Source organism: Dromaius novaehollandiae, chromosome 1, assembly GCF_036370855.1.
Source record: "Dromaius novaehollandiae isolate bDroNov1 chromosome 1, bDroNov1.hap1, whole genome shotgun sequence".
Taxonomy (NCBI): Eukaryota; Metazoa; Chordata; class Aves; order Casuariiformes; family Dromaiidae; genus Dromaius; species Dromaius novaehollandiae.
Window position 1 is genome coordinate 195,309,656 of NC_088098.1, and position 143,589 is coordinate 195,453,244.

At 45.8% G+C, this 143,589-nt stretch overlaps 1 protein-coding gene and 2 long non-coding RNA genes across 9 annotated transcripts; 2 read left to right on the top strand and 1 right to left on the bottom strand.

Annotated features, from left to right (window-relative positions):
* Positions 1-1,505: 1,505 nt before the first annotated feature.
* Positions 1,506-41,466, bottom strand: LOC112988377 (uncharacterized). The gene is made up of 2 exons (XR_003260522.2): positions 41,300-41,466; positions 1,506-2,366 (listed from the first exon to the last, which is right to left on the bottom strand). It is a non-coding gene; the product is annotated as an uncharacterized LOC112988377 (long non-coding RNA).
* LOC135327161 (uncharacterized) lies at positions 7,548-9,725 on the top strand. Its single transcript, XR_010387292.1, has 3 exons — positions 7,548-8,214; positions 8,346-8,434; positions 9,547-9,725. It is a non-coding gene; the product is annotated as an uncharacterized LOC135327161 (long non-coding RNA).
* Positions 40,406-118,159, top strand: KATNAL1 (katanin catalytic subunit A1 like 1). 7 transcript variants are annotated; one of them, XR_003260521.2, is made up of 14 exons: positions 41,173-41,313; positions 51,947-52,122; positions 60,026-60,186; positions 62,162-62,330; positions 69,380-69,507; positions 70,015-70,120; positions 74,962-75,120; positions 76,014-76,140; positions 77,085-77,219; positions 79,532-79,658; positions 104,969-105,113; positions 105,591-105,731; positions 107,713-116,291; positions 117,037-118,159. XR_003260521.2 is itself a non-coding variant. In XM_026108862.2 (11 exons), the coding sequence occupies exons 2-11, from the start codon at positions 51,961-51,963 to the stop codon at positions 81,982-81,984; spliced, it is 1,473 nt and encodes a 490-aa protein (XP_025964647.1). In that variant the 5' UTR covers positions 40,406-40,740; positions 51,947-51,960; the 3' UTR covers positions 81,985-85,557. The 7 variants fall into 7 exon arrangements, 5 of the variants coding, with proteins under 5 accessions (XP_025964647.1, XP_025964645.1, XP_064361027.1 ...); XR_010387291.1 differs by lacking the exon at positions 117,037-118,159 and having other exon boundaries at positions 107,710-116,637; XM_026108862.2 differs by lacking the exons at positions 41,173-41,313; positions 104,969-105,113; positions 105,591-105,731; positions 107,713-116,291; positions 117,037-118,159 and adding exons at positions 40,406-40,740; positions 81,786-85,557.
* The last annotated feature ends 25,430 nt before the right edge of the window (positions 118,160-143,589 follow it).

Sequence of the window (143,589 nt, forward strand, 5' to 3'; positions counted from 1 at the left end):
CTCACCGCCATTAAAGCCTCCTGCACAGCAAAGCTTTTGGCTAGTGAAACTGCGACCTTTGATAGCAGTGTCAGGTTAATCACGGTAACTGTTGTGCAACGTCTTAGGTTCTCTGTCCCTTTGCTTGCTTAGAAGTTTGTGTTACTTTTTGTGGGGAGATAGGAGAGATCTGAGAGCAGAAAAAATATTAATCTGTCTTTTTATGGGTAGATGTTGCTTTGGGAGAATGAAATCAATTGAACTGGCTTTTGTGAAGAGGTTCAGAATTCTACTTTTAGTGACTGTACTCAGTGCCATACAAGTGTAAAGGCAATCTCTGGCCAACAAGCCCTACAGTCTACAAAGAAAATGGCCCCCTCTTCCCCCCCAAAAAACAACCACCTGCCACGGAAACAGAGGCAGTGAGAAAAGGGGTGAATTTAAAATTATGTTTTAACAGAGCTTCTCAGAAAATGACAGACCTTCTCACAGTATTTTAGATATTTGTGGTTGAAAGGTGAAACGTCGGCAAAATTACAAGTTGAAATATGGAAAACTGCAGGCCTATTATCCATACTTATATGCACCATCGTCAGTTTGTTTCTTGCTGGTATCACTAAGGAAAAAGAGGCATTTGGAGAAGAGAGGTGGTTGTTACGAGCAGAAAGCCATTTTCAACAAGCAACAACAAGCTATATCAATTCCTAGAAAACCAAAGAATGATACTAACTACTCTTGAATACCACATACTGAACCTTATCTAGCCAATTATTTAGGGCCATACATATACTTAGCATTTCCATGCTGATGGCTCTGTGATCTGGCAAAACAGAACCTCTTTCATACATGGGAACAAAATTAAAAAAAAATCACAGGCTCATGTTCAGCAAAGAGAAACCAGTGGGGTATGGAGACCATTATCTATGTCAGAGAAAAAAAGGTGAGTCACAGGAGCTAAGATGCAAAACTGACGTGAGCTGCCTGAGACCCTTGGGCTAGAAGAAGGAATTTCAAGCCAACATGCCAGAACAGGGACTTGTAGAGTCCAGAGAAGCAACTGGTTCCTCGCACAGGCCACAACCAAAGGAGGAGGCCAGGTAGTAGCAGACCAGGCACCTGAAGTCCTACTTCAGCATAGAAATAAGCAGCCTGAAATTTGATGGTTCTGGCAGTTTGAACCACTGTGAAAAGTATTTTTTTTTCCAAATACCATCTCTGAATTTTTTTTATTTTTTTTTTAAATAGAAAAGCACTAACACCAGGTTTTTTAATGAAGAATGGGGCAACTCAAGGAGTTTGCAATGGATTTTAGAGTCTGTGACTGTCCAGTTCAAATCCAGTCAGTATGAAGAGTAGCTTTGGTCAATAGTTGTTCTGTATACTACTGATCAAAAAGATACCTTTTTAAATAGAGAGAAGATACTGCAGCAAAGTAAAGAGACAGGAAACATGGGAACAGGCAAAGCAAGTGCTTTGTCCAGTGTTGCCTCCAGGCTTTATGTTTGATAGAAACAAAACAAATCATCTTTAAGAAAATAGTGTTTATTTCTATTGAGAAATACATAGCTAAACATCCTAGGTAAAGTCACACAGTGCAGGGAGAGCGTAACAACAGCGTATATCCTTGTCATTTGGCAAAGGTGAACATTTGCTGTCTGCAGAGTGGCTGTGGCTGGGCAGAGACACATTTTCTGTCTAGGGGAGACAGATATTATTGAATCATTGAAAGACTGTTATGCCCGATCTCTACTTAAAAAACAAGTTAGTATCTACGTAGACTAGTAGTTAGTGGGTGGCAGACTCCAACCAGGAGCTAATGACAGTGAGCCCTGGGAAAAGAGTGGAGGGGCCATCCCCGGCTACAAGGAACAACTGTATGGAGTAGCTAAACCCCGTAAGAAGAGTTGGCACCTACTACTGTGAGCAAGAAGTTCATTTGTAATTACAGTCAAGTCCCAGGAAGGGTTTACGTCACCTGGAGGCACGTGTGCATTTTGGGCAAGTGGGGGAGCTCAGTAGTGTTTACACTGTCTTTTGTCTTCAATAACCCACAGAGGTGGTGATCAATAGTTGCCACAATGGCAAGAACCAGCATTTCACACCTCTCCCACGCGCTCCAGAGGGACAGCGCAGCGCCCGGCCGCGTCCATGCGCGTTTGTAACCATGAAGCTGTGGCTGCACTCCAGGGCCATGAATCAATCATCTGAGATCAGGTGCTGGACTGGTCCCAGGCCAACTCTAGTAGCAGAGGATCATACAGGTACCTCAAAGCCGTGGCCCATCTCTTGCAGCAAGGGCAGCCACCAAAGCAGAGGTTCCCTCCATCGTTCATGAGACCCGCTGAGACCCAAGAGGCAGGCTGGCCCACTCCAGAGCACACTGGCCACTGAAAGACACCACAGGTAGGGCCATGGTTATTTCTAGCTCTCTGGTAAAAGGCAGCCCTCTTGCTAAAACTTGGTTTCTTATGGAAGCTCTGCACGCCCCCCCCCCCCCCCCATGCTCCGGAGCCCCTGGCTGCCAACCAAATTCAGGCAAAGGATCCTAGGTGGGAGGCAAGGAGCCCAGCTACAGCACACTGGCTCCCTGGCACAGCAAACATCTGCTCGCTGAGGAGACCTGGGAACAAGCACCAGTCCTGCAGCAAACAGCCCCATCCAGCCCAGCCGTGCAACATGACTAAACAGATCTGCGCAGGCAGGCAGATCCCTGCAGACTGCGAGAGGAAATCAAATACAGAGCACGTTGCAGGCTGGCAGTCCCAGTCTCTCTCTCTCTCTCTCTTTTTTTTTTTTTAATATTTCAGTGAAGGCTGAAGCTTGCCTTTTATTTGAGCAACACTTCCAAAGGGAGGAAAGGCTGGAAGAAACTGCTGCCTCATTGAGGCGTCTCACTGTGTCCCATAGGGCAGCTGAGAAGAATCCTGCCTCTTTCCCTAAAAATGAGTGGAGCTGCTGCCTTTGAAGGACGGAGAGGAGGAGCCTCCCAGACAGGCAGCAGGCAGAGGGGGGCAGGACGCCCGGGGGCAGAGAGCAGCTCTGCGCTTGTGTAACTCGCCAGGGTAGGGAATTGCTCTGACAAGTTACACAGGCTTTTACGGCAGCTCCGAGTTTCATCCCATAAAAAAAAACCAAGTATCAACAACTGAATCACATGCCTGGATCACATGGCAGCAAGGGCAACACACAGTAGCAAATGTTGATGTTTTTTTCCGTTTTGTTTGTTTTCTAATATGAAAAGGGAGTGAGGAGCGAAACCTGGGTGGGGCTTTCTGGGGCTCACTGAGGGAGACTAACATCTTCCCAACAGCTCCTGCCCTCAGCTGCACGGGGCTCTCCAGGTTTTCCAGGAATTCCCAGACCCCAGGTTGGGCAGGAGCCCAGCCTGGCTCTTGGCGACCGTCTGCCGGGGTCTCATCCGCTGCGCTGAGCGGGTTAAAGGCAGGAGCGCTGGCGCAGCGCCCGGCCCAGCCGTGAGCGCAGGCAGCGGTGCTGGGCACAGCACGCTGCGGCTGGCCGGCCACCAGCGGGAGCGGGCTGGGCTGACTTTGGAAAAAAAGCCGAAGATATCAGGGGTGGGAGGTGTCGGGAATCCACCCTGGGAGGGGATGCTGGAAGGAAGCGTGTCCAGCCAGGGGCTGCGACGGGGACCGTGAGTCATGCCGGCGCTGCGCCTGCGCGGCCCTTCCACCTTCCTGCGACGGGGAGGACGGGCTTGCTGAGGCGGCAGCGGCCGGCAGGGCTCCCATCCACACCTGCCCCTCGCAAGCTCTGCTCTGAAAGAAATCCTCCTCGGCCCTTGCATCCTTTGGCCGCTGGTGAGCCCTCCGGTCTGCTCCGCAGTGTCAGGTCTTGCTGATGGGGCCACTTCGAAACCAAGTCATTCACTGGCTGGCCGGATTTTGCTGGTCAAGGTGTTTTTTCAAAGACACGTGTCCTTTCAAAACCGTACCGTCGGAAAGTTTCTCAGAGTGAAACATTTTAACTGACAGAAACGCTCTGGGTTTTGCACCGTTCTGCCTCCACCTCTCTCTGTTTTCTGTTGTGGCCGAGACCCCCAAGACTCAAATCGACAAACAAATCAGTTTGTTGTTTTGGAAATTTTCAAACAAAAGCCCTGCCATTTCCTTACCCGCTGCTCTCATGCAATAGTGACTCACAGAACTGCAAGCCCTACACCTGGGCTCCATTTTTAATAATCCTGTCTGTATCAGACGCATTTCGCTGCAGTGGGTAACAGAGTAAAAACGACGGAAGTCCAGCACACCTGACGGCCTCTTTCATTGCTGGGCGCACAGCAAAACGGCTCCCGCTGACCGGCAGCAAAGCTTTGCTGCGTGTCGCACCGACGCAGAGGTCCTCGTGTGCATGCAGCTCTTCCTGGCCAAGCTGAGCTTTCTGGAGCGTCCTGTGTGCACACATGGGAACGAGGTACGCTAGCAAAGCAGTGCAACGGCATGTAGCCGGAGCTGGACCAGCTCCACGGGTCCGGCGGCTGCCTCCTCGCCCCCAGCCCGCACGGTGCTGCTAGCAGACGGCTGCACTACAGACTTGGCTCAGCTCTTTCATTTTAACTACTCCAGTATAATTAAAGCAGCAGAGACTCAAATGCGGCTACGGTGATGCTGTTACAAAAGTGCAGGAAGGGAAACTGGTTTTAACAGTGTACGTCTCCTTTGTACCAGCATAACTGTTCATCCTGGAGTTATCCATGTCCTTGTAAAAAAATAGGTTATAGCCCTAACTAGTCCAATAAGGGCACAGACATTGTGGGGAGATGACACAGCACTATGTGTTGCGACAGGGAGAACTTGGGTCTTGCTAAGTATCCTTTGGTTTAGAGGAACCAGAAACGTATAGGAAAATATTATTTTCCTTTAAAAAACAGCTTGCTCTAATGAGTGCCGTTTTCAGCCACAAGAGGATACAAGATGGAAGGGATAAAGACCTAATAACCCACCTGGAAATACTTTGTATGGAAAAGCAGTTCAACAAGTTTGGGGCTTATGCCAAAGAATTATCAGGCAGGCCTCGCTTGATGTGATTTGGGTTTGTGGGCAGCTTTTACAGCCCAGCAGGATTTCCCAAAGCTGAGGTACTTTTCAGCTGCCCTGCATGTGCCTGGCCCTCACTGCAGTCCTGGCTGCTGGCCAAAGTGATGCTGCTTGCGAGAGACTGAACAAGTGAGGAGCAGTATGACTCGGAGGAAGCAAGTTCTTGCTCACGGAGGACTCCAGAGACACAGGATGGGACAAAAAAAAAAAAAGAAAAAAGAAAAAAGAAAGAAGACAGAACTGTATCAAAATGAGGGAGCTGGTAAGGAGAAGGCATGATTTTGCAAATTTGGACTATTTAGCATATGGGCTGCAGACTGTGGAACAACTCGTATACAGCAATGGGAGAACCTGGGTGCGGAAGACTATTAGCAGCTTCCTGCGAGATCTGTGTGTATCCCTAGCTCTGAGTTGAGCACCAGTCAGCAAAGCTTTAGCCTGAATATGGAGCAAGGTGACTTCCTGCGGCTTCTTCACAGCTGTGTCTCCTCTCGTAATCGTCCAGGGTCACAAGTGATCATACGGCCTCAGGAGCCAGAGCACGATGTTAAAAAACATGAGCATTTTCAGAATTCTGTGGCAGAGCCTCCACTTTACTTTCTTAAAGAGAGTATGAGGGAAAAACGACTTAATGAAAAGGTAAAAGATGTAAAAACTAAATGTAGTTTTCAAATCAGAAAGGACTATTAGAAAAACCATACAATCTTCTGCAGAACAGGACAACTGAACTCTGACATCCATGCAGCCTCCTGGTAGCATTTCCAAATGAAGATTTATGGATTTTTGAGCAATCTTGTTTTGGAGAAGAAAAAAGAAAAAAAAAGAAAAGTAAATTCCATGGAAAGCTGCCATTCTTCATTGAATCAAAAATAGAAATTCTTGGAAATTTACCAACCAGGCATTTTTGTGTGGAAAACACTAATTCTTCAGATTGGGCACTGTCCAAGGAAAAACACACACCAGTTTTGGATAGGAATGGGGTCTAGCTGCAAGTTAGGGATCTAGCTGCAACAGAGATACTTGTTTGTTCTATAATATCTGCTACACAGTCCCTGCTATGGCAGGACTTGGGACACTCATGATGCCTTGAGCACCTCTTTTTTCCTGTACGGTGTTATAGGCCTGGTTTTTGGTTTCTGACTGTGCATCCACAGGGTTTTGGAAAGTATTAGTGAGTCCTGGAGAGGAGCTTGCCCTTTCCAGTCAATGAAGGTCTAGTCAGAGTAGTCAGTGGAGTCCCAAGAGCTTTTTGCCTGAATTTGACACCTGCATTTGGACAGACGACTTAGGCCCTGCACTCCAGTGAAGCGAGGGGGCTGACAGGAGGGAATGTCGGGATCTGTTTTTTCAGGACAGGTAAAGGGACTGTTTTGTTTAGTCAAAGTGTCTTTTTATGAAGTATAAAACCATGTTTAGCATAAGGCAAGGCACAGGAGGAGCAGGAATCAAGGGGGAAGGTGGCCATCCCCTGGGCTCTGATGGGATTTGGGGTTTGCCTGGACTTGGAGATTGCTGAACTGATATCCACTAAGGTTGGTGTTTCCCACTTGATATTGCTGCTTGACATGAGCCTGTGGGCAGTGGCCTAGGACAGGAAATGGGAGCATAGTTTTTAGCTCAAGGGGCTTCCTCCTCCCACTGAAAAGTCCCAGGGATTCAATTTCTCGGACCTACCCGTGCTCTGTGATATTTGATCTCATGCACCGTAAAGAGAATTTCTGCTTTTTTTCTAGTCCTCTTTGAACTTTCTCTCTTTCTTCAGTGCTTGTCTTAGCAGTATTGGAGCACCCACTTCTTCCATCTGCTTGTGTGCCTACACCTGCCCATTCAGTTCCTCTCCTTTGTTTTTCACCTTCTGCTGAGGGTGCTGCTCTTCTTGGTGAGCCAAATCCAAAGAGGCATTGGGACCACCTAGCCCACACCTATGGAAGGCAGATGCTGAAATCCCTCTGGTTCTGCCCTGTGAGCAAACCATTTATCCCCAGGGATTCGTGTGACCTAGCTGGGTCTGTCTGTCTCTGCTCACACACCTCTGCCCTTGGAGCCACACGCTGTGTGTATTCCCAGCCAGCAGGGCCCTCCACCTGGGACTGCTCGGGGAATATCTGGCTGTTGAACTCTTATTTGAGGGAGAATCCTGCTTTGGTATTCTTGCCTGGGGCACAGCAGAGCTCTTGGGCAGGACTAGTATTTCTGGTTTATTCACAATACCCACTTTATCAGCCAAAACAAAGCTGAACCCTTGCATTTTTCCAAAGGGGGTCACAAGCAGCTTGGAGCCTCGCACCAGGCGGCAACGTTCGCCGAGTGCCCAGGGCCAGGGCTGCCCTCATGAACGTGGCCCCTTGTGCAGGCGGTCTCTGCTCATCAACACGCACAGCAGCTCAGCATCCTCTTCCCTCTTCACTCTCATGCTCCAGTTGCTCAGAAGGATGCCAGAAAGTGTGCAGGGCTTGATAGAGCCTATATATGTATGAAAGGTAGACTAAACACAGTTCTTGTTTTTGGGCAATACAAAGCTAGCACCTTTGCTGGTGTTAACTTCCATAGGGTAAAGAGAAGCCACAGCGGAGCTCACCCATCTGGTATGTCACTGACAGGGCAGGAGAGATGGGCTTACTCATACTCGTATCGGCCCAAAGCTGCATCCCTGGGAACAGTCAAGTGAAGGGTTACATAAGCAGGAGCCGGCATGTTTGGCAGCCTGTCACTTAGACAGAGAGAAGCTCGAGGAAGACTAACTTAGAAAGAGCTAATGAGAGCAAAGAGACTGGGAATGTACTGAAGGAGGCCCTGGTGAGGGGAGGAAGAGGGCACAGAGGAGCCAAGCCTGTGCCTCTGCCCATTTGTTGAAGTATCTAAGCTCACAGCAACAGGGAGTCAAGTGATTCATGGGGGAGGGCAGGCACCTTTCTTGTGGAGGAGGAGGCAGATGATGCACTCAGGTAGGATGCAGCCCAGTGAGAGGTCAAGTGCAGAAAGAAGAGCAGAAGGTTTCTGAGGAGCATGCAGATCCTTAGATCTGAGAGGCTGGGTCCAGCATGAAGGTGTGAGCAGACAGATTGGGATTTTAGTTGCTCTGGAAGAGACAGAACATAATGACTGAGCACGGAAGCTCAACTAAGTATTTCTTATCAACTGAGAGTGCACTGGAGGGTGGTGGCTGACCCTTAGGAAAAGGGTAAGTGAATCAGAAAACAGCTGTGATAAGGGGGTGGAGGTGCTATTAATGTGGTCTGTCAAGGGGTGGCACGTGCTCCCTGGTGTCTGGGTGTCTGAAGCATAAGGAGCTGATTGTCTTCTTTTTTTCAGGCTGGCAACTTATGCTGATGTATGCAGACCTGTCTCAATGTTGTAGTTACAGCAGAGCAGCTTTGGGAGAAATGGAGGACAGCAAGAAGGTTTGTGAAATGGTCCATGAGTTTCTGAGGTATAAGGATAAGGGGGGGCTAGGAGTAGGTGATACAGTTTTGGGCACCCTGTGTGGGTAAAGGGGTCTGGAGGACATCAGTGGGATTTTGAAGGGTTCTAGGTGGGTGAAGGCATACCCAGGTTTAGGGGGGCTTTGATAGGCTTAGCTTTTGGCTGGCAATAGGGGTTCTCCGTCTCTCTGTCTCTCTTTTCTCCCTGCCTCTCCCAACCCTCGCTTGATGCCACTCCCCCTTAACCATCCAGCCTCCTGCAGAGGGGGGGGTCCCATTCCAACCTCCACTTCTTATACTCACACATCCCTCCATCCCTCTTGCCCAGCAAGATGCACTCCTTTTCCCCTTCCTCCACCCCATGCAACAGCTCTTTCTGCCCTCCATGGGCTGCTGGGATGGGCAAGAGGCTGAGACGCTTCCCTTCAGCAGAGGGTCGTATGGGCAGAAGGCCTGGATGAGCTGTTTATGTCAGAAACATCTGTTTTTGTCTCTTCAGGCATGAGCAAAATAGGAAGTCTGGCATCTTAGGAGGTGACTTTGTCTCTGCCTTGAGCCAGCTCTGGGTGAAGGAAAGGGATACCTGCTTTGGGGACCTTCTGGGGCTCCTCCTGTGACTGCAAAGGTGCAGTCATGTTTGTGGTGTTTTACTGTAGCTATTGAACACACATGACAGCCCATGCAGAGGACCCGGAGTGTCAGGAGGCCGTGATAGGAACTGTACAAAAGCTCCAGACAAGAGCAGCTTTCCTCCAAAATGCCTCAGATCCAGGAACATGATAACCAAGAGATTGTTCATTTGAAATGCAACAAGTATGGGGTGACTGTGCTGCTAGCAGATGGAGAGGGATGTTGCCTTGCTGCCAGCATTTCGCTAGCGTGGGGACATCTTCTCAAGGAGACATGGGAACACGGGCAGACATGAACAGGCAACCTGAGCCAGGTGCGAAGCAAGGCCTCACAGGACAGCAAAGAGGTGGCCTAGCATGTGCCCACACAACCCCCCAAGCCAACAAATTCAATGCCCAAAGGATTTACTGTGGCTCAAAGGAGGATTATTTACTATGACCGTCTTGTTTTCTTTTTTAAAGGAAAAAGTGGTGCCTCAACAGAAGATGGCGTAAAGCAAACCAGCCCAATACAGTAAAGCCACTGTGTCAGGAAGTTCAGAACAAACCCACATCCCATCAGAACTAGCCCGCTTTTAGCTTTGTATCCAAAAATATTAGTCCATTTATTGGCCATTAAAAATTCCCTTTGTCTCTTCTCAGTTGTGGTGCATGCTTGAGATGTTAAAGCTGGCATTGTCAGTCTTTAAAGTAATGTTTGTGATCTGTTTACTCATTAACTTTCAAATGCAGGACACTTTCAAAACCTTTTCCTAAGGGCATCCCTGTGTTCTGTTTCAGAGAGTTACTGTTGTTTTCCCACCTACCCTGAAGGGCTGTTTACGATATGATCTCTCCCTTTTAATCCTCTTTTCCTTTCATGTCTAACAAACACAGTTAAAGAGAGCACAGGAAAAAAAGACAGATCTCACATATTATAATCATCTATATTTAACTGAAGAAAATAAATGCTTTGCAATTAGACATCTCATTCTGTAAATTAAGGCTCAAGAAGCTTTTCCAGATTAAACCTCTGGCCTTCCAAGCTCCAGGTTTGTATGGATAGTAACTCAGACACAGGCTGTCTAGAACCTGATCCTGTGAATCGATGTCTGCTCTGTACAGTCATTGGGCTTCCACAAAAAATGATTTTTCTTAGGAGACCTAAGAGGGATGTCTCGAGATGTACACATAGACATTTGCACAGTATGAGATGTTGAACTCTAACAGAAAAAGTTCTATTTTGAAACCGGCCACTGTTTCTGGTGTTTCTTTACAAGATGCCTTGATTTCTCTCTCTAGCTCTTTTTTTGCCTGTATCTGAGCACCTTAAGACTGTGAATATATTTACCTTCACAACCTTTCTGAGGGGTGATGTGAGGCTACCATTTCCACTTTACAGATGTGAGAGGCAAAGAGACTGACGCTACAGTTTGATAAGCCCTTCTTTTAGCAGCAGTGCCAACATAAGCAGCCCCTGCTTTCCCTCCCCCTCTCCCCAGTGCTTGCTCACCCCTCAGCTGTGCCACTTTGAATGCTGTGTGCGAAACAAATCACAGAACCCAACCAGGTTAAAAATAGCTGAAAAAGAGAGAGGGAAAGAAATGAATTCCAGAACCTGGACTTAAGTCCCACATGTACATTCAAAGCCAATAAAATTGAACATTTTTTTTCCTGGGTTCAATCTGTCTGTCCAGCTCCATCAATAACATTTAACTCATTTCATATATGACAGAAAGGTAGACGTTTCAAAGGCTATTCATTTCCTGTACGCTTTGTGAAAACTGATGACTGGGCAAGGGATAGAGACCTAAATTGGAGAAATGCAGCCAGCAGCCAACTGGCTAGTGAGCGTGTGCATGCTGGCTGACCACGTATGCATTAGCTGCTTTCCCAGCGCATACCTGACCGCTGCCTGACGGGGGGTCTTACAGCACATGCCGAGGGGAGAGCTGGGCTTACGGCTGTGCATGGGAGGTGGGAGGGATTACAAACTGAGGGTCACAGACCCACAGGAAACCGAGTTTCATTAGCTCCACTGCTCACGAAACAATTTGTTTCAAAAAAGGCAAAATTCTATAAAATAAGACCTCTTCTGCCAGTGAGCCTGTAAATCAAGTGAATAGCTTCTCATCCAGTCGGGAGGAAGTTGAGAGCTCAGCCCCAGATTCCTGTTCAGACTCCAGCAACCACTTCTGCTTTTAGCACTCTTTTAGCACCAATGACAACCACAGATACTGATTTCTTTCCCATATTTAAATGTCACTTAAAACCTTTGTTTCTCATTAATAACTGTTTAAAGCACTTGCTTCATCTCTGTTCCTACCTGCCTCCTTTTTAATCTACAACAGCTTGCCAAGAAGTCTGCCTCATTCTCTTCTTTTGTATCCTTCAGGCCACCCCTCTGGCCAGTCAGTGGCCTCAAACTGGTACAGAGTGGTACACGAAATATAAAGTAACCACTGGGCCTTTCCCCTGAGCGATTGCCAAGGGCTCTGCACACTTTAGTTACTGCCTGTGTTGGGTGTGGACCGTTCATTGCCTGGAGACGAATATAGAGCAAGCACTCAGCAGATTAATACAGTGGCAGTCTGAATACAGAGTGCTAGCAGGTGTTTTGAGCATATTGTATCTGCAAAGGACAAGTATGTTGGTGCAAACAAAAGCTGGCTCTTCTATCCACCTCTTCCCAGGGTGGGAAGGAAAGAGAGCCTGTCTCTCCTTGCCAGACTTGCTGAACAGTGGAGGGGACAGTGTGGGACAGGAGCCACGGACACCCCTATGAGCCATGGCTGTAGTCCGTGGATGACAGTGGGAGCTAGACGTGGGAGAGCCTTTATGTTTCTGTGCTCACGACATCTTTTTAGCAGCCCTCCCGAAGGAGGCTTTCAGCATCAGCTCTCCAGCACGCCTTCTCCAGGGTGTACCCTCCACCATACCCAGGAGCCGGAGGGCCAAGCAAGCAGCACTTCGGCTGCACAGCGTGGGCACCTGCTGAGCCGCGTGGCTGCTTGCCTTGCTTTATGGGAAGGGAGTAGCTGCCTGTCGCCATGTCAGAAGCAGGTGCTGTCTTGGTAAGGGAAAGCTTTAATCCAAACAAGTCTCTCATAGAAATTGGGTCTATTCCTACTATATGTGGGCCTCTGTAGCCTTTGCTCTTCCCAGTAGTAGATATTATCAACACCATAGCCAGGTCTTCAGCTTCTTCAGGTGGGAAGCCAGAGATTTGGGGTAGCTGGGGATTTTCCTGGTGTGGGAAATCCCCGGGTGGCAATAATCCAGTATAATGGGCTCTGTGCCATGCCCTCTGCAGACACCCAGGAACGTTACTGGGAGTTGCACTCACTGAGATCTGTTTGCAGATACGTCAGTCTCATTACAGGCGCGGAGCAAGGGGTGATGGGAAGGAGCCGAAATGGCTCCCAGCAGATCTGCCTGTGTTAATGCACTTGTCATTGCACACCTGGGCGTGTGCTCTAGTCCGCATGCCGGGGTAGCTGCTAGAGGTCAGATCAGCTCCTGCAGGAGGAGGTTCTTCATAGACATTCCCAGTACCAAGCTCAGTTCCAGAACTATTTACTGGAGGGAATTGTTTTCCCAAATGGAAGAATTTAGCCATTATGCAGAGATGCTGCTGTGCAACTGTAAAGCAGACATAGAGGGGAAGCTAGGGTTGCCTTGTGGGAAAGACTCCTTTGGTGACAGAAGGTACCATCCCCTCTCCTCACCAGACTTGGGGTTATAGTCTAGATTTGCTCCATGCTAGTGAATCCTTTTCAGTGTGGAGCAGCCTCACGCAGAGTGGAGTAGTCCTTACATTGCTGGAAATGACGTTAGGATCTGGTTTTATCCTCAGGCAATTACAGAATCTGGGGAAGTGGTGGCATGGGGGAACGATCAGAAAGCTGGCAGAAATTGTGTAACTGACGTATCAAAGGCCCTTCTCCTCTCCTCCAGTCACATTTTAACAGTACCCTATTTTATTCTATGTGTCAGTAAACAACAGAATCATTACTGATAAAACTTGCCTTAAGCAACAAGACACATGTGAACAATAAAGCACTAAGAGCCACATTTTCAAAAGTGTGTGTGCAGAAATGTCTATTGTACAATGCATAAGCAGCATGTGATCTGGATGTGGCAAGCGGCAAAGGGAGAGAAAAAGGGGAACAGATGGAACCTGTATATGAGTGACAAGAGCGGACGTAAGCTCAGATCAAATTTTGTAGTGCGCAGAGGCTGAGCTTGAAAAGCCTTAAATAATAAACACATTTTAGGGAGGACTGTTTTGATGGGGCATGCAAATGAGGAGGCAGAATGGTGAACTGCAGAGGACACAGCAATTGGAGGCAATGATATATACAGCGCATATGAAAAGTTTGATCTGACGTACTGGCCATGGGTACAAAGGTGTGCACGTTTCAGAAACATTAGCCTCCCTGAAACCTCAATGACTTAGCAATAAAACATCAGGAAACGGTAAGTCGGGGTCAGGAAGGTCTGAGAATTCCACACAGCTGAAATAAAGATTGAGCAAGAGGAATTAACATCAAGAAATGAGATTCAGATGTTTAAAGCTGATTGTCTGAACCAAGTTAATATAATGCACCATGTTTCACTTCAAAACATTTGGATCATGCAGCTGGGGAGTCCTTCCCATGACTGGGAAATGCAGCAGCTCTCTGTATCTGAAAATGCTGGGATAGACATGTCTGCCTAGATGGCGGCAGGGTATAAATGATGAATTGGGGGTTACAGCCTTTACCGTCCCAGTCTAGTTCTACCAGTTCCCTGGGCCGCTAGCACAGAAAACAAGTCCAGTAGCAAGGCCGTATGCAGCTCTTACCTCCACATATTCTGGACTTGTCCTTCTCTCTCTATCTCCCCATGAGCTGAAAAAGCTTGCTCTCCTTTTTGTGATGGTGAAGGGCTCTGACGATCAGCATCCCTTGCTCACTTATTTTCAGCTTATTCAAGTGAACATCCATTCAGGTGTCCCCTCTTTCCCAGGGAAATCATTCCCTCTTCTTCCCTTCCACCAAGCGTAGTGTTGGCATCCACTGCTCTGAAAAATTACATTTACAAACCTGCTGACAGTATGGGACAAGCACATTTTCACTCCTCTTCACACCCCCGCAGAACGAGGCCTTCATCTGCAGTGATGCAGCCCAACACCACGAGGTCTTGCGTGGGATGCCGCGAGCCTGCCCAGCTGGGGAGCGAGGCCAGGCTGGGCCTGTGGCCGGCCCTCCATGCGGGGTGCCCAGCACGTGGAGCAATGCTCCTGCGCTGGGAGGACAAACTTTGAAAGGCCTCAAGTCACACACGCTCCGAGAGAGAAAGCCAAGAGCTAACACACAACAGGCTTGGCGCAAAACTACAGAGCCGTCTAAAGGCCTCTTTCGAATGATACTCAGGAAGCACCGTACAGCCATCGACCTAGTGCTCCTGAAAATGGGCCTGGACTGCAGACTTCACAACCAGCTGCGATTTTCCCCAAAGCTTGCATCATTTCAGGGCTAAAATTTTGATTCTGGCAAATCTCACATGGGTTTTTATCAGCCTGCAGATACACCCTTGCTGCATAAGACCCTTCAGCCTAGGAAAGCACTAGGAGAGTCTGAAAGCAGCTGCCTGAAGCCCCACATCACAGCGAGCATGAATGCTATTGTTCAGTGGGTTTTGCAGCCTGGCGAGGTGTTTGGCCTGCAGCTTTGCTGAATTGTACTGCCAGTGGGAGTGGCTCTTTCTGGGACTAGATAACACACTCAGCAGTCCTTGGATAGGAAACTCATTAACTGGAGCCGAGTGCAGATTTTGTAACAATACTCTTCCGTGCACTGTATATGCGGGGCGACTGCTTCTTGATTGGGGTGCTGTTGCACAAAAGGATTAGACAATACCAATATTAAGCTGTCATATCCCAGATCTTTTCCCCTGTTCTGTTCAGAGGTGTTTTCATGGTAGCTGTACATGCATGATACTGTTAGGGGCCAAAACTCGCTCTGGTACACCTCCAGCGAAGCTAAAGACCTGCGTGACCCGGCGCCTGTCCCCGTCCCCTTTAGCAGGCAGAAACAGCCAGGACAAACAGTCTTTCCCTTGTTTCACAGTATCTCCAGCACTTGCTGATTTCAGAATACGGTGGGTAAAGTTCACTGGCTCTGAGCATTTGAAGCAGAAGTACGCGGCCTGGCTTCGCTGGCTCTGCTGTGAGAAGCTCGTTGGGTTTTATTCCATTGCTGATTGCTGCACATTTCCGTTTGAAGCTCTCTCCCATTTCCTTTTTAGACATACATAATGCAGACCAGAAAGGCTGCACAAATTTACCAAAAAGATGATGAGAGAGGACATTCCTTGCTACGATGAGGTTTTTAATGTGAATGGCTAACTCTGGAGCTGCAGAGGTTGGCCCAGGCCAGGCATGCCTTGATCTTGGGTCAGATCCCTGTACCTGACCACGAAGACGCAAAACTCGGCATCAATGGCAAGTGAACCCCAGGGCCAGAGCTCCGGCTCCCTCCTGCAATTCCATGTGGGGGGATTCAGACCGCCGCACTTCAGGGCTGGGAAGCATGCTGGTGCATGCTTTAATTTACAATTTGTATCACTGCTGTTGCATCACAGAGAGCTGAGACTCCAAAATCAGATACTCTCAAACGTGATGCAAACAATTTTGGACAAACCGGATTAGTCTCAGGGCAATCTAGCTTCAGTGAATGGACACTCCTGCTGTTAATGGGTAAAGGCACTGTCTGCATCGCGGGACGGCATACCTCCCACCATATTCCCAGGGCAGACTGAGACCTCTAGGAGGGATCACCGTGTGTGGATACATGGATATGTAGGAACACAGCCCTGATAAAAACAGAAGGGGCAGCCTGGTCTCCTCCTGCTTCCCATGCAGGCCACATGGAAGGCAGGGCACAGTGCTGGGAGCTTGTACCTGCCCGCTGGCCTTGCAGTCCTCAGGTCTCCCAGCTGTAAGCACCTCGCTGTCTTCGGCAGAGAAACAGAGGAGCCGTGGAACAATCCTGCCTTGCTGCAGCCGTGCACAAGAGCTGTAGTTGTCTCCAGTAGCTCCTCTCACCCCCTCCATCAGCACAGACAGTGGTGCCAGCTACATGGCAGAGGAGCAGGAGATGCAACATCTAAAATAAGGGAGGGATTTTAATCTCTCCTCTTGCCCCTAAAATTGCGCCTGCCATTAGAATGACCAAAATTATCCAGCGACATCACTCGTTAGCCATAGAAAAGCTCAAAACAGGCAAATTCCCTATGGAAATCACCTGATGAAACAAAGTTGTCTCAATGCTTAGAAGAACGTCCCTGACCGTCACTTCTCTTCCAGGCCTATGATTCACTCCCCATTTGGTACTGGTTGCCCCGATTAGGGGTGCTTTGGGATAAGAGTTGTGTTATACTTTGTTCTGGTTCAGGAAGGCTCTGATGTGTTTTGGAATGCCTCAGGGTTGTTAAAATTAAAAACATTGCTAATTTTACAGGGGAGACATTTTCATGCATTGCCTTGTTACAGATAGCTCTAACTGGGTCCACCCAAATCCCCAGAGTCGCAACACAAAGAAATCAGTAAACATCCTAGCATGGTGCTTTCCTTGCCTATTTGCATCAAATTTGCTTACAGCCACTAGGCCAGGAGAAAAGGGTCTTCATTTACAATATGCACCTCGGTATTGCTCTCCCGTGTGTTAGGAGTCAGCAACTTTGATAAATGCTTGACACAGCTTGCAGGCACAGTTAAGAATGTATCTTCCGCTGACTGCTTCAGGAAGCTGGTCACTGCATCAAAGATCAAAGTTGCTAACACCAACACAGGAAGGTTATATACAAGCAAAAGGAACTACAGATGCTTGTATTTGGATGCAAGGTTTTGCTGTTGTGCACGTATGGTTGCTAAATCCAACCGTAAACTGCTTGAACCAATTCAGAAAAAAACACACTTGCTGCAGCACCACCCACATTACTCACAGACTAATTCTCCTGTTGCAGAGACAAGATGCTCCACTATCAAGATGTTTGATATGACTTTGAAAAGATGGGTTTATCTAAAATTGTATTAAAGACTTATGTAGAGAGTGTAATGGCCTTAAATGGCTAAGCTTTAAAAAGGCTAACAAAAGAGTACATAATCTGAAATGGGCATATATTACAGAGAAGTAATTTCTCCCTGTTACACATACAGCATCTGTGCAATGGGCAAATGTTTATCAGAAACTGAAGCTCATCAAATCAGTTAATATTTCATTGAAAATAAATGGAGAGAAGGCTTTTTATATGTCTCTAAATATCACAAAGGTAGATAGGAGCTTTTTAGAAGTGGCTCCTAAAATCAAGCATCCGTGGAATAAACCATAGCCAGGAATTACTCTTAGGAAACTTTTGGTCAGCCCTGGCAGTTTTGATGCAAACCTGACTGTTGCTGGAGTCACGCGTCTAACTGCTGCAGGGCTGATACAGAAGAAAAGACCGGCAGAGGAACGCAACCAAGTGTGTCTCCCCTTTCCTCTCCCTTTCTCCCCTCCCCTCCCCTCCATTCCCCTGTACGAAATCAGAGAAAAGACAAATAAGCAAGATTTTAAAATTGTTTCACTGGCTGTAGTGGGCTCTTGCACACAAACAGCATTCACAAGCATTTGGGGGTTATTTCCTTTCTTTTCTGGTCTCTCTGCATCCCTGTTCCGTTCTGGTTTACTACTCTTCAGCTCACTGTACAAACAGGATCTTTCCTCAACAATGTTCTGCTACATCATCTTCCTTCCTTTGTATACAGGCTGACACTGTATGTTGCACACTAGTCAGCTTCCTAGGGCACTTCATTTCTCAATGCTAGCAAAAACAGGAACCAAAAGCACAGCAGCCATAAAATACTAAATTCACGCCACAGTTTAAAAGCAAACCCTTGAAAGTTTCTGATTCAAGATGAGTTTTCAGTTAACGGATTTTTCTTGTTCAGTGCTCTGTGTGCTGCACTGCAGAATACGCACAAATGAGGAACCCCTACTTTTTGTCCGATTCGAATGCCTCTCCTGCAAGATTCGTAACCCTGACCCACACTTCTTTTTCTCCTTATTTTTTGTCAGAAAGTGAAGCCAATGGAGCAAAGGGCATATTGCCTCACTGTTCACCTCTTTTCTCCTGTCTTGTAAGGCTTGCTGTCTGATTTCTTGCTCTGAGATTAGATAGCATGTCTTCAGGGAGAAGAGAAAACCACAGAGCGCGCTGCACATTGCACAAATGCTCTTGTTATTCTGAGGCCTAAAGAAACAAGGAAGGAAGCTTGAGGCTGGTGGTTTGGCAGGTGTGAGGCCTTTTTGACACAGACATCTGTTTTAAGTGGTAGCTCTGGGGCTGAGGATGAGCCGAGAATGCCCTTCAGCCCCAGCTCTTTGCTGCATCCCCGCAGAAAGGGCTGGGGGGTCCCAAAGAAGTGATGCCCCTGTGCCGTGGCGCTGCGCTGCGAGGCTCAGTCGTGCCTGCACAGTCGGGCTGCCAAGGGGAGAATTCCCTCCTGTGAACCGACAACTGGTTAATGCAGCTGTTCATCTGTTGCATTATACAGAGGTTTCTGCTGTGCTGTTGGCACTCACAAAATGGATGAGGGAGAATACAAAATGGGTGAAAGCGAACACGTATACCGAGCTCGACATAAAGACCTGATTAAAATGGGTTGGATGCTACCACACATACCCCATCACAATTAACTTTGCTAATCCCACAAGATTATTTCTAGTGATTTGGGTAACAACGCCAGTAATCCTTACTGAGTTCTGAGTGAACGGCCGCCTTCGGCGGGATGCTAAGGCAGATCCTCCGCTGAAGTCTTGCACAGAGTTTGAAGGATTTCATTACCGTTTGGCAGTTATTACCTACCGAATAACATATCCGCGATCCCCACTTTATAAATAGTCTAGAAAGAAACTGCAGTACCAAGGGCTGGATCCTGTTCTGCCAAAACAATGTGTGGGGAGGAAAGAGGGATTTGCATAAGACCTCTCTGCAGTGTGGATGCTCTGGGGCAAATAAGAGTTGAGGGGCATCGTTATTTTAAATAACAATAGGTTCTTTCTCCTGTAGCTGACTGCCTATTTTGATGAACATTTAAGAGCCTAATGATCTTTAAAACTGGTACTCCTCGGTTAAAGATTGTTGAAATTGGTCAGTAAATTCAAAAGTTCCTGGGGCAGAAGGACAGATAGACAGAAAAACACATACTGAAGCCTATGTATACAGCTCCAGATGTGATCACAGAAGCCACATTTCCATAAGAAATTAAGCTGAAGCTCTTTCAAGGTAAGCGACTGTGGTTAATCCATCCCAATACACTGATTAATATATCCCAATACATATCTCCTTGTCCACTGACAAGGAGAGTCAGTGGAGTACAGCGTTAGTCTGGGGAAGAGAAGAGCAACGATTACTGCAATGGGCTTCATGGGAACTGCTTTGTGTTATGGCTTGTTCTGAGATTTTAAAATGTGCTATGTTGACATGCCTTCTTGGCTGTTCAGAGCTGAGCAAGGTGTAGGTGGCATGGTGGCAGAACTCAGCTCCTGTCTTTGCTGATGGTGCGAAGGACAGAATAAAATCCTCCGATGCCCATGCCAGAATGGACGAAATACTGGAACAAATGAAATGCTAGGAAGCACTTTGCAATTCTCTGGAGGGAAGGCTTTCTGACAGGAACCACCCTGCCATGTTTAACGTGGTCTTGAGAGCCATCATGTCACATGCACTGGTCACCTGCTTGGAACAGCATCAGATGGTCGGAGAAATCTAGTAAACTTTGGAGGCTGACTCCAAAATAAAATTGTTTTGCTCTGATGCTGAAAAAAAACAGAAAAGAAAGCCACACAATGAAGCCTGATGTTTTGGCTTTGGCATCTTAATTTTTTTCTTTTTTTTCTATCTGAAAAATATCAGCACGAGAGCAAACAGAACCTCTCCAGTTCATGTAGCAACACAGCTTAACAGTGCCAATAAGTGGTGAATAGATGCTTCATTCTAGTGTGGCCCTAAATTGTACCATTAACACGTGGTTATAGTCAGAGAACACATTCAGTAGGAAATGGCACCTTGTTACTTCACAGATTATCTGCTCCCTATGGGGTAAATATTCTAAACATCATGCAGGGTTTTAGCAGCAACATTCCTATTAAAGTAAATGGTGAGGGTAGATCCAAGTGCACAGGGCTGAGAAGTTATATATCTTCTGTGTCTTATACTATCTGCTTTATTTGCTGACAAAAGACAAGTGTTTGCTCCCATTGTAAGGTTCATAAAGCACAAAAGGAGGGTGTGTGTTCAGCATTGCTTCCTGTGATATTGACTGCGGCTGCCAGTGAGAATGCATGAAGCAGGAAGAATTCAGAGGGACTTCTCTGAAAAAAACAAGCGGCTGCTGCCCTTTTATTAGTGGAAGGAATCTGGCTTTCAGTTACAAAGTTTGCAGTTTACCCCTGGATCTCAGTTATAGAGTGACAAAGTTACTTTTATAACAACTACCTTTAGCCAGAAAGTATCTTAGGCAACAGCTACCTTACAGGCCCTTTCTAGGTTGCTGATTTTGGATTAAGCAGTTTTTCTGAAAATCTTGTCTCTTAGCTTGTATCTATCCCATCACGGTGGCGAGGGGACCACTGCCTCGGTTTACATAACAGCAAAGACTTGGACAGGCTCCTTCCTTAGGAAATTCAATCATATAGCTCCTTTAAAACAAACAGCTTGCTTGATAATGAAAAGATAACCTACGCTCCAGCAGGCACCCTTTCAGGGCTTACAGGGTATGTATAACCTACGTGTGCACACTGTGCAAGTCCCAGTCCCGCGCTGCTTCACTAGGTGGCGCGTGCCCGCGGCGGGCGGGGGGAGAAGCAGAGGAGCTGAGGCAGCGGGCGGCTGCCGGCATTGCCGCACTGCAACGTTGCAGGGCTGCCTCCGGTGTGCACGCAGCAGTGTGCCTCTCCGCGACCACATTTCAAGGGCGAGCGCTGGATTTGCGGGACCAGGGATCGGTGCCCAGCTTAAAAGGGCCTCATTTTTAAAAAGCTGAAACTTCTTCCTGACAAATACGCTTCAATCAGCAGTGCAGCAAGATTGGTAAAAAAGAGGTAACATCTCGTATTAAATCATCTTATCTAGTAAGCACAACGTGCTTTCGGAGACACAAGTCCTACTGCAAATCTGAAACAGGCCTGAAGAAGGGCTTATGTGCCTGCAAGGGTGTCTGCTTTTTACAACCGGATCAGCTGATCTAATAAAAGACGTTATCTCTTCCTACAAATACTGCCTCGCTTACATCCACAGGTCATTACTGCTACAACACTACTGAAACAACATCCAGAACTATGCACCATTCTTTAGGATGCAGGCCGTAGGGTTAATTTGTGTTGTCACTTTTTCTGGCAAAAACCACAGCTTAGCTCTCTCCTTTTGTTCTTGTATTAACCATGCTGCCCACTTTGGGGGGGAACAAGACCCTGGCTCTGTCCTGAGGCACTTACTCCCACAGGATAACATTAAATCACCTGGGATGGGTGTCCCCTCTGCACGCGTAGCAAGAATCTGTTCCTGGCCTGTGCTGGGAACTCTCACTTGGGAAAATGGGCAATAAGCCTTTGAAGTGTCAGACATTAACTGCAGAAGCAACCGGATCCGTTAAAGATGTTACTGGTCCCTGAATCCATACTAGGCCATAGGTCTGTAAAAAGCTCTCAGATTATTTCCTGAGCTAGTCCCCAATTCCTGTATACGACAGCAAGAGTTTTCCAGTGTTCCCAGTGCAAGGACTGCCTCTGCTGGGCTCATAACCCTCAATGCACACACAGAAATGGAGTTTGCAACGGCAAGGTCTGGAAGAGCTGCGTCGCAGGCTGGCAGCGGCTCTTGCAGGGGCCGGGGCTGCGCAGGGAGCTCTGCTCGAATGGGCGCTTGCACAATCGGCTCAGGCTGACCTGCGGCTGGGCTCCTGCCAGCGGCAGCTCCCCGGCCGCGTGCTCCCGCTCCCTCCCCGGTGCTGACACTTGTGCTGCTTTGGCTGCACGGTCGGCGGCAGCCGGGGCTGATTGGTCTCAGAACAATCCTCCCCTCCTTTTTTCGTTTCAGTAGAGTTAATTTTCAGTCGGTTCAGTTTGCTGAATTGGTTGGCTGAGCGGCTGCATGAATGTGAGGGCCAGCACAAGATGGACCCAGGGGAGCGCCGAGGTGGAAAGCACAGGACTGGCCCTGCTGCCCGTAGTGTGGACTTCGGCGGGCGTAAATCAGCGCTGCCTGCGTGCCCTGGGCAGGTTTCTGCTGTGCTGCGGCCTTGCAAACCTCCCTGAGCACTGCGAGGGGGGCAGGGGCTGCCTTGGGCGGGAGGCGAGCATTCCTCGGCTCCTTTGAACACGCACAAAAGGGGTTTCACAACCATCTGCTAAATAACGATGCCACAAAGAAAACGCATGAGATATATGTAAGTGAGGGGTTTTCCTGTGGTATTTAGGTCTAAGGTGTTTACTATTTTACTATCCAGCTAGGCACCCAGCCTTCCTCAGTAGCTTGCAAATGTGTTGAGTGCAACACATGCACTAGATTTAACACCTGCTACGCCACAGCTGTAGCTACAACAGCAGTTTGTAGTCTGGCTGTATCAGTTGCCAGCATGACAAGCTGGGCAACGCTTTCTCCAGGGAACAAACTGACGACCAAAATCATTTGATCCCTAGGTACAAGTGGTTTTCTTTGTTGTTTACGGCTGTTGGCTGTTTACGGCGGACAGTGCATTTGCAGCAGGTGCCTGGCTGGGAGGAGGGCATCTGGTGAAGCACCAGGGATGACACTGCACAGGGACCTCTGGGAATGAGTGCCTAGGACTCCAGCCTCGATGATAAGGGAAAATGGGGACAAGCAGGGGCAAATGGCTGAACAAGAGGCCCCCGGCTTTCCTTGTATTCAGAGCCCCTTCCTCCCGTGCTGCAGCAGGTTTGTGTGGCCATGGCAAGATGCAGCTAGATGATAAGACAACTTCTGCCAGGTTAACCTGTAGCAGCCTTTTCAGTAACCTTCCCCTGAAGCAAAGGAGGATTAGAGACAAAATGTTAATGGGAGAGAAAATCAGGGTGATAAGATGGCTTATAATCAGTTCTGTAGGAGACGCAGATCACTACTTGACTTCATTGTGTATTTCAGTGAAATCCACCTTCACGTCTTCTTTCATCAGCTCACTCAGCTAACTCAGCCTCTGAAGTCAGTTGTCTCAGCTAACTCATTTGGTTCCCATTTCCCTGTGCCGTCACTTAAGTTTAGTAAGTTGAAACATCTGGATGAACCCAGAAAAAGTTGCAAGTGATGCCCTTACTGAATACACTCTAGACAGCCTGTGCTCTGAAAATCACTGTATATAAAATAACACTACTTCTCAGCACTTAGCTACCAGTTTCCTCTCAGCTCAGGCTCGTGGTTCTGGGTCCCATTCTGCTGTTTAATTCAATCACTGCTGGGCTCCCAGGGTTTAAAGCTACCTTACTTTCATTATACTTTGTTTGAATTCCAAAATTATTCATATACTTCTCTCCCTCTAGTAAAGTTATGGCAATGAGTAAAGGTTCCATTTGAAGAAAGAAATGTTTGGGCTATAGAGAAATGCTGCCAACTACTGTAACAGGAAAACATTACAGCTCCCTTTTGCCCAAAAATAACAGTTTCTCACTGTGGGTAAATAGCTATTACAGTTCTTCTGGGAGCAGTAATCACAGCCCTCTTTTTCTCCAAAGGGAGTGTGCAGTGCTCTGTCTCGGAGAGGATGCAATGTCTAGGACGCATCTGCCAGTGGCAGAGCAGGGGGGAGCTGTGGCGAGGGACACAAGGAAGCGGGGAAGGACGCTTCAAGGAAGTCGCTCCTGCAACAGGATCACATGACAAGAGCTAAAAAAGCAGTTCCCCACCAGAGTGGCACTCAAAGCACTTTGTCTAGGCTCCTCTCTGTCTGGGAAAGGATTTCATTTTGGTTTCTCCTGCCTTTATTCCATAACCTGGAATCTGCAATACTAAAAACAGAGTCCGCTGGTGTAGATGTTTGCAGACAGGCAGAGGACAGTGTCCTGGCATTCAAGAGATCTGGGTTCTGTTTCGCGCTGTGCCATCTAATCTCTCAGCACCTTGACGCCAGTCACCTTGCCTCTTCCTTTTCCCTGCCTGGGTTTATTTCATCTGCTGCTCCAGGGTGTCATGGAGCCCTGGTTTTCACTCAGTTTTTTTAGAGCACCTAATGAACCAGAGGCTTGTTTTAGTTTGGGTTTCCAGGTACAAAATTAAATTTTGTAAAACAAGTAAACAAGCAAAACAAGGATAATAACTCCATTAAGCAATCTCAGTTACACCATGAGGAACAGATAAACAGAAGCTATGATCAGAATTTAGTCCTCCAGCTGGTTTTAGTCTGCATGAATTTTGTCCATAGGACCTCTTTCCTCCCCAAAATACATGGGTCGTGATCTTCCTGGCTCTAATGATGCTGTGTCAGTCTGTAGTAATTTCAAAGCAGTCACTGGAGTTTCAGCAGTAGAAATCTACTTTGAGAGGAACATTGGCCTCATTAGGGTTTATTTTGCTTCTGCCCCACTGTTCATCAGCTAAAGATTTGCTGAGATAATACTTTAGGAAAAACAAGTCTAGTGCTTAGAGCAAAAAAATAGGACAAGTGAATCCAATCCCAGATCTGTCAATGACAAGATATGAATCCCTTCCCCTTCTGTTTTCATTTTCCTATCTGTAAAGGGAGTAATACTGGAGTCTCTTACTGCAGAGGCAGAATTATCACTTGAGTTTGTAGAACACTTTGAGAAAGTCAAAGCACACTTCAGCAGAAGTACAAAGTACTACTGGTGTTTCTAAAGTGTATAATGCAAGCAGTAAACAAACACTTTTTGACCTTACCCTTTTGCATGACTGGTCCTGTACCACATCTCTACTATATAATAAGCTTGTGTTTTGAGCCAGCTATTTATGAGATATGCAACATAAGGAAAAAAAAAAGCATTTTACTTTTGGAAAAGTCTGCTTAATTTTTAAATCATTGCATATCTCAGATTTTGGTTAATCTGAAAACACCAAATGTACAGCCACAAGCAGAGTTCATGAAAGAGTCTCAGACCTTTCTACAGGTTTGCAGCATGCTTAGTGCAACATAGCCCAGATTTTCAGTGCTTCTGAGGGCCAAAAAGCTGTCTTAAGGTCTGTTGTCATAAATACTACTGGAAAATCATGATAGCAGCGTGAACTAGCGGGTTATATAACTGACAGGCTAGCCACTAGAGAATCTTGGCAGACATAAAAGAAGTTTATTTTCTTGTCACCCAATAATACGACAATGGACTACACCTGCTTCTTTCAAGTCCTGCTGGAAGCAGTGCTTTTTCGCAGATTCCCTTCCACTGACAACTGATGTATTGCACGAGGGCACGTGGCTCTCAATTGCTCATGTGAAGCCCTGATTCCAAGACTGCGGATTGTCATCAGCATCACAACCGGCTCAAGGTATACCCTTTTCCCTTCATAGCCCATGCTGTATGTCCCCATGCATCACTGAATCTGGCCTCCACTACACTCTGGCTCCTCCACATTACTCTAGCAAAGCAACAGGCTCTCCAGCATCGAGTGGGTTAGCTGGTAAAGTTAGGGATGGGTGTATCTGAGTTGCTCCTCAGCGTGGTCCCCTCTTCAGCATCAGGGGGGCATTGCTCCTGATCACCGATGGACATTGTAGCAGCTGGGGAGCTCTTCCATGCCAGTCCTGAGCATCATGTCAACACCCTTTCTCCCACAGACCATGTGACTGCATTTACACTAGGTCTTCTGGACATACAGAAACACAGTATAAATATGCATCATATTCCTAGCAGACACTGCTGAAGCAAGAATTGCCTTGAATATACACCTGGCCTTGCAGTACAGAATATCAGAAGCAGTCTCCTAAACTACGCATGTCCTCTGCTCATCCAGAACTGCTCCGTGGTGTCTATGCACGTTAGAGCTCAGCCTCTCTGGGGAGAACTGTGTTTGCTGCTACATTTGCACATCAGCCAGCACTTTGCTTGCTGCTCTCTGAATGGTGTAGCCAGAAATTGGCTGCTATGCTGGTGTGCTTCAGAGAGGATAATCCCATCCTTTTTCCTGCTGTTTATTGTTTACCAGAGGTACCTAATTTCTGACAAACAAGAGAGGTGTATTCTGGGCAATTTAGCAATAATCAAGAGCACGATGAACAGGAGGGCTTCACAATATGTACAGCGCTGTGCGTATGGCCCAACAAAGGCCTAGAATACCAGGCAGCCTGCAGCAAACCTTGCATTTGCTGACATGGGGCCCTTATGCTGCCACACTAACATTCACAGCAGTGAACCTTGGCTGCTCTACAAAAAATCACAGCCAGAGAGTGCAGAAACCTCCAGACTAGCAATGAAACAACCCAATGGATAGTCTATATCACTAAATACCTGACAGGGTAGCCTTAAAATTATGAGAAAGAATTGAATATATATATTTTTTATATATATATATATAAATTATATAATATATATATATAAAAATCATGGATTAGTTTTTTCTCCTGGTATAGCTCTGTCAGTCAACAGAGACATCTAAAATTTGCACAGATGAAGTTTACTCAGGTACAGAAGAGCAGAGCAAGACTTTCCACTTTGATCAGGCATCTGGCCCTGCCTCTTTGTGCACAAATTCTTCCAAGATCTTTTGGGGTTTCTTTTGTCATTTAATGGACTTGTCTCTGACACATGACACCATGGGAGTGGAGTTGTATGACTGAGGTGGGGCGGTAATGCAGTTGGGATGTGTCTCCCGGCAGACTTTACTTCACGACAGGGCCATAATATCTGGCACACTCCCTGCCTGCAGTGCAGCCCCATGTGCTCTTGCTCCAGGACCCCAGGTGGAGATGCCAGGCAATAGTGAAAAGATCTATATCCCTCCGCTGCATTACACCTGTAGAGCCTACTGCTGTGAACGGCAGGCAGCAGCACTGCCCTGTGGATGTCTGTGCTACGCACTGGGCTGAGATCCACCCAAGGCAGGCAAGGTCTCCTGGTGCCCCCCACCTCACCGCAGCTCTCCCTGAGCACATGTCCTCCCTATCACCTCCTCACCATCAGCAGCACCTCAGCCCTGAAACCTGCAGCACGTGGTGAAGACAGCAAGGGGCTGGGGCAGGCTGGAGGGGGCAGTGGTGTGGACAGGGCTGCTGGGGCAAAGCAGAGGAACGGTGAGAGCAAAGGGAAGATACTGCAATAAGTTAAATGCATCTCCTAGGCCTCTTGGTGGTGTTGGGACAGTGGTAGCATTTCAACTAATTTGTCCTGGGCTTGGATATGGGTCAAAATACAGGGTGTGTGAAGGGACAGCCTGAACACAGTGGAGAAACCTCTAATACGTAATTTGCACTGGAGTAATGTTAGTTGTGTGGGTAGAATTCATTGAACAAATGTAGATGTTTAAACTGTAGGTGTCCACTTGTGAGCTAATCACCTTAGGGCTTCCTTTTAAGACACAGAGAAATAGGCAGTTTTAGCTTATGATTCACCTGACCTACATTAGAAGTTTACACTCAGTTGAGCTAAACTGTGCTTTTTAAGTTCCTGCTGCTTTACGTTGACAATAAAGGGAGGTAGGCATGACTAGCTCATGGGCAAACGTCTATACGACAGGCATCAAATTATAGGTGAGATAAATCACATTTTGTGTGTTCTTTGTTTTGACACAGGGACACTACACACTACGAGCCGGACTAAGTAGGGTGCCTGATGTGGCATGCTCTGGCACGTAACAGCAGAAGCCAAGGAGCCAGAGTCAGAGGAGGAACAGAGAGACACAGGGACAGACACAGCAAAACCCTCTGGGAATGTGGCCACTGAAGCAACCGTGACTTCATTAGACTTGCTCAAGACGCCCTCTAGCCTAGACCTTTCACCTCATTTAATGGTTTCTTGGCCTCAATCACTTATAATTCTGAAATGAAAAAAAAAATCTTTTGACTCCTCTTTTCAAACCTAGGCTGTTTGATTTGGAACACCACATTGAAGTCTGCTACAGATTGATTTCAGGTTTATTATAGTTTCCCCTTTGAAACATGCTACAGTAAAAAAACCCCCAAAAACTGTACACTTTGTCATTTTTTATGTAAGCCCCCTCCCCCTTTTTTTTCAATCTTAGCAAATGCTCAGTCTTTTCCACTTCAATAGCTTGAAATTCTCCCCTGGGAGCCCTAAGCTCTTTAAATATTTTTAGGTTGCCAGATTTCTTATGTTCTCTCTCCAGGAAGCCAATTTTGTTTCTAAGCTCTTGAGAGTAGTCCAGCTTCATCTTTTGCGCACTCACTGCATCACAATAAAATGCTGCCTAATTGCTGCCTCAGCTGAGTCCCAAAGGTGTCGGAGTTTGTCTCCAGGCTACAGTTGTGGACAATAAACTCCTCTCAGACTGGAGTTAAGCCTTTTTATTATTTAAATCTGAGTCATGTAAAATTAGTTTACTAGCAAGTAACCCACAAAGATCTAGCATGGAAAGAAACTCCCACATATTGTTTTCCAACATGATGAGAGAATGATCAGATATAAAGATTTGCAAGCAGCTCATAATACAAGATGTAACAGAAATACCAACATTTAATTCAGCCAAAAAGACATGAATGTTTCTGTGAGACTAGGAGTTACTCTCAGATCTCAGTTGTTCTGTGTTGTTTAGCTTCAAATTCAGATTGGTGGTAGGAAAAGCTACCTTTTTTCCTCTAGCTTATCTGTAACCTAAAATACCTATGAAAGAGGGAAAGACAGCTGTAGACAACAAATGCCAGATGAGCAAGAGCTTTCTGTTCTCAGTCTTGTACAATAGCCAGAGAATTCACTGAACATTTTGCCAGAAAATCATCAGGAATATACTAAAACTGGGTGGCCACATCTGAATCAATGTGAGAAGACTCCTGCGACAAAGGTCAAATGGACAATATAGAGAGCAAGAATTAACAGATCCTCATTTTCTCACCAGGACAATATTTGGCAATCCTTAATAACAGAACACCAATGCCAGTACGCCACGTACACGGGCATCTTCTCCCTACTATGTTCCTTTTTCAATCTATATTTTAAAGTGCTTATATTTCTTTTGCAGAATATAGCTTCTGATGACAGTGCATATTCCAGAGACGCTATAGTAGAAAGACTTCTTGATCATTTCTTGAAACTGTATTCCTTAAGGCAATACTTGCTTTGGGTACATCTGGTCCTGTAGGCCCAAATCCACAGTTTTAACTAAAATGGAGCTGGAAAAGGTCTTTTGATTTTCTCAAAGAGATTAGACTCTCCTTTAATTAGAGAAGGTCAAGTATGATAGCAGAGACGTGGCACAGTCTTTGTGGTGGTGTTGGCAGCACACTTGTAACCTGGTGCACGTTTAAGTCAGGACGGCACATGTCCACATGTCAGGGCAAGCTGGTTCAAATGGTTTTTCATATGGCCCATTTCATCAGCACAGAGTGTGCACACAAAAGGCAGATGGATCCATCTGCAGTAACTGCAAGGAGACTGTTAATGCCACACAGTACAGGCACTGTGCAGTGACCTCCGCTGTTGCTGGGGTCTCTCATTCCTCATTTGGATTTGCCTTGAGCAAGGCTTGAGAACGTAACAGCAGATACAACGTGGACTGCAGAACCTTCCTTGCTAATGGTGAGGCACAAGACAGGAAGGATGTGCAGGTCTGAAGTTGAATTTGGCACACAGTTAGAAATGCTAGCACAAAATCTCAGCTGTATTCAGATCAATGGGAATTTTGCCACTGATGTCAGTGGGATGAAGACTTTGCTCCACATGTCTGACTGTAATCTGAGCACATTTATTCTGGAAGTCCTGGAGACTCAGTGAAAATGGGACCCCCCACTGTTCATCTTAGATTCATTGTTTGAAATGAAACTACATGGATTCTTTGTGTCTCTTTTTAGTTATCTGTAAAACAAGTATGATAATGCTTTCAGTGCTAAACAATACAAGGTGTGTAGGAAGAAACAGTATCTTTTATGAGGCCAACTGATATAGTTGGGAAAAACAGACAAGCTCTCAGGATTGTCTGAAACGCTTTGAGATGCTCTGATGAAAGGTGTTAGAGCTGTGCAAGGGATCATTAAATTACATTCTTCCTCTCTCTGGAAATCATTTAGTGATATTTCAAAGGAAGGACGCTGTACAGAAATAACTTATTTCTAGTGCAAGTGCTGTCTGGAGCTAAGTATCTTCCTTCCTCTCTCTTTATGAACTAATCTAAAGAAAAGTATGTTTTAAATTAACATGCTAAGAATAATTTTGTGGTATAATGTACAGTCCTGTGAAATGTTCTGTATTAAGAGTAACTTATGAAGATCCTTAAGCATATTGCAGTACACAAACAAAATGGCTGGATTTTTTGTTTGTTTTGGAGAAATTATAAAAGTATCATTCTAAAGAACTGAGGAAGTTCAGAACCTCAGTGAAAACGGCAAGTGAAGAAAAAAGGAAAGATATGAGTCACAAACTACATTATGTTACAAACTCTGCCTAACAAGCCTCAAAATTTTCACTATTGAGTGTGGGCATCATGCCTTAGAAAGCTCTGAAGCAAGTAAGAGTCCACAAATAGTGACAGAAACAATCTCCAAGACTTAGCTGCTCCCCTCCCTCCCCCCAAGGTTTATCAGAAAGGACAGAAGGAACTGGGATTGCTCAGTCTAAGTTAGAGATGAGTGACAGACTAACAGTACGATGGTATTGCAACTCTAAGTGTACCAAGAAAAAGCAGTGTCATTATGGGGTCAGTGGATCTGATCACTGGATCACCTAGATTAGTGGGTGCCAAGAGGGAGTAGGGAAGGAGTTGGTCTGGATTACTTTCTAAATTCATGTAATCATGAAAGAAAAGGAAGCCTCAGGGCCCCAGTGTCACCTTGTCTTGCGGTCTTGCAACCTCCGTTACAGTGTGATGGACACACTATCCAGGGACAGGTCAAATTGGCTGCAGAGCAGGGGGCTCAGTGAAGGATGAGAGGGAGAGAGACCTTCTCCCTCCTCCTCCCCACAGCTGAAGAAACTCCACTGACCCTTCATCCAAAACGTTTAACTGTACATAAGTCCTATTAGTATCATGACAACACTTTAGCTCAGGATTGAGATTCAAATGATGTCAAAAATAGAGAAAACCAAGAAGGAAACAATAATAATCTTTAAATATGTAAAAATTAGTTGCAGCGGACAATGAAATAAACTATTGTTTGTGTCCCTTAGGACAACAAACAATGAGGATAAATTGCAGCAAAGGAGATCTACATTAAACCATCAGACAATTTTCCAGCGTTCAGGAAAATTAAGCATTGGTACAGATTGCCTAGAGAAATGGTGAAACCTTCATCACAGGAAGGTGTAAAAAATGGCTTAAACAAACATTATCAAAAGCTTTGCTATTGATGATCCTCCTCTGAAGTGGAGAGTAGACTTGAAGATTCTTTTGATAAAGGTTACCATATCTGATCAGGTTTTCCTGGACATATTCTCTTTTTCCCTCTGAAGATGTTGCTGAAGATTTTTTGTTTGTGTGAGATTTTGAGATTCATTCATCTGGAAATGCCTATCTAAGACTGGAGGGGCTATTCGTCCTTTGAAGTGCATGTACCTCTCCACTGATCACAGACGCAATCACAGATGACTGGCTTAGTGTGGACACCTACTTTTATAAATGAATAAAGTTAGATGAGACAATTCCCTCCTCCTCAATGACAAATTGTGTCCTTTGTAATATATTCCTATATAAAAAACTCAAATTTCCATTATTCACTCCACCTATAATTACAGATTGTGCATGTATGAGGTGGAACCCAAAACACATAATCATAACGTTATTTACTGTCCTGTATTAGTAATTTTATCACATTATACTTGGATGCCATACGGTGCAATGAAGAATATAATGAAAGTTTCCTAAGCAATGGATAAAAAACATCCACACAGCAATTAATATAATCTATTCTACTTTTGTATTCAATTGCTACTGAGAATATCACTGAACTATAAGGTATCTCAGAGATATGGATATTGGACCTAGGAGCCAGCCAAAGCTCTGCTGAGTTGCAGGTACAGCTACTAACCAGGAATGTAAGCTTCTTTAATACAGCACTATGCATGGACTACTAAGGTGCTTGCAATATACGGCATTAGCCATTTCTGTTCTCAGCCTGTACACAACTAATGGATGTACTCAGCTAGTCTGTATGATCCTATGTACTTATATTGTATTCACTCTACCACAGGACTAAAACTGGGCATTTAATACACGTCTACACTATACCCTACACTGAGGTCAAGGACCAAGCTTGAGCACTGGACCCACTTGTACCCACTGCTTAACTGTTAGCTCTCTCCCTGGGCTCCTTTTCAGTACATCCCACGTATTCAAGACAAACCATGGATCTTGGGTAGTTCACCCCGGGGATTACTCCCAGACAGCAACATGGCCAAGAACATAGCCTGTTTGGCTCCCTGAAACCCATGTGTCTCTTAACACTATCCCAGCAGGTTCTGCACTCTCAAAAACCCCTAAATTCCCTCACTCACACCCCAGGGCATAAAATATATATATTCAGTTTCAAGCTATACTAACATTACTCTGATAGTTTGCTGTACAGCCCTCACATATCACACTATAAGCTGAAAAACACATACAAATAGTAATTCTGTTGTAGGACCAGGGGGACCCCACAAGGTCCACGGGTAAGATTCAGGGTGCAGAACAATGTAGGGTGAACAGGGCAGTGTGTACAAGCCCTAAGCAGCTTGGATGTGAGCCAGCATGCACCACTGAGCCTTGGGAATCACTCCCTCTCTTATGTAGACATACCTTTGGAGCCATTTGCAAATAATGGTGCAAGGAGTCTGCTCACAGCACCTGCCACTGCACAGAAGAGTGGTGCTTGGGGCTGCTTTCATAATCTAGAAAGGTCCCAATGACTGTTTCATCAGGAGACAGGGGTTTTCTTTTTTTGGTTTCTCAGCAAAACGGAAGCCCAGAATCCAAAGGGCAAAGGTGACCAAGAGAAACAGCACAGGATAATCTCCACATCTTGAGAAAACTGTGTAGAAAATTATTCCAATGTGCTTTTAGAACCAACCTTTTTTAAAACCTTTGGTTTTCTTTTGTGGCCTGTAATGATGGAAGGCCCAACCTTACACTCTCTTATGCACAAGCAGCCTCATCATATGTGCATTTCTCCACTGTAAAAGCATGTGAAGAGCTAAGGCTTATTCTGTAACTTCATTTAAAAATACAGTGAACATTAAGACTAAACACAACGCTTCTCCCTAACCCCATTCTTTCTTTTAGGGTGATAGGGAAAATGATCTGAATAAGGAAATTCACCCACCAAGACAACAGCACATATAGGGAAGTTCAGCTTCAGCTATGCTCCTTGTCAATTTTAGTTTATTCCTTCCGTGATTCATTCTTTAGGAATGTTTTCACTTTCATGCAGAAGGACCAGAAAGAGGTGAGGACTTGAGCTAAAAGAAGCAAGCAGCCTGGTCAAGTTACAGAAGATCACAGATAAATATAATTAAGCAAACCCTTCACAGGTTATTAGAAGTCTATCCTGATGACTACCAAACTTCAAAACACAACATCCAAGATGCCATGTAAAAATTAGTAACTATTAAAAAAAAATTAACAGTTTCTCTTGCTTTACTGGGTTTGTGGCCAACGCCCCTAACACATGCTTGTTTTTAAAGAACACTGTTTTAGAACATGATAGTTAATTCTATAACAAAACAAAGTATCTTCCTACTAGAGATATCTTCCTACTAGAGACTGGAAAAGTGTTCTTAATGGTGGTCATTAGTGGCACCAAATCCCTCCAAACTAGGATAGCTTTTAATAAATCTAATCAGAAAATGAAGTTTTAATCTGTCATGTGCTTGCAGCAGAGTGTGAGTGGTTTTAGAGGTTAGTACAGAAGGCAATTGAACTATCTTGTTTTAATCAGTAGTACTACATACAAGAAACACCCACATGGACTGTGGGCGGGAGTCAGCTGGCCAAAGGCAGATATTTCACATCTGAGGTAGTCAAACCACCTCTCTCTTTAATCAATGGAGTCAACAGGCCCTCACAGGATGGATTCATTTTTGTCCTGTGGCAGATATTGGATACTGGTCATATGAATCACAACCATTTTTTCCCACTGATTTTAAAGGGAAAATAAGGCAACCAGCTCATGAGTGGATGTCCGCACTGTAGACCACCGAGGTTAGGTAAATTGCATTCAGGATCTCTGACAAAATATTAGCAACTCTTGGCTGGAGGGTGGGGAACTTCTTAAGCTACTCAAACTTGATTGCAGTTGCTCTATATTAGTGTCTACACTGTGCTTTCAAGTTTATAAGAAGTTCAGCATGCCTTTTCATGGTACATTTGTAAATCCCCTATATGCTATTTTGTTTAAATTACGACCATTTTTATATGTATAGCAGAGATACAAGGCTAGATTATCTCTTCCTTAGTGATGTAAATCATAATAAACTTACATTATATATGTGAAACTACAATGGGTATAAAAATCAGGTACACGAACAGAATGAGTCTGAGAGAAGGATGTTTGGTCTCTTCTTCTGAGATGCTGTTTTTTGTGCCACTGACACACTGTTCTGACACTACTGTTTCTCATTTATTAGATGCATGAAAAAAATTAACAAATGCGCATCTTCCAAATACAGTCCAAATTTAAAGATTCTCAACTTTACACTTGTAATGAGAACCAGATTACGTTGTTCACATGGAAACTACTGCATATACCCTGTAGTAATGATATCAGAGGACCAGAAAGGAAAAAGGGAAAAGAAGGGGAATTCACAATGATCACCAGCATACTTTATCTAACTTTCTTGTTCTGCTTAAATATTTTTGCAAGCTTTCATTAGGAACTTTGGCTAAACTTCCATTTGTAGTTATTTCTTGCCATTTACTATATTGCTCCTATTTACTCAGAACTTTATACATATGCAGTGACTGAGGTTTTAGAATTTATCTATAAATGACAGAAATTGTTCTTCTGTAACAGATGCATAGACACCAGTGTGCGTAATTCCTCATTCCTGACTTGCACTCTTGCTTTTAAGACTATACCAGCATACAGATTTTCAGTGCATTTTCCTCCAAACACAATCACCTTCATTGCCATTGATCATGGCACTATTCAAAAGACCGTTCAACACAATCCTGGAAAGGATTATGATACTTTAAGAAACACTTTTTAGAGATAACTAACTTCTGTTCTGGATGACTGTTTACAGGAGTGGGTTGTTAAAGCCAATTCACCTTCTAGTAGCTCACACTTTTGCAGAACTGGAACTAAGACGCCTAAGAAATCTAAAATGCTGGACAAGCTGTTATTATGTGGTAGACTGAGCTTTGTTTTATCTAACGGTTTGGGCATCTAAACCGTGCAAAAAGCTGCACAATAGCTCCATTACTTGGAACTGACAGTTTAAGTCAGAAAAGTATCTATAAACAAAGGCCACTAATATATACCAGCATGACTTAAATTTATGGCTATGCCTGGTTACAGGCAGAATTGATTCAACTGTTTGGTTCAAACTACTGAAGCCTAGTATCCTATGGTTTTGTATCTGTTTCCCCTTAGCCTTCATCACTGCAATAAACAGAGCAGCCTGTGTGTCACACATGACACTGCGAGTGTGCACAGAAGAAGGTGCTGCAAGCAGCAGTGAGTGAGGGCGGTCAGTCATTCTACGCATGCAGACTGGCCAGCCTGTTGCCAGATGAACTGTTTAACAGCTAAGTTGCCTTGTGCTCCATCAGAGCACCAGCTGAGCCCATCTTTCCTACCCTGCTACTTACTACAAAACTAAAAGGAACTCAGTTATTACTAAGACTTCCATCCTTTTGTCACATGTGGTTGAAATTGGCCAATGGGGTTCGAAATTATTGCTGTGGGACAGACCATGTGAAATTCCAAAAGTGTCACATCTTTAGCAAAGCAGCTTAAAATCCATACCCTATCGTGAAAGAGTTATATTGCTAAACCTTTTCTGCTTAATTCTCTTGTGTATCACAGGAGATTTCTTCTAGCTGTCAATCCTAGCAAACATGAAATTAATGGAGCTCTGCCACTTTATGATAACTGATGGCCTGCCACAGGACTGGGATGATGTGAATGAACTTTTCTTTTCCTGTCTCAGTTTTCATGTAACAACTGCTGCCACATGGCTTCATGGCCCTGACTCCACTTTCTCTGAGGTTTCTGTCCAAGTCTTCCTCTCTTTTGACTACTGTAAGCTACTTTCTTCTCTGAAGAGTAATGATCCAGCAGATGCAAAATGCTTCTGCATATCAAGTATACAGAGAAAAGAATAATGATACCCCAGTTTCTAGTATTTCTTCTAATTTCTGTCAAAAGACTCAAAGCAGAGCTATTATTTTTTTCAATGTGCTATGGGCTTGCTTCAACCCATCTCAAAGATCTACCTTATTTTCTACATGTTCTTTTCATTAATCTGGCATTGCCTTCTTCATCATTTTAATCAAATTGGTCATAGCTGTCGTGACGACTGTCTCTCTATATGACTCCAACCATGCAACAAACATCTTAGGTGGGACTCTTCTCACCTACCTTTAGGCATCTTTACTGCAGACATTTCTATTTACACTGACCACCTTACTCCTTACTTACTTACTTTCTAATACTATAGGTATTAGAAAAAAATAAGCACATTCAGGGCACAGTCCATGTTGGTCAAAGGGGGAACTATGCCCCAGAAGTACCTCTCTCTCTCTACCACGAAGAAAACAGGAAGCCTAATTCAGATGCACAAGTCAGATATCTACCTTTGGCTGGATAAATACAATAGCCTGAGTCCATCCCTTTGCTGGCTTTCTGGCTTAACTGAAATCTCATCTGAAAACCAACTGCTCTCCCTTGAAAGAATCTTTATTAACAACCTACAGAATTTTGAGATGTAGCTTGTGTGAAAGATGTTGACCTAATCTTTCTGTGTTGCCACTTTGTCACAATTTCTTAAGGTTCAGACTCTGAGGTTCTTTTCTAGGACAGAAATTGGTGTATGTGTCATACTAATAAATACTATACAATAAAAATACCTAGGCAGAACAATTACTATACATGTTTACAAATTAACACGCCTTTACTAAGTTGTGCATAACTTTCCCTGGGAGGTTAATGCCAATGATCATGTAACATGCTCCTTCTTTTCCCTATTGATTTTCACCCTCAATTATTAAAACATTTCTGAATGTTGCCTGTAAGACCTTTGGTATAGAGTTATGTTTGCATTTGAGCATTAAAGATTGCTACAAAGGCAGAATAATTTCTATAGCCCAGTTAAATATAATTGCAAGGGGAAGCAATGACAAAAGCAGAGGGCAGTTCATAATTCACAGGTATCTCATGTGCTTTCAGCCTTCTCTTACAGAACTGTGTGGGAGGAGGCTACAAATGAAGCTCCCTGCTACAGCGCTAAGCACCTGTGCCAGCCATCTGAGTTAGACACAGTCTATGGAATTTATGCAATAATAACCAAATCAATTTAGAAACCTGTTCTGTTAATCTGACACAGACCGTAAGTGTGGATAGCTTTAAACTTGGCTGACAGCGTCTGCAATTACCATAGCTTAAGAGATGCTTTTGAACCAATTCAAATGTTCATGGCAAAAGAGTTACGCTAATTTATATCAGCTTCTGATTGAATTGACTAGAATAAATCAGCGAGAGAGAGCACACAATCAGCTCTGCTGGCAGATTTTCAGGTCTCTGGGAAGGGGCATGTTAAGTCTCTGGGGTGTGGCCATGAGTAATACCCTCCTCTATCAACACAGCTGGAGCCTGTCTAACCACGGCCTCTGACACCCACCAGTCTCATGTCTTATCCAGAACTGCTAGGTTTAGGTCCTCTGTTAAAAAAAAAGAAAAAGAAAAAGTATGAGAATATATTCATAGTAGAATATGTTTCAGTGGTTTAAAGTGTCACCCCCACACCATGATTTTTTACCTTCTCTTTGCCTGAGATTACTGCCTGACAGCAGAGTTGGTGGAATGAAATATGTGCGTGACTCTTGGATGCTTCAATATGAGGTCCAGCAAACTAACTTAAATTGCTGATAAAGATGAGCTTAATGACAGATTTTATAATAAAATGGATTAGAAAGATTAGTGTTTTCCATCCAGGGATTGTTGTGAAGGCAGAAATTTTCAACAGAGAAGTAGAACAAATGGTTACAGAAGTAATGTATCTTACATCATTCCAGCCACATTTCCTGGAGTTCACCTGGCCACGGCAATACGAAAGGCTATGAAATGCCACGCTCAAATCTACTTTTTTTCACCTCATTAACAAGTTTATGAACTTCTGAGGGCCTGTTAGTCCTTTCTCCTCCAGTTGTCCCTAGAGGAGATACAGTAGTATAGCTATGAGCTTTATAGTGAGAAAAAGCAGGAGGCTGAACTAGAGGACCTCCTGAGGTCCCCTCCAATATGAATTATCCTGTGATCCTTACATATAGGTAGTGTGCAGGGTTAGCTGTCTGGAGATCTGGTTGTTTTCCTGCTGCTTACTTTTAAGTTATAGTTACTTATAAGATCTTGGCAAATTGGGTAGACCATGCTTTCCAAATCAAACTTTCCCTCTAAGGGGTCCAATTAGAGTGAGTGCTATGACTGTAAGCATCTGCTTTTCAATGGGAAGTGAATGGGAGCATGATTACCCTATGTCACCAGGAAGCAGCCCATGGAAAGAAAAAAACCCCAGCGGTTATAACTGAGCAACCAGCCTTAGTTCTCTGTGTCACAGTTTACTAGCTGGGAGATCTGATTCTCAAAGCAGTTCATGTGTTGGCTAATGTGATAGGAGGTATATGTCTTGGAGGAGATGGGAGGAGTCTTGTGGGAAGAGATATTATGGTGGTACAAGGGACTGCTTACAATCTGTACAATCTGTTCCCCTAGGAAGCCTTGAGCTCTCTAAGGTCTGCACAGCATCTATGCTTTTGGGTATGCAGAAAACCAGCAGGAATCAACGCCTTGGGCAGGCAAGTTTGAAGAAGTCTGGAAAAAGGGGAAGCCAGACTTGCAGCTGTTACAAATTCGTCATGATTTTGGCCCCAGTTCTAAAATACTCACAAAGGCATAAAAATCTTCACATCATTTTGAGGGAAGCAAGATATGCGCATATATGTGAATGACACATACACACATGCTGTATTATTTAAGAGGCATACTAGGCTTTTAGTTTCAATCCCCACTCCTTCACTTATTGTTAGTTAATGTTTCTGAGATCCTTACTGTGAAGTACAACCTAATGCTGCTACCTCAAAGTAACTAAAATTTACATTTTCCAGTTAAATCACACATCACTACAGGAAGCTACCACATGGTAATTACTGGGAAAGTCTCAGAGTTGTCACAAGTGGCAAGGAGCCATTGAAGTAATTCAGCTGCACACAGAAACACAGCTCAAACCTGTTGTGATCTCACAAGGTTAATCCTGCCTCCATCAGGTTTCCTCTGTCTCCCTTGTGCCTGATGCAGCTCTGTGGGATCAGCTAGTTCAGGAATTGATTCAGCTAAAACCTGTTTTTTTTGGAGGGGTATAACTGGCTTTCAGATGGATCAGACCCCAAATCTGCCTTACCAGATGGCAACATGAGTGTTATTGTTGTGTAAGTAACAGGAAAGCATAGCCGAGATCACAGAGGAAGGCAGGACTGCCCCCTTTGGTGGCAATACGGACATAGACTGGCTCGCATTAACTGTGAAACCAAATCCTTTGAAAGATTTATTGTTTTCTTTATAAGAGAACCAACTGTTTATCTTACATACAAGATGCGTGCTTCAGAAATGCTAGGTAACATTCATTCTCAGCAATAACACAAACTAGGTGCTATCATTTGATTAGGCTGCCTGTGATCACCAGATACCATTTTGGTCCTAGGTGAATCCCCAAAATCTTGTGTTCAATTGTTATACAAAAGCAGTAAAATCTGCTAGCAAAATCTGTATTGTCTCTGAGCGCCCATACAGAGGAGGACTGTGTATTTTGCCTTTCCTGGTCACTCCCACAGCTGAAGTGGGAAGAGATGTGTTTTGTATTGTGTGTGTGAAAATCCACTAAAACCTAAATAAATACAACCTAAACAAAATACAGGGAAACCATAGAAAATGCTGCAACTGCAAAGCCAGCTCAGAAGTGAATCTGGGTGGGTTTTTTTTCCCCTTCTAAGGCTTACACTTTCCTCCGAGAGGGAGTGTGCCACTTCAACTTTTGGTCTTGTCTCAATGGACAGAAAGGGTGAGGGGAGCTACTGGCTTAACTCGAGCCAGTAAATTTAACAGGAATTCTTCTAAGGATTACTAAAACGTAGGCTTAACGACAGAAACGGGGGGACTTGCAACACCACAGCTATCCTCAGAGATAAAGATGTGAAGAGCTCTTCCTTTGTCTGAAGCCTGCTGGAAAAACCACACCCTTTCCCTCCGCGAGGACAAGGTCATGGAAACTCTGAGGAGAAGGGGCGAGCTTTTTGCCTACGCATCCAGCCAGCGGAAGACCCTCCATAGGCTCGATAAAGGTCAGGACTTGGGCGAACGTCTTCTCTCTCCGGCAAACAACAGCCTCCAACACCCTCTGCGGATGCGTGAGCGGAGCAGCGAGGCTTAAGGCGCGCCTGCGGCAGACGCCTACGCGGGTGCCCGCGGGCAGGCCGGGGTCACCCCCGTGGGGCAGCACCTGGGGCCCTCTCGGGAAGGGACGGCGCTCTCGCAAGCGAGCCCGCGCCAACAGCCGCTCCTCGGCGCAAGCGCCGGGCACGGGGCGCCCCCCGCGCCGCGGCAGCGCCCGCCCGTGAAGGTCACCCGAGGGGCGGGTGGGGCGCCCCCTCCCCCACCAACGGCCGCGCTCCCCCGCCCCGCAGCTGCGGCCTCCCGGCGGGGGCGGGGTAGCGGGATGCTGCGCCGCGGCTACGCCGTCCCTCCCCGCGCCCCGCCGCCGCCGCCATGGCAACCGGCCGTCGCCACCGCGCGCGCGCGCGCGCCCCCTCCTCCCCCTCCCCTTCCCCCCCGGGCTGACAGAGCAGAAGGGCTGCGCCCCCCTCCCCTCGCTCGCGCCGGGTCTCGCGCGCGGACACGCACCCCGGCTCTCCCAGGTAACGGCCGGACCTGGCTACGGGGCGGCCCCTCATCGCGGCTGCCCGGGCGGGCGGGCGCGGCGCGGACCGCAGCCCAACGGCCGCCCGCGCGCGAGCGCTGCTGCGTGTCCTGCCGCGCTGAGGGAGGTGGTGGCGGGAGGGGGGGGTAGGAGAGGCTGGCGGAGGGCGGCCTCCCGCGGAGCGTGCTGGGAAATGTAGTTCTCCGGCTCCCGCCGTGCGTGGGGCGCTGGGCGGAGGGGCGCGGCCGGGAACTACAGATCCCAGCGCGCTCGGCTGGGGCGGGGGGGGAGATCGGTGGTTTGGCTTTGCCTCCGCGGAGGAGAACGCTGTGGGGAAGAGTGGGGGCGATGCGGCCCAGCGCGGGTGGGGATGGGGAGAGGAGACGTTGCAGCCACGGGCTGGGTCTGAATGAGGGTGTCGAGGCAGCTTGTCTCTCCGGCGTCTTCTCCGCGGCGCTGGTGGGGCCGGAGCACTGGGGATGGGGGTCAAGACTGCCCCTTTGCCCCTCGCGGGGCTACGGGAGACCGGGCGGGGGAGGGAGGGCAGCGAGGAGCCCCGTGTTGAGGGTTTGTGTCGGGGGTGCGTGCGGAGCGTACTGCAGGCTGGGCAGGAGGAGGGTCCCGGGTGGGAGGGGAGGGGAGGGATGTGCCGGAGGGTGGCGGATGCACAGAGGGAGGGGTGTGTGGAAGGGGGGGTGCGTGGATGGATGGATGCGGGAGGGGCGTGCTGGGGTCCTGGAAGGTGGATGGATGCTGAAGGAGGAGGATATTGCCTGGTGGGTAAATGTAAGCGTGGGGGGTATTGGAGAATGCTTGGTGGGCAGATGCATTTAAGGGGTGCATTGGAAAGAGCATTATTCTGGGTGGTGCGTGGGTGCCAGTGGAGGTCTGTGCTGGAAGTTGAAGGGAAAATGAATAGAAGGAACGGGGCACATTGGAGGATAGATGGATGAAGGGGGAGAGAGCTATCGGTGGTGGAGTGGCTGAACAGAAACAGATGCAAGGGGAGGGCTATGCAGCAGGGAGGAGTATATTGAAGGGTGTGTAAAGAGCTGCAAAGGAAGGGCAGTGTTGGAGCCCATGGGCAATGTTTGAATCATGAATGAAAAGGGATGCAGAGTATTGGAGAAGGCAGCAGTCAAGGAGAGCTATGAGCAAAGGACCCTGGGAAGTTTCTCCAACTAGCTTGTTTTATGGTTTGCAGTTCATGTGTCCTACCACACTTCAGCTTTCTTGAGCTTGTTGCATTAGGGGATCTTTACATGAGCAGACACAGTACTATTGTTTTTAATAATTTTGGGGGCTTTTGACTCTGCCTGCATTTCTGTCCTGATGACATTATTGGCATTTGTCTCCTTTCCCTCTCCATCTTCTGACCTCAGTTTTAGTGTTCTCCTTTATCTTGTATTCTGCCATAGGTAGGGAAAGTCCCAGGGAAATAAAATTTCAGTTCCTGTTCTAGTTTATATTTAAAATACACATATTTATGATTGGTATATTGGATGGAGTTTGATTTCCTCCCCCCAGTCTGTATCTCACAAGCATCAGCACAGTATTTTTCCCTTGTATATGAATGTTCTTAATATAGTTTTAAATATCTCAGAGATGGGTTTCTTTCCAATGGATGTTTGATTTTATTGCAGATGATTTTTTTTTGTCATGTCAGACACATCTTGTTTCGTGTATTTCTCTCTGACTGTAGCAGAAACTAAGATTTTACTTGAGTTTCTGGGTGTAATAAGCAATATTTCCAAAGAGGGAGGATCAGTGCATGGCTGCATAGGACAAACAGTATAGGCACTTCTTTTCGAGCCACCCTTAAAATCTCCACAGCGTGTAAAATGTTTTATAATATTATAGCTAAGACAGCGCCCTCTATTATTAAAGTTGTCCAACACTTTAAAATCTGCTTTAGATTTGTATGGAACTTTGTCAAACTGGTGTCTGGGCTAAAAGCTTCAAAGCTTCTCATATCTGTTTCATGATGGTCAAAACATAGCAATGGATCTGGTTTTTAGGAAAGCCACATACTTTTATCTAGCCTTATTGACAGTCAATTCTAGTAGCCTTTCCAGAGAGCGTTACTGACTCCAGACATGAAACAGGAATTTTGTGTGTTGGCAGATGAGTGACTTGTGGGGCATAGACATGCCTTTGCTCCTGGCCTGAAAGTCTGCATGTGTTTGGCCAAGCTATGGGTTTTGCAAGAATGCAATAAGGATGCCTAATAGAGTTGACAGAGTGGTGGCTAAACAACCCTGAAGGCACTGTCCCTGCTACATGACCTTAGGCTTCTTGCAGCTCCCAGGACTTAGCAGACCACAGAAGTGAAGATCTCGGCTGCAGCATGCTTCCAGAGCTTTGGTTCCCAGAGACTGAGGCTTTGGAGCTGGTCATGGAGGGATGAAGCCTGTCCTGAGCTAGTTACAACCTCAGGACACGTAGAAAAGTAAACAGAAGACAGGGAAATAACAATAGATCTTTATCTGTGATTTTCGATGTAATTGAGAAAAATATGCAAAAATATGGATTCTTTTAGAGGTAAGCTGTGAAATCCAAAGACTTGATATCTGTAGCCCTAACAGTTATTTTTATATATGTGTGTGTGTGTATATAGATGTATATATACACGCACACATGTATAAACACGTAAACACATATATACGCGTGCGTGTATATGTAATATATATCTTTTATATATAAAAAATATGCTATTCTTTAAAACATTGCTAAAAAGCAAAATACTAATCTAAAAAACCCCCACATTCATAGTCGTAAAGAGCCAATTCTTTGGAATTCAAAGGGGAATTCAAATGGGGGAAAAGTATCCAGGCCTAAATTCTGACCTCGTCAGTCAGGGTTATAAACACATGTGTGCGTCCATTAAACCTGCAATTATTCATGGAAAGTTTATCTGGGTTGCAGATTGGCTGTGCTAGGAATGTAGCAACACCAGAACTGAATCGCTGTGGAGCTGGCTATGGTCTGGCAGGGCTTATTAGCTGCGGCGGTGTGGGAAAATGGATATGCTATATCCAGGGCCAGGTGCAGAAGCAGTTTAACTGCCTTTCTTGGCGCAGAGCCTGACCTGATAAACACTTTGAACTGGAGCTGGCTCTGCACAAACCCATCTTGGGAGTCTTTGGTGGCACATTTGCTCTGCCAGAAGTGCTCATGTATGTGATGTGCAGAGAAGCAAGTTGCTCCATGTAGAGCCAGAGGGATTATTGATTTGGGCTGAATTCCACTTTGCTGAGCTCCGGATGGGCCTGCAGAGTCCGTGGTATCCTGCGTCTTCAGGCCCTGCGTCCTCTGTTGCAGGAGGGCTCAATTACCGCAGAGCTGGTGCCACGTGCGTGCTCGGAGCTCGCCCAGGTTTGGTGTGGTGCTGACACCAGCAGCCCTGGAGGGCGTCTTGTAGAGAAGAGAGATGTGAGGCGGCAGCCTGGGTCCGGCAGGCCTAAAACAGACAAGAAGCTTGCAAGGCTTTCGTTACCTGAACTGTGTGTGTGTGGAGCGACACAGGAGGAGCATGTGGAGCAGACGTAGTGTGCCCCATGGTGTCTGTATTAGCTGTTTAAGTTATCCAGCCTAGCTGAGCCCCTCATTGCACTAAGTAATTGAGACTTGACTGTGTGGCCTTGTGAAACTGGTCACATGCCTTCGGTTACTCCTGAGTTGAGGTGTTTGAGGTTTTTCTACACTGTATGAAAATACTTTGTTTGAAAGTGGTACATGAGCTGGTTTGGAAGAGAATATGTTTTGCAGTCAATCTTAGGAATAGCACAGTTACCTAGGATTCTTCTCTTTCTAGTACTTCAGAAAACTGTAGTTCAAAGACTTTGTAAATGTTCATTTAATTCTCCAGGGTGCTTTCTGTTCAGTGCAATAGCATACTATCTCTAATTAAAACACTGACCAACTGCTTAGTGGTTTTTTTTCTATTTTTGACTACTGTTAACTTGTAGTCTTTACTTAATTTGAAGTACTTCACTTGCATTCCAAGTAAACCTTCTGCTTCAGGTTTGTTCTCAGAAGACTCTGCACACACATTGTCTGAGGCCTATGTGCATGCTTTTTCTCCTTCCTACTTTCATGCTTATTTCCCCATTAACTCCACATCTAATATTTCAAAACAGCTTGACTTTCAGTGCCAATAAGCCAGAAGAAAACAGTGAAGTGAATTCAGCGATCCCTTAGCGCTGGGTTTGCTGAGCCGTGGTGCGTGCACTTCATCTGGTGTGCATGCTACTTCAAAGCGACACAGCGGGCGCGCCAGTGCCATTACCTGCCGCAACCCCCATGGCTGCTGGTGGCCCGGTCATCGCTGCTGATGTGCACAGCAAAAGAAAAAGATAGCAGAGCACTGGCATTGCACGCTTTTAGTCTTTGATTCAAGAAACCGGTTAAATATAGTTTAAATCCAGACCTGGTGGAACTGAATCACATATATGTATTTTTAACAGGCTTTAAGGCGTTCTGATCCTGTGAGGTAATAATCATTAGCTCCCACAGAAGTCTATGGAGAAACAGCTGCAAGCTTAAGGGAAGCTAAGTTAATAGGGAAAAATATGTTTTGCTGTGGAACTTGGCAAGCCTTTTATTTGTTTGTGCCTTATCTTACAGTGATCAGTTAAAATGCTGTCTTTGTCATGCAAACATAATGCCTGATAATTGTCAGCAGCATCATGATAGCCCCTGAACAGGGACAGTGATTGTTAGAAATGAAGACCAGCTGTTCTACACCCAAGCCCAAAATGAAAGGGACAAAATTTCTATTAAAACAGGCAAGATTTTTTTTTTAATAAATATATCTTTGAATAGCATATTCTTGAAAAACTCAATTAAAAAATTGATCCTGTGAAGAAGAAATACAATAGGACTGTATAGACTTTAGGATGTGAGCATTTCTGCAGGCTTCTAGCAGGAATCACATGTGATGTTTGAAAAATCACACGTAATTTGAAACTATTGGTTTTTCTTCCTCTGATAATGTTCCAGTTAGTGTTACAGCTTACACTGCTCCAGGTATGGTGCTATTGTCATATTGCTGTATGTGTCTCTTTTAAGAAGTTTTAACTTTGACGGGAAAATGGAAGATATGATTGTTGTAAAGATACTCAAAACTGATCAAAATTGACTTACAGAAACAGTACGGCCTTAAACTAGGAAAGGTAGGTTTAGATTAATTGTAAGGAAAAGCTTCTAAGTAGTATGAGGAATTTGAGAAAGGTACAAGTGCCAGGTGGTTGCTTAGACTTGTTAATGGAAATGGGTACACATGAAAAGAGGATAAATTTACAGAAAATTGGACTCAATAACACTGAAATTCCCTTCCTTGCTTCTACGTCTGCAGCTGCTGTGGGGAATACAGGAGTGCCGGCGCCGACCGCGTGCCTCGGGGCCACGGGTCACCATCTCCCTGCTCGGACAGAATGGGGTGCGGTGGGGGCGAATTAGCAGTTAAATTGGGACAATCAGAAGTCCAGTGCTTGAGTTTGCTCCTTTTCCCTCTTTTGGTTACTGACAAGCACTCACCCTCTAGCATTAGAATTTCCCACAAGTTTCAGAGTGTGTCTTGGTATATAGATTCCTGGAAGGAGAGCTCTGATGCATGACTTGCAGATTGGTGGATGCGAGGGAAGAAAGATTGATCTGTAATTGAGTTTTAGATGGGCACAAAACTACTGAGATTAACAGTCCCTTGGGAAACAGAGGAATCCCTGAATAGATCATACCCACAAAACTATGGGTTTTTATTGCTGTTGTTGAGGTGTTATTTTATTTTGAGAGGTCAGGCAGTAAAAAGGAAATGCCGTAATGTCATCTTCCTGTTCAATCTTAACCCTCAGGTGTATCAGCATTATATTAGTCTTGGTCACATACTGTTTTTTTCACAGATCACCTGCTTCGCTCTGTGTGAAAAGTCACCCGTTCCGGGGTTGTGCGGTGTCAGAGGGCTGTCCTGACTGTATTCTGTAGGAGTGAAAAGCATACAGTACCTTGGCGCTGGATTTCAGGAGGATGGTGCCCTGTAGTATGGCATTCTGTCTTGTGACGTTCGTCAGGTCTTTTACACTGAATTTCAGGATGCCCAACATCATGCTGGATGTCTGATTTCCAGAAAATAAGAAACAGAATTAGTGACCAATGTTCGTCTGTGTCTGTCTGGGCCTTTCCAGATGTTCAGCTGTCCAGTCAGCAATACTGCACAGCTGCTATGACGTGAGACCATATGTCCAGAAATCTCAGGGAGCTGTGGAAAATTTTCAGTCTGCGTGGAGCAAATTTTGGTCGGAGAAAGAAACGTGTCCAGGAAAACCCAGATATATGATAACCTTATCAGTGAGGGAATTAATAACTAATTTGGAAAAAAGTCTGAGTATGCACTAAATAGGATTGGTGTGGCTATTGAGATAATGCTAATAAAGCAAAATTAAGTAACTGCTCATTTTGGTGAGTGTCATCCATTCAGTGTGGGAATCAAGCGCCTATGGAGAAAATGGGACACAGTCGTGTGACTGTATCAAAACATAATGCACAAAGGAGATGCATAAAGACTGCAAAGATGCCTTCATTTTGGGATCTGCAAATTTATGAATAATAACAAACATCAGGTAAAATCCTGTTACTGACCTCACCTATAGGAGAGGGCATTTATTGCCTCTGATAGCCCATTGGGTCACATTGAGTCGAGACTGGCTGAAAAGGGGGGCAGTAGTTCTGCATTAGCTTTAGTGTTGTACACAGGTTTGAAATGGCATGCTAAATAAGCAGTCCCCTGTATTTCCCCTTCCACCCCCAACTCATACTGTGACTGTATCTGCCTGTGGATGTATTTGTGTGTGTGCGCAATGTTTTTGTTTTTGTTTTTGTTTTTTTTAAAAAAAGTCTTTTGGATCTTGCTCAATTATTCATTGCTGTATTTCTGGGAGAAAGAATTCTTTTCTGACCCCAGATAGGGATCAGCTCTGCTTACGCTCCAAAGAATAGAGAGTAATATCCCCTGTGACCTTTTAGCCTAGCTGAGGCAGAGTTTTTAACAAGTGGGCTTAAGACCCCATGTGTGGCAGCTACTGACATGAATGTCTGTAATGTCTCTTCTTGTCAATGATCTGTGAACTAAGGAATCTCAGAGGGTATCCTGACATGCAGTGGAGCTGTTACGGTCTAGTGCAGGAAAGAACCATGCAATGATTAGATGAAAAGTTGGTGTCACAAGGAGTGTGTAAGTTCTAAATATACCTGACAACAGTTGTCCCTGGCTCTGTATTTACCTAAAAGATGCGACTGTGATATGGTAGAAAAAACAAAGAAACAACAACAAAAAATATGACTATTTATGACTTCTGTATTTCTAGTTTCTTTATATATATACATATATAATGTTGCACAAACTCTATAGTATAATGTAGAACAAATAATGACAAATTAGTATTAAAAAAATGAAAAATGTAAACTAAACTCTAGTCACCTCCCTTCCCCCCACCCCAGTTGAAGAGTGGGGTTGTCCAGAGGACAATCAAGGAAAAAAATCCTTTCTAAAAATAACTTCAAGTTTTCTTTAGTTTTGGGCATACTTGTTCTGACTTCCTTTAAAAGTTGGCTATTCTGAATCAACATTACCATACCTAATGTGCATAAAAGATTTGTAATTTGTTTAAACCATCTGTAGCCATTAGTTTAAAATAGCCAGTCTTCCTGTAATAGGTCTTCAAAGAATTGCTTGGATGTCAGGGACTGAAGTCTGCAGTTGCTGGTTCAAGTGTCTCAGGTATATGTGTGATGTTATATTCACCTTCTCAAACCTATTTCACCTGTTTTGGTGTGTAGAGTAGCTGCTAAGTAAAATTGAAGGGCCTAAATCCAAGAGAAAGATCCAGAAAGCTACTTTTGTCAGCTCCGGAGGCATCTTCACTCACTAGGCACATCAGTGTACCTCCACCAAGTTCCCCATGTGCTCGAAGTTGAAGTGCCTGTAAATGTCTAGAAGATCCCTAGCGTGATGCACCAAGCATCAAGCTCTTGCCTGAGCTCCTGAGTGACCGAGATGAGGCCAGAAATCCCTGTATTCTTGGATTGCTGGAGGAAATGGGAGATGTGTTTGGTTTCCCTCTTCAGTTTAAATGCATGTAAATTTTCTCACCTCTCCGGCTTCCCAGATATTTCCACTAACGTTCTTCTAAAGTAAGCATGTGTTTGTGTCTTCTGCGCCTTGCGTTGCTGACCCTAGGTTGGCCCAGCTTCCTCTGGGGACAGGGAGGTTGTCTCCTCTGGTGAGCAGAGCACCCTTTAAGGGTGCTTTAAGGGATTAAGGGGAGCTGGGTGGGAGTTTCAGTCCTCCTGAGGTAAAAGGGAGTTGAACACAGGCTGGGAGGGTGGGAGCTGGCTGTAATAAGCAGATAAGAGAGACTGCTAAAAATAAGTACATATTCTTTTTAATATTCTGGATTTCTAGGAATTAAATGCAGCAGTTCCTTAGAAATGTTGCATTTGGTCTCTCTTCTTTTGTTGCATGTGGGGAAAACCTCCAGAGGTTTGCGGACTGTTTTCCATATGAGGACAAGCTGTTTGTTTAACACGTCCTCATCCTGATGTGTTTGAAGATTGGATGCTGGATTCTGTTCACTCACCAGTTTGTTCTTTGAATCCGAGTGGGTTTGGGTTCTGACTGGTGTTCAGTTCTTTCTTCTTTCTCTGTTTCTAGTGTGACTGCAAGTGACTTGTTCCTTTTTCTTGTTGGTTATCATCTTTTGTATTTCAAAATAAAATTGTAAAGAAATCTTAATTACCACAGTACTAGGGCTTTCCAATGATGTACTTTGCCCTTCCTCAGCACCAAGAGAAAACACAGTTAGGGTATACACCCTCTCCAGTATAGTTCTTCTTCTTCCCAGAAGTTTATAACAGCTGATGGGAGTGATCTGAAAGCTGAAATGTGAAGCACAGTGTGAGGGCTGTGCCCTGCAGGGGTGAGGGCAAGTGGGCCCCAGTGCACATCATTGCACTTGCTGATGTGCCGGCTATGGGATATCAGGGTATTCTTGACAGGAAATTTTTCAGCAAATTGGAAGCTATGTGACCTTTAGGTTTAAGTGAGCATAATGATTTTCTGTGGCTTAAGTGTGAGGAGGATGTGACAGGGAGTGAGAAGGTGGTGGAGTACACCTAGTACACAGCTGCGCGCAGAAGTACAAATCATCTCTTTGGCACCATTCAAAGGCAGAACATGTGTTTGCTATAGGCATCATTGGGGAGGGCAGAATGAAGGTCATGTGGATATACTGTATTTCCCTGCTTGAGTTTTGCTAAGCACAAGGTAATACAAAGGCACAAGACACATCCTCCTTAGTACCACCTTGATCTTGTCCTGCCCGTTTTATAAAAACTACTAACATCTTTATAACCCTCTGGGATGTAAAAAGGTTGTTTCCTCCCATTCTGGCTTCTCTCTGTTACCACCAAGCCTCCTATGGCAGGCACCCTTGTATCACAGGCTTTGTACAGTTGTGCACCCTGAACTGAGCACTGGACTTGGCCCTGCACCGTGCTCTATCCCTGTCTAGCCATACTTCCCGTTCCCTGTTCTATGCATATCACCTTGGCCTTTCCAAACCTTTGATTTACCTAGTGGTCAGTACTTCCAAGCTGCCCTCCTCTCCTTTGGCCATTAGGACTAATGTGCTTTCTGTGCAGTAAGGACCTAGATTTTGGGTCATGTGGGATTCAGGTAAGCTAAAGGGGCAGGCACTCCATAGATCTTGAGCCTTAAATGCTAATCTAGCTGTACAATATAGCTTACTCTTAAATGTGTGGTTTCATTCTTGAATGGTTACTGGGAAAAGTTGGACTCTGTGAGTTTGCTTTAGTTGTGCTGTGATTTGCTGCTTCTATAAAAAGACATTAGTGAAACCTGCTAATCTTGCATTGTTTTGGGGACTAAGGGAAGGATATATTTGGGGAATCTCTGTTTTAAGAAATCTTAAATTTGGATCACTAACTCTGCTATAAATCCCAAAGTGACATGTTAAATTTCATTAAAAATCCAAGTAAGAGTGTGGGTGCTGGAGTACTTTGAAAGAATGATATTTAAACAGAATGAAGTTCTCAAGTTTATCTATAGTTGAGCTGTCATTCAACTGTATTGTAATCTCATTAGGATAAGGACTCATCAAAATGTTTAGTGCAGACTGCCCTGATGGTGGTTGAAGGATTTAGGCACGTATGTAATAAAACAGTATAATAAGCAATTTAATGCCTCATGTGATTTGTGATTCATGGGTTGCTGACTGCTAATATATTGTGGTGTTCTACAAATTAAAACTTGGCTTGTTAGGTCCTTGAAGTCAACAAGGTTCAGTGTGCCCAGGGCATTTAATTTTCTTGCACTAATTTAACAGGATTGGAGCCAAAGACAGTGAAGAAGTTGGTTTTTCTTTTTGTCACTGATAAAACAATTCTGATTTATGATCTTAAACTTTAGGCTAGTAAAGAGATATTCCTCCAGAGCTAAGTGGTTGATAAAGGGGAAAAAAAAGACACAATTCATCTATGAAAGAAATAGCGAGATCAAAGTTTCATGATCCAAATCTTTGCAAAAGTTCTTTTCTGATGATTGTGTTCTCTTTTAGATTTCTGAGGGAAGATGAATTTAGCAGAGATTTGTGATAATGCCAAAAAAGGAAGAGAATATGCACTCCTTGGGAATTACGACTCTTCAATGGTATATTACCAGGGTGTCATCCAGCAGATCCAGAGACATTGTCAGTCGATCAGAGATCCAGCAATTAAGGGGAAATGGCAACAGGTACAGTGAAATAAAGTTGCCTTTGCTCTATTATTATTATTATTATACATACTTGACATTTGAAACTTACGCTGCATTTCCCAAACTTTTAAGATGTAGATGATATATATTTCAGCTAAGTTTACAACATTTTGCTCACAATATTTAGTTGATGTTTTTGAGCCAGTATTTCTGGTGGCATATTTAAAAGGAGTTGTTTTGTTCTAATTGAATGCATTTTCTTGTTTTCACATGGTATGTCTGGCTAATCACTGGTCTAATTGTGTGTGACTGAATACTTTGGAAAAACTGTTTTGCTGCTGACTTCGCTTTGCTGTTTTATCCATCTAACATGCAGTACACTTAAGATGTGCAAGGATGGGTTAGTATCACTAAAATGGTTGTCTGAGTAGCAGTTAACTAAAATGATGTGATGCAAATTTGGATCAGGTTTCTCAAACCGGAAGTATTAACTCTTAGCTTGGATCTTGCAGACATCTGAATACATGCCTTACCCTGCTAACAGAAGTGGTTGAAATCAGTGAACTAATCCACAGGTGAAATGTAAGGACTCTCATTAGCACTTTCAATATTTGTCTTCCTGACATTTTGTCGTCCCATTTTTCGTCATACAAATGTGTTCCATCTAAAAAACTAATCCTTGGGCGATAAACATATAAAGGTGCATTCCAGAATAAAGAACTCATATTGTGTAAATATTTGTCAAAGAAGCATATAGCCCCTATAAAAGATTTAATTTTGCTGTAACTGAAGAGATTATTACAAAATGTTTTAATTAATATGTTTAAGTAACGTTACTTAAAAACAGAAGCACATTTTTTCTTTTTATTGCAGCAGGTGCTTTAGTTATGTTTTTGTGCTTCAAACATCTGACATTAACATAGGGTATTTTGTGTAATGATAGCTAAATCACTGCTACCAATCATTTTCTAATGATAATATTATGCATAGGTCTTTATCATAGGTCTTTAAAGGTCTGTCTGCATATTAAGAGCTTGCCTGCAAAACATGTGTGCATAAGCAGCTGTGATAGTGCCTAGCTTTCTTGGTGATGTAATATGCTAAATATTGTATAGGAGATACTCACTTTAAAGTATTTGTATTCAAGCTTCCCCCACCCCGGGCCATGCTGATATAAAAAAAAGTTCATGGCCTATGCATATCCTGAGTTCCTGCTGAACTTGTAGTTGAGGTGAAGGCAAAGGATGAGTTTTTTGTTCTGCAGCTGCATCACTGCACTTCCTTCACTTTTAGTGTTTAGTGTTTTCTCTGATGACCTTGATTCTTCCATTAAACTTTTAACAGCTCTTGTCTTGTGAAGGTTAATTCCTCAAGTCTTGTAACTTTGTGTGTTGCTTGAACTGCTTCAGAGAAGCCTCTGTAGCATGGAAATGTGTGCTGTACATTGGTTACAAGCCCCAAGCAAAAACGGACCATTAACATAGTCTCCAGGATTATTCCTTGGTGAAGGCAGCGGGCTCCTTCACAGAGGATTGATTGCACATCCTGCACCTTCTCAGGAGTTACCCCTTTCAGGGAAAAAGAGAATGGCCTCTGACGGTGTCACATACACAGTTTAGAGAACTGTCCTCAGAAAGGTCATCAGCAGGTGGGGTAGCATCTCTCATGCTGCTCTCTTGTGTTAGTTCTGAAACTTGCAGTGGTGGCAGCTGAGCTTTGTCAAAATAGAACATGGTAATTACTGGTGTCAATCTCAGCTCAGGGACAGATGCCAAAAAGTAAGAAGTGTGAAGAAACACTGTGCCTCCTCCCCAGTCTGTTTGCCTTCTGGTCAATTTATGGGACTACCTGTAGCCCTCGGAGCCAAATGATACGGCCCTGGAACCACCAGCTGTTCCATATCTGCCCCCGAATGGCTTAGTGGGACCTGTAGGTGTAGACCTGCTTTCTCATGCACTCTTGATAAACAATTGTTGTGCCTTCTCATTCCTTGCAATAGAGAATGAGGGAGTCTGATGATCTGGGTGTCAGCACTGCTTCCCAGCTTCAACAGTAGCTATATCCAGTAACTGTCTGACAGACTGTTTTGAAAAAAGTATAACCAAAAGTTGCATCACAAGAAAATAGGAGAAAATACTCCTTGTCCATAATGTTAAAAGAATAAAGGGACTGCATTTTATATCCTTGTCATGAAAGAGTAATGCCATACATATGACACAAATTTAGCAAAATTCAGGTCCAGTGCACTTAGTACTAGTAATGTGCATAAGCAAAATATTTCCATACCCCATTTGCTTTTTGCAAGTGGCACCAGAAGCAAAGCAAGCCTTGGTTAAGCCTTAACCAAGCCTGGGCATGGTTAAGGAGACAAAGGCAATTGCTTTTTACCTGAAACTCTACCTACTCTGGAATATGGAATTGGCCTGTTCTTTAGTTTATTCATCCTCTGAGGAATCTGAGAAGTACAATACCATCCTAGAGAAGGAATTTTACTGTTTATAGCAGATGCTGGGTAGGTAGAACTTTTCAAGGTTACTGTTGGGAGCTGTCCACAGTGTGAACGTGCACATAGGTAATCAGAAGGAATTGTTATTTAAACTAATTCTTCTTTGAAATGTATTGTCTGTATGTACATTTGCAATCTATCTTCTTCCATGAGCCTCCCGAAGGATTCCTAGGAATTAGAACCTGAGGGAGTCTCGGAGCATGAAGCGTACTCTTTTTGTGCATTTCTGTGTGGCACATAAGCAGGGTGTTTGCTCTGGTATTTCTGAGGTGGTCAAGTGTTAGTGTATATGCTCCCCCATAAAATGAGAAAATTCTAAAGAGTAACATATCTCAAAGAATATTTACAGCCATGTCTCTCTAGCTAAATAATTCTTACCTGTTATGTGAACCGCTGCTCTCCCTGTATGGTCACTTCTCTACAGTGGATGCTTCATGCTGAATAATCTGTTTTGTTGCCCTCTGTACTACACAGGATTATTTCCAGCAGTGTATTAAGGGATGTAGAGCAGAGGTAAACCAGAAGTAGTTGGGGATTTTGGATCAGATTCCCAAATACCCTTGGTCTACCCTGCTTTGCTTAGTGAATTTCCACAGGTTGGTCTGGACAGAATGATGTTCAGTGCTACGATGCAAGTCCTTGGTGGCTTGTATTTCATGTAGCACAACCAGACAGCTTCAGTTTTGCAACTTTGCACCCTGTTATCAAGGAGTCTGGTGCTGAGAGGACAGTTGGGAGGAAGAGGAATGTGGATGTACATCAGCTGCTCCTCCAGATAAGGCTTCTTGGTTCTGTTCCACTTGAAGCAATACTGCATCTGGGGTTTCAAAACCAGCACTGAGTTGGGGAGAGGGATTGTGTTATCAATTTGCTACAACCTGCAAAACTTCAAATGGAGAAAAGATGCATCCTGAAGGCCAGTGCAGTCCACCAAAGTGGCAGTGTGACAACATGAGAACTCCCCAACCCTTTGGGAGTTCATTGTGATTGCTTGGGTAGCTCATTTAACTTGGGGAGATCTGTGACCTGCTACTCAGGTCCAATTATTTGTTTTGCATCCAGGGGGTTCCCAACTTTCTTTTGGGTGGCTGCGAGTAGACCCATTCCTATCCTCACTCTTAGGCCTCTGAGCTCATTTTTTTTAAAAAAAGAAATTACTAAAAAAGGTTACTTCTCTAGTGTGCTCTGAGATTTGGCTGACGTGGGGCACATTCGTCCACATAAATGCAGGATGGTCTGGAGAGATTCAAAGTGTGAAGGAACTCATCTCTTTTTTGTTTAGCAACAGTAAAAGGTAGATTTACTTTCATGACTGCCACTGTGAACTTTACTGATGTTGACATTCCTCCTGTTTATTCTGAGAGAGTATCTTGGCTGTTGCAGTCTTTTTACTAGACAGCTGGCTTGTAGGAAAGAACTACTTCAGTGACAGTTCAGCAGCTGCAGAATGACAGCAGTGTGTGCCCCCGGGAGATAGCACTGTCTTACGACAAGGCCAGAGGCTGTCGAGCAAAACCTGCTGCATGTTGCAACCATGTGCTGTGTGTTGCACGATATATGAGAGCACAGGAGCCTCAGCCAGAGCTGAGAGACAAAAGTTCAATGACTCTCAGAGTGCTTCGAGCAGCCAGCAAAGCACCCTTTTCAACTGCAGTCACTGGAGCAGGTGATTAGGTGCATTGGGGTTCTTGCTCTGAGATTTTTTTTTTCCGTTTTTAAACACAGTTCAGTCTGGAGGAGTTCTATGAAAAGTTTTTACAACTACCACCGAGAATCAGTGGACTCATCTCTTGATCACAATGTTTTATACCCATATATCAGGATGTGTTTTCTGCTTGGTCATTCTGTAAATCTTTAGGGCTGGAATATCAAAGGAAAGCTGTGGAGCCACCGCTTGGACTGGCAGGCTTCGTACTGGGCTCTCCGAAACCACTCAGTGCTGGCAGTGCTGCTTGTATTGAAGAGGTGATGTGTCTGGTGGGGGCCCTGCCCTGTCTTCCCCCCAGCTGTACCAGCTTCTCTCCCCGCTCTGTGCCCTGTCCTGGCACTCATCTGATCACAGGGTGGCAAGCCAATTCAGCTTGCTAACCCAGCAATACTCTCCTTTTTTTTTCTTCTCCCCCCCCCAGGTTTCTTTTCTGCCATTTTATCAAGCTGAATTGGGTTACTGTATTGAGATGAGTGCCAGGGTTGAATCCAGAAGTGCAGCAATAGTGTGGCTGGGCAGAAAAAGTGAGGAGAGACCTCCCTTTTTGGAAGCTCCACTTGGTGAGCTATTAACTCAGCCCATGCTAGCTCCTGAAACTGCTCAAACATGAATAACACCCAAATTTGGGGGGGATTCTCTAGACCCTGAGTGGGAGCCACTTGGGGGCTGTTATTCCTGAGGGAAGGATGTAATGGGGCAAAGAGACCAGGGGAGTCCAGATGAGTGGTTTCCCTGTTTGCAATCTGCCTAGGCTGCTCTTGGGTCACACTGTGCTTGGTCACCCAAAGGTGACCCAGAGGCTCCATAATGACAGCATTGCTCTTCTTGGCGTGCTTCTTTGGGTTATTTTTTCTCAGTTGTGAGGAACTCTTTCTGCACCTGTTTCATCTGACTAGGTTTCCTTAAGGCCTCTGGGAATTTATCAATTGTTTTTCCTTTGTGGTTTTGTTGTTGTTATGAGTATGTTTAGGGTTTTTTTGTTTGTTGATTTGCCAGATACTGGGTAACTGATAAGGGCTGCATATTTGAGAGTTGGTCTGCTCAGGCTTTTTATAAGAAATAACCAGCAGTTGTTAGTTTGTTTTCAACTTCCAAGGCATCAAAGACTCACTGACTCTCAATTTTGAGACATCCTCCTCCTTTCTGGTGTGGAGAACTGAATGACAGCATCCCAGACCTTGGTGGTGGCAAGCTGTTTTCCACCTACTTTTCCGCATGTGTTTGAATGCTGATATGAGGAATCTGCCTGTATTCCTGGAGAGCTGGAGTAGGAAGTGGCTGCCTCTTGTGGAGTGTTGCCCTGCAAGATTTATGCCGTATCACTCCTCTGTATGTTCCAGCAGCTGTTTGGCTGGATTTATTTTTGGACATGAGAGATGTGTGTTAGATAGTTTGAGGGAACCAAGTTAGTAATCAATCACACTTGTGACTCAGCAGGATGTTCTTGCACTGGGGGATGCGTCTGCCGATTGTGTGACAAGAAAGCAGAGAGACAAGAAGCCGGGGGAGCATGTGAGGTATTGACTGTCTTTACTAGAACAATCCTGCCTGAGCTGGATGTCCTGTGTCATTGGAAAGATACAGCTCGCCCATCTGGCATGAGCACGAAGGCTGCTTTGCCTTGTGAAATAATAAAGCACTTCCTGTACCTAAGGCTCCTTTTACACAGATGCACTTACCACTGGTGGGGAAGTAAATGCAGTTTTGCAAGAACTGTGTAGGGCCTCAGAGATTAACCCTTCCCCTTGCCTCTTTACTTGCTGATGTCTTGCAGAGGATAGTCACGTATATTTTTGTAGAGTTTAAGTTTTATGCTAGAGAATTTGTTTGTGCTTCTGAAGTCTCCTATTTTGTCCTTGCAGGGGGGGAAATTCCTGGAAAATATTACAGAGACTAATGATATATTGCTGTGGGATGCACCTGGGATGCACCTGGCAGTATTTTAGGAGAACTGTAGCTTCAAGAAAGAGATGATATTCATTACTGAGTGATGTTCATTTAATTGTTCATTCTTTTATAAACCAGCAAGCATGTCTGATAATGTTTTCTCTCTTGAATCTGACCTACCAAAAGTGGGGGGCCGCAGCAGCCATTTTGAATATGTAGAGTGGGGCAGGTGAGGGAAGAAGCCATTCTTGGAGTCCTGAAATGGAAGAAGAGAGTGTGAGAGAGAAAAGGGATGAGCAGGTAAACGTCAAGCTGGGAGAGGGGCACTTCTAAATCTGTGCTAGCAAGACACAGCATCCTGCATTTACCCATCATGGTTCCTTTCTGAGCCCACAAGAGAGCCTGGGGAGATCTCTGGCAAGTGAACACATCCTTTTATCAGTAAGCACCATCATACGGTGTCTTGCTGTTTAATTTTAGTTTCCTAATTTGCTGTTGTTATATTGTAACCTGGATTCTGCCCCACAGCAGATGTGGGGTGGATGTGCAGACCTTCATTCTCTTGATCCTCTTGATTGTCCAAGGTCTGTGCAGTTGACATTCAGAAGGAGATTCTGGATTTCAAGCAACATCATTGTCACCTGTTGATATCATCCTCATTTGCCTTCCTCTGTTTGCCGCAAACTGAAGCCTAGTTGCAGCATTCCCAGGCGACATTTTTTCCAACTCTTTCTCACATGGGCATATGACATGAGCACAGCTAGGTGCCTGGTGTCTTTCCTTGGCTTTCTTGTAAGCTGACTTCAATGGCTGGCTTTTGATTCAGCCTGCCAGGGTACCCTAGTTGTGGCCTCACTCAGTTGTGTGTCTGGTGGCGGCCTGTGAATATCCTAGTGTGATGTTTCTTCATAAGGGCTTTTAGAGCCTCTGTCTCTTTCCAGAGGATGGAAAAGCCTAAGAAGTCTCTGCAGCTCCAGCTGCCAGGCTGTAACAGGCAAGATTTGCATGGCCCTGAGGTAATCCTAGCTATAGAGCACCAATACTGATTTCCAGACATGCACAGCAATGCATGAATTGGTCTTAGCAGTGCATGAAAACTTCAGTGAAGAGGTGACATCTGCATCTTATGACCCTTGAGCAGGTAAAAACAAAGTAAGCATGAAGATTGGTCCCACGGAATGGAAAGCATCACTGAATGACAGGTGGAGAACTGGTAAAATGCAGTGTTGGTGCACTCAGGTGAATCCTCACATGTCTTTAATTCACTGAAAACTTGTGCTTGTGAGCAAGAAAGTACAGTGCATTTTTTGGCTGCTGGTGTGCACTAAGACCTGGTCACCTTAGCATAGAAAATTTGAGCTTTTAACAAGCCATATGACTTAAAACTTATGAAAATGCTACACAAATGTCATGTTTCCTAGGCTTCAGTGGTACTGAAAAACTGAAATTGGTGCCCTAAAGAAAAGGTCTTTGATTTTACTGGGAACTGGATCATGCCATTGTTCAGCTGATATAAAATGACCATCATCAAGTAAATAATCTTAAAATTGTTACGGTAGTTCTAATTCTAATTCCCTGACTAGTGGCAATGGAAACTTCAAGTATAAAATTCAGCTGCATGTCACTTGCAAGCAGGAAGATGAACCTAACAGAGATCGAATTGTTTCTGCTGTCATTAAGGAGCTATTGTCAATCTCACAGGTCTGGGGCCTGTGAATGGAAATGCTTGGGAATCCCTGCTTTTGAGGGTAGTGTATGTTTTGAGCTACTTTCTGTTGTAAAACAAAATGAAAGAAAGTTTAAATTGTAACCATGTTTAAATAATATATGTATTTCTGAAGGTCCGTCAAGAACTAGTTGAAGAATATGAGCAAGTTAAGAGCATTGTCAACACTTTAGAGAGTTTTAAAATGGACAGACCTGCAGATATCCCTGTGTCCTGTCAAGATGAGCCTTTTAGAGATCCTGCTGTTTGGCCCCCTCCTGTTCCTGCTGAACACAGGTAATGAGAGGCTCAAGCAGGGTGGATGGAATGAAATTGGGTTGCCAAAAATTCATGCTCTATTTTGAATGTATTTGTAATGTGAAAATCACATTTCATTTACACCTTAATCATTTGCAGTAAAACATAAATATAATTCATTGGAAACAATGTAATTAAATTACAATTCAGATTTATTGCTGCACTTCTAAAGAAAGCTAGTGCTTTATACTGGTAGGAATGGCTAGCTAAGTGTCTGGAACCAGAGGCTGTTGAAGAGCTAAATGAGCTTTTGGTGACAGGAGCCTTTGTCATGTGCAGACAGAAAATTTTTTATTTCAGTTTATTTAACCAGTTGAATTCATTGATGGCTGGGGACCCAGCAGGGTGTTGGAACTGAAGAACCTTGATGGCCGTGGTGGTTAGAAATTGCTCCCAAGCTACAGAAAATATGACCTATGTTTGATCAATTGGTTAGTTTTAATGCAAAACGTGTTCTGCAATACTTGGTCTTTTTCTTCTATAACCACCTTAAGGGTAACTTTAGTTAACTGTTAGTTTTCTTTAAATAAATTGCTTGTGCGTTTTGTGAAATGCTAATATCCACCCTAATAGTGCTTGATGCTAGTTGTTGGAAGAAAGAAATCAAATTTAAAAATAAGAACAAAATTTATCATGCCAACATTCTTCTAACATTATAATAATAATAAAAAATTAATGTGTGTATATTCATATAAGCGAAGAAAGAAATGGAAATGAAATGAGAGATCTTATTTGTTAGCAGAAAGAAATGCTGAGTTTAATTGTAAATTCATGTGCTTTGTCACTATCAAACAAAGAGACTGGTCCTCTCTTTTCAAAAAACACTAAAAATGTAAGTTTAAAATAATAGTAATGTTAGCTCATGACTTTTCCGAGTGATATAAACCATTATCAAAATTTTTGCTGTAACACTACATGAAATGCACGGTGTATTTTTTCATGTATCTTACTTGGAGTTAAGGGCCCAATAGATCATTCCCATTTTTAAGATGAATTTAAATCTTGTGGAGATAAGTAAGGAAAATTAGCAACTGTTCTATGCTACTATGTTTAATGAAATATATATAAAGCAAAATGTAGCACGTGTATGCAGGAGTGTATATAAGTCATATTCCAGGAAAATGTTTTTGCAGTTAGCAAATTTTTAATTACTTGGACCAAGAATCAGTAGAGGATTTAACAGGGAACATTAAGTTGAGTGACATTCCTGCCCATGTCTTTTAGTTCTATACTTGAAGTCCGATCCCTAGAGCAAAAAACTGTGATGTCTTATCTTAGAAACAAATTCTGCCTCCTCATGCCACTACTGAGTTGTCTTTGACGTCAGTGGATGATGCACACTAGTAGAGATAGTTGCAGTTTGGCTCTGTCTGCTTTTGCTTTCTAGGCAATTTTTATGTTTTGAAATTTTCACACAGGGGAATGAAACTGGAAGTAGGATGACTTTTCTTCATTCTTTATCCTTTCCTTGTTTGGGCCTGCCAAAACTATTAGCCAGCTTCTTGCCAGGAATGTCTTCTCTTTGTGTAGATTTTGTGCATGTGAATATAACTTAATATATTCTTATGATCTAGAGTGAGAGGAAGCTAGTTTGGAGACTTCAACTGAATTCTGTTTCCTTTTTTGTTACATACATGCATGTTTGTTTGTTGTAGGATTGTTTGGGAGTGTTGATCTTATGGTACTGATGATTTTCTTTTTTTCCTCTGTTAAACTCTTTTTTCCTTTTTCTTTTGTATTTTTTTTTCTTTCTTTCTTTTGTTTCTCCTTTGGGTGTCTGACAGAATCAGAAATATGTTGCTGGATTTGCAAATATAGGGAGGTAAGACTTGGCGGCTTGTCAGCTTTGGTAATAATTCACCAAGAGAGTTAATGAAATATTAGTCCTTCCTTCCTAAAGTTGCTCTTTTTATGCTGTTTTTAGCATGCATTTGTTGTGGTTGCTTGTTGTTAGGGCTCCACCTCAGATAAAACGTCCCAACAGAGAAGTAAAACCTTTGAGGAAAGAATCACCAGGACTGCAGCCACGTGGGCCAGCGGGCAGAGCACACCCAGCATCAAAAAGTGAGAAGTCTACAAGTAGCCGTGAAAGGGAATCTAGAGCTAGAGGAAGAGATGACAAGGTAAGAAGTGGGCATGTAGGTGGGGGAAGGAGTTATAATGCAGCTGGTGGCAAAGGGAAGCATTCTTATTTTTAGTTATTTGATACAAACAGAAAAATATAATAGTCCTGTGCAAGAAAACTTGCCGCTTTCCTCTTGCATCACAGACAAAGCACATATCACGAGGAGATTTAGCTGTAATGACACCAGATCAAAGAAAGTGCTGAGATGTTTGCTGTCTCTTGATTTGAGAAGATTTTTTGTTCCAAAAGCATGGTAGCCTTTTGATGGATGTTTCTTTTGTCTCAACTAGATCATGGACTTGATTCTAATCTGTCAGTTTAAAACAGACTTCTTCCCCCCCACCCCCTTCCTCTTTTTAAGAGGACCCAATTCAGGTCTCTCGTAAAGATTTCCATGTAAGAAGTACAAAAGTGAGATCATTGCCCTCCTTTAAACTAATCATTATGAACAGAATTCCACTGTATCCTTGCTTGTGTACTGCCATAGTAAAACTTAGGTGTGCTTAGAAGTTTTAGGACAGTTCTGTAAGCTCTGTGATACTGTGCAAATGTGTACTAAATTATTTAAGATTATATATTTGAAAATTATGTGGTGTACGTGTAGCAAAACCAAACTCTCAGCAACTTTATTTTTTTGTCTACAGAAAACATTTGCATTTATTATAATATTTAGGAAGATGTTTCTTGGAAAGACATTGTAGAAAACAGTGAAATGAATTAGAATAAGTCGGAAATTCTTATCCTTTAAAGATACATCAAAGAGAAGCAGTGCTGAAGTGAAAGAAAAGGAGGCACTATGATTCACTATCAAGTAGTGGTGTCAAAAAAGTATTTAGGAAGGACTGTATTGGGGCTGAAAAAGACTGATGTCTTTGTTCGCAAGTTGTTATTTCTGAGAAACTTTTATTTTTAAATTTAACCATGGAGCCAGTGCCAGGAACCCAAGGAATCTGTGGTATAAATGATACAAATCCAGAATGTACTGAAGCAGCTTTATTTCCTGACAAAGATATAAGAAGCCTCTTCCTATTGGGTACACAGTATTGTACAGATCTTGATTGATGAATATGAAAATATTTAGGCCAGTTTTCCTGCAGATGAATTTGGTTAGTCCCTTCAGGGCCTTTCTATTACAGGTTGGCTTTTTACAGTGCAGGAAGAACTCAAAGATATGCTTTTTCCATCATTAATTGTTTTTCTTATACAGAAAAAATGTATTAAGGAATAATAGCCCTCATTACTACTAGTAGGTAAGTTCAGGCACTTGTTTAGCAGCGCCACTGAGTGACTGTGCAGGTCAAGTTTACTCATTTTAGAAATCTCTCCACTCTGGATCAGTAAGATTTAAAATAGCAAGTGTGCATCCTGCAAGCTATAAAAAGCTCATAAAGAACTGTGAAATAATTTACAGTTCTGCCAGTTATGTGGGGAATTGGAATCATGGTGTGTGACAGGTTTAATTCACCAGATGTGTTCCTGTAAGGCAGCCTTCAAAGTCTTACCTCTAATGAGGGTGAACTCCGCTCTCAAAGCTTTCCGGTGATGAGCGTTATAGGGCTTTACTATAAGGAGTCTGCAACAACGTGACTTGTACAATACTTGTCTCTGGGAATAATGCGATTAGTAACACCACTGTTGCCAGATAGAGGAAGTGTCATGAAGGTGCTTCATTTAATATGGTACATTTTAAATGCTCCTCTTATCTGAATAAATTGGTCACTAGGTGGCAGAAGGAAAATAGCTACTAATGTCTACTCTTCATAAAATACTCTTTTTGCATTTGTCTAGATACTTGGCAGTTATTTTACTTTCTTTGTCTGGAGTGTATGCAAAAATCATGCCAGATTAGAAATGCTCATGTGTTGTATAACAATTTTGATAAGGAATCCTTGATTTTCCTTTGAAGAGAATTTTGAATGAAAGAAGAAATAGCAAGGAGTGGGAAGTGAAAGAAGAAATATCCAGGGTTGGGAAGTGAAAGCAGTTACTGCAACTTTTCATGGTTCATACAGGCATGAAAACAGGTTTAACTTCCCTCTCAGTTTTATCCTTTCTTACTTTGCAAGTGTTGATGTTTTTCAGTTTCTGGAGCTTCTAGGAGAAGTTTACCACAGTAGTCCAGTATGTCAAACTCTTTATGTTCACCTAAAAGTAACAGGGCAAAACTGAAGCTTGAAACTAAGTGACTATATATCTATTTTCTTCTATAGTAATTTTTTTTTGCTCTATAATTCTTGGGTTTGGAGGCTTGCCTAGGCCTACTTAGAAGGCAACATATCCATTTCCTAAGATGTCGGTTGCAGTATAACAGGTTGTACCCTTTACTGGGTACAACATGCATACTTATTTATGATATTTTTCAAGATAAATATGGCTATAGTATTTCTATTTTAGAAATATTTTGCCTCCATATGTAAGTGTAAAACCTTTTTTCACCTTCTGTCCTTCCAAAACCATATCACCTTTTCATTCAGACTGTAACCATCTAGAGATAAGTTTTGCCCTGACTATGCACTAAAGCATAGCACTAAAGGAGCACTAAAATCTCCTTTTGTAGTGCTGTATCTTGAACTGAAACCAACTTGGATGGTGTTTATTTGCTAAGTCCTTATATTTTCATGTTCCTTCTTCTAAAGACCTGCTTTCAAGTGCCTCGTTCTTCTTCGTTCCCCTGGAAGTCTTCAGGCTTGTTCTCAAGGTATCCTCTGTTGTATTGATGCCAAGAACTTTCGCCTCTGTTCAACAGTGAAAGAGGCCGCATGAATGTTATATGTGTGTCTTTTAGAAACTGGCCACAAATAATGCCACATCTAAGCACTAGAAGACTTTTTAGGAGTACTCTTTAGATTGTTATAAATTGTCAGTGGATGAGGAAGGTAAATATTGCAAAAGATATGAAATAGTAAAGGACTGTTCAGCTGGGGTCTACCATTGTCCCATGTCAATGGCAAATTGCATTGAGAGCACCTGTGTCTAGAAGAGGAAAGGAGTGGTGATCCAGACAACTGGAGCTGTAAATTTGATCTAAACAGCACGCAAACTCTTAGAACAAATTTAGAATGGAATAAAAGTGAAAGACTTTGGACTAACCAGAAAAAGGAATAAAATGAAATATGGCTTCTTAAACACAGGTATTGTCTTAATTAGCACTTTCTTTAGAGTTCGTATGAATGTCTTAGAAAAAGAAATATCGTCAAAATCATCTACATGGATTTCAGTAAAATATATGATAGGGTGCCACATAGGAGGTAATTAGTTAAACTAGAGACCGTGTGCTATAGAAGAAGAATTGTAAGGTGGGGAGGGAATTAGGCTGTAAGGGGAATATCGATGAGTACTGAAAGGACAAGTATCAAGCAACTGGCAAATTATTTATGGAATTCCTCAAGATCAGAGTCCGACTTCTGTTCTACACTGAAATGGATGACTGGGGCACAAAAAAAAAAGGAAAGTGCTAATTCAGTTTGCTGATGACATGAAGTGCGGAGGCACCAACACAACAGAAGAGAATCAGACTGTTGTACAGAAGGAATTGGATGACTGTGCTTGAGTCCTGGAAATGGGATAATGTTCAGTCGTGCAGAGCAGAAGGTTGTGCACTTCAAGACTATAACAAGAATTTTTGCTAGAAGTTGGCAGATCAGCAGCTGAAAAGGAGAAAGATGTGGATGTATCAGCAGAAGTTGGATCATGCTGAACCTTCATTTGGCACATCACCTTTTCCCTGAAGGTGATGGGAACAGGTAGCTGCTCAAGCGAAGAACAGCCAGGTGCCACCTTTGGCCTTGGCAGCAAGCGATAGAGAGTGCATCTAACAGTTGCCGCTCTGTGTATGCGTGTGGTGGGAAGAGTCTGCAGGAAAGGAGGATGTCTTCAGGATCCAGTTCTGGCCATTGCAACTGCCAGGATTGTCCTACATAAATGACCTCTTCCGGGTCGACTGTAAGGCACCAGTATGATATAGCCATGGGAATGCAAAGGACATTCCAGGCTGCGTTTTTTGAAGTGTAACCATCAGAGAAAAGAAATGCTGATGCCATAATGTGAGACCCTAGTGAGACAGCAGCTGGAGTATTTTGCATGCATTTCAACAGCCATGCTCAAGCAAAACGAGTTTGTATTATAAGAAGGGGAAGAAAAAAGTGAACAGGTACCTGGAGAGCTTGTGTTCCAAGAGGAGTCTTAGTTTGGTGAATGAAGGCAGAGCACACACATGATATAAATACATCAGGGTGGTGAACACATGGAAGAGGGGACTGCTGAAACCAAAGGACAAACTTAGTACATGAATAGATTGATTTTTGGGAATGAGATTTTTATTCCAGTAGAGCAGTGCAAGTCTGAGACCCCCCCTCCCGGTGGAAAGCCAAGCAAATCTCTAACTGTGTTTGAATGGGAACTTGGTTGGCCTAACAATAGAGTTAGGCAGTGTGATTGCCAGGGGACCTGGGCAGGAGCAGTCTCTTGCAGTCCGGTATACCTCCAGGTATTTGCATACATTCTTAGAGACAAGCCATCACAGATGCTTTTTTTAAAGCTGTTTTGGGAAAGCGATACCAGAAAAAGAGATGCAGGTATGAGTTATGCTTACGGACCACAAGACTGAGTAACTCAGTCCAGAAGCCTCGATCCAGGTGGCACGTCTTTTCTTCCAGCTCTGCTCACTTATCTGCTGCCTGAGGATGGCAGGTTGGACCAGTTTGGTACCACCGTTACTGATGTTATTATACGTGGAAACTCTTAAATATTTTAAATCTTTATTAAGTACAGAACTGGAGGAAAGAAAAATCAAAAATTCCATTTGACTAAAACGAGAGGCAGCGTTATGCCGGAGGCAAGTCTCCCCCATGGCCTCCTGCCCGTCTCCGTGCTGGTGAGCCGCGCCCGGACAGCAGGGGAAGACGAACCTCGCTGGGCGGCGCAGCTCGGCGCTGGAGCCCCCGGGCGGGGCGGCAGCAGCAGCGGCCGCGAGGCGGGGCCGAGCGCCGGCCGCCCCGCGCCGGGGGCCGCGCTCTGCTGCCACCCGGCGGCTGCGCGGGGGCGCCGCTCCGCACTGCGCTCCCTTCCCGTAGTGGTGTGCGCGTCTTTTTTTTTTTTCTTTCTTTCTTTCTCTTTTTCTCTTTTTCTTTCTCTTTTACTTCTCTTTTTCTTTCTTTTTTTTCTCGTACCTGCATTACATTGAGGTGCCAGTATCACGCTGATTTGCTTGTTCACTGTCTTTCTCGCACAGCAATAAAGCTGCGCTTAAGATTTGCACAAACCTGCAAGCCTGCCTCAGGTACATGGGTTTTGAGCTGCCGCTTCGGCCTTCTCCCCCGGCATGCTGCAGCTGAGCGATCCGCCCTGGCTTTTACTGCTTTTTAAAGCCTGCCATAACCCTGTTTCATCCTGGAAAAAAAAAATAAAACATCCAAACGTTTTTTTTTTTTAAGTGTGCAGAAAATTTCTTCCATTAGGAAAACCAGTTCATTGCAGGGGGATACGAGAGAAATGTGTAACAAGGAAAGGCAGCAAATACTTTTGATTTTGTTGTGACTTTTGTTTTCTTTTTATGGTTACATGTGGATTCCATTTTTTCTCTCTTCTGAAATCTTCCAAACTCTACAGGGTTTTTCTCTGTTTCCTTTTTACACCAGGCCATTACATTTTTGACATCAGCTTTTTGCCTAAATGGAACTTTCAGCTTAATTTCCATTGCAAAAAACGATCAGGGAATACTGAGCAACACAGAGTTCACTTGGAAGCAAGAAATAAAAATAGTGGGAAAATAAGCTGCTCCCTCACGGGCCTTGTAGGCTAACAGCAAATGCGATGGGTGTAATATCTACCTTGTGGCACTGCAAGCTTATGTGTGTGAGACTCCAGCTGCTTCTCAGCCCTCCTTTGCCTAGGCTGCTTTTGTCCAGCCAGCTGGGATTCTTTAACTTGCTGCTGATAGTACTTAGAAGCTGAGTTAAGAGTCCTAAAGTAGCTCCCCCATTCAGCCTAGTTCGGTTAAAACAGTGCAGCTGCTTTTCAGGCACCACCAAATGCTGCCGTTGAGCTGGGAGGGGAAGTGGTTTCCTTCTGAAGTGTGAGAGGAGGAGAATGAGCCATAATTCTTCAAAGGCAAAATGTTACTTCACCCCCATAAGCTCAACAGATCTGTGGAAGTATTAACCGGAAACTGTGGGCCATTTAGGACAGAGGCAGTATTTGGCTTGGTCGTTGAATGGGTATCAGCATGTTGCAGAAGTTGCTGCAATTCAAAGAAAGCAGTTTGGGTGACTGGGGAGCTGCTTTAGGGCTTTTGGTGCACTTCATAAATAAATATGACCTTTTAAAAGTATTTTAACTGTTTATGGGGCTGGATTGTGAGTGGGAGAAGGGACAGAGATAGTTTGCAGTTGAGGAAAGGAGAAATAGCTGGGCAGGAAGGCCTTAATTAAACAGTGGGAAAAAATCTTCTTAGTTTTCCTCCATCGAAGATCATGAGTGTACTAGCTTTCACGTTCTTTCTTGGTGATGATGGGGTCCCAGTTGTGTAGCTCTGGCAGGTAGTGTAGCAGACATAGCATCTTCTTGCTCAAACAGCCAATCGAAATACCCTTTAGACGGTCACATCTTCAGCCAGGATTCAGTGCAGCGTTAAGCCATGATGTGGTCTGCAGTGTTAAGCTATTTCTTCATTTGTTCATTCAGCTGTATATCAGTAGTCAGAACAGTGGTTTAACATTGCTAAAGTCTCATTTGCTAATTTAAAACAAACCAACCAACCTACTATGATGTTTAATGAGCTCTGGTGGGGTTTTATCACTGTGAGCTGCATCTATGAAGAAAACATTGTGCTGCTGTGGTGGAAGCAACCAGAGGTGTTTGGGGAATCTTTGTGGAGCGTAGGGATGAAAGCATTGGCTTTGCTGGCCGCAGTGGCGCTGAGATACCCAGCGTTCTGTGTAAAAGCTTGATACCTTCTTGTGGCTTGAACCAGGCAGTACTGCTGTATGCTACTAGTGAAGGATATGTTGAAAGAAAAATGTTATCAGTCTGTGTGACTTTCACTTCTAGGGAAAGAAAATAACCCAGGAAGGTGCTGGTGATGGGGACATTCCAAAATTTGATGGAGCAGGTTACGACAAAGACTTGGTCGAAGCTCTTGAGAGGGACATTGTGTCAAGGAATCCAAGCATTCATTGGTATGAGAATTTTTTCAATTGAACTGTTTTTGCTAGTGTGGAGAAAGGGAGGAATTATCTTCTTCCTGACTCTTAAAGTAGGGAGTCATCATGGTCTTCTACATAGGAGCAAAACAAGGTCTTTTGGTTTTAACAGTTTATTAATTTAATTACAGTTAGGCTTTTGTTGCTAACTGATATTATGGCTCCATTACAAATGCTGCTGAAATGCAAGTACACTCCAGAGAACTTTAAAGCTATCATTCTGATGTTCACATTGTCCAAAACAATTTTTAATGAAGCAGCTCAGGGTAACTTGAGTTGAAAGTCATTTTTTCCCTACCTATCCTTCCTATCGCAAGTGGATTCAATTTTAGGTCACAGGATTGTTGGAGTACTTTCGTGAGGCATATACTGGCATGCTAAAAAGATGCTACTGAAAGAAGAGCTTCTCTGTTTTTCATTGTTTAAAAATGGAAGAAATCTTACTGTACAGGAATCTAATACAAATTTCTTCGCCTTGCACAGGGATGACATAGCAGATTTGGAAGAAGCCAAGAAATTATTAAGAGAAGCTGTCGTTCTTCCAATGTGGATGCCTGATTTTTTCAAAGGGATCAGAAGACCTTGGAAGGTGGGAATTTATTTGGTGTTTTGGTAATTGGCAAGTTGTAGCTGTGCATGCCTGCTGCTGTAGTGTGTATGGATGTCTATATTAAAATGGTAAAAAGGCAAATGGGAAGGTTTGGGATTTTGTTCATGAAATCCTGTCATAATGATTCATGCAAAATGCACTGAAATAAACAGCTGGAAGTGTGTGCAGGGTTTACAGTAAATAATAATTCTCATATTTTCTCAGTCATTGCTTGTTGATGTTAGTATTCTGTATGTCAGCTTGTACATATGAGCAAGTATATAGAGTATATTGATAGAAGCAAAAATATTTAATGGAAAGCTCTGTTTTGGATTATGAGGGCCCCTCTTTACCACTTCACTGAAGAAAGCACTCTTTCGATTGTTTTATTTTGCACATGCCAGCTGTCTCCTATGCAGGCTGCAAATCGCAGGCTGGGAGATGCAAGGAGAGGGAGAGCTAATCTGCTCCACTTGCAGCTGGACAGTTAAGTCGTAGAGTGGGAGAAATTTGACATGGGAGAGTGAGCTACAAGTAGGGCAACTGTAAGGATGTGTGACTGAGCTGGACTGGCTGGGGGGACCAGAGATCAGAGCCCAGTCTGGGCCTTGCTCAGAGCTTAAAAGAAGGAGGAGGAAAGAGGTTGCTGAGCATTTCTGTAGACAGAAAACAAAATTGTCTTGCTTTTGTTGTGGGATGGATTGACTCTTGTTTTTGGAGTAACTGGTCACAACATGGGCTTCCTGGCTACTGAGAAGCATTTAGGAGTGAACTGGGGAAAAGAGACTCCCTGTTGCAAATTGTCTATCATTCTGACTCTGTGAAGCAATGACATGTAGGGAACACTGTGCTTGAGCAGTGTCTGCAGTTTAATGCCCTGGTTCAGCAGCACACATCAGTCCTTGTGTTACTGACATCTGCCCTCTGTTTTCCTGCTTGATCCTTATAATTCTCTTGCCTATATGTGGGATTGGCTTTCAGGGTTGTCCTGTGCAGCCCGAGCTGGTCCTGGATCCACATTATTCTGCTTATTTATGGAACAAAGCCCTGCAGGAATTGAGGAGTGGAAGACTTGTTCTTGGGGCTTGTGTGAAGAGTGGAAGTCAGAAAGGGTGGGAGTCAATAGCTGTGGGATTGCTGCTTGAGGAACGCTCCTGCTGGAGGCTTTGGCAAGTTTGACAAGCAGAAGGTGCGGGGAGGCTAGCCCAAACCTGGAGCCGGGACACCATAGAGGTTGAGCCAGGAAGGTCTTTGGGGTTTAGAGTGCTTGTGGTCAGTACCTGTGGGCTTGAGGTTAACCTTAAGCGTAACCAAACTACCAGTGTAGACAGAGCCTAGATATCAGTAGGCTGAAGTGTATGGAGAGATTTTGATGTCTTTTGCCTGGCTGAACCTATCTCCGTTTCCCCTTGGGAAAGAGGATGTTGATCCATACCCTCTTCACAGACTACAGTAGTCACATCAGTCCTGTCTTCAAGAGCTTGTAAGGGAATGAGGAACTGCTGTGTTTCTTTTGAACCTATTAACGTGCCTAGAGGATGCAGTGGCCACCTATCTTTAAAGCACATGCCTCAGCAGACTGCAGGCAATGTGAAGAGTGCTCCACTGGCCCTGTCTCCAAATATTGTGGCAGTGGCTGAGGAAACAACGGCCTGGTCCTAGGAGTTGCAGTCTCTTTCTCTTTGCATGAGATTATTTTTCCCTACTGGCCAGTATAACACCTGAAAACTAGCTGGTTGTAGACATGGAAAAAAGAACTGTAAGATTGTTTCCTCCCTTCAGTCTGAAATGCAAATTGATTTCTGTAGAGTCCATGAAGAGCCTTCATTGTTAGCCTTTTTCCTGGTGACTTGTGAAGCTGTAACTCTCCTCAGTTTATTTTTCACACAGAACAGCATGTATTTTCCCTACTGTTGACCTCTGACTGTGCTACAAGGATGAGGAGTTTTGAAGGGAAGGCTGTTTCTTGCAGTAATCAGTGTAGCAGCAGGCATTTGTTGAGCCTAGGCATTCAGGACAATAATTCAGGGAAAAGGCAGCCAAATCTGCTTTTGGATGTTCAGTCTCTTCTGACAACAATTCCCAGGACAGCCCTCACAGTTTGCCCCTGTATTCAGAGGACAGTGCCTTGTATGAAGGAGCCAGCTGTCCTCCTGACTCAACACAAGTGCTGTATACTTGCAGCCATGGGTTTCTGAGTGTCCATGGGCTTGCTCTTTCTTTTTCTCTGCACTGTTTTGTGCCAAGAAGGCCCGGTTGCTTGCTGTGCTTCCCACTGCTCTGCTAGTGATTGTTACAACAACAAGAAGTAACCCTGCAGTGATCGCATCAAAACACTCGCTCCCTGTGGTGCATTTCGGCTTCCTATTGAAATAGTCTGGATTAACAGAGCCTTAGAGGAAGAATAAAGAAGGCTTTGTGTTTGTCAAGGATTTTAACTAGTGAGTAAGTGGCAGCCTCCTAGTTTGCAAGGAGTAAAAAGCAATTTGATCGTATGGGTTTCTCTTTGCAACCATGTACATCTAGTTTTGCTGGGAGCTCAACTTCACCTTTTTTTCTCTCTTTTTTTTAAACGGATATTTCTATCTTCTTTATCCCCAGAGAGCTTCGTTTTCCTCTGGCTTTGCACCTGGTGTGGCTGCTTTGCATCTGGATGAAGCACATACATAATGCCACCAATGTCATGTGCTAGGTAACACTCATTTTAATAGTTACACGGGAGGTGCAAAGCCAAGGGCTTTCAATTCAGCAGTGAGCAGGATGTGTAGTGGAAGCCAGAATTTGATCTTCCACACTAAAGGAGGACTGAAGCATTACCTAAAAAAGGATGATAGCTCCTTGTATCACCAGGTCATGCTGTAAACAGAGTTTGTGTGGGGTCAATTGTGATTTGAATTGAGGCGAAGCTTGTTTTGAGGTATTAAATAAACAAATTTAAATCCCAGATAGAACAGTAAGTCACCTCTGACCTGATATCACAGGCTGAAAAATTTCCACCCAGTTGCTCCAGGGTTGTACTTGCAATACTAGCATGGTATCGGTATGACTATGCAGCAGCTCAAATCATAGTGTATGTCTGAATGTTCATAGGAAGAAAAAGACTCAGTTTACATTTTATGCCTGCTGCTCTGGAGTTTAGGAAACCTTAGACAGCCTGAAGAATGACACTGGAGCTTTAGCTCTATGGAAGGAGAGTGAATGTTTCTAACTTAATTTACCGATGAATGTATGTTGAGCTTGCATTAGTAAAGTGTTAAATGGCAGTAAAGGTATTAAGAGTTAATGGAAAATGGAGTACGGAGAGGCTATTGCTTTTGAATAGTACATTTTTGAATAATTGCGTTCCCGGTTGATTTGTTTTTATAGATCTCTTCCATGTTATTCTTTGTGCTTTTCGAAGTAAATTTTTGTGAGGAACAGATGAAACCTAATTTGCACTGTGGCTTGCGTTTAACGGATATTTTATTGCTGTGGCATTTTATGTAAGATATTAATTGCAAAGCACATTGTGATGTGCAATTCTAATTCTAGCTAATTTGATTACCCTTGCAACACAGTGCAACTTTACTTTAGGAAACTCTTGTTGGCATGTAATAAAATTTTGCAGTTAGAAAAAAAAAACTGATTGAGAACTACACTTTCGTGGTGACATGTTCAGAATCACAGTGCCCTGTTCTAGTGCCCTATTCACTGCTGCTGGGTTGGAAAGATTACTCAGAAAGATAACTGTATTTGAAAATAATATCAAGAGTTAGTTTTATTCTGAGAGTCAGCAGTAACCTCATGATAGAAGGAGTCGCACACACATCGTCAGGAACTGTTGTAGTAGCTCACTTGAAAACTCTTATCTTTCCATTGTAATCAGGGTGATTAGCCAGTCTCAGTGCTACAGTCTTAACACGGGTCCTGAGGGCACTGTGTGGCTAGCCAAAAAACCTGCTTGCATGATGAGTAAATGTGTGCCAAGTTAGGAGAGATATGTGCTCCTTCTTCTTACTTTCCGATAGACTACACAACCACAGACATAATGACAGTCTGATGATGTGGGTGCCAGCCTGGGACTTAATGAATGCAGTTCAATTTTCTAGTTTAAAACTTTTTGAATAATCACCGAGGTCCAAATTAGGCTTTTTGTGGGGTTGAGCTGTAGTCCACATGAGCCACAGTTCCTCATCTGTAAAACAGATAAAGCAGTGCTGTTCTGCAGTGTGGTGAGAATGGTACTTGAGCCAGGAGGTGCTAAGATGCAGTAAGATGGCCTTAGAAGTACTTAGATGGAGAGACTAAAGAGAAACCCTTGTATTTAATGAACGGATACTAAGAAGTAAAAATCAGTCAGACTCATGCATGCACATGGTCAGGATTTTTTGATAAAATGTTTTTGTGTAGAAAAATGCCCTAATGAGAGAAAATTAAACTTTTTGCAAAAGTATTTTGGTGTTTGTGGAGCTTTCTTCATGAAGGTGCCTTTCTTCCAAAAAAGAGGAACAATTCCCTCTCTTCGTCTACCTGTATAGCCTCTCATGAGTTGGGAGAGACCCAACTTCAAGTCCAGGCTCTGGCTGACTCAGAGCAAGGCTGTAAATCTATTGTCCACTTCTCAGGTGATAGCTGCAGCAGCAGTTATTGGCATTTGTGATTCTGACTTCAGGGCATTAGTAAGAAAAATAAATGGCAGAGCACTTCCATGCTGTTCTCATGAAGCATGATTCTTTTGTCTTCCACTGGTGACAATTATGTTATTAAGCATTTAAACAGATCTTGGATCCTATTAAGATGTACTGTAGCTGACTGCAAAGTTTCTACATTTGTCGTTCATTACTTCTGTCTTCACCTTTCAGGGTGTGCTGATGGTTGGTCCTCCTGGCACTGGCAAAACAATGTTAGCAAAAGCTGTTGCTACAGAATGTGGAACCACATTCTTCAATGTCTCTTCCTCTACTCTGACATCTAAATACAGGGGAGAGTCTGAAAAGCTAGTCCGTCTCTTGTTTGAAATGGTATGTCCTTGATGATGTGGTCTGTGAATCACTAAGGTGAGAAGGGACTGCTCTGTTGGTTCCCCAACCCTCCAGTAGCATGTTGGAAGCATGGAGTTCATTGCACTGACACCCCTCAGCCGGATGAAAATATTTAATCTCTCTCTTCTTCTGATATGTTCTTGATGATGAAGAAGGGAATGTCTGTCATCCGTGTTCAGGATAGCATTTTCTAGGCTATAGGTGGAACTGTGGCAGTTCCATATAGAGTCATGAACTTGACCGAGATTCAGTTCTTATCATTTGGGATAACAAGCCCATAGGAAGTAGATTTGAAATTGGAGGATTTGGGGAGCTGTTATTCTAGAAGTAAAACATATTTTAGTTCTGCTTCTATTTTGTGGGTGCAAAAGCTTCTCAGTGAATTATTGGGTGCAGTTCGTCATGTGGGTGTGTGAGGACACACCCATACAGACATGTAGTGAGGAGCCATTCACGTTTACATGCTCCTCATTTCACTTCTACCATAGTCTCACTGAAAACCTGTCTCTTCAGAGATAGGCTGAGCTCTCTTCTTTCCCCTATGCTTTCCCTTCATCAGCACAAAATTTGGTCATTAAAAACTGCCTATATTTTGATTGTGTTCCTTTTCCCCTTTGCAAGACTGGTTGCTTAAGAAAACAACGAACATTGAAAGACTTCTGACTCAAGGGATATAACTTAAAGTGTATAAACTTAAGCATATGCCAAACTGTTTATAAAATCAACATTTTAAATTACTTTCTTGTAACAGGGTGAAGGGATATGCTGTTTTCTGTATGTATGTAGTATACCTAGCTCAGTTGGGTTGTGGCCTGATGAGGGCCTGTGATTGCTGCTGCAGCCTTAATAATGATGTTTTCATTTGAATAAAGGCGAGATTTTATGCTCCAACAACAATCTTCATTGATGAAATAGATTCCATCTGCAGCCGCAGAGGCACCTCCGATGAACATGAGGCGAGTCGCAGAGTCAAGTCAGAGCTGCTTGTGCAAATGGATGGTAACTAGTGTTTAGATCTGAGCTCAGGGTTGGGATACTGTTTCTTTCTGGGTGGTAACATCAGAATTTGGGCAATCTGAAAAACCTGGCTTCATGGATAGAGGAAAAATAAGGTGAAGTTTTAGAGTAGTGTATTTTCAGAATGTTCAAAGGCAGATAAATGAAAAAGGTGTTCTGTTTTCATTTGTCTTTTTCTAAAGTGGAAAATTAAAAGCTCATTTTTAGGAGACAGCTCTCTCTAGGAGAAGCAGATAATGAAGATTTGTGCAGTTGAATACAGGCCTTTGTTTCTGATGCAGCTTAAACAAATTTCTTTTCTTTCCCAGAGTCTCCTGCTCAGGGTTCCCACTGTCAGATCAGATTTTGTCATATCTATTGTGGCAGCTAATATTGCCCTGTTAATCATATTTAGTACCTGTTCAGTGCAGGTGCATATAGTGAGAACCACTGTCTAAGGAACATTTTATGGTGTAGTGGTTTGATAACCAACTCTGTGCTGTGGTTATTATCTAACCACTATTTATAATGTCCTCAAGTGTGCGTGTTCATTACAGTAAACTCAGGGCAGGCAACTTTTTGCCCCAAAGTGATTATTTCTTTGCAGTCCTCCTTTGGGAGGCCAAGGAGTTGCTCATATTTCTTCTGTGGCTAGATTGAACAGAGGTAGCATTTTTGGTCCAGTGTTGGTGGGGCTAGTAACTACACATCATGTATGACTGCATTATTAGCACTATCAAAGAGAGCCTTCCTCTGACTCTGCAAAGAAATTAACTGTCCCCTTTTCTGTGGCAATGGTGGTCTTGTCACACCTATGCTAAGAGAAGTGTCGCAAGTGCTTCTGAGCTTTGTTCAAGCTTCTTCAGGATCTGTCCAGTGTTTCTTAGCAAGCATCTAAATCAGTAAGAGTGGTGGAGTAAAATTTCTCTAAACTGTTGTTCTTGCAGGGGTGGGTGGTGCTCTGGAAAATGATGACCCTTCCAAAATGGTTATGGTATTAGCAGCTACAAATTTTCCCTGGGATATTGATGAAGCTCTCCGAAGGAGGCTGGAGAAGAGGATTTATATACCTTTGCCCACAGGTATGTTTGCTACAAGCGTTTTCCTTTAAAATAGCCTTTCCAAGACTAGCTTAGGGCTGTTCAGGACTGTTCGGTTTGGGACGAATCTCAATGTTTCTGTGATGAACAGTGAATTTCAGGGGTTAATCATTTGACTGGATCACTTTAAAGAGAGTGAGAGAAAAAGAGAATATTTGCTTGGGGGCTTGAAAACAAAGCGCTGCAGTTTTTCACTGCAGGCCCATTGATGGGCTCTTACATTCTGAAGGAGAGTTAGTTTTAATGAGCCTGGAATAATTTTAAATGTTTAACAGTCAATCCTTGAGTGATCATCAAAGGCAGCCTTTGGACACGTTAGGAAATACTGCAAATGCACTCCATGCCCTTGCAGATGAATGCAAAGAAGTGGATCCATGAAATTTCACTCACAGGCTTAGTTCATTGTAAATCACTGCTTGATGGCCTTTATGACTAGGCTTCAAGTCGCTCAGAATGCGGCAAGCTGATTGCTTTGCTGCCCTAAGACGTCTCAGCTTGTATTGTCTTTCCTGGCTGTCATTTATCTGTCCTATTAATTTTGAGATTCCTATCGATTGAAGTTTGCATAGCTTTGTTTTTTCTTGGTACAGTGAATGCCTCCTCTCCCTGCATGAGCACTCAAGATAACAAGATGCGTGTTCATGGTGACAGCAGTTGTGATTGAGTTTAGCAGGTATAAGGACACTTTAATAGTTCTACAGCTTGTCTTTGCAGCTTACAGACGGTAACAGCTCCTAACAGGATGCATGTCTTTATGACCAATTAGTTTAAAATCCTATCAGTTTTTGCTCTTGTTTCTAATTAAACAAGATTGGTTTTTGACACAGTATATTACACCCTGGACAACATTTGAGATGTGTTCCTGTTGTATTTCCAGTCTTAAATTCCTTGCATTTATTCTGTACGTGAGGACATTGAGCTGTTCCATGAAAATCTAAATGATAATTGTGCTGTGTAGTTTGATGTGGCCAGGCATTTTAATTGAAAAATGGTATGATATAGTATGTCGTATATACATGTGACATTGTAAATTGTGGAATTTGGTGTGAGTATATATTCTACAATGTATCATTTTCAAAACATTGTAAGGGCTTTCTGACTCTACCAGGAAAAGTTAAAAAATGTTCTCTAATAGAGGAGGCTCTCTGCAGGTTTGCCATATGTACGTTGAGGTGCTCTGTAAATAATAAATCTCCATTTTATAGTCAGTGCCAGCTGTGTGTGAATGATAGCCATCTGTGTTACTGACAGTGCTGCGAAGCACTGAAAAACAGCAGCCTTAGACATGCTTTCTGTTTTTTTTTTTTTTCTCCCTCTTTTAATTAGGGATACTAATAAATAAAACATGAGTGTGGATGTTTCTTTAAGACTTTTAGCTTTTCTTACTGCTGCTTCCTCTGTAGTGCTGTCTCTGTTGTAAGTCATAAAAATTGGCCACTGTGGAAATAAAGATGCTGAGCTGGTATATGTTCCCTTTAGAGTAAAAGCCAGAAAAGCATTCATCCTCTTTACCACCCTTGCACACAATGGCACAGAGGCCTAAGCTGTCAAATGTGAATTCTCTGTTATAAGCCTAGGCTGTTTAAGTTATGCACACAAATGCACGTATGCACATGCCCTTCAAAGAAAAATGGTTAATTGGCTGCATAGGTATTCATTTACATATCTGGTTATCACTATGTGCATACGACACCTAGTTTTGAAAATGGGATACCAGAATGTTTGTATGGCAAATATATTAATATGTTTACTGTATTAATATATCTGCTTTCTATCAGGTTTCAGCAGCTTTCTTGGGTCCCAACTGGATAAAGCACTTAAATGCATGCTTAAAGTTCAGCTTATCGTTAATGCCTTTGTGTTGTCTACAGCTCTGGTAATAGAATCCTCTTTGTGTTTCTGATGAAACTGTGTGAATAATATGCAATCAAACAGTTGAACAGCAAGTGAATCCAAAGGGTTATGAGAAGAAGTAAACACTTGTAGGATTGTGCTTTTGTGCCCTTGAGTAGTATGTGACCAAATGCTTTGTCACCTGTCACGTAACAGGTATTTTTAATGATGTATGACTTTTGAAAATGTCTCTGGATTATACTGTTTAAAATATACTACTTTATCCATACACTTTGCTGTACTTAGCTGCATGCTTTACTGTGATTCATTCTATCACTTTTCTTTCCTTACATTAAACCCCTTTGTTTGTATTTTTCATTGAAAATCTAAGTTGTGTTTTTATCCTTTTTGTTTTTATGTTACTCTTTTAAGTCTTCAGACAAATATTTTTTATGTTGTAGCAAAAGGCAGAGCAGAACTATTAAAGATTAATCTTCGGGAAGTAGAACTGGATCCTGATATCAGCCTTGAAGAAATTGCTGAGAAAATTGAAGGCTATTCTGGTGCCGACATCACTAATGTTTGCAGGTATCTTTTTCACCTTAATTTGCAAATAAAACTGCATGTAAAATCATCAGTTACATTATGTGATAAAAGAAAATACCCACTACAGCTGAAGCCACGCTAACAGTGGCTATGTGTGAGGCCCAGATCCATTTACTGGTACCATTACTGTCATGTCAAGCAGTCTAAAGACCTTGCAGTCTTCGTATGAAATGTGACCTAAGTTTGCTTGGGTCTTGAGAGGAAAAAATTATCTGAGCAAATCTCTTCTGTTACCGTTGTCTGCATTTATTGAATGTTGCTTATCTAGCATAAAACTGGTTTGGATTTGTTTTTAATCCCATGGGTTTAGGAGCTAGAATTTCCTGATGCAAAGGAACCTTTCACAGAATGTTTCTTTGGGGCTTCTATATATTGTATGTCGAGACAGCACTGGTTGCAGCAGGGTTTTGGTTTCTGCCTGATGCTTCTAGGTGATGCAGGCAGCGTATAGCAGTAGTATTGAATTTATGCCTAAATAAGGTTGTGTTAACCACAGACACTGTCCCATAGATCAGATCCCCACTGCAATAGTCTCATTCCCTATTCCATGGGAAATTTTGGAATGAAGAGGAAAAGAATTGAACTTTCAATTCCCAGTTACATGAGAAATTGAGTACTGTCTCATGTGTTCCTGATGCTCCCAAGCCGATGGGCTTCCTGCGTCCTACAATGCCAAGGGGGGAGCTCTGACTCTGGGGCAGCTTGCTGAGGGAAGCCAGGAGCCCAGGAATTCCAGTAGTGTGGGTAGGAATTTGGGAACTGAAGCTTTTATTTCCCTTCCTCTTCCTCATGTACTATAGCCTGATCTAGGTGACAACCCAAAGCACAATAAAGTCTATTCCCTGAGTTGATTGTGTAAACTTCATAATGCTTCTGCCCGCACCCAAGCGCTCAGCCTTTTGACCCACTGTGGTGAGTCCAAAATGTGAGGAGAGGAAAAGGCTGCTGTGCCACGACTGTGGAGAGGAGAAAGGAAGGGAAGAGAGGGCAGTAGGCATCTCACCCACTGCATGGTGAAGGCTGGGCTACTCCGGGAACCAGTAGTGGGAGCTGGTGTATTTCCATCCTTTTCCACAGGCTGTTTCAGTTTTTGATAAATGAAGCTTTTCTGGTTATGTATAGGCATTTGAAAAAACTTAACAGTAGGAACTCTATATCCCCTACAAAGACAGAGTCTCTACCAGAGAAACTGATGTCGTGGGCTTGCGGGGTGGGAGGCGGCTTTTTTGTTTTGGGGGAAGGTTTTGCAGCTTTACTGTGGCTGTTGCATGTGAAATGACTCCATGGTTTTGAAAATTTGGTGTATCACTCAGTGCAATAGTTAAATTACCTGCTGTCCCTGAGGGTTATGTTATGCTTTGCTGGGGAAAACCTAGGGAAAGAGACTATGTAATTGCAAACTGCATGTGGGCTGTGGTGGAAGAAATGAGCAGTCTTCTCTGTGCCGGTGGGCCACATTGGCAGCATGAGAGCCGGGGTGGAGTCGTGAAGGATGTAGAGCGTGAGGAGCCACGGGTGCCAATGGCCTTAGCCCCGCAGGGCCCTGTGACACTAGTGTTTGCTGCATCCTGCTCTGCCCTTTACAGATTCAGGTGCCCTGTCTGAGCAAGCAGCAAAGCTGGGCTACACTCCAAGCTCTTGCTGGCTCCCCTAGTGGGCTACGTGGTGTGGAGAGGGTTGAAATCTAAGGGGACAGTGGGGAGATGCAAAATCCAGACTACTTAAAAAAAAAAAAAAAGAAACAAAAATTTTGAGCACAGTTCCCCTCCCACCTTGCCCTTTCCTGCGCTGAAGTTATAAGATTTCATCTCTATGAATCATTGTAAAAGGTTTTCAGTTTTATAGTTTTAATTATCTCTGCACATTTACCATATGGTTAAATGGGTTTTGGTACCAGTGCATTCTTTATGTTGAATTAATGTAGTGATCTGGGAATATGGAAGCTAAGCAAGCTGTGATCCACATCATCTATGGTAATAAATGCTTTCTTAAGTGTTCCTGCCAGTGGTTTCTAACAAGAGAATACAGTCAAAATTCATGAGCTTACAGCACATGCTGCTACCAGTTAGATCTACCAGTTAGATCCCATGCATTGTCCTGTATTTCCAGGGATGCCTCCTTAATGGCAATGAGACGGCGTATTAACGGCTTAACTCCAGAAGAGATTCGGGCACTTTCTAAAGAGGAACTTCAGATGCCGGTTACCAAGGGGGACTTTGAGCTGGCTCTGAAGAAAATCTCCAAATCTGTTTCTGCTGCAGACCTGGAGAAGTATGAAAAATGGATGGCAGAGTTTGGATCTGCTTAATCTCAGTGACAGCTCTTTTTTGCTAGACTTTTATGGCTTTTGTTGTTTTCACTTGTAAAATGAGTTAGAAATCTTTTTAAAGGTTTAATGAAAGGTCTGCCTCTTTTCCCCCTTCCCTCCCCCTGCCCTTTCTGGTGACAAGATCTCCTTTTAAACTCCATTTGCATTTAAAGGGAATAAACGCAGTAACGAGCTTATATCATAAATGATATTTTATGTCTGAATAGTAAAACTGGACAAACAGGAAGGGAAAAATTATACCTTTGAGGATAATCTTTTATTTTTCCAGTGAAGAGCAGTGTTACTTATCTCCTTATAGTCATCTTTCATGGCTGAAATCAATAAATCAGCCAGGGGATGTGACTACAGAGGAGCTAACAAGGGCTTGCTGTTCCCCCTGCTCTTAGGAAGTGCTACATCTCTGCTGAGCTGCTGACTCTGCCTGCCTCAAATATGGCATCGAAGTTACTGTTCTCTGATGTGGTTCTCTTTGCTCGAGTATTCAGAGCAAAGCACGTGGATTAATTGGCATTAGACAGAGGAAATAAGGATTGGTCTTTATCAGGACATGGGCTCAGCTCTCCTCTCTTGTATGCCCATTTGGCACTGATGTCACTTCAGACTGGGCTCATGTTACCTGTGACTTCTCCTAATGGAAATGAGAGGAAAAGCAAAGGGCCTTGATTGCTTTTAGTCCAATTTATGCTTGATCTCTAAACATAGTTTGTACCCAGTTTGACCACTAGGCACTTTGACTTAAGTTACACCTTGCACTTTTATGCTTATGTATCATCCAACTATAGTTTATGCTTTCTAGATATTATTATCATTTAAGTACCAAGAGTTTAATACAGTAAAAACACTAATATCAAGGCTATCCTTAAAACAGATGGCTATGGACTTCCACTTCTGATTAGGCATGAACTCTTTCGAAGCTTTCCTAGGCAATGGAATTTGCACTTGTTTATGTGGTGGAACTGTTTACAATGAATTTTTTTACAAAGATTTTGTAAAAATGTGTAAGTGCGTAATTGATTTTTGGAAAATGATCTCTATGATCTCATTCCTATTCTCATCTGTTTCTTCCCCTCCGAATCCTAAATAGAAGTGCAAGTGTAGGGATAAGGAGGATTAGGTTAAACTCTGGCACAAGAAATCCTCTCTCCAGAGTGTTGCTGCCATGCTGGTGGTGTGACTGTTTCACAATCTCTGGCAGTGAGTCTGACATACAGAGGTTTCCCCTGCTAGGAATGAGAAGGAAAGACCAGATTTACAGAGAAATATGCAGACTCTGAAATCCTTGGTGATTTCCTAAGTTAGGCTCTGAATATCTTGGTGACCTGGAGGGGCTATGCAGTAGATATTCTGCCCTTGGGCTCTCTGCTGAGACTGCTAGTGATGTAGACAGGTGTGGTAAAGTGGAGTGAGGAGTGGATCTCTTTCACAAAGCAAGCCAAGTATTCAGAACTGGCCGCCTCCTCTTGAACAGGAGTGTGTCCTTACTGCTGCTTCTTTTTGCTAGTTCTTGAAACTTGCAAATAATGTTGATAATTCATCACACTGATCTGAGCACCTTTTGGGCATGACATGTGTGAACCGCTAAGGTAAATGCTGCTCTAGTGTGTCTTCTGTTCAATAGCAAGGACTGTCGGGATATAAACTTGACAACTCTGCAGCATCTATTTGATTGGGCTACATCTGCAATTGTTTCCTGGCTGTCAGTATTTTTTTTTTCTTCTTTTTATATGAAGAACACATCTTGGATTGGTCCTGTCATTTTATAGGTCTGCCTCAATTTGCATGGTGAAACATCAGGGAGATTAATATCATCATGGAGATTCTGTCAGTCTTTTATTTGACATGAAACTCAGTTGGGACTTTACAAGCATGTTTCCATGTGGCACTCTAGTAAAATGCCTTCTGGGACTTGTTGAGACACACAACTGCTGTTCATATTTTTCTGAAGGACAGAGTATCTCTGCTGGCTAGCATTAGGCCCTGTTGGACTCAAGGACAAGGAGGTTAGCACAGAAGAACATCAGCTTTTACCCTTTTCATCTATGGGGAGAATAAAAACTCCAGTTCCTTCTTTCCTGACCAGTTTGTGTTAACTAGGTACAGTAGAGCCCTTGGGGTTCACAGTACATTGGCTGTGAGACTAAGTGGAACAGAGCTCTCTGCACTGGAAGATGAGCAAGCAGAAGCCGTGTTGACTCTTTATAGTTCATGGGTAAATTCCTCCAAGGGCTAGTCCATTCATCTCAGGAAATAACTAGACCTTTATAGAGAGAAAGCTTTGAAAACATTGCCACAGCCTGTCATTTTCTCCATATGAAAACTGTAGGCTATAGCTGTTACTCTTCCTTTGGGTTTCACTGCAGTAGAAATTAGTAAAAACATGAGATTCTTTTGTCACCAATACTTGAGTAGCAGCTCAGGGTCTCTCACCTATCCAGCTGGGGAGACCATTGCTGCCTGAGGAGCTTATGGTCTACACAGTCAAGCTCTGGAAAGGAATGGACGTGGAATCCCAGTAACTCATCCCATTCGGCTGCCCAAGAGCAGTGCTGGGATTCAGCAGCTGCTCCTTAGAAAAGTGTAAGCATCGGTTTTCTCAGTTTCATTCTACAAACAGCAATGCTCCTTCTGCTGATGAAAGTACAGTGTTTAGAAAAAATGTCATTCCTTGGCTCTTTGATAAACCTTCTACCTTAAAGTGTTAAACCGCCCTCTTGCACGTCAGCAAAATTTGCTAAACTGGGCATTCCCTGTAGTCGGAACTGTTCAGGTGCTGCAGTCTTACTCTAAAGGTAATGATCTCTACCCAAAATGGGCTTTTCTGTATAGGTCCGTTCATCCTCTGCTGCTGCAGAACAGAAAAGTGAGTTTCCAGGCCACAGATCCTTGTACGTACGACGGTTGTGCCCAAGCACTGCAGCCATGACTTGGGCTCCACCAGAGCAGGCACTCCACAAGACAAAGACCGTCCCTGCCCTGCTGAGACTTTTCAGCATCGAGAGCTGACTGTGTATGCTGACCCTTACGGCTTCACCAGGACACATGTATGCACTCACCTGGAGGGGCTTGCAGGCTGGGTTATAAACTCAAGAGGGGAGCCAATGGAGGGGTATAACAAGGAGTGACCGGGGAAGGAAGGCCAGGCTAGCAGCAGTAGCAACTCAAGGCCGCAAGGATGAGCTTACAGGTCAGTGAGCAGCATACATCCAATTTGTGTCCCACTGGGGAAAACCCTAGTTTAGGGATGTTTGAATCTTCAGAGTGCAATGTACTAATGTATCACATCCTGCTGCAACCATGTCTATGTCTGTATGTGTGTACGGAGATGCATATATTTATATATGTGTGTGTATATATATATATATACACACATGCACACACACTGTTCAGTATGTGGTGCTTCGGTAGTTGGTACCTAAATTACACTAAAACATGTTTTAAAGCTGTGTTTCGGTGTCTCTTTCTAAACATTTGTAAATACTCTCTTGAGTGGCACTGTTAATTTCTGTACAATAAGCAAATGGGTTGTATGAAGTAATAAATGTATGTGTAGCATCTTTTTGTCTCTCTCTCTTTGGGCCTGTGAATGCTTTTCTAGTGACTGCTCCCAAAGGCAGCCACACAATGTTGATGTTTTCAGTATGTCACAGTGATGTTGGATTCACCAAAGTCCTTGGCAGCAAACAGTTAAAGCAGGGTCTGGTTTTTGGGGGTAACACTGTCAGTAATGCTTTCCCTCTTAAATTCGCCTTTCATTGCTACAAGCTATAAAATGGTGAATGCGCCAATGCCCAGCACTTGGAAGGAGGGTGGAGGAGAGGAGAGCAGAGGCCCCAGCAGATGTTCAGTGTTAGCACCTGATTTGGACCTCACATAGCTGAGCAGGTTTTTTATTACTCGCCTCTGGGCTGAAAGTACGATCAGGCACTAAAGAAGTTATATCATCAGCTGCTTGCTAACCAGAAGACTTTCAAGAGCAAAACTTCTATTAGGAAGGAGGTTTCAAAGTTGGAAAGAGAAACCAAGTCTCTTGAGACTGAGCTGGTTATTTGAATTTTCTCACTAACTCCCTTATGAAAGTATGTGTAGTTTCCAGTGTTTCATAATGCCTCAAACATGAAAGAGCGACCAAAGGAAATTGCTGATCAAGGGATTTCAGGAAAGGTCAAATTTTTGCATAGGAAGTTCAGCTAACTCCAGCTTAAAAGAGACTACGAAGTACTAAAGGTACCCTGATCTGTTCTGGTTGTGGGGAAGATAAAAGGGTTTATGTGTGTGGCAAGGAACCCCTCCATTATGCAAGCAAAGACTTAGGTCTATAGTCCAGATGTGAGGAGGTGAAAGCAGCAGAGGAAATAGTGAAAAAACTTCTGCCTGTTTTTGGAATAAACTATCCTGAGTCAAATCATTGAGTTTTTTTCTGATCTTTAACTATAATAAGAGCATGGTGAGAATGCAAGTGCTGCTGTGCTGCCTGGATGACATGGGAAGCCTGAGAATGAAAGGACAATGCGTTGGTGTTGGCAGGGTGGAACGAGTTGTGTCAGTAGTGATGCCACGTGCAGCAGCAGCCGGAGCCTGCTTTGTGTCAAGTGCCTCCTGAACAAAGCTGTCAGCCCAGGCTGCAGCAATGTGAGGCAAGGATGGCCTCAGTCTCCGTCTTAGTAGTCTTATAATGGAATAAAATGAGTTGTATAAAGCCACCCATGATGGTGACCACAAAGGCTGTCATCCTAAAGCTCTGAAACCCTCCAGGGAATCATAGCCAGAGGATTATTGCCAGAAATGAGCATCAGAAACTTCTGTTTTCCAGTAAATTCTGCTTCTCCCCTGGCTGAGGGAGGGATGGATGCTCCAGTTCAACCTGCTACAAGACCGAGGTTCTCAGCAGCAGGTTACAACCAGTGAAGCTGGAGGAGGAGGAAGGCTCCCAGGCAGAGAAGGTGTCAAATGGTCTTTTTCCCTGGTCACATTAGGTGTTTCATGAGCGCACCTGTCCAAAAGGTTGGCCACAGCTGCAGGTGTATAAATCACGCATGTTCCAGAGCCTGGCTGCCACCCAAACCTTGACTGGCCAAACTGTGGATATTTTCGTCTCTCACAGCACAGAAGAGTCTTGCATTGGACCCTCTCTCCCTTCTAGGCCAGCCTGGTTTTGTACACCAGTTGCAACTTGTTCGTCTGACCCTTTGCTACGAATAGAGTTGTTCTGTGCCTAGAGGAGCAGCTTTTGTGCAGTACAGAGCGTGCTTTCTGATCAGCTGAAGAGCTGTGTTCCTACACGTGTCTTCACGTAGGTGTTTTGGGAAGCTCCAGGGAATTTCCCTGTTCTTTTTAGAAAGGCCACAAGTAACATTAAAAATGATTGGGATGATGTACAGCTCACCAGAAAGGAGAGCTGAGATGTCTTAGCTAACCTGATTACCCAATACGAGAGCTTAAATACACTGCTTGCCTAGATACACTACTTAAACGGCCGGGAAAGGTGCCATGAGGAATGTTTTGTTTTTCTTAAGAAGGGGCAAAGTGCTGGGATGTTCCCAGTTCTTACTGCAAGCACAGTGTTGGGGTTGTATCATGGGCCTGCTCCATTTTCTAGCTTTTGTGTGTTAGTGACCTCTCGTTTGTTCTAACAGGTAACAGTTTTCTCGGAGTTAGGGGGAAGTCATGGAGACTGGAGCTTTTGGGGTCTTGTAATCTGGTTGGTACGTGAGGCAGCTGTGACCCTTCCCACATTTCTGGAGGAAAGCATCATGCATCCTTTGTGGCTGTCTTGCTGTAGCTTTGTGCAAAGTCTCTTAAAATAGGCTATAATATTAATTTAACAAAGAGATAAGTTCCTACCACCAGATTAAAACCGTGTTACTCTCATTTGTGAGCAGTCCCTAGTGTAAGTTGTTCTACTGATGTAAGAGAAACTATCCTAGAATTAAGAGTTTTGTGAACTTGACTTTGGAAAGCAAGAGAGGTTGAAAAATGTTTGCTTAAACTACTTAATACCCAAGATGTTAAGAGAAGATGGAGTTGAAATTTCTGCTTCTTGTGCCTGTCCTGTTTGTCTAGCAGTTACACTGCCGGGTTGTTCCTTCTGGTTCCAATTTGTTTTGAAATAATTACCATTGTTTATCCATCTCAGATGGTGTTTGCAGAGGAGTTGTTTCCACAGAACCCTCTTTTGCTTAGCAGGTGGTGTTTTTGCACAGTGTGTTGTGTGTCATCTAATTGAACGGGTAGATTGTAGGAGCTCTCTGAGCTCTTCCTTGTGAAGTAAAGGTCACTGGAACGGTGAAGGTGAGAGGAGGTGTGCTGAATACCAATTGGACCGCCAGGAGCAGATACCATAGCAACTCTGTACAGGGTTTATAAATATCACCAAAAAGAAAAGAGGAATAACCTTAAGGAGCTGCTGACAACACTGCAATGTGCATGTTGATAAAACTGTGGTCTTTGCATCCTCACTAGTACGGAGAATGTATGTAACAGGATGGAAGTGGCTTGGCAAATAAGGGAAGCCAACGGCAGTCGCTGCTGACAGGTTTCATCACCCAGCCTTGCTGCTTAAAAGTGTACCAATCTCCAGGGCAGGTTTGTTAAGTGCACTACAAAAGCTGCCTTTAATGAGTCATATTTGACTTCCTAATAGGCTGCTTTCCATCTTTAAATGTCTTTAAACTTTTGGATGTGCTGGGGCTGGAGTGTTTTTTCAAGGCTGTAAGAAATGTATGTTAATAGTAAGGTGTTTCTGCAGTGTCTTAGGGCTCCGTTGTGCTAGGTACCATTTGGATGCACAATAAGAGATGCTTTAAATGCTTGCAGAGTTGCACTGGTGGAAGGATGGGAAGGGAGGCAGAGGGGAAGTGACTTACCCAGGATCATCTGGTCAGTGGCAGAGGCAAAACTCCCCCTCTAACTCTGTGTCTGGTCCTAAAGGATACACTAGTGTTTTCGGTTGTTTTGGATTCACAACCCCCTAATAGAATTAAGCCCAGTAAGTTTTTTTTTTCTTAAATACATCTACAGGCCCTTAAAAGTAGCTTGTGGTGCTCCTGGGGACAGCAGATGATAGTTTGGAAAGCACTGGCCCATGTCCTCCTAAGCTTGCCTGCATTTCTTATAGGAGGGAGCGTATAATGGATGCTGTTGATTTTATTTTCTTCGTGTTAGCTTGCTCAAAAAGATGAAGCCGACTAAATGTGAGGTGCTTCTGGGGAGTTTATTTACAGTGTGTCTTTTTTGTGCAGATTAGCATTTCATCAGCATACGGTAGAACCATTTAAAATAAATATTTGGCTTTTCTTAATTTATGCTCATGAAGAAAGGTCCCTGAGCATGCATATCTATTCCTCTGTTGTATGTAATCAGACATTTCTACCGCTGCGCTGGGGGACCGGCCCCCTGCTCCTCGCCGCGAGGAGCTGAGAGCTGTGCTTCGTTCCCTCTCCCGTGCAGGGGCCACCTGCGCCTCGCTCTGCTGGGCAGCTCCGCGGGAGCAGGCAGGTGCCTGCTCCTCTTCTCCCGCGCACACCAGCCTGGCTTGGCCATCCCTGTGCTGGCACCGCCAGGTCAGCTTCCCTCCCTAGATCTCGGGTATTTAGATTTATTTAAAGCTGGGAACATGCCCAGTTTCTGCCTGGCACCCCTGTCCCCGATCACCTTCTTTGCCTGCTGAGGCAGCTGTACTTTTGCAAGACACAGCCCCAAGTGAAGCATGTAACAGCAATCCGCTTCAGCGGGGAAACGTGCTTGGAAAAGCTGTCGGCAGCTGCAGGGCACGAGTGCAGCCAGGACATGACTGCAGCCGGGGCGCGCTGGGCCGTGTCCTTGCATGCCCACCCCATCCGGACAGGGAAGTGGTGTGAAGTGAGGGATGCTCCTGCAGGCATACACTGAGGAATTGGAAGAGCAGGAAACCTCTTAAAAAAAGGAACAAATGAAAAGCTAATCAGTTTTACGTTGAAGCAGAGCCCACCATAGCTGGGGACAGGGCTCAGTGACCGAGGTGGCTGTTCGGTGTATCCAGATGTCTTGTGCTCTGACACAAGGTCTGCAAACATTTTTTAAGTTTCTAATCTGAATCTGTTCATTCTGGATTTGCATCCATCTGATCTTGTGCTAATAGCATCCTCTAGATCTTCTTACTCTGATATTTATCCTACATCCCTGGATGTATGTATAGTCATTATATAAAACAATGCTTTTGTGCTTTGTTAGACTGTACAAGCTCCTTTAGACTTTTTAATAGCAATCTTTCTTTCCACCTGCACCTGTTTGTTTCTGCAGACCTGCAGAACTGTGCACACTGGGTCCATAAGCCACACATGGCAAGTACCCATAAAGGCAAGGACAAAAGAAATCACTGTCCTGGTGTGTTGTTATAATCAAGCAAATAAACCATGTATTTGGTTGTATAACCTATGGGAGGGTGGAAGACTTAGATATATTGTTGTTGGACAGCAATTAGGACTTATGGAGATGACTGAGACGGTTGCAGGCAGCAGGAAGCACAGAGGAAGGGGGGAAATACAGAAGCTCTTCAAGGAAAGACAAGAGACAAGATTTGGAAATTCTGCTTACAAGGGAAGCAGCAAGATGCACACACACACGTTCTCATGCACATGGTTTAAAACAACATTGTTTTCTGAGAATTTTTGGATGCTGCCCAGAAAAAAGAGAAAGAAGAGATCTGGGACCTGCTAATAAGCTCCATGGTCAGCACAGCCACAAGTAATCAGCAGTCAGTGTGAGTGTGGAGTAATGGGATGGATCGGATCTACCTGTCTTCCCAGTTTCCCCATCTCTTTTGACTTTATCCCATGTGTATTCACAGAGGCCAACCAGGCCTGGGTTGTCCCAGTGCTTGTGCTCAGCTCCTCACTGGCATGAGTACCAAATCACTCTGTGCAGGACCCGGGCTTTGTACGGCTCTCTAGGGCATGCTCCTTCCTCTTGAACTGTCCAGAAACAAAACCCAGCTGCAGCCTCTCAAAGGGAACAGTTAAGCATTTGGCACTACACATGGCACTGTTGTCTAGTCTCGATCTCCAGAAATCTCCCAGATAGAAATTACCAGCACTGCCCTCATTTGTGTATCCCATGCATCTCAGTACCAAAATAGCTCTTCCCTGAGGGAAATGCAACATCCTATCAGCTTATCATTAACTTTCTTTATGTCATTCCCACCGTCAGTCCTCCAAAACATATCACCTTGGATTAGCACCAGACTCCCACCTTCCCAGGCTCTCTCTGCACCACTAGTAAAAGCAGCCTTGCCTGTCTTTAAAGGAGTTTCCTCTCACCCTTGACAAAGCCTGAGGGCCTGATATTTTCTGCGGGTATCATGATGAAGCTGCAAACGCATGTACAACTGAACGTGCTACTTGGGAAGGTCTCAAAGAGCCCCATTACTGAGCCTTACTGCAGAGCAGTGGTGGGCAGGGAGGACAGAGTCCTAGCAAGGCCAGCTCTGCAGCATCCACATCCCTGAGGTCCTCCCTGGCCCACCTCTCTCTCAGTATCTCCATGAATGGATCTATAAGAAAGCAGTGATGATGTAGAGTGGGCAAGCAGAAAGGGATTAACTGAGCCTGTTCTTTATTATGGTCACGAAGCATAATCCTTGCTCTCACAGACTCGGGTCCACATCCATCCCTTCACTCTCCACTACAGCGAGGGCAAGAGAGATGTCCAACCTGCAGCCACATGTGAGTGGTGCCACAAACATGCTGGCTGTGCCAAGACCTTCAATTTTAGTATCTTTCTGCCGGAGGCCAGGTGGATATGACCTTCTGCTGAGCACCATTTTTCTTTAAGGTACATTTGTGGGAGGAGAAGGACACTAGAGTGACATCCTGGCCTGAGCAGCAGAAATCTTGCTGTAGCCTTGCCCTCTGGTCATGTGGGACAATATTAGCGGTCTGGGTTAACAGACACAACCCAAAATGGAGGGCAGACAGGGCTGCTCACCTCAGCAGTTGCCCAAGCAGTTGCACAGTTGCTAAGGGCTGGTGTGAGAGCTGTGGGAGCCAGGTTTGCGCTGTGGGGCTTCCCTGTAGCCCCCTCGCACAGTCAGTGCACATGCTCAGGTGGTTTCCTGCGGTAGTTTCTGTTTCTTGGGTTATGTTTTTTTCAACTCTGACTTAATTCATCTTCCACAATGACAGCTGCAAGTCAATGGTCAGACTGAGGGGAATTCAGGGCCTTCTTTAAGGGTGCAGAAAGCACTCAGCCCACACCTGGGAAATCCAGGAGTGACAAACACAAGCACATATGCACCCTCCCTTCCCCAAAGACAAACATGTTTTGGTGAAAAGCAACCAGAAATACTGTTATGCAAAAAAATGAGCCATTTAGACTGAGTTTGGTCAGCAGATTCCCGTCATTTCTGGTGGTGTTTGTTACAGGTAAGGTGGGGAAAAAGCTATCACACTTCTGTTCCTCGGTGGCAGAGACAGTCTAGTGGTTTTTCAGTTACGCTGCTCTGCTGGGACTGCTCTTCAGTGTGTCAGCAGGCCCCAGCTGCTGGCTCTAGGCTTCCACAGCTTAATTGCAAAGTTAACCTCTTACTAGAGACCCAAGCAATTCTGCTTCTCAAAGACTTTTCTTCCCAGCCAGTCGTAATTTATACCTGATTTCTTCCGCAAAGAGTTATCTGCAGCCTGGCTGGCCAGTATTTTCCTCTCATGGTCTAGTGCTGTCTTAAGAAGACAAAGAAACTTCCTCACACTTAAAAAAAAATCCTTGGCATGATTTGGTAACCAACAGGAACAAGCTTGTGATTGGATACACGTGACAGAATACACTGCACAGCCTTCCAAGCGGGAATCAAACTTGCTTGAGATATCATTGAATAAGCTCAGGGGAGGACTGTGTGAGAGGACAGGGAGGAGGATGGAGATAGAAATTCATGTTGGTGGAGTGAGTCCTGGGGTGATGATGCAAATGCTCCAAGTTAGGAACCCATGGCTGCTTTAGGGGGCCAAGGCTGGGTTTCCTCTCATCTAATTGCAGGTATGTGGGCCTGAGCCAGTCACCCAGACTCCCTGTAGAGTCAGCAGAGGGAAACAAGCAAGTTTAGGAGGAGGCTTTTCTGACACATTTTAGATGCCTTCTCCAGGGTCAGATGAATGGGGCCTCTGGAGTGCCATTTATTATACAAGGAGTCAAGGGAGCAGCTCAGATGTCGAAGCAGCTCAGATGTCGAATTTCAGGAGAGAAGAACCTTTGTGTCTGTCTGTTTCTCCTCATTGCCCCAGATGCCTTTACTGTCCCTCCAGCATTGCTGCCTGATTGTTGTCTACCTTCAGACATCTCACGATCCCTTGGTATCTCGAGTGCTTTTCCCGCACACATGGAGCACACACACTTTTGACAGCCCTCCAATTTAAGTCAGTCCCAAGATCTGTCATGCTGTAGTTCTCCTCTGTAGACAGTTAAATCCCCTCCTTGCTTTCTACAAGGCTCCTGGGTTTAGTCTCTGCTGAACCAAGGTTAGCCCAGCTTGGCAAACTGGGACCAAGACACCCTAAGCAGTGAGGCTGTCAATACTACAGAAACACCAAGGCTATGCGTCTTCATCCTGGCACCTCCTAGCAAACACTGTGAGCTGAGGGAGATGGGACAGGACAGAGATGGGAACTGTAGATACTAGTACTAATTAGGTAGGATCTGCCAGGAGACAGCAGAGAGTGGATTCTTTCTTTAGCAGGAGAGAGAAAGGCACAAGAAATCTGTGAGTTAAGCAGGGATCCCAAGGAAGGTTGAAAGTCCAGCACTCTGACTGTTCTTGTACAGATACTTCCTTGCGTAATTTCTACAGCATCTTTACCCTGGATATCAATACCAAAACACAGTCATCTTTCCTGAGGACCATTCTTGCCTGTCTGTTGCTGGATGGATCTGCTGTGGAAATATGCTGGGAAGTGGGAAGGCTGGTAGACAGCCTGGCTTATACTGTGTATCTGATTCCTACTCATGTAATATCGGCATGGTCCTGCCGGGGTCAGTGTCTCTCTGACAATACCCTGCCGTGCAATGACCAGGTTAGTAGACATGATAAGAGATGGACACTGCCCCATGTCTGCTGCATCCTTAAAAAAACTTCTTAACAGATCTGAGCCTCAGGAGGCGGAGGAGAAGGGAGAAGGCAGAGTCAGAAAGAGGTGTTTCTTTGTGTCATGCTTTATTTTATAAGTGTATGCCTCATGGCTTCTTTTCATTGCCTGCAGAGCTGGGAAACCTTTTCTTTTTTTTTCCTCTTTGATATATAATTTTTGGCACCTTCCTCTCAAGTTGTGGAGCTTTGGAAGAATATATGGAGGCTGTGTTGGTTCTCCAACCAGCATAAAAATCACTTGGGTTCAAGTCTTATCATTCTGCCTTGTAAAAGGGACAAAGATTCAGGAGAGGAGGTGCCACGTAATGCAGTTGAGGTGATGCATGAAAACTGCCGGATCTCCCTCATCCTATGAAGCTCATTTCCAGCTAGATCTACAGCTAACCCTGCACAGGGCTGAGGGTGCTCCTGGAGAGGGTGGAGGGAAGTGCTGTTATTTGCACCAAATGCACTGAAATTGAAATGATGGCTGCTCCAGAAGTGGTCTGTGCTCTGGGACAACAGGTTCACAGTTTATATGGCTTTGGTGGTTGAACTTTTTTTTCTCATAGCTGGTGGGTTTTGCTAGTACATGGTAAAGCCAGTCCCTAGATTTGGACTGTGAAGGATTCAGTCCCCTCACCTTCCCCTGCTCACACAGATCAGTTGTGATCTATAACTGGGGTGTGGGAATTTATTCCAGAAATGCCCCCGCTGCTTCAGAGAACTAGATGTCTCATTGTCTCTCCCTGAAGCACATTAGATTTTGGTCTCTTACTAGAGGTTTGAAATTGATTCTGAAGTGTGCTGGAAACATTTTGCGGCCAGTGGTAAGAGGATGGCCAGGCGTTCTCCTGAACTAAATGTTTATTGCCAGGCTGCCTGCTCCCACCTGTCTTCCCCTGGTAGTGCAAACCCAAAGAAAATAGCCAGGGACAGAAGATTCATCCTCCAGAAGAGGAGCAGCAACTGCATGGTGTAGTAGTTTCCCCTCCCTCCCAGTAGATCCTTTGACTCTGCCCCAGCAAATACCCTTAAAGCATGTGTTCTGCCCCTGCAAAGTCATTTGGCTCAGCAGGCTGAGTTGGTGCTCCTGGGCTCTGCTAGAGCAAGTGTTCATGGGATAAGAAGCCCTGATTTCTTCTGAGCTAACTGGAGGAAAACTGTCCTCTATAGCAGTGTTCTGCAGCAAATCCACTGGGATTCCTCCATGCTTGAAGACTTCCAGCCTTTCAGCTTTCCTTCCCTTTCTGTTCAGAAAGCCCAAGGTGGAAATTAAAGCTAGCCACCAGCAGGGCCATCAGAGCTGCTGAGTGAGCTGCTGGGAATGAAATAATGCCACACGGTTTATGGACAGATTCTTTTCTTAAGGCTCATTATTTTTGTTTTCCCAGTCCCTATTTTCCAGCTCACCACGAAACCTCAAACACCAAAGCTATTGCATGCAAGATCAATCCCTGAGCCAAATGCACAGCGTAAAAGGGAACACTGAAGCAGGGAAAAGAATTAGCTGCACATTGCAAGCAGCTGCAGCAGGTGCCTCTATTGAGAAGTGTCCTTGCCTTGTCATTCAATGCTGTGCCCACAAATGAGGAGTGTGCCAATGGAGGCCAACAGTCAAAAAGCCGCTGTGCAGCAGCATGGGGGCTTTGCCTTCTCCTTGCCACGCAGGGCATGCTTTGAGGAAAAAGAGCATTACAAAGGAAATGCCACCATTACCAGTTAAGGGGCAGTTGGAAGCATGAGAGAGATGAAAAAATGTCACTTCCCAGGGATCAGAAATCTTTCTGACCCTCCTCCTGGGCCTGACATTTATTGCCAGGCTGCACGCTCCCACACATCTCCCATTGCAGCAGGATTAGGCACAAACCCAAGGGGAATGGCCAGGGATGGGGAGATTCAGTGACTGCATGGCGTAGCTGTCCCACCACCTGTGTCCATGGAAGATATTAAGGCAGGAGTTGGGCTGAAAAAAAGGGGAATAATTCTTTTCTCACACTTCTCCAAGAAGGGAATAGTCTCATTACAGGGTTATTGCTAAGGAGATTTATGTTCCTATGGCCATAGTGTATCCTCAGAGAGGATCTGTCAGATCAGTGGTGTTATGGCGCTAGGCGCTGCATAGGCACAAAGTAAATGCTCTGGAGCACTCCCAGGCTAAATAAAAAACCCCCACGATGTCAACAAGACAAGCTGAGATGGGCAAAAGGAAGAGGCAAGAACAGCAACGGGAGATTTAGCATGGACACAGCCAGTCAGTGTCAACGACTCATTGGCTAAAGCTGTCCTCGATGTTCGTTAGCAATGTACAGACAATCTGCTCCAAGAGCCTGAGATCAGATACGGCCTTTGTTGAAAGAAGTTGTCCAGACCGTTGCTGTAGGACAGCTCCTCTGACAGCCGGGCAGTGCCCAGTGCTGGTCCGAGTGCTTGGGGGACCTGGCAGCTGGGCAGGGCCATGCTGTTCATGAAGACAAAAGCTGCCGTTGTTACAGGACACAGAAGTGGACCACTTGTGTCTTCTGAAAGCTGTGCTCTTAAAATTTGTTTTTACCTTGAGACAAATTCATTTTCTCCTTGAGAACAAGTTTTGCACACTATGAAACAAATGTTTCAATATCTCCTCCAGTCTCTTACGATTCATTATAAATTTATATTTAAGCCTTGGTTTTTACTCAATGCTTGGTTTTTATTTAATCTTCAGATTTTTCCATGTAATTTTCCTGTATGGAGAGGAACATGCAGATACTGAGTTTACAGAGGCCCATGTGCTCAGCCAGCAGAACTCCCTTGAACTGGATTTTATAAGCTGTGTACACAGAGCTTATAACTCCTTTGATTTAGAGTTCCTTGGGATGTGGTGCTTGAACTAGATTCATAAATATTGAAATTTCTTAACTGTACAGAGGCTGCAGAGCAAAAGAACTCATTTGGGAAGGGGTCGATATCTTGCTGAGCCCTGCATGCTTGAAGACCACTTGCCTCCTAGAGCTAATTGAGTCCTCCTGAATGTGGCCATCTGCAAAAATATGCCCTTAAGGGAATAAGAAATCATCAGGAAAAGAAAGTGTTCTAACTTGTTTCAAGATTCATAAGCACTTGAGAAAGTTTTAAGAGTTAAAAGGAGCTTAATAGTCACTTTAAATGCTCAACAACCTTTAAATTTGTGCTTATAGCAGCTAAGGCAGTTTAAGGCTGTATGCAATTACAGGCCTCAAGCTTGCGGTTCTTTAGTATATGGCTTTCACTCTAAACAGCTTTAGCTTTAAAACAACAGCAAAAGTTTGTGTGCAAAGTGCTGACTGCAAATATCCACCATGATAAAAACCAAGATGAATGTGTATGAGCCAGGCTTGTTTAGAAGCCATGGGTGATTTACAAAGTGAGCTTAATTGGAAGCTTCTATTGCAGCTTTCTGACATGATATTTTTCTGATGCAGATGTGTAGGAGCTATTTAAAAGGTCCATGTTTACTAATAAGAAGTTGTGCAATCGGGGATATATTAACCATACATGTACAGGATGAGGAAATGACTTGATCTGGAGCAGGGTTGCAGGGAAGGGGCTGGGTGTCACAGAGGATCATAAGCTGGACGTGAGGAATCAGCATTGTGCTCTCCTGAAGGAAAGAGGATCTCGTGTGCTTGGCCCTCGGCTGCTGATGCTCCCAGGGGTCTGTCTGCAGCCTTGGCACTGCAGTTCAAGAAAACAGGGTTGGATCTGAGGGATTTCAAAGGGAAGCAGTAAGAAACACAAGAGAGGTAGAGAAACATGGCCTGTGGAGAAAGGTGGTCAGAATGAGGGTTGCTGTAGTTTGAAAAGGAAAAGCTTAAGCTTATGATAACAGCCTTTAAAAATGTAAAAACAGAAAAATTATTAAAATTTAGAGAAGATAAAAGGTGTAGAGAAGAAAAAGAAGAGGGTATACCCTTCTCTGCCTCCACTGTGGGTAAGAGATGGGTATATGGCCTCAAATTAATCAGTGCGACATTTGTGTTAAACATCAAGGGGAAGAATACAAACTTCTTAGCAGGAAAAAAATGCCTGGAAATGTTGTGGAGATGCCATCATAGTGATGTCTGTCTAACTAAACTAGAAATACATCCCCCCAGGAATGACACTGGAAGAGCAAGTCACCTGTGAATGGGGAAATGGATTAGGTGATCTTCCAGACCTATTTTTTGATGATTTCTGTGATGATTTGGGCATGACAACCTTTACTCCCTTCTCACATATACCAAAGACATGAGTTTATGAGGCTCTTTATTGAGCTGCTCCTGACAATCACCGTCAAAGGCAATAGGAAAAGTTCATTTGCAGAGGTTCAATGACATTTTTCTTCTCTCCCAGAAAAATGTTAATGGGAAGTATGGAACCAACTCCGGTCAGAAGAGTTTCTCAGGGTATGACTGTGCTGACCAGAGCATTTTTGTGTAGAGATATGGGAACCAGATGGAGTGGCTACATTTGCCCTCTGGCTCTGAGGCCCTGAAGGTGTTTATGTGTGAGCAGCCTCATGGAGTTTGCCCTTGTCTGTATGTGTGTCTGGGAACCTCAAATCTCCCTTCCCATATGTCATCTCCAAACTTGAAGTGACCACTTATGCTACTAACAGTTTATTAATAGTTTAGGGGATTGAGTTACCTCTCTGAGCATTTTGTCTGAGAATGTGATGAGTGACCAGAAAAAAGGTCATATAAAATGGGATTTGGAGTTTTGTTTTGATGAAGCCAGATTCTATCACTTCCCAGGTTGTATTTGGGCAAACTCACTTTGATTTTTGTTCTCCCCAGTTGCCTAACCTCTTTCTTGAAATGCAGAATTAGCATTCAAACTTGTCTTGACAGTTAACCATCATTAACTGTTATAATGATGAAGAGAATGGGCAAACTGAAAGGCATTAACTAAGCCTATTCTTTATTATGGTCACTAAGCATAATTGTTGCTCTTGCAGGCTCTCAGGTCTGCATCCATGCCAGTTCCAACAGTTATCGTCCTCATGGTTAAAAACAAATGCCTACTTTCTAATGCAACTCAGTGTTTCCTCAGCCACCCATCACTGGCTCTCTGTGTGCCTTTCTTAGACAAAATTTTTAGTACCCCTTAACATCCTGGATTTTCTCTCCACGCATGTACTTACACACATCATCAAATCACCTCTCAGTTTTCCTTTTGACAAGTTACAGAGGTTGACCTCTAGAAGTCTCTCCCTGTAAGTGGTTTTCCTCAGCTCTCAAGCCATTTTTATGGCTCTTTTCTTCACCCTCTCCATTTTTTGATGTCCTCTTTAAAATATGGGCACCTCAGCAGGATGCAGTATTCTAGTGTCAATCTGACCAAGGATGTACATAGAGATAAAATCACCTTCTATTCCACTTCACAGTCCTGTTGCTTATACACAGAAGGACCAAATTAGCTCTTTCCGCTACAGCAGACAGAAAAATAGGTCCCACATTTAAAAACCAGAAGGCTAGATAGTGGTATTAAAAAGACAAAAATGAAGCCAACATGAAAGCAGAATTACAAACCAGGGCAGCATTATTAACACAGTGCGATACGAGCCTGAACACATTAGTTGAAATAAAATGCTGAGAAAACAGTTTCTTCCACTTCAGAGCCTATTATAAGCCTACACTGTGACTATTTTCTTTGAGCTGTGATGGCACCTCTGTGGTGGGCAAGCTCTGAACCAGAGGCGCATGTTGAGAAGCTGTTTGATGTGCAGGAGCAGGCTGGGGTATGCACTACAGAGAGGCTGAGTTACTGATGTATTGCATAGCTGTGCTTGGAAGACCCTTGTTAAATTCTGCCACCAGGCTTGGCGGAGGCTGAAGGCAACCTCTGATCTTTCCTGGGGTCATCCCGCAGCTGGATTCTATTAGATCAGTCCTGCAAACTGTGTTCTACCATCAGGGCTCTGCATATACGAATGTTCCCCTGGCTTTATGCTGCGTCTCTTCTGCATGCAAAATCTTTCACAGGCAGGATGGGTTTTCCTAAATACTCTAATTCCATTGTCACAGAATAGTTGAAGCTGGAAGGGACCTCTGGAGGTTGTTTAGCCCAACACCCCTATTCAAGCAGGGTCAGCTAGAGCAGGTTGTCCAGGACCTGTCCAGTTGGGTTTTGAGTATCTCCAAGGATGGAGACTCCACAACCTCTCTGGGCAACCTGTTCCACTGTTCAACCATCCTCACAGCGAGAAGATTTTTTTCTTATGCTCAGACAGAACTTCCTGTATTTCAGTTTGTGCTCATTACCTCTTGCCCTATCACTGGGCACCATTGAGAAGAGTGGCTCCATCTTCTTTACTGCCTCTCTTCAAATATTTATACACATTGATAAGATCTTCCCTCAGTCTTCTCTTCTCCAGGCTGAAGAGTGCCAGCTCTCTCAGCCTTTCCTCATAGGAGAGGTGCTCCAGCTCCTTAATCATCTTTGTGGCCTTTCACTGGACTCACTCTAGTGTGTCCATGTCTGTCTTGTGCTGAGGAGCCCAGGACTGGGCAAAGCAGTCCAGATGTGACCTCACCAGCACTGAGCAGAGGAGGAGGATCAACTCCCTCAACCTGCTGGCAACAATAGTGTTAGCCGCCTTTGCTGCAAGGGCAAAGATGGCTAGCGACACACTCAGTATGTATCCTCAGCATAAGCTACATCTTTCTGTATTAGAGACAGGGGAGACAGTGGCCTGAACCCAAATGAACTGAAATCTCTGAGGCAGCTCAAGGGAAGCACGGCCATTGCCCGGGGTTCTGGTGCAGGAGGAGAGGCAGCATTCAAGTCCCCTGGTCTTTGAAGGCTTTCCATGAGATATAAAGGAAGTTCCTTAATCTCCTTGTTCCTCACTTTTATATCTGTAAAACAGGCATGCCAGCTTTTTGGGAGGGCTAAATGCATTGAAGCTTGGGAGGGCTTCAGCTCCCATCCTAAGTGTTCTCATTTAGATGGTAGTTTCTGCTGTTGCTAACCCGTTTGTGCTGCTGCTGCTCTCACAGCAAGGGTGACAAGGTGTCTCCTTACTCCCTGTTGACCTGCTAGTGCAGTGCTGGACCTTGCCCACTGGCGCTTGGGTGCTCCAGGAACCAGATACCAAAGGCACGCTCAGTTCTGTGCTTACTCAGTGGGCTTCTTATTGGACCTGTGTGGAAGGATGTCTTTCTTTCCAGGGAGGAATAAAAGCAGGGGAGAGGAGTGCTGATCTAGAGAGAGAAGGGTTGCCAGACTGATGTTACTGGAGTGAATCTGGTGGAGAGTCACCAAGATGGCCAGAGGGCTGGAGCACATGAAGTACCAGGAGATGCTGAGAGAGCTAGGCTTATTCAGCCTTTGGAAGAGAAGGCAAAAGGGAGACTTCATTTCTGCCAGCAGACTACCTAATGGAAGGTTACAGAGAAGATGGAGCCAGGCCTTTCTTGAAGGTGCTAGGTGAAAGGATGATAGGGAATGCAGGACATTCTGTTTAGATATTACACATCATTTCAGCACCATAAGGGTGGTCAAACACTGGCATGAGTTGTCCAGAGAGGTAGTAGTGACTCCATCTTTGGAGATATTCAAATTGGTCATGGTCCTGGGGTGAGACCAGATGACCTCCGGAGGTACCTTCAAACCTCAGTTATTCTGTGAATCTGTGACATGTTTGAAGTAATCTGTAGGGCAATAGCAGCAGGTGGCAAATGCCATGATCTCTTGAAGCCCAGGCTATGAAGATGGCTTATTGACATTGAGGGAAAGGATAAAACCCCATTCTCCTGCAGCACCACTTTTACTGAAGGAAACAACATATTCTTGGCCTGTCAAGCTGTATTTCACTTTGGACAAGGCCAATGCACAAAGGAGCTAGAGGTGGAGCTGCATCTTTGACAGCTGTTTGTCCTGAGACGTACCAGATGCCTACAAGCACTGCTGGGAGCAGTGCATTGAGGCCCTGTAGTCAGAACTGGCCACTGAAGCTCCAGGCCTGTGACGTCCTGGCCTTTGATCCTTACTAATGCTCAGACTACTAGCAGTGACGAAGAGGACACTAGTGAGCATCACTACGCTGGTCATTAGTCAAGATTATTGGGGCCACGTGAGTTGATGCATGAGACGGATTTCGTCTCACCTTACACCAGCTCTCTGAGGCAGGGCATCAGGCCTGAACTGTCTTGTTGGATTCTCCCTGTCATCAGTGAAAAGAGGTACACCTCCATCACATGTTTCAGCTCATCCTAAGGTACATGTGTAAGCTTGGTGAGTTAATGGTGTTGATGATGGTATACTGTCTTTCCTTGCCAGCTGGAGAATGAGACACTAACTAGGGGATTAGAGGGGGAACCAGCCTAGACCAGACCCATGGCAGTAACCCTTTTTGGTGTTGATGCTGAGTGTACTTTAAGAAGTTGACTTTTAGAGGCCTACTCCTGACACAATGTGCCGGTATCCTCACCTACTCCTCTTTCAGAGTCCTGTTTTGTTCCTGGGGAACTGAAGAGTTCCTCTTCCTGCAAAAGAGCAGTCACCTTGGGTGGAAAAGCAAGAACACCACAACTAGATTTGCAGTGGCCAGGCTACTGAAGGCATCCATGCTCCTTGTTCTCTCCCACTTGCTTCTTCCTTTCTCCAATTCCAGACACCTCTCCAACACCCTCACATCTGTTCAAAACAGCATTTACCAGTTTGTTTGCTGACCTTCCCTCCTGTGCTGTCGGAGGCTCCTTCCCCTTCTCCAATGGCACCTACCATGTTATGTGCTCCAGGGCCAGCCTTGCAGGGCTCCAGAAAGGCTTTCCTTACCATTTACAGAGAGAAGAGCACATCACTATTCAGTTCTCAAAGACAACCTGTGTTTTGGTCAAGAAAATAACTAATTTGCCTTATTAGTGCAATAGGGCTGAGAATAAAGCTGAGAATATTGGGCTACATCTAGAAAAGCTATTTCAGTGAAAGGTACTTCAGTACAAACCTGACAGATACGTTTTTTATCAGTAGAAATCTCAGAATAACATTTTGGAGGATATCCAAAGTTGCTGCTGCTGCAGCAGTAGGCTGTTTCCAGGGAAAGCTGTCTCTCACACAGTTCTCCTAATGAAGCAGAAATACTGGTAGCCCTCACACCCAATATGCTTTAATTCATTGTAAAATGACATTAATGGGGAAGCAAACTTGAGCTTGTCCACAGGGTACATGAAATCAAATTTTACATACAGAAATTATTCCACCATTGCAAGGCAAAGCTCTCCCTGGTTTTTAAATATGTGATTATGCACTTTCAGCCCTGCATAATGTCACGAAGAATAACAGCATTTCATCTCTTGTTGGGGTTCTCACATCTTTGCAATATGATAGCCTTTTTGCTGTTTGGTCATAGAGATTCAGGCGGTGTCCTCTACCAGTGAGACTGCTTTTAAGGGCACAAATGCTATCTACTATTCCTCCACATGGTCCTCCCAAATTGCTACTCAGCAGTACTTCAGTCCTGTGGCCTCTGCTCTGTACCAGTCTCCCAAGCTGAGATGCTAGACTGGTGAACTGCATATATCATATTCCAGACAACAAGCTGTCAGCCAACTCCATCACTAGCAGTGTCTGGCAGTCTGACAGGTCCTGAAGCCAAAGGCACATAGATGAAAAGGCTGGAAGGGGAGAGCAGAGCCTGGGAACTGCTCTGGAGGTGGCGTCTCCAAATTGGAGCCTCATGGAAAATCTTTTTGCTATCATAGAAACTGAATAGACGTAATAACTACCTGTTACTTTTCTCATCTCCAACAATTCAGCATCTAAAGTGACCTGACCTATAAAGGTATTTGCATTAAGTATCACCTGATATTTGGAGATGTGGGACTGGAGGAAAAAAAGAAGAGAAACTCCTGAAGCTCTTGTGAAAGCTACTGAGCAAATGGGAGTTTACTAAGAAGTGGGAAGCATTTCTCTGGGATGAGCAGCGAGGGAAGAGAGGCCATGAGGAGATCATTACCATGGAGCTGGCCAAGCAAGAGTTCAATATAGACATAGAAGAAAAACCCAGCATGGTGGATCTGGGCCTTGCTGTGCCCTGGCAAGCTACAGAACTAGTAGAGAAGGAGGTTGTGCATGCACATTGCTCCTGGAAAGCATTTTCCAACAGGGCTTTTCTTCATCTGCTGCTTCATCGCTTCTTGATGGTCCTGGTGGTCACACTAGTGTGTAGCTTTACCCATCCCACAACCCCCTGGGAGCAGCAGTTGTTGCTTGAATCCCATGTCACAGCCCCTGTCACCAGACAGCACAAATTTCGGCCCGTGAGGACTGAGTGCCATCAGTCCCTCTCATGCCTCCAGGCTACAGGTTTTCAAACACCCATGAGAAGATCAGGCCAGTTACAATTACAGATTTTTGCAGAGAATCAGAAGCTTTTGGGAACTGAAATGTCCTTTGTCCTTCAACTCAACCCTCTGCTGTTTATGCTTTCAGATATGAAACAAATATATACATATTAATTTGGGTTTTTTAAATGATTCTTGCCTATTAGTAAAGTGCTGCTATACTATGAAAGCCTGTCTGTTATTGCTTTTAAAACTCTGAGAACTGCAAAGGATCTGTAGAGCTCTCCGGTTGGCCAGGCACTAGAAGAAGTTTTATAAATTCACAAAAACACAGATGGCGTGAACAGGTTCTGCTAGGCTTTTGAACTTCACAGGCAGGGAAAGCAGCCATGATGCAGTTTGATAACTCAAGAAGTTACAACCATTTTGCAGAATAACCCAGCATGACTTTAAGACACAACTCTATCAATGCCTTTCAGAGACAGTCCTTGTACTACACCTGACATCTCCCTGAGAACATCTGTCACTCTGTGTATCATGAATAATAGTTTTAGAATATTTTTACAAATATATCCCTCATTTTAAACAGCTTTGTTCAACCTATTTAAAGAGTAAAGACGAGAAGAGTATGAAAAACTAACACTACCAAGTAAAAACACCCCATGAAGCCCAGAAAACCATGGCAACACTGTAGTTTTACCATGCAGCATGAACCAACAAGAAGCAAATGTCAGGTGAGGCCTGTGTCCAAAGCATTTTCGTCATTCATCATAGCTCCACAAGACATCCTGGTTAATACATAGGGGTGACTGTCATTTAGGGTTTGCCACCTTGTGGGTTGTTGGACATGTCCTGACAAGCTGTGATCTTGTACGTCCTGTGCCTTGCTCAGTGTCACAGCTGTCGTGCAAAATGCAGGAGAGCAATTATAACCGTGGGTCGGTGCTGCTCAGCTGACTCAGCCTGCGACGTAACAACCCCGTCCGCACCCCGTCCCCCAAGGCCCGCTGCCCTGGGCTGGCACTTGCAGCACTGGTTTCCATGATCCGACTGTGTCATAAAAAGCATGAGCAGCCAGGGAGTCGCGGAGGAAGGTGGGAAAGTGAGATGGGAAGATGGGAACTGAAATCTCTGAGCACAGAAGGAATGATGACATGCTGATATCCTCTTTGATAACTGTACTGGCAAACACCTTGTTTCTTTTACTTTAGGGAAACCAGGTGAGAGTCCATGAAATTTCTACCGTCCAAACTTCTCCAGCTAAACCCTGCTGACATTGGCCTTATTACCTTCAATGAACTGAGGCCAGACCACGGAGCATAAGCAAGAAGTATACCTTCTGGCTGTCAAAAGTGAGTATATGGCAAATCAGAGACATTTAGGTTTTGCCTACTAGGAGATCCTTTGGATAGAGAGCAATTGCTAACTGCCCGAGTGCTGGCCAGCCTTGTTAGACACGGTAGCGGTTCCCTGTAATGGTGCAGAAGTATCCTTATGCCAGCAGCTCCCGCGCTCAGCCAGCTTGGGGTGCTTTGGTTGGCAGCAGATGGGCCGCCAGCAGAGCTGCAGGTGTCTGCGCAGCGACTGCCACACACCTGCGAACAGGCGAGGGCTCCTGCGGGCCAGCCCTGCCCAAGTGCCGCGCTCACTGCTGCTGGCCACGCCAGGTTACGCTCCTCTCCTCAACAGCTGACGTTTGCTTCTTCAACCTAGAACTGAGGCTACGCAGAAGGAAGCGGCATCAGAAACTATCCTTTTGGCAGCAGCTGCTCCAACGCGTTGTCTTCTCTGTTGTTCTTGTCCTCTCGCCATATCTGAGTGCAGGTGCAGTTTGCAAAGGGAAAGAGAAAGCTGTAGTGGCTGCCACCAAAACCAGTGGTAGGGCTGTTACAGCGGATGGGGGTTGGCTTGCAGAGTCACATCACCTCCACTGGGGCTGATGGTCAGGGGGGAATGCAGGAGAAATTCACTGTTGGGGGCTGAACGCTGTGGTAGCTGATATTTATTTCTGACTGCCACTGCCACAACACAGATCTAACATGACCTCTAAGTAGTCTGCAAATGCTGCTACCCACGACCCCCCCAAAAAAGCTTCATAGGAAAATGGTTCAGATTTGGGACCGGAAATCTATCCATCACTGACTGCACTAAAAAGTAGTGCCACAGTTCCCTATAGCTAAGGTAGGGATAAGCATACCCCCCTTCCTCCAGCCTTGACTGGGGGTGTAGCAGTTGCTGTGTAGCCCCTGCACGCTGCCTCCATTTCTCCCCTGCAGCTAAAACATGTAGCTGCAGCTAACTCAGACTCTTTCCAAAACAGGGGCTATTTTGTAGGTGTTCACAAAGCCCCATACCACAGCTGGGCACCCAATAGCGCCTGAAGTGTCCAAAGATGAGCAAAACCAGGAGGATTTTGCCCAAGCTGGGGGAAGAGGAAAGCGGCAGCGGTCCGTGCCATGCTCCTGCTGGCCGTTCCCCTGCTGGCCCTGGATTCCCAGAGATGCAGGCTGCTGCCCGAGGACACCATATTGTGAAAAGGCCGTTGTTAAAACACCAGCAGCAGCACGTCCCTCGGCTACACGTTCTCATGCACTGTGCCTCTGCCTTAGCTACCCCCAGGGGTCGGGGCTGGGGGCGACTGACCCCTTGCAGAAACCGCTAACCAGCAGCCAGGGGCCGTGTGCTGCGGAGAGGCTGGGACACGGTATGGCAGCTATCTGTCATGCCGAGAACAGCTTGGAGAAGGTCAGGGGCTCGGCTGTCATCATGCAGGCGCGAGCCTAATTTTTGTAAATTGCTGCTGCTGCTGTTTTTTTAGCTCGGACAGCTCTTGCAGTGATATTGCCGGTGATGCGGGAGTAACCTCTAGCATGCACAGCAGATCTTTCAGGATGTTACAACAGCTTAGCTTCCCCTGGGAGAGATTATACAACAGTAAGCTGGTGTTTTATATTTAATGTGTAGTAAATTAGATAAGGAGCCCAGCATTCACGCAGTTCAAGAAGAAAGGTATTATCCATGAGCCCTGACATTTTCCCAAGGCTTTGCAATGCCATGGCATGAAGTGACTGGTCAGAACTGATCCCTTTTCTCCCTTGGTACATCTTTCTCTTAACTAGAGTGGATTCTCCAGTGTCTGTTACAAACCACCAGGTACAAACCTTCCCACTGGCCTCTTTTCAAGACTCACGCCTTGCCCTCAAAGCCATCCCTGCAGAGGCTCCACTCGTACCAGCGACCCACACATTACCCCTGCCTGCTCTGAGGGTGGCTCTTCGTGTGCTCCCCTCATGCCACCAGCTCTTGTGTGCATGTCCTCCTCTCTCCCAGCAGGTGCCTGTCCCCGTGCTGCAGCCAGCTGCTGCCCAACCCTGTTCCCCTCCAGCTCTTCCCACCCTGCTGTGGCTTTTTGAAGCAGATGCCACCAAGGCTCAAACACGTGGAGCACCTCGGAGGCATGGGAGCATGACGCTTCCCATGGCTGGCATTGCTGAGTGCTGCTGCAGCTCAGTGCACTGATGACAGCCTGCAGAGGAGGTTGATGACCACAGCTGTGTTTGGTACAGGCAGGGCTCTGTACATTCCTGTTTGCTCCTGTTGGCCCCAGCTGACGGCCCAAGCGAGCCTGGCCAGGCGGAACGGGCCAGCTCCAGCAGCCATTGCCTGACCAAAAAGCACCGTTCGCTTGGCTGAACAAGTTGCTCCACTTGCTTGGCTGGCTACCAACGCACAGGCAAGGCCGGGCGTAAGTACACTCGTTATGTCAAAAGCTAAAGACTGTGAAGCAGAGTGGGGCTGTACTGTGCAGGGAAGCCCAGGCAGGTGGGAACTGTTCAGATAACACGGGTTCCTTCCTAGGACGTCACCATTAATTGCAGGTATCACCCTTCCCCTGCAGGTCTCACCCTGCCTCACTGCAGGCATGCGGTCACGTACCCCGAATCCCCCAGCCCAAGCCCCATTGCACTATAAACAAGGGCTTTGTTTTGAATTGATTATTTTGTGCACCAGACCACAGCTATCGTCCCTCTGTGCCCTTCGGGTGTGAAGTCTGGGCTTCCCCCTCCGTGTAGTGACCAGTCTCGACTATCCTCAGGGAGGAAGGAAAGTTTTCCCCTCCCTCCTGCCTTCCCTGCGGCCACTCGCGTTGTCATGGCAATTCAGATGCTCCCGCGCAGCAGGCGCTGGGCACACCTCCAGGTTTCGGTGAGTCTTTGCTGGACGTGTCAGCCAGGTGCTCCAGAGCCAAATCTGCTCACCAGATTTCTGTGGACCTCATGCTTTCACCTGTGTTTCCATGCCCAGAAGGAGGAAGGTGGGAAGCTGGAGGCATGCTTGTCAGATGATTTTCCTTGCGATCACTTTGTTTTTAGCTGCTGTGATTGCAGGGCAGATGAGCACCAAACCCTCCCAGGGCAGGGGCTGTTGCTCCTCTCCTGCCTCAGGCATTGGTGTGAGATGGAGAGCTGCCCATCAAGCAGACCCAGGACCCCATGCGTGGGTATGGTACCTCATGAGCTTGCTCCATGCCTGGGCCTGGCATGGGCGACACATCCCACCTGCCCTTCCTGCCCGCTCCCACTGCACTTCGTTCCTCTGTCCTGGATGGTCAAGGTGCATTTCAGAGGGCGGACGTGTGGGTCTGTAGAGGGGGAGAGGTTTCCAAGTCACTCATGGGAATCAGCTGGTCTGAGAGATCAAGGAAGGGAAAAGGATATATGTGTTTGCAAGATTTCACCCCAAAGGTGGTTTTCATCCCCACATCCCACAAACTTCCTTATGGTACTGCCTTGATGAACAGATGGGTCAGATGCATGTGGTGGGGCTCTGGGCAGAACATCTGGATGCTGCTCTGCAGCTCCTGCTATGAGAAATATTGCCGCTCTGTCCCACACGGTCGAGACTCCCAGTTTACAGCTGTGAAGTTTCTGGATTTGCAGTTACCAAGGGAAATTTCCTCTGCTCCCTCTGTCTCCTTTACCTCCTCTCCCACCTGCCCCATGTATCTTCCTCTCATGCAGAAGATGCGAGGCTGCACAGGATGGTTACTGCAGAGTCACTGCGGTGACTGGTATCGGTATTGGAGGCTGTGGGTTACAGCTTCTGGACCTGCTCTGCTGTAAGTCTGTGTCTGCTGTTGCCCAGAGTAACCTGCTTCTTTCTCCCAGGCACCAACAGTCAAATACGCACAGCTGGGAGGAAAATGATAGCCCCAAATGATAGCCCCAAATGATAGCCCACTGTTTAGGCATGGGTCGCCAGAAGCCATACGGTTTAAATGCTAGATGCCAGGATGTTTTATTTTTCCTTATTCCACTTCAATGTGCATTTTAATATAATATTAAATTTGTTGGCACCTGTCCACACAGTGGCATGAATAACTAATGGAATGACCTATTCTTGAATAACTCCCATGGGGACTCACTATTCCTAAAAAAAGGGGTTTAATTCTGAATAAAAAAGTTTTGGACTAAAATCCCTTTTATTCTGGAGCAAAGTACCTATTCAGACAGCCATCTTGGGGCAGTGTTTCCTGCAATAGCTATGCTGGTCTGTTTTTCCGTGAAGACACTGGGTCTGTGTGTAGGTTACTGAACAACGATGCTGACACCACAAAACATGCTGTTCTGGCAAGTTGGGCTGTGAATGACAGTAACATTAGTTGCTTGGGAGATCATGTCTCCTGCCTTGACTGGGGCTCTAAGCTTAAAGGATGCCTGTCCTTAGCAGCTCTGGGAAAGGCGAATGATAGGCTCCTTCTGCCCCAGGATGAGACAAGTGCCATCTCTCTGGAAATATTGTGAGCGTCCAGACTCAAGGGATTTTCAGCCCTGCAAACAGGTATTACATATGCAAGGAGCTGCAGGAAAGTAACCTGCTTTATAACCCGCAAGCTACCTGATGTTAAGCAAGTTATCTAGAGTATACCCTGACTGTAGAGTAAAGCAGTTTTATTGTTGCTGGATAGTGCCTTTTTCTTATACAAAATGTTAGGGGTTTGTTGTGCATTTTTTGAATAGCAATAACACTTCATAAAGAGTAAACAGATGACAGTTCTTTTCCTGTGTTAGCTTTGGCATAGATCAGTCTTCCTTGTAAAATAACCTCTTAAATTAAGCTAATGAGGTTTCAAACTAGGCAGGATATCGTTGCACGGAGTGGAGGGAAAGGAAGAACAAGGTGTGAATCACTGGTTGGAGAGGTGTGATTCAGCGGTGGAGAGGGATGCTTACCAAAGAGCTACGCGAACAGAGCATAGTTAAATGCAAAACAGTCAAGTACAAGTTTTCTCTGCCAAGATATCCTCGTAATGCCCCTTCCGAAGCTCACGTGTGGGTGATCATGCCAAGGTAACTCGCGTGGAAAAGGGTTACAAAGGCTGTTGATTCCGTGCTGTTTCGGGTCGGAGGTCCTAGAGAGGCACCAAATCGAGGGGTGGATTGGCCCAGAGGGAAGGGGACCTGTTGAACTGCCTTTGGGCAAAGGCCACGTGGGCACAGACCTTCACCTCCTGGGAAGGCAGGTGAGGAGGTCTGCGGCCCCACTGGGGTTTGCAGCCAAAACCCGACGCTGGCTGTCTGAGAGATGCTCTGGGTCAGGGCTGCCACCTGTGAAACGGTCCGGACAAAGTGCCAAAGCCCTGCTACAGAGAAGGGCACAGTCAAATGCTGCAGCATCACTGGGGCCCGCGTGATCCCCGCACTGGAGGCGAGGATATGGGCTGCCTGGGACTCATAACGGCGAAGGAGAATGGGGTGTGCACACTGCTACGGCTGACCTCAAAAGCCACCCTCCCAGATCCCTTAAAAAGATGGTCTTGCTGACACAGGCTGACTGATTAAAGCCCCTGGTGAAGGGCAGAAATGAAGTCAGCGTGTTTATTCTCAGTCTCTCATGCAAAGCAGGCGACATGATGGAGCAGCGTGAGCTCGGGGAGGTGCAGCTGCCTCTGTTTACTGCACTGGTGCCACAGGCCGGGGAAGGGAGGAGGAGGAATCTGCCACACATTTCTACTTTTATTCTCTGCAAAGATTCACACAAATATGACATGCCAAACTTTGCACATATGTTTGTTTTGGGGATTTTTCAGAACATAAGACACGGTGGTTATAGCTGTATTATGACTGCAACGTGCCCTGGGCTGTTCTCTGGCTCCGAGGCCAGCTGGGTTGGGGTGTCCCACGCCTCTGTGATTAAACTCTCCATCCCCCAGTGCAGGGTGGCTGCACTCAGGCTGTTAGCTAGGAAAGATCCTTGGCCCATGCTAACCCCCATGAGTTGTTTGGAAGAGCCCTACCTGGCATGGGCTAGCTTCATTTGCTAATATAGACACAGCTAATAAGTATCACTACAGGACTGACAAGATATTTAAAGGAATATTCCAAATTTCTGTCCACACTACGTGCATTTTTCCTTGGTTTTGTGAAATACAACATCATAAAACCATGGTGAATGCTAATGTTTATCTGCAGAAGAAATGAAAAGGGAGGAGCTGTTTGGTGGATTGACCCTGGGCACTGGAGATGCTGAGAGGGGCTGCTGGAAGGAGCAGAGCTCAGACCTTACACTAAATAAGGAGCTCTGATGTGCCTTTAAACTGGGCAGAACTGGGCCCCAGCAGAGAGTCTGCATTATGTGACTGAGAACAGGCCTTCTCAGCAAGCCACCCTTCCCCTGTGAAGCACACGAGCCTGCAGGTAACCCTGAGCAGCTGAGTCAGCCTCAAAGCTGACTCCAAGCAAGCAGCGCCTGAACTCAAAGTCATTGCACATACTAGGTAATTCAACACGCAGTTTTATTCTTGGAAAACACTACGGACCGCTGTATCCCCCCCTGCATGTCGGTCCTGAGGACAGGAGAGGGACAGGTCCTGGGAGGGGCAGAGGCTCTGAGTGCTTTAATTAGTTTGAGGCAATTCATTGCTCCATCCTTTCACTGGGGAATAGCAGCCAAAGGCTTTTCTTCTGGGTGGGAGGAAGGGAGAAGAGGGAGTCTCCAGGGAGTAAGCTACAGCGGCAATAAACTTTACCTGTTACTCTGCCATACCTCCCCGTTCAGACAGTCTTACTGTGTGTGTCTAACAGGGGCTGAGCTTGGGCTGCCTCTCTTCGAGGCATTCCCACAGCATCAGGCTGTGCCTCATGTTTATTTAAAAGAAAAACAGGCAGGCAGAAGAAGTGCTGAAGCAAAAACCCGCAGTGTGCATAACAAAGCGCAGGAGTTGCTATGTACAACGCACTGCCAATTGCATAGTCAAGTAAATAGCCCCAAGGCGCTAGTGACTTGAACACTGCATTTGCTTGTCTGAAAAATGATTCTATTTATTGAACATTCATTTTACACTTGAGAGCTAAAAACTTCCTTTTCCCACCTTCTGTTGGAGACGCACGCACCTCCGGCATGTAACCGAGAGTAAGCTGTTTCTCCAGGGGAAAGCAGTTTAATGACTCATGGAAATTCATTCTCTGCTCAGCCTATGGGCTATGACGTTCATGTGGAAACAGCTTGGTGTTTTATGAATAGAGCCCCTATAAAAATGTAAAGGTCTCTGACTTGGGGCTTTATGGAAATTGCATGAACAGAACCTCAAGGACAGCCACGAAAATAAAAGTTTTCAGAGTGTGTTTGTGTCAAACCCTATCAGCACGTCGGAGTTCAGACGAGGTTTTGTTCACGCGTGTGCTGCAGTCGGGGGTTTCTTTACTGGCGTATGGTTTGGTTTTGTGTTGGTTTGAGGAACCTAGGAGGAGCCTCTGAAAGGCTTGAGAGCTCCCCCTAACCTCAGGGAGAAGATTATAACGTTTCAGCTGATCTCTGCGTGCTGCCCAAAGCGGTCACCACGGCTCACGCCTTCCCAGCTGGGGCATGGATCTGTTCTTCACGGCATCGAGGACACTGCCGAAAAGCATGTGGTCAGTTTTGAACCCAAATTGCTGACTAGATTTCAGGACTGCTTGGAAAAAAGCTGCTGAAGTTTGCTGTAGACGTCTTTCCTGCCTCCACGGAGCTGACGCGTGTCCGTGAGGGCTGCAGAGCTGCCTGCGGCCTCGCGCGAGGGGTGCGGAGGTGGGTGCAGGCTGGTGGCTTCCTCCCAGCGTGGCAGCCTGGCCCCGCGGCCACACTGCCAGCTTTCGACCCTCCTTGGGTCAGAGGAGACAGCCGTACTCATGGCTGTGGGATGGCAGCTCTGGGAAATGGAGTGGCACGGCAGACCCCTAGGAATGAGGCATGTCTAGTCACCAAACAAAGAAAAAGGGTGTTTTCCCTGGGCCCATCTGCTTGGCTAAGAAAGCCGTCTGCCGCCTGCGCCTCCTTTTGTTTAAACTTTTTTTAACTGTGTGCAATACTCTGTATGTGAGACGCCCCGACACAACAGTTCGGCAGAAGCCAGCCCATGTTTCCTTCCCTGGAGCTGCGATGCCTTGAGGCTACCTGAGATGGGGACGTCTCGAGATGCCACCGTGGCTGGCGGTCCCAGCACATGGCACTGTCCCCAGCCCCGCGTCCTCACCTCCCCGCTGCCTCACGCTGCGGAGGGCTGACCTGCAGCTGTGCTGCCGCAGCAGATGTCAGACCTTGCTGTGAACAAGGTTGGGCTATTTTTAAATTTTTGCTGGGCTGCTTTCAGGCGATGCTGTTTCCCAGTGCAGGGCACAGCACGGTGGGGCTGTCTCTCTGTGGCTGGGAGGACACGGGGCCTGGGCTGGCTGGGAAGGGGGCTTCGGCACTAATGTCCCTGAAAGCTTAGTCTTGTGAAGCCCCATCCTGCGGTTTCTTGCCTTGTGCTAACCGATGCAACCTCACTTTTATTTTCTCTGAGGTTAAAGAACAAACTTTTTTTAATTTTAGCTGTCAGGACCAGAACTAGGGAAATGGCAGTGTGATGCAGAAGGACGGCTCCCCCATGAGTGTGGCAGGGTGACACCGCATGCCTGTGGGAACCGGCTGTCACTCACAGCCAAGCACTAACCTCGTGCAAAAGGCCCGCAGGACCATAGCTTACGGGTACAAACATTCATGCCTGGGGCCTGTTGCCCTAGGAATTAGCCTGAGGCAAAGAAGGACTATTTGGATCCTGGAGCCAGCGTGTGGGAAATGCTTGTGTCAACCTTTCCAGAGGGGTGCAGCTAAGCTGCAGGAGCTGGACGATGCTGGGGCAGATGGGGGCATTTTGGGAAGGGTTGTGGTTCACTTTATTGGTTACAGAGCTGTGCTGGACCCAGCTTTCCCTCTTACCTTCACTTCGCTGACTGATATCATTTAAGGCAGCTGTTTTCCATTGTACCGTGGCGTATCCCCTTGCAAACGGGGAGAGAGGCCTCTGTGGCAACAGCTGTTTGCTAAAACAAGCCAGGGCCTGACTCAAGACCCTCGTCTCCGAGAGGGAGACCAGAGAAATCCAACCCAGGCCAGGTGCACGCTCAGGTCCAATATATAAGGAGAGGCATTCAGAGGGCAGGTCTCAACCGGGGCACCTGGGAGATGGCTCCGGCTCCTAGTCCAAGGAAGTCATGTAGCTCCTAACTGCATTTCTAAATGAGTTGTGGGTAGGCACCATTCCCACCTCCCTCTCCTTTAGTGGAAGGAAAATGAGGCACATGGAGGTAGGAGGGAGCCTTTGGACACCCTGGTGAGTTCCTTGGTCTGGATGATCAATGCATGGCACACCACAAAGTGCATCTGCCTTGGGGCTTGGCTTGGCCAGAAAGATGAGGTGTGGAGGCAGGAGTGCAGGCAAGCCTGTAACCATGCCCCAGAGACTCCAGTTTTTATGGTATTTGCACAAACATCCATTTGCTTGTGCGACAAAACCTTCCAGAACAAGTGCCTACCTGAGTAAGCGCCCTTGGCACAGGGGAACGGCTGCCTGCACCATCTCAATGAGCATGCTTCAGAGGGCCTCAGGAAACTTGGCCATCACTGTCTTCCTAACAGGGGTAGCATTTTCCTGAAAGCACTTCTATGCGTGCCCAATAGGTAGAGAGATTGCTGCATAGTGACTCTCTACAACTGTAGCTGGCAAAAGAGAGTGCCTCGCACAAACAGGGATCAACAGGAGGGCTACCAACACCCTCCTATTAACAGCACAACATAAGGGCTTGTGCTGGAATAGCAGCATTAGAGATCTGTACAGGGCTTGCTGTAACTGTGAAATGAAAGTCCTCACTTTTCTGCGTTTTCCAAATATCGTGAGATATGTAGTGCTGCAGAAATACATGTCCTGGATTTTAAGCATCATGTCGGTCTGTATTAGGAAAAATAGCATTGCATCTCCTGGGTGTCACAGGAGGTGATGGAACGGTGTTGCAGCTTCAGTGTGCTTCCCGAGGCTGTGATGCATCTTGGCTTGCTCATGGCCAAACTCTTCTGCCACGGCCAAAACCAGGAGCATATATATGTGACATGCTTCTAATTCCACTGACATGCATGACACCTACCCCAAAATGATCTGCTCTCCTGTTATCTCTGGGACTGGTGGTTTTTCCTTCCCCCGTGTTTTCTTATGAACATGGTGGAGAAACAATGCAAGAAACTGCAGTCACTTTTCTATCCTAGCTGTGCAAAATAGCACAGAGGTTGCCAAATTAATTGTCATAGTTAATTATTTTTCTCAGTTTGTTCATGCTTCAAGGGGCCTCTTCCCTGCTGACTTTTCAGAGTGCTGAGGTGTGGAAAATTGGTGCAGTCTCCTTCAGTTTTTGCAAGCGCTGGGAGAGTTGGGATGTGTGTTGCAGATGAAAATATGATAGTTGTGGTCTGTGCTTGCCATCTGATTTCTTCTAGAGTCCAAGCCTTCTGGGAAGTATCTCAAAATGCAGATAACTTGTTCTGAAAGCTAGGATTTAGATTCTGCAACTGACTTTAGGAGAGAGAGACAGAAAACACCTGTGGCCAGAAGATGGACTCTTGAGGTATGCACCCGTCTTTGCCTTTGGGAAGATAGCACAGTCACTGCTGAAGTCAGCATGGGCTTTAAGTCTGCGTTTATTTTCCACCTGAGGGTGTTAATCACCTAACAAATTGTCTAAGTCCCAGGTATTGGAAGAGAAAGGAGACAAATCATTTCTGGGCTAAAATTTCTATCACTGACCTTCATCATTCCGGTTTCTGTAAAAGTCAGGCTTCCTCCAATCTATTTACTGCAAAATGATTTGCAGAAAATACCTTTTTAACAAGGTCATGCCCTTTCTTGCTACTCTGTGATGTATGAGGAAATCCTGACCGTTCTCACTTTTTTGCTTTAACCCAAAAGCTGGTATTCGGACAGGGCTGGTGGAGGGGGGGGGGGGGGGCATGACAGCCTCATGTGCCTTGGCAGCTGATCTGCTGCAGTGAATGAAGGTGAATGGTGTTTACCTTGTTTTTAGTGTGAGTGGCACAGATTTTCTCCAGCTCATCCTGGCCAGTGAGTTCACCTGTTATTTCCCTGTCAGCTAGATGGGGGGACTCAGCCTCCGGTCCGGCCCAATGTGGGCACTGTGGGTGGCATCTGCCCACGCATCCTTCCTCTGTGGGAAAGTCAGTGGCCTCGGCTAGAGCATCCTGCAGGCTGCACTGAGCCCCACTGGCTGGCTGCAGCCTGCGAAGGGTCATCTGCAGCCTGCGGACACCCTCATCATCTCCAAAATGACTGACCCCAGCATTTCTGTTGCTCAGATTGTGAACTGCTTTGGAGAAATGGCAGACAGGTTCTGTGCTGGCCCTGGTCTGCATGACGGCACTGCGGATGAGGAGCAGGGGCAGAAGACAGCGTCTGCTATCATCTTCTGTATTATTTTCATGATCTCGGTGTGCGAAAGTATCTGCCTTACCTTTGCATGTAATGTGTAAACAGCCGCCACTTGCCGACAATGTTTTCTGTGTTAAGCAGGGTGGAGCTGCCCTCTACTGTTTCGATTACGCACAACTGTCCACCCGTTTATTATTTAGAAAATAAAGGGCCAGCATTGATACACCCCTCTGCAATAACCGGGCTCCTTGGGAATGAGTCAGTCTTCCTTAGAACTCCACATATACATGTGGAAGTGTTCAAAAATGGCATTTCTACAGTCTGGCAGCTTCCCCAGGCTCAGTCATCTGCTGGACCACAAATGAAAAAATAAAATCAGAACTGGAAGCATAGGGGCATTTGCACTGCATGGAGAAGGCGAGAAAATGGAGACCATGGTGCAGATTCTGAGGTGCTCTCGTGCCGCTGGATGCTATTTATGCTTTGGGGGTTTCCTGATGTTTACATGACATCCCCAGCCATTTCTGTTCCTGGCAGAGGACATCTGAACCATAGGTGGTTTAGTGGGATCTAGATCTGAAGTCCCTTGAATAGAATGAGAGAAAGTACATTTAAATACTAGTTTTTTAAACAAATCTCCTGTTTTGTCACAAAGAAGAATTTGTGGTTTCATGCAGGTGCAATCAGTGGTCAATGAATGCATTTAAGTGAACAAAAGAGAAAGCAGAAGGTACGAATTCCTACACCTATTCTGCATCACTTGTATGGTTTTTGGCTTTGGAGTCTCAGTGCAGCAGAAAAACACCAATATGGGTATGCAGTCAGTGGAGCCTCCAGCCTGCACAGAGGACAGCGCTGTTGACTTCTGTGCTCTCCGTTGGAAATGGCTGTCTGAGTTTGCAGAACAAGGGGTCCTAGTAGCTCACACACATCACTTGCAAGGTGGCAGTAGCTTTCCAGAACCTGGGATTTTTCCCTATGGCTCTGTAAAGAGAGGCACTGAAAGAAAATAAATGGAGAGGATGGACTGAGAGAAGCAGAAAGCACTGAGGGATGAGACATGTGAGATGTTCAACCATATTGTCCAACGGAGACTTCAGGTCCATAACGGTGGGAGGAGGCATCTCTGTTTAGGTTACTTCTGTCTAGTTTAAGTTCCTTCTCTTTCCTTTCCCGTGTGACCCCCCAGCAGGCTCAGCTCCCACTGAAGGAAGGGTGTTCAGCACTTCATTGGTTTGGCCCCTTACACTGTTTCATATTTGTTGTGTGGCCACTGAAGTAGCTTAGGTGCAGAGGGGTGACCGCAGTGTCCCTTCCCACCCTGCTTTCCTGTGAGTGACAGTTGTCCCCACTAATCCCCAGAATTCAGTGGTCATGTGTTGTTGTATGATGCTGCCAGTCTTGCAGCTGGACTGATGGAAGCAGAAGTCATTAGGGTGTCTGCAGGCTGCACCTGGAGAAGGCTTTACTGTGCTCCGCTGGGTGCGGACGGTGCTCCGCAGCCCAAATCCACCAGTGCAGATCTGCTACAGCTCTGGGGCCACAGCTGGCAACATACAGTGTCTCGTGCAAACTGCTACCATGCTCAAAGGAAAGTCCCCATGCCCTCAGCCACCTGCAGGACATCAGAAGCATGAACTGAGTGACCTCTGGACGCGGTCTTGGGCACTAAAGTGGAAGAATAGAGAAACCTTATTCCTATTGCTTAACTTGGAACAAAATGGATGATTTAAAACTAAACCATCGCCATTACACTTTCTAGTTTAACGTGATTCATGATAATTTGGCTGGACAACTGCAATTTGCACATATACCTTGGTGTCATTTCTGGAAATGGAAAAAATGTTATGTTGATTCAAGCTGCAGAATTATTAGTGGCCACTGAAGTATATAAATAAAAATAAGCAATATATAACTTGGATAACTTACCGAAAATAGTTTGGAACTGGAATGTCAAAGACAGCTACAGTTGCTGCTTTCAGGAAATTGAAGGTGCAATGGTTCGATGTTAAATATTTTAAACAAAACTAGTAATACAGCCATGTTTTAATTAAAAGTGCCTAGAGGTAATTAATTATTTTAACAATTCAAGTAGGAGATAAAAGTGAGGTTCTCACTCTTTCGTAAATCACTGTACTACATTGTGTTAGCAGGACACTGTTAAGGGAGGATCTTTTTCCAGAGAATGGAAGCATTATCCTGGATTTACAGATGGCAAAAAGAGATAGATAAAATTGTTGTTTTGTCCAGGGTCAGACATGATGACAGTAAGTCAGCACAGAGCCTAGGACAGAATGCCATCTCTGCTCCAGCTCCTGGACCTTTAGGCCTGGGTGTCCCATTTTTGCAATTTTCTGAGAAGCTACAGAATCAGAGATCTATACTCACTCCTGCCCCCGTACTGGTGCTTTGCATCTACTTTGCACTTGTTTTACATTAGAGGAAACATCTACAGGAGATCCCTGGCAGTGGAGACCTAGGGCCTGAGGCACAGGCACAGTCAGAAGAGGCCTATCAGCATCCTTTGCTGCTAATAATGGGTCTTCAGGGCAAAATGTTTTTGAGTAGAAAAACTTATTCCCATCTCGTAGCTGATGAAACCCTGACAGCTTCTATTCTACCTGACACTACCCTCTGGGGCTGGTGGCCAGTGGCAGAGATGACACAGCAGGTTACATGGGGTCTTGGCGTGATCAAGAATCACAGATGCTTTGTTCTTGCTTTTGCTGGAACTTGAGCACACAATTAAAGTTGTGTCTGCTTAAATACTTTACTGAAGGATTGTCTACATGAGAACTGGAGATACACTCTCCTTTTCAAAGCTCACAGATTCTCAGCCTTCCCTGGGTTAGAGCTACCTGAGAATATAGTATTAGTTCTCTGAATCTGGATGGGATGTGTATCTAGCTCAGCCTGGCAGCGACTGCTGCTCTGCTAATGTGGATTTCAGAAGAGAGTCCTCCTCCTACCCGTGCTTCCCATCTCAAAGATAACTGTAAGTCTCTGACACCATTTCTGCCCAGAGGGCAACACTGCAATAGCAGAAGTGATGAAAAAGTGAACAAAGCTGCTATTATTTATACATTTGATATCTGACTCTTGTTTATCAAAGTGGATATTTGTAGTCACTTCCCACCAGCCCCCCATAGGGAAGCACTGATACACATTGTGTGGTGTTTTCTAACTGTGCCAAGTTTTTCACCCAGCTGCACTGCTGTGAAGCCTTGCTCTTTGGCTCTTTGCTCATGCTAGTGGCTATGTGTAACACTGTAGATCCCACTATGTGCATAATTACCAACACAGATGTCTATGCCAATGTAGCAAATTAGAGGACAGATAGCACATGACAGCCTCTAATTGCACTGTCGGTCTGGGTGCTAGCACTAAGTTTTTTCTGTACTTGGTGAAGGTACTGTTGCTGGAGAAGAAAGCAGTGAGGACAGGAGGGTGGGGAGGGATTTATTCTCCATTATTGTGTCTTGGTCCCCAGTGTTTTTTAATTTGAAAAATGTTTTTTTTGAAGAGGGCCAGAAGAAGCATTAGATGAGAGATAATAAGCTGCTGGCTGGACCAGCATATGTTAGAGTTTCAATGCTAAGTGCTACCACACAGCCACTCCCGCCTGGGGCCTGTGCTGCGCCCAGACTTTCTGGGTACAGGGGGGCAAAGAGCAGCCAGCTGAGGGCAGCCGATGAACATGGGCACCTCGTGCTGAAGTCCTGGACCTACTACACTATCCAGAGAGCAGCATTTTGGGCAGCTCAGGGGAGTGGGCTGGGTGTAAGACACAACTGTCTCCTTCCCCCAGGGGACAAGGCACAAGCCTGGAGGGTGCGGTAGTGGCTGTGCTGCTCTGCACAGAGACCTACCCCAGGTATGGATGTCTTCTCCTGGCCTCGGGCTGGAGATCCCCCCCTCCCTGGGCGTTGTGAGACCAGTGCATGAAGGGCTAAGGTAGTAAGGAAAAGTGCTTCAGGCGTGCCCCTTCACTCAGAGACTCCAGGAGCTGCTGAATGTCCTCCATGGCCCCGTGGGATGCGGGGCAGGGCTGTCAGCAGCACTGGGAGGCTCACGTCTGATATTTGCTCCAGCCTGGGGATGTGTGGGGTGGCAAGGTGTCTTGCCAGGGGTCTGCTCAGCTTTGTTTCTGCTGTGAGAAAGGTGCTTATTCACCACAGGAGGACTGACGGTCTCCCTCTATCAAGTCTTTGCGCTGTGCTTGTGCTGGGAGAAAAACGACATGAGACCGGTCCTGGGGGAGGCATAGGGCTGATGTCATCTCTCTGCCTCCCAACTGTGGCACTTGTGTCTCGTCTCCCTGGGCTTTCAGGGCAAATGCGTGGTCCCCGGTGAAAACCCCAGCTGGTGCGGCAGGGCTGCTCGAGAGGTGCAGGCTGCTCCTTACCCGGAGCAAGGGCAAGCGCAAGGTATGAGCAAGCCCAGCTCGTCCCTGCTGGGAGGAGGAAACCTGTCCTGGAGGGACAGCCCTGCCTGGGGTGATGCTGTGGCGAAGGATGTGCATCCCGGCACCCACTGTTCGTGGGTTCACTGGGGGCAAGGGGTGTCTGGAGGGAGGCAGAGCAGTCCCGGGGGCTTTTCCGCTCTGGCTGAAGGAGCCGCTGCAGGATTGTGTCCACTCCCGCTCCTCCTCCCCTGGCTGACGGTGCTGGCGAAGCTCTCCCTGGGCATCTTGCTGTGTCAGGGAGATTTTTTTCAGACGTTCAGCCTACATTTTTAGTTTCTTAATTTCATTCTTAATGTTCTTTGCTTAAGCCCTAGGGGCAGTAAATAGAAGCCAGGTTAGTAAGAATAGCTAAGTAGCTGTAATGAGATTTCTGCTCAGGATGGTCTTGCCTCCTCGTTTGTCTGTGTCGTGCTGCTTCTGGCTGAGTCAGCGGCCTCTGGAGACCTGTCGCTTGCTGAGGTCTTTCCCCAGGATTTATTTTTAGTCCTTTCGAATCAGGACCAATTAGCTCCATATGCCTTGTGGTCTCTTTCCTGATGTTTTACCTGGGGCTGGCTGTAGGCTTTTCAGGTCCCAGGAAAAAAATTGAAATTATAGGTCCTTCCCAGCTCAAGCCTGTCCCTCCCTCAGTTACAGCTATTCCTCATGGTTCTGTGGTTTTCTGCAACATTTCTGACTGCAGGAGTACAGGAGATCTATTCATTTTGGCAGCTGATTGTCACAGACACAGAAGTGCTTTTGTAGATGGGTTTTCCTTTTGTTTTTTCTATATGAGGGATTTTGTCCTCTTTTTTTTGCAAGCTCTATCTTATTCCTTTTTCTTCTAAATATTCCTGTAGTTATTTTTTTCCAGTTATTTTTTTTACTTTTCACTTTCTTTCTGCCTCATTCTGTTCTTACTTTGAAATTAAGTTATCTTAATTTATGTCCAGCTTCTCCTCTTCCTCTTTTTACACTTCCTTTTTTGCTGGCATGGGTGAGTGAGACACTCACTGAGAAGAGTGGGACAACTACTAAAAAAGTTCACAGGGACTTTCAGTCCCTAAAATTAAGTCCCTGTCATCAGCCCTATACAAGGGCTGATATTCAGGTGGTTCCAGTTTCATCCCAGACTATAGCTAGTCAATGGAGAGTGCAAAGCGCCCTTGTAGACCTTTAGAGAGCAATCCAAAAGGCAGGTGTAAGGCACCAAGTGGGGAACTGCCAACTAGATGCAAGGTCATTGGGGGACTTCGGGCCATTTGAATGTGCTCCTAGACTGATGGGACTAGGAGAAGTGGAAAATCCTAAGCAGAATGGGCTTAGTGATGGTAGGAGCTGGATCTGTGTTTTTTTCCCTGACACTAAGCATTCTTCTACTGCAAATGATTCACAGTTGTGCTCAGGACCTAGGCTATCCGTGATCTAGCATCTATAGCCACCTTCTGGGTGGTAGAGCCATCCCTGGACAAGCTGTCTGTGCAAAGCCTTTTCTTTGCTTGTTGAAGACTTGTGGACCTCTGAGACAAAAGCAACAGCTGGAAGCTAATGCAGATGCTGTAACACACAGCCTAACTTAAATAGCCTCTGGGATTGACATGAGGCCAAGCAATAGTTTAAGGAGTTAAATTCTGAGGATATGTTGACACTTGCACCTTTATGCCAACAATTTGGTTTGCCTGAATTTCATTCTGGATCTCAGTCCCTGCATGGTCTGTACAGCACAAATGCTAGTTTGCCCTCTTCACCATCAAACCACCTAACTCCCTTCAAGGAGAAATGGGCACAGTTCATGGGAAATTTTCCTACTGAGTCTGCTCCAAACAGCCCATGCTGAGTTATACCATGTTTGGCTTCCACTTGGTGGTCCTCCACTGCCATATTCCAGCCCTCAAATGCTCTGCAAAGCCTTTCTGCTGCACCCCAAGGCATGCGAGGCATTCAAAATACACCCTTGGTGCCAAACTGTGAAAAAACACCTAGCAGTCTTATTATTTCAGACACTTTGCACTGGAGAAAACCACACACACACACACACACACACACACACACAAAGAAAAATTGCATGTAATGGCTATGGGGATCCTAATCACCAGCCAGTTGCGGTGAGTGGCCAGACCATCTCCCAGCCATGTAGGGACGAGGCAGCCTGTGCACCCAGTGAAGGGGTACCAGGCTGGTGCAGCTCCCAGAGAAGGGGTTGTAGCAGCCACTGGCAGGTGGAGAGGTGCCTGCGGCACCCCTCGCACAGCCATGATGACTTAGTCCAGCTAGCGCGGTTGACTAATATCAGCAATATGAGCTTGAGCCTAGATTGGCAACAAGAGCACAAAGTCTTCTGATACCACCTGGCTGCTAAGTTGTGCAGAAACCTCACGCTACTGTGGCTCTGCCGCTCTTGTTATCCTGCTCTGTCAGCTGAGCTGGCATCTATCAGCTTCTCCTTCAGTTTTCAGAACAGTTGCAAGCCACACTGAAAGACAGTTTGGAGCTGCACTGGTGAAAAAGCCACCCTGGCCACCTGGCAAAGTTGCCCCAGGCAAGGCTTTCTGGGGCTCTTGTGTGCCGGTATACCTCCAGGACTGCTCTTTGTGGGTGCAGCCCCCCCTCTCAACCTCCTCTCCTGTGGTGTGCGTGGAGGCAGTGCTACACGGTGGTTGTTTAGGGATCACTCTGCCTGTAAAGCCGCTGTGTGGCTGAGCTTTTGTGGTGTTGCTAGACCAGCAGGGAGATTTGCTCCATAAATGACAATGAATATAATTGGTATAGGAGCATCACTCGGAAGAAATTCACTTCTCCTCCGGCACTTTGTGGCCTCTTGCTGACCTACTAATAAACGTGTCTGCCTCCACCTGAAATTCAAGCATGCAGATAAAGAGTAGAACAGTTTATGTGAAGAAGGTCATAGAGAAGAGGGCCCCATGCATTTTTAAATGGGTTTTATTCAACACGTTCCCTGCTATTGCAGGAGTTCTTGACGTGGCAGTGTATTTTTTCTGTCCTGCTGTCTTCTGTGCAACAGTCTAACTTTGAATTTAGTTTTTACTACAGGTCTGAGGTTTGTTAAAAAGTGCTGGAAGGCTTTTGGTCCTGTGGTGTGCAGGGAACACGTGAATGGGATGCCCTGGGGTCTCTGCTGCTCATGAGTGTGGGGACAGGACTCTGTGATGGATGTGGTCCCTTCCCGGTCTGTGCTTTGCTGGTGTGTTTTCAGCCCCAGCACTGGCCTCCTCCCATAATGTTTATCACCTCTGAAAACACCCACAGCATTTGAATCCCTCTATTTGCGAGGTAATTGATGTTATCAGATGTGTATGTCAGAAGGAATTTGTCCCTAGAGCAGTCAGGCTAGTTGTTTGTCTTTCATGAGATCTTGTTGATTTATATAAATTGTAATAAATATAGGCTTGGCCTCCTGTTAGTCAGGCTGCGACTGGTCTGACTAGGGTGATGAAAAGCTCCTTGGTTTAATGACTCTGCACATTTTCTCATAGGCGAGTTCCTTTTTCTTGCTGCCTGAGCGTATGCTCGTGTGGTCACAAGTGGTCCTGAGCGTATGCTCGTGTGGTCACAAGTGGTCCTCCTCACGCCTTGTGAGCAGGGCTTCCATCGCAGATGGAGGTGCTGCTCCCCCGCTGATGTGCTGGCTGACCTTGACCCACTGTCAGGACACTGCAATATGGAACAAAACAACTTCAAACGATCCCAAAACCACAAGCTTCAGATCTCTCCAAGGCACATCTGTTTGGTTAAATTTGTATTCAGTCCTATCGCTGTTAGACACAATCCCGTGTCAGCCCCAGCACCATTAAGGACAGGTTTCTCCTCTGCTATGGATTGTGGCCATGCGTTACAAACGCCTCCTCGGCCAGTAGAAGATGTTCCCTTCCTCATATGTTACAAATTGATACCAAAATTAGTAAATGATGCAAAATTATGCCCTTCCTGTCACAGCCACCAAAGAACGTTGCACTCATCATATGCAAAGAGGCCCTGATGCAGCCAGGCACTTGGGCATTTGAGTAATGCTACTGACATGCTTCAAATTAAGAACGTGTTAAGTGCTAGGCTGGATTGGACCGCAAGGAAATGCCTGGCAGTTCTGTGAGCAAAACAAACACAGTGTGTGTTTGCCACACAGTGTGGGAACAACGAGGTGAGAAACTATCATAGGGAGGATGAGACACTGCTGAGGCCTGCATTTAAGCAGCTACAGGACATGGGGCTTGGAAACATTACCCTTTTATTCCCCCTCTGCTCTGGAGTAGCAGTGAAATAATTTCTATGATCACAGGAACAAGCCAGAATGAAGCCATCTCTTCTCCAAGAAATGATTCTGGAAGAGCTGAAATGATGCCAATCCAGAGCCATCCTGGAGTATCAGTGCCAGTTTGCCCTCAAAGGCAAAACGTTAAACATCCCTGTTCCTTTCGTTTGTCCCTTTTCTCCATCTAATTCCCCTCAAATCCTTCTTTCTCTTGCAGTGCACGCTGACAGTGATGTCCAAATCTTGACTGGTATGTAAGGGGATCACTGGGCTCTGTGGCATGGACATCAGACTGTAGTTGACATTTAAAGATACTATATCGGGTCCGGTTCTGCATCCAAGTGATTTAAGACAGTGGGAATAAGGAAGTAACAGGGGGCCTTGTCTCTCAGAGACTATGAGACAGCTCACGGGAGAAAAATGTCTCCCATGCTCACAGCTTTGCAGAATGATTTCCACCCCCAGCAGCAATCAAAACAAGCCATCTCCTCTACTTTTAATTGCTTCCTTCCTCCTTCCTTGTCCCCTCATCGCCTCTGCCTGCACTGTGCCCTTTCCTTAGCGGTGAGATCCTCAGGTCGTGGCACCTGCAGTAGAGAGCTCTGACGATCGCATCCCCCAGGGACGACGGGTGCAGACCTCAGTGCTAGAGGGGATTTCACAGCCCCCGTCCCTGTGCGCTTTGGGGTCTCGCTGCCTTGGAAGGGCCGGGCAGAGGGAGCTCAGCGTCTTCACCTTCTGTCCTTCTTCCACTTCTCCACACTGCCACTTTACAAACCTGGATGTGGGTGCTCACAACCAAAAGCCACTGCATCAACCCCAGTGGCTGAGCTATGGCAATAACCCTCGGGGGTGCCGCTGGCTTGCCCACTTGCCCGGTAAAATATTTCGGTGCTGGTGACTGTGGATGTAGTCAGCTGTGGCAGCACAGCCGACAGGTATAACCTCCTGAGTCGAGGTGCCACTGTCTGAAATGTGCTGAAGCCATTATCCGGAATGAAGAGTAATAACTCATCCAAAAATAGTAATCTTGGCCATGGCGAAGAGATACCATAGGTGCCTTAGTGATTGCTGCTGCTGTTGATGATGCTCACGTATCTTAAGGAATCGGAAGGTAATTTTAAGCATCCTAAAATGTCTACGAGATTAGAGACTGTATAAATAAATATCATAGAGAGTATTCACACTTCCTGCAACATTGCTATTAAGCAACAAACAGCAGGTGACTAAAGAGAGGAAAGCAAGAGGGAGACGTTTGATCGCAGTAGGGACATAAAGGGATAGTTCCAGCTCACAACGGAGCAGGGGAACAAACTGTTTTCTCTGGGTTTGACCAACAACAATTCTCTGACTTTTGTTTACAGATTTCGTATGTTCCCTTAAGGTGAAGGTCCTGAGTCTTTACCCAGGTATCCGGGGCCAACAGGAGAACAAATTTTCTGGATTTTCTGGAGTGGATCCAGAGATGTGAGTTCTGGGTAGTTGTGGGTGGTTACTATTTGGTGTTTAATCAAACAGAAACATGCATAAATTAATTATAGTAGTAATAATAAAAAATGAACCCAAACAGCAAAACACAACAAGACACCAAATTAGTCTGAAATTAGTCAGACTGTCAAAAATGAGAAAAATGCTGGATGTCAGTGGGACATTTATTCCCACCCACTTTGTGTTGACATGTTTTGACACGGTCTTTAGTTGCACAATGAAATATTAATTTCTTTGTGGGACTAGGTGAGGATTTTTGGCAGGAGGGAGGTGGCTGGAGAGGAAACTACGTTTTGTGGTGGTTGCGACCAGGGCCTCTGGTGATGGTCACCCAGCCCCAGTCCTGTGGCCCCTCGCCCCAGTCACTTATCCTCTTTCTGCTTTTACCATCCATCTTCAGCGTGTCCCTCAGGCTTGACTGTGTGCACCAGGTGATCCCTGCCTAGGCTTTATAATGATTAATTTCCTCCCAGGTGCTTCTCCAATGCTGTCACCACAGTACCTGAGCAACCTGCAGGCACTAATGAAGTTGTCTCCTCTGTACCCTTACAGGAACAGGCAAATTTGTCCTGTTTTCTTTGCAGAAGGGGAGCTAGATGCAGACACAAGGGCCATGAGTGCTGTTCAGCTGGCATGCCTCGTCTGTGACATGGTGGGCCTGGCTTTTTCAGCCTACAGAGCGCATTTCATTTGCAGCTGTTCATTTGCAAAATTGCACATCCCTCTCACCACATGCTGGGTGTCCAGGAAATGGGGCGGCATACCAGTCACTTTTGGGTTTATGGGCTGGTGGCATTGCTTAGAAACATTGCAGCGTCAGTGGGGATAGTGCCAAGTTCTTTGGCAGGGCAATCAAGTCTAACCAAGTCACTGTCCCTCTTCTTTCCATCCCTTGCAGTCCCCTTCTTTCCTTCTCATTTGCAGTAATGAGGCAGGGATCGTATGGACAGTAGCCTTTTCCCATGCACTGCCCCCATACATTCCCAAGGCATCATCTATCCTGTTCACTGACTGAAGCAAGGGGCCCATCTAAAGTCTAGTATGTGACCATAGAATTCATTTTTCTAATGCACAGAAAATTTGGTTAAAGTTTCACAAGCAACCCTGGCTGGATGCTTACTTCAGATGCTTATTACAGATAAACAATAGTGATAATGCACTGCCTTCGTGTACCTTCGTCCAGCTATATGATTATGTGTGGAGAGAAAATATCCCATATACCATGCTAGTAGAAAGGCGTTCTGCAGGATGAAAGTAGCAGTTTACCATGCTGAAGTAGCAACGTTTCTGAGTACTGTGATTATTTTTAGTGACTGTTTACACAGCACCATCTAAATCCAGTTTTTCATCAGATCTTGCTTTGCAAATATGCCTCATTTATAAAGAAACCCTTAAATGTGTTCTTTCAAAACATGACTACTGTGGGGAAGACTATAGTAACCCATCATCATCTGAGCTATAATGCTGACTTTCATCAGTCCTCTCCAAGCAGGAGTGACTGTTACAGCAGGGAGAAAGACTGTGTTTGTGCAGTGTCTGCCCCATCTCCAGGTCCTCCACGCTGGTGATTTCATGGCACACCTCAGTAAACAGCCAACTTAGTGAGGGAGTTATATGCTGTGTAATGATACCTTCCAGTCTGGTGACAGCAGCCCTTGGGCACAGCAACTTTCTTGTGGTGGTATAATAGCCACAGATAGCTCATGGGGACATTGCTATTTCAAAGCTAATGTCTTAAACCTCAGCTGAAAGGCAGCAGACCTTATCTGCTGGAGCCTTAAGCCACCCTGTTGGTGTTGTGTCTGGGTGGGGGCTCTGATAGGAGTCCTGGACATGTGCTGTGTCTGTGTCACAAACTCCACCAGGTCCTACCGCACTTCTAGAGTATTCACTGCCATCCCACTGTCTGACAAGGGATTTCCCTGGCTAATTCATGCTCTGAGCATTTTGAGAATCACATCAAGACCCTGGGGACATGGTATAAATCACCCTAGTTTAAAACATCTCCATGTCTGTAGGGCTGGAGTGCTCCCATACCTCTCAGTTACCTTGAGAATACTTTTAACGCAAGTTAGATGACTAAGAAAACTATGAAATTTATTTGTGAAGGGGACAGAAGTCAAAGGGACCCATGTTTCTCTCTGCCTAGACTTGGATCAGACCCAAGAGGCTTCCTCCATGCAGGATGAGTGAGCTGATGATCTGCTGGCAGGGCTCTCACTGCTGTGGGACTATGGACCCAGCTGCTGCCACTGCATCAATCCAGTGTGAGGGGTCCTCATCCTAAGTCAAAAATGCTGTGGCCCACCTGATGCAAAACATTCAGCATAAACTTGCACTGTCATTTCCAATCTGCTCAAGAGTTTGCAGGTTAACTCTGCACTGGCAGTCTTTTTGCTGGATCCATTATCAACTGTCAGTGCAGCTCTACCTGTATGACAGATCTGGTTGTGTCTGTCCACCCCCAGCCTGCATGAGGCTGGCATAAAAAGCATAAAGCTGACAGGGGCTCTGTGCCGTGCATGCTGAATGAATGCAACTGTGCAACTGTGGGTCTATGTCTCATCCAGTGCCAGCAAGTCCTTCCGAGTGACCCAGCACTGCGCTGATCTGGCATTAACAGCAATGGGCTCTGGACTCTGGAGCCTTTCCATGAATTTAACTTTCAGATGGATGTGGAAATTGGCACCCGTTCTTTATTTGCAAGCATTGAGACATCGCTGGGCCTGGATTGAGACCAGACGTGACAGTAATCGACCGCATTAAGATGACAGAGGTCTTGGGGTGACTGACCACATGCCCCAGGCCCTGACGGATGCTAAATTTCAGTGGAGTTACTGCGCCTGAGTAGGGAGGTATTTATATGGTGAGAATTCATCTTACCTGACCCTAGATGCACAAAAGTTAAATTCAGGTGTTATGAATGGCTTGTAGGTGCTCTGAATGTCCTTGTACCTGACCTGCCAAGGACTGTAATGTATACAAATTTATCTCCCTAGATCTTTGCTTTGGCCAGTGTGTGAGGCTGCAATGCAGAGAAAGTGTCTGACATCTGAGTGATAACGGCGGGAGGTGATCCCAGGTCACTGCCAGTCTTGGCTTGTGGATGCAAATGTGAAACGAACTGTTTGGCCTCAGCTGGTTGCACAGGCACAGCCACAGCGGGCACTCGTAAACTGCGTCCCCACTGCACCCTCAGCAGCAGCCCAGGCCTGGACAAGATCCATTTAGCGTGTTGATTTTTTTTCTTGTTCTGAGCAGACTGGTCTGGAGGAAATTCAATGTAAACAAAATTTAGATCAGAATAAGAAATGAAATTCAGAGGGGTTTTCCTCCCCTGGATCCGAGTTGTGGCTGAAAGAGGAAGCAGTGGTGGCTCACGGCCGTTTTCACGGCTCCCTCGGAGGCAGCTGCGAGTGACCCTCATGGCCAAACGCTTCGGAAACCCGTGTCTAAATGTAGGAGCAGCCTGAGCCCCCTCGCTCCAGAAACCCCTTCTCCGAGAAGGAAAGGGAAGGGAGAGGAGGGTGAGGAAGAGCGAGCCAGCAATTCCCCGGCGCGGCAGCCGCTCGCAGTGCAGCAAAGAGCTGCGGTGAGGGTGCAACAGGAGCTGGGTTTTGAAGGACACAAATTGCAAAGAGTTGGTGCCTCCTCCCGGCGCAGCCAGCAGTGGGGGCCTGGCTGCTCCTGGCCAGCCGGTGCAGGGAAGGCACTGCTCGATGTTTCGGTTCGGAGACAGTCAGTTATCCCCCTCTCCCTTCAGAGCGTGCTGGCGGGAGCCCGTGAGTCACGGCTGCGTGTGGGTCTGAGGAGGCGGCCGCGCTTCCTTGGAGCAGAGCAGGGTGCCCAGCCTGGGGCAGCACAATGCAGAGCTCCCGAGCCACACGCGGCACTTGGCTCCCCGTTTTGGAGTGCTGCAGCTAGCGCAGCCGCAGCGTTGAATACCCCCGCCTCTGCCTCGGGGTCCCTGGTGCTGCTGTCCCGACATGTGAGGTCAACACAGGCCTGGGTGCAGAAACACCTCCTCTGCTCACAAGCTTTTCTGGCAGCCCGCAACAGCAGAGAGCATCGCTCTAAATAAGCTGCAGGGACGCGAGAGGCCACAGCTGGCCACTGGTTTTGGCAGACCCGTCCTTACAGGGAGCTGTGGGGCGGCTCTCGCTTTGCAGAGAGAAGTGAGCTCAGCGGCTGCTTCCCGTACGGTGGGCTGCTGTGCGTCTGCAGTCGCCATCCCTGCTGCCACGGTGTTTAGTCCCTTCCCGCGGTAGCCAGAAAGGCCCTTGTAGCTGGGGTGCTTGGTGGGTCCCGTCCTGCCCTGGGACCCCATCGCCACCGTCGCTCCAGAGGGCTAAAACACAAGCATCTTTTTGAATTTATTTTGCAGAGCGTGACTACCTTGAACCGTGTGCTGTCTAATGGGAAGGAAACCAGTGTTATTTCAGGCTGGCATGGTGGAGGCTTGCCCCACACCATGTATGCGACTTGCCCCACACAGGCATGTGCCATGCACGGGGCTGTGCAACCCAGCGCGGCTGCAGGGCTCAACCCCCGTCCCTCCCATTGCACTGGGAAACGGGGAGATGACAGCTGAGAAACTCACTTGCCTGTGTGCCCTTAGTAAATTTGGGACATAACAGCACCCGTCGCCTTCCTCGGGGGCGGTGGTTGCAACGCCCGTCCTCCCCGATGGGCCGTCACCCTGTCTCACTGCCGTCGGCGGGGCCGTAACATCGCTGCCGCCTCTCCGGCCCCCTCTCTGTTGCTTCGCAGCTAGGCAGGCTACAAGTGAGCTAGCAACAATTTTAGCAGCTCACCGGTGCTTGGTAACCACTGAAACGGCCATGAAGCAGTCATGTGTGCAAGCCCTCCGTCGGTGGCAGAGCACTGCCTGTTTAATACCCACGTTACTTCGCAGCCTCCTGTATGTTGTTTGCAAAAAGCAGGGCAAGCAACGAGATGCAGGAAACCTTCTGTAGTGCCATCAACTGCTGAGACAAAGAGCTCGTTTTGAAGCGCCAAGGTCTGTATCTGATTGCATGCGGTTTAGCAGGGATGCAGTCTTGGTTCAAATCAGATAAGCAGCAAATCTGGCTTGTGCAGAGGTGTGGCAGCTCGGTTTCGAAAGTGGACCTGGCTCTGGCAATTGCTCCTCCCGGTCACACGTGCAAATATTGAAAACCAGGCTGTCATAGGAGCTCTGTGTGGCCATGAGGCATTTCTTATTTACCTTGTGGTAACGAACACTCAGATCTGACAAGTAAATATCTCTTTTGGTAGTTTTCCGTTTTTTAGCAGCAAACCCTCAGCTATTCCCCAGGGCCTCAGAATAGCTAATCCTGAAATGCCAGGTTTCAGTTGCCACCCACCATGCCTATTAGCAGTGGTAACACTGGATATTTGGGCAGAGGGGCAGCGTTTTACATCTTGGACAAATTTTTCAGTATACAAGTCTTGCACCAAGCTTTAAAATCTGCTCTCTGATCCCAAACAGTCAGAACGATCCAGACACCCAGGAAGACGCTTCCTGCCAACCTGTCTGTTTTACGGATGTCTGCAGGCATGGGGAAAGGCATTTTGCAAAGGTAAAGATGACGATGCTGGCTGGTGCTGGCCTCAACAGCAGGAAAAGGTCCCTTGAGGTCCACACCGGGTTTCAGCACCCTTTCGCCGGGCGATGCAGAGGGTTTCTGCCCAGCGGTGCCGTGCAGTAAACCTGCCGGGAAAGCATCCCTGTCGCGGGAAGAACACACACACGTGCTCCTCCAGGCCTCATCCACGCTCGTGTGGTGGGACGGGACAGGGGGACACTTGGCTTGTGCACGACTGCAGGGAGGACCACGTCCCCCCCAGCCGCCCCGGGCTGCCAGATGTCTGCTTCTCCCCCCACCATCCACATTTTCTGTCCGGAAACGTTGTCTGGATGGAGAGGAATTTGGCTGACTGCCTAGGATTTCTCAGCATCGGACAGCCCAGGTGGAGCTTTGACTGGCCTGCATGGTGCTGGGAAATCCTGGAGAAACGCTCCCCAGATGTACTCAGTGGGCCAGGGCTGCGTTAGACCTGCAGCCAGCAGCCAGCCTGCACACGCATGGGGAAGTGCGTTCTGGATATCTCGGGCTCATGGCACGTACCCTCATATTTCCATCCTGGATTAGTTGCCAGGGGAAAAACCCAGGCCTGTAAAGCGCCCGTTGCCTGGGCAGAGGACAGTGTTAGGTTGGTGCCAAGCCTTTAGAAATCATCATTCTTCCTTCTCAGCCTTTGCACCGCGAGCATATTTTGTTCTCTCCCTAATCCTAGGGGGAGCAGAAGCAATATACTGTGCTGCTGTGATAAGGCACAAAACTCAAAAAGGAACTGAACAAGTCGGCAGGTGGAGATGGAGGAAGGTGATATAGCCCGGCAGCTCCCTGTGAGCCTCGGCTCCTCCAGCCGTGGCAGTGGCTGCAGTTTTCAGGAGAAGGCTCCTTAGTTTGCATTTCTGAACAAGGCCAAATGGTCAGTGAAAGCAAACGGTAGGAGCTGGTGGAGCTGCTGTGGATTCAAATCTGGCATTGCTGGGGAGCAGACCATGACTTTGACTGGGGCAAGCCTCTGGGAAAAGGCCAAAGGGGAGTTTAAAGCAGTGCCTGGGGGATGCACTCCTCCCCACTCCTGCGAGGGCAAACACGGGAACGAATTTCAGGTCTTCAAGGAGAGACATCTTACTAGTCCAATTCAGAGGCCAGGCAAATTAACAGACTGGGGCAAAGCCAAGAAAATAAAATACCTTTCCTGTTATCTGTTTTGGCCTCCCTCATTCTGCCTCGGAGCAATTGTGGCACTTGCAACATCCACTGAAATGCTGGTTTTATTTTGCCAGATATGTTAGGCCGATTCCTCGGTGCCAAGTTGACTCATAAATCACTGTTTAATTTGGGGTGGGACACAGCAGAACGGCACACGGTGCCACGAGGGCGATCTGTGCCTGCTATCATGAGGGGTCAGGCAGCAAACCCTGCAGGACATGGGGCAGAGCCTCCAGCATCTTCCTGTACAGGAGAGGAGCCTGCTGAGAGGGTAAATTGCATGAAAGGGCAAAAACCAGACGACGAGAACAATCCGGGAACCTCCACTATCTGTCCGTGCCTCTAGCATCTATCTTTTAAGGTATATGCTTTATAGCAGGAGCCAAAACTGTCCTTATCAAACACACCAAGCTGATAATGCTGATAGCAGAGCTGGAGCTCCAACATGTTCTCACCCGTCGGTGCCCTGACACCTTGCTCCAGCTCATGCTGTGCCAAAACAAAGTCTGCATTAAATGTCTGGACACATCAGTGGGCTCTCACCACCATCTGTGACATTTCTGGAAAGCTGACGGTGGATTTATTGGGGAGAGAGGAGGGAAGTTGGGGGGCTGTCCTTGTACCACGTGGTATGGTTGCTCCCATGTGTTTCCTCCTCTTCCCCCACTCAGACTGGAACTGTCTCCCCCGTGATGCTTTCCTTGCTCATCCACCCACATCACCCCCCTCCCTGCCTGACTCCCACAGGGCTGCAGGCTTGTGCAAGGATGCACATTTGGAAAAGGTATGATACTAGTACGAGGAATCAAGCAATATAAACAGGAAATCCTTCCACGAGACACCCCCAGCAATTAATCAGGGTTTTACAGCCAAGATACCATAGCCTTCGCCCCACACAGGCGGAGAGGCGCTATATCCGTTCGTAATGGGGACAGGTCGGGTGGGAATCTTGTCATTCCACGGCTGCCTGCATAGCCGAGCGCCACCCATCCTGGCGCTGGGGGCGATGCGTGACCGCGCGCCTCAAACCGCAGGCCATGCAGAGTCGCCGTGTGACAGAGTGCCGAGCTTTTTAGTGGGGTCACACAAGGGCTTTGCCTTTGGCAGCTGTAAAGTCCTAAAAGCAAATGCTAGTGTGAGCTAGATTCCTGGCAAATTCAAAGGAGAAAGATTGACTTGCCAAACTATTTAGTCTATTCAAGACAAAGTAATACAACTTGTTCGAGTTGTATCTACTATTAGTGGACCTGTTCCAGAACAGTAGGCGATCAGATGAAAAAAGTGCCTCCATTTTAATAGCTAATTAAATAGGCTAACTCAGCCACGGATTGCTGCTGTATAACAGAAGCCAAAATCTGCAAAAGATAGTGGTAGCTATCGTCCAGAGCCTTAACAGTGAATGAGTGACGGAAGAAAAACATCTGTCCCTTAGAATGGGGTCAGATAAAGGCTGATAGCCCTGGACAGAACCTCTTCCAAATTGAGGAAAACCTCTCTAAACTGGGAAATAAAAATGTTCCTTTTGGACCTGTGCCTCTTAGTTCTAGATAAGCTGGCTAGCAAGGTGGCAGATGGTGAATCTGCTGCTGTTGTTAAGGCATATGGCTTTGTGGGGGCTTCCAGTTGTCCTGGGTTGACACGAACCGGGGAGGCTGGTGTGCTAGTGTGAGAGCAGCCAAACTGCTCCAGCCTGGATCCAACATTTTTTGTGATGTTACTGGTTTATTAAATCATTGACTGAGCTGACAGCTCTCCTGGCTTCCTCATAGATTTGCTTGAAAAACTGGCTTAATTGCTGGCCTTGAAACAGGCTGTGAGCACAGCATGTTTGGGGTGTTCAATTATCAACACATTTATCAGGGAAAACTAGTCCTTTTCCATGAATGGGGTAGGCCATCACACGGACTAGGTGCTAGGCGATTTGCATGGGCACATTGTAGTCTGCAGCTTGTCTGGTCACTGAGGAAGGACTTGGTGCCACCTCTGGGTCAAACAATGGGGGCTTTTGAAAGAGGATGGTGGGAAGCGGGAAATAAATCCACACCTGTACACAAATGCAGGCAGGGCAGAGGTGCAAGAAGAAGACATGCTCAGCCTTCATGGCCTAAGCAGCCTTGTCAGCTAGGATCTGTCACCCCGTCCTTCTTCTGGGAGCAGAGGGAGGGCCAAGATCGTGTCTTCGCTATGTGTTGGCACATGGAGGGCCCTGTTGGGCAGGGAGGAGGACGCACCATGCAGCCAGCAGCAAGAACATCACCTGTCCTCGTGTGCCCTCAGGGTCACAGTGTCCTTTGCTCACTCCAGTGGACACTCCTCTGTGGACCCTTTACACCCTTCAAGTAGGTTTGCCAATGAGCAAGGGAAGAGAGGGAGAGCAGTCAGCCTTTGCAAACCATGAGGGTCCATAAAGCTGACCACAGACCACTATGTCCCATGGTGCCTCTGCTTGTCCCCACTGTCACAAGGCTGGTCTCACTGGAGACCCCAGCAGAGAGGGAACTCTTTGAGTGCTGGCCAGGAGGCCTGGCCACTTCTAGGGGAGCCCGGCAGTGCCCAAGCCAGTGCCAGCTGGGTGCACCCCTCTGTGGCTCGGTGTCTGCAGCTGGGGCCAAGCCAGAAGAGTTGGTCTCTGCTGCTCCTACATTGTCCATGGCTCTTTGTGCTGGGGCCAGCACTCCTGGATCCTGGTCTGCAGGCCTGGGAAGCAATTCCTAAAGTGGACTTGCGACCAGCCTCTGCTCGCCTGTGCTTCAGAGGATTGGGAATAGGGCCCTGAAACCACCCGATGAGTTCTAGCAAGGGGAAACTCAGCAGGGCTGTCTGGAAGGGGCAGACCTCAGATCTGTAGGAAAACCAGTTATAGGAGCCCAAAGCTGTAGGAAACCAGCTTTGTCTCATGGAGGGGTGAACCAGGAGGCTTGCACCCACATGTGCCTGTTGCTCTCAGCTGGACAATCTCCTTATGAGAGGTTGGCAGATCTGCCAGAAGAATGCAACTGAACTCTCTCCAGAGGCAAACTCTCATCAGCTTTGGAAAGCAGGTTTAGAAGCAAAGATTGGATGACTTTATAAAAGCAGGCCTTGTCCATCTACAGGGCTGTACTTAAAAGGAAACAGTGCCATGAGCATTTGCTTTCCAGGAATGCAAAGGAGGTTTGCTCAGAAGGGGTGATGTTAACTCCTGGATCAAGGCTCATGTGCTGCTTACATCAAGCTTAAGAAGGATTTAAGAGCTCCACAGCCCTTGGCCTGGCCCTCTGCACATGGGTGAGTTCATCATAAGGTCAATTCAAAGCAGCAAAAATGTCTGGACAAAGCTTCCCCCATCACAGCACGTGTCTGTCCACGGCTGGGCAAGTCTAAGACAGGCGGACTGCAGAGTCCGGCGCATGTGCTGGGTGACACTTCCCTTGCATCTGCTCTGTTCATTGGGGAATGCTCTCACCTGAGTTTTGTGATGTCTGACGGATGTGATCTCACCCTGCAGATTTCCTGTGGTGTAGGGGACATCCCTCCTTCAGCTGGAGGACTATTTTTGCAAAACTTGTACAGACTTGGTTATTTTGGTTACCTTTGCCCCACAGTCAACTTTGGCTGAAATTGGTCAATAAGGTCCAAAGTTATGGAGAGGAGTAGAGATATTCACGTGTGTGCACACCTGCGGAGTGACTGCACAAGACTTTTCTTCCTCGGAAATCAGACTGGAAGAGCAGGGCCCGGTGCCTGGGTACATCCTGCCAGTGCAGGCCTGCTTGGCCCCAGAGGGGGCCAGGCCAGGGGACTCCCCGCTGCAGAGGCCAAAGCGGGCGGCGAGGTCATCCCACACAGGTCTGCAGCCAGGACTGTGCAGCAAGCATGGCTGAATCAGGTGGGAAAATATTACCTCAGCCGGTGCATTTGACAGCAAACTCATTTTTCTCTGACAGATTCCTCAGGCAAATCTGGAACAAACCAGAAAGGATGAGCTGGGCGCAGTTTATGTTTAAAGTGGGCAGTCATCTTTCCAGGCATAGTGTATCATTCCTCTCTGTGGGCACAGCTGCCAGGCAGAGCCATAAATCTTTCAGCTGTAAGTACTCGGCGTGGATCTGAATTTACTTTCCTTTCTGCAAACCTCTCTGCTGTTCGGCAGCTCCCGGCTCTGCCACCAGCCTGCTTACCCGACTGCAGAGCCTGTTCAGTCTGCTCAAACCCAACTCGGATCAGATTTACTCCTGCTGCTTTGGGGAAGAGGCAGCCATAAGGCGATTCTCCCTGCAGGAAGCTGCAAAAGTTTACCTATGAGAGGAACCTGGTCTGCGCTCTGCGGAGATCGGGCTGTACTCCTCTCTCCATGAGGAATCAAGAGCAGTCGTCCTGACCCACGCGTATTCACCAGCGGAGCACCCGGCACAGCTCAGTTGCTACGGCAAACTGCAGCGCCGCGAGCCGGCCTCAGCCCCGGGCCGGCCCCGAGCAGTGCTGGGAGGCCGACGGGCTGGCACACAGGTGCTGCTCCCGAGAGGACGTTTGAAAATAATTCATTGTTGGGAGCCACGCGTGAATATTTTTTACAAAATAATCAACTGCGTTTTGATTGTGGTGCTTCAGGCCCTCAGACATGGGGCTTGCTCCATCATGTCTTCTCCTGAACTCAAGGCTGTTAAGATAATGGTTTCTTTGCGCTTATCTTGGCTGATGCTATCATTTGTTCCTCTTATTCCCTCAGACAAATGTCTAAGAAAAATGTCATGTGATAAAAACACCTTAAGGGGCAAAACTGCCTTGCCAGCCCTCTGCCTGCAGGCTCAGCATGATCCTTGATCTCAGATCTGGGCAGGAAAAGGGGTCAGAAATAGCTACTTCTCTTCTTTCTAAAGCATCTTTGATCCAAAAAAGCCTGAATGGTATCCTGTCCTTTGATCTTTACATGAAGTAGGGTGAAGGACGATTTCATTTTAGTTTAAACTAGTCCTAGCGCAAAGCACTACGCCGAACCCAGGCAATCTGAACTGCTCCTGTGTGACTGTGGGCAGTCACCCACCCGTGCACTGGTTCCCTGACTGCAGTAAGGGTGGTCGCAGAAGGTCTTCAGGGGCCGGGAGCTGCTCAGGACGTGGCCTCTGCTCCTGGGTGTGCAGGGCAGCGAGGGTCTTGGCTGGGACTGTGGCACAGTGACAGCAACCTCAGTGCAGGGAACCAACGCAGAGGTGGCCCTGCAAATGCGCTTTTTTCCTTCTTCCCAGTCTCTGCCTATTTCTAGGTGCCGAAAGCCAGGTTCTCTAAAAGCCTGGGGCCTGAAGCTTTCTGCAGAGAAATATGCCCAACTATGTGCACCCCATTTCCATAGTCTCATACTGGGAGTTAGATACCCTGGTCGCTGCCTGTTCTACTGTGGAAACAAGTCCCTGATGGGTATACGTATGTGACTGTGTGCACACAAACATACCCCCATCCAGGCACATTACTTTTCCTGTTGCATTTAGGATTTTTCCTTATGTGTTGACATTCTACTGAGCTCTGATGCTTGTTTGCATTAAATTATTTCGCTTCTGTGCCCTGATTCTTATCTCACATTGCCTTTGGGTTGTGCAAGCCTGTAATCCCCTTGCTGATTCACAGTCATGATTGCAAGCCTGGAGTCAAACTTGTGTCTCTGAGTCTCTGAGGGGTGCCCCTTGCTGCTTCCACAAGCGCTTTCAAGGAAATCTTTCTCTTTTTAGCCATCATTAAGTCGTCTGGTTGAGCAAATGGCCCCTGAAGAGGAAGCCTGAGCTAGTCTATGAATTATTTACTAGGAAATAGCCTAAGAAGGAGTGACCTTCCTCTCCTCCCAGAGCCTGGGCTGTAACCTGGCTGGCACGTGGACATCGGAGACGCGTAGGCACCTGGCCCGACTCCTTCCCAATGCCAACAGCTTCTCCTCTCCCCCAGCTCCAGCTTGCCATCATTTTTCAAATAGCATCATGTTAGGAAGTAACCAGAACCAGTCTAACTCCAGAACCAAGGTCTAGGAGGGAGAAGATGCATCACAGCTTTCTGCTGGTTGAAGAGATGAATCATTTAAGCTACTCCATTCTCTTTACATTTTAAAATAAGATGGTGAGTAAGCCTTACAATTCCCATTTTAAAAGACAACTCTGCAATTAAAAAACTAGATTGCAGGTTTGTTATATATGTACTTTTTTCTTATTGCTGTTTTCCTGTGTTCCATAATCACTTGGAGTATGTGCTCAAGACAAGTAAGTCGGTAAATAATGGAAATATTATGTCTGTTTCCTGAGCATATTGTGTGAAAGGCGGGTGAGGGAGGGAAAAAGGTGGACAATTTTACTCTTCATTACCTGCCTAATGATCAATAAAGTCTCATCAGATGCTGCAGCAATACTCAAACATACCAAGCAGATGGGCTAAAAGTGTCTTTTCTGTGCTGTAGGGTTTAGGAGAGTTACTTGACATCTGGACTCTGTAACCCTCCTATAACACACCTGGGGTGAGACCCACATGACCTGCTCCGGCCTCTTGATACTGGCTGCATTGCAGGGGGATAGATTTCCTAGGAGGCAACATTTTCAGGCAGAAACGATGACAAACTCTATTGTAATTTGTCCACAGTGTGTTACATGAACTGCAGTGTAGAAATGCGCACGGGGTGAGTCTGCCGTAGGAGAGAGAGGTTGGGGTCAGCCTGAGCCTCTGGGGAGCAGTCATCGCAAGCTGCTGTAAGCATGGCTCCATTTCTGGAGGAGTGCAGGAGGGTCGGGAAGGTCTCCAGGTAGACTGAAAGCCTGGGGACTCCCTGTCCTGAGCTCCCCGTTTCAGTAAAGGGGAGCTGCTGCTGCACGGGCCTGTGCTCACGTCTGTATGTCTTGGTTTGGCAGCTCTGTCCGGGGCTCTCTGGGTGCCGGCATATCGCTCCCACCAGGAAACAGGTTGGAGCAAGAATGGGGGACTGAGGAGCCACGTCCTCCAGCCTTAGACACTGGCACCACCTCTGCAAACGGGAGGAAATCCCTGTCCTTGGTTACATTGGCATTACCTCCAGTGGACCGCCTGCCACCGAGCTCCGGCGGGTGGCTCCGCTGATCCAGTGGGCTTTGGACCAAGGCCTTACAATGGCAGGGCTGAGCCAGGAGAAAATGCACACCATCCCCTGCTGATCCATCTGCAACACTGCTCAATTGAACAGCGTTCAGACCTTGAATATATTTGAAGGAAGCATATTCACTAAAGCTGGTCACCTTGTCCCAGAGGCCCTTAGCTGTCTATATTTGAAACCCTCTTGGGACTGGATCTCTCTGTATATCCTGTACTGTGTGTAGATCCCTCACACGTTTCTCCCCGGTAGATCACTTCAGATAGATGTGGGTTGTGTTCCCTTTGTGCTGGCTTTGTTCTTGATTTGATGGGGTAAAAATAATAAAAGAAAAAGAAAGAGTGTGTGTGCAAATTGTCTTGTTTTGGACACATCCTCCTCAGTGCACAGGAGGAAGGTAAATCCCCCAGTCTGGTCTGAAGAGGGGAAGGGCCCACTGTGGTGTGGAGGACTGAGCCTCCCACAGCTCCTTTGGTAGCTCCCTGGGGCACCACGAGTTCATCTCCAGAGATAATGAGACTAGCACGGTCTTGCCTCCTTTTGTTTTGTAGATAAAACCCTCTGAGATCACCCCTTTGCAATGAGATCATGAAAGAAATGTCTGCTGAGTCTGCTGAGGAAGCATTATGCTCTGAGCATGTCAGGAGGCTCCCACTCGTGCTTCGTCCCCCACAGCTAGAGCAATGGCTCCTGCTCCAGCCAGGCACTAGCACCTCACGGCCTTGAGCACTGAGCACTGCAGGGCCAGGGCTGTACTCCTGCACTTCCAGCCCCTTTCCAGCCAAGACAGAGCAGAGAGGGCTCCAAACTTGGGCAGATTGGGCTGTCCGGCTTCCTTTATGACAACAGTCATTAGCCTGCAGCAAAGAAGGAAGTTTGTGCATCCCGCAAATGAGTAGAGGTCTGCAGTAACCACATCTGGAGCAGGGGAGCCCCCATGGCCTGCCATTGTAGGCTGTTCCCATAAAAGCCTGGGGTTGGAGGAATGTGCAGCATTTTTGAGCTGAAGAAGGTAGTTGAATTCAGCAGCCTTTTAGTGCATGTATGACTTATCCCCGCTTTGAGGCCTCTCTGGGCTGGCAAAGAGGCAATAAAGGGCCCTTAGTGTAATGAAGAAGCAGGCCCTTTGTTTTCCACCCTGCTGTGATTCATTCTGCGCTTTCTAGCTCTTGACTGGCAGGGAACACCCCGAGTGGAGGAAGCCTGTGAACTGGCCTAACTGTTACAACACTCAGTGTTGTCCAACTTGTTTCTCAAGCAGTTGTATCCTGGCAGCCAAGACCTCCTGTGGTTTCCTCTCCTGTGCTTTTGCAGGGCTCCTTCCATGTGTGGCATGGGGGAGTCACTCATGGATGAATGCATGGCATTTGTGACACTCCTCTTAAAGCTCTGCTTCAGCCTGATCCCCTTTATCCCTTCTGTGAGGATGTGGGGACCATTTTTGTGATCACTTATAGGAGGAGGCACAGGACTAGGACTCAGGCATTACAGAGATATTAGTGTAATTAAAATTATTCTTCAAAATTCATGATCATGTTCTGACCTGTCCAAACAATCATGTTGCTATTTTTACATTACTGAGCTATCACGCTTATCTGGATCTGTGCTGTAGCACATCACAGGAACACAGCTTGTCACTGTGATGGCCCTCTTCCTTCCTAATCTGTCGTCACCTTTGATGATCACATGCAAGGGAGCGACTCCTTTCCTGCGATAGAGAAGTGCCGTACCTAAAAGATTAGTTTCAGACTATCCATGGGAGTTTCATCCTGACATTTCTGAGTTACCTCCCTTTTACACTGAGTGAATGTACAGAGGCTGATTAATGAGAATGACTTCTCTCCCTCGCCAGGTACCACTCCGGCCTGTAACCCTCCTGTTTTACCTGTCAGGCTCTCCAGCGTCATTATTAATGGACTTCCAGGCTCCCTGTTTTGCTTCCCTTGTTACCGTTCAGAGTTCAGAAGGGTCGCTGTGGCAGCTGGGCCCCCAAAATCATATGGGAGTTTGCAGAAGTTGATAGCTGGTCTGTGAGACAATTACAGTGAATACCAATGAAATCCTCAGCACAGGTAAAACAATTATAAATGCTGGTTAAAAAAATGAAGATGTGAACACTGAAATATGGTCACAAGCACATGAGTCTACCTTCTGCTGTGCCTCCCAACCGCTGCTCTGCTCCCAGCAGATAAGGTAGGTCTAAGTCCCTTTCTTTCTGGTAAGAGTACTGCAGAATGAGGTTACTCTGTCATGCCCGTGATGAGGCATGGATTATCCACTGCAGAAGCAATGACATGTTATTGGCAGACACCTCACCGCTGCACTCTGCTGTGCTTTGGCCCTTTTGATGTCAGAGCATTTCGTTGGGAGAAGGGAAGTAGGAGGAGGTGAAAACTCCTGGCAGTGGAGCTCAGTCAG

Coding starts and splice junctions, on each gene's coding strand:
- KATNAL1 (XM_026108862.2), top strand. CDS start 51,961: ATGAATTTAGCAGAGATTTGTGATAATGCCAAAAAAGGAAGAGAATAT. Junction 60,187..62,161: donor CCTGTTCCTGCTGAACACAG/GTAATGAGAGGC, acceptor GCTTGTTGTTAG/GGCTCCACCTCAGATAAAAC. Junction 70,121..74,961: donor GGATCAGAAGACCTTGGAAG/GTGGGAATTTAT, acceptor TTCACCTTTCAG/GGTGTGCTGATGGTTGGTCC.